The sequence below is a fragment of the Candoia aspera genome, chromosome 2, assembly GCF_035149785.1.
Source record: "Candoia aspera isolate rCanAsp1 chromosome 2, rCanAsp1.hap2, whole genome shotgun sequence".
NCBI classification, from domain to species: domain Eukaryota; kingdom Metazoa; phylum Chordata; class Lepidosauria; order Squamata; family Boidae; genus Candoia; species Candoia aspera.
This window is the reverse complement of record NC_086154.1, coordinates 98744092-98888270: the sequence shown is the minus strand read 5'-3', so window position 1 is coordinate 98888270 and position 144179 is coordinate 98744092. Positions and strand designations below refer to the sequence as shown.

Sequence of the window (144179 nt, the reverse complement as noted above, 5' to 3'; positions counted from 1 at the left end):
GTCCGTCACCTCTAGAATATCGTCCATCCATCTTGCCCTTGGTCGGCCCCTCTTCCTTTTGCCTTCCACTCTCCCCAGCATCAGCATCTTCTCCAGGGTGTCCTGTCTTCTCATTATGTGGCCAAAGTATTTCGGTTTTGCCTTTAATATCATTCCCTCAAGTGAGCAGTCTGGCTTTATTTCCTGGAGAATGGACTGGTTTGATCTTCCTGCAGTCCAAGGCACTCTCAGAATTTTCCTCCAACACCACAGTTCAAAAGCATCGATCTTCCTTCGCTCAGCCTTCCTTATGGTCCAGCTCTCGCAGCCATATGTTACTACAGGGAACACCATTGCTTTAACTATGCGGACCTTTGTTGTCAGTGTGATGTCTCTGCTCTTAACTATTTTATCCAGATGTGTCATTGCTCTTCTCCCAAGGATTAAGCATCTTCTGATTTCCTGACTGCAGTCAGCATCTGCAGTAATCTTCGCACCTAGAAATACAAAGTCTTTCACTGCTTCTACATTTTCTCCCTCTATTTGCCAGTTCTCAATCAAGCTGGTTGCCATAATCTTGGTTTTTTTGAGATTTAGCTGCTTTTGCACTTTCTTCTTTCACCTTCATCATAAGGCTCCTCAGTTCCTCTTCGCTTTCAGCCATCAAAGTGGTATCATCTGCATATCTGAGATTGTTAATGTTTCCTCCAGCAATTTTAACCCCAGCTTTGGATTCCTCAAGCCCAGCATGTCGCATGATGTGTTCTGCGTACAAGTTGAATAGGTAGGGTGAGAGCATACAGTCCTGCCGTACTCCTTTCCCAATCTTAAACCAGCCTGTTGTTCCGTGGTCTGTTCTTACTGTTGCAACTTGGTCATTATACAGATTCTTCAGGAGGCGTACAAGATGACTTGGTATCCCCATACCGCTAAGAACTTGCCACAATTTGTTATGGTCCGCACAGTCAAAGGCTTTAGAATAGTCAATAAAACAGAAATAGATGTTTTTCTGAAACTCCCTGGCTTTTTCCATTATCCAGCAGATATTGGCAATTTGGTCCCTAGCTCCTCTGCCTTTTCTAAACCCAGCTTGTACATCTGGCAATTCTTGCTCCATGAATTGCTGAAGTCTACCTTGCAGGATCTTGAGCATTACCTTACTGGCATGTGAAGTGAGTGCCACTGTTCGATAGTTTGAACATTCTTTAGTGTTTCCCTTTTTTGGTATGGGGATATAAGTTGATTTTTTCCAATCGGATGGCCATTCTTGTGTTTTCCAAATTTGGTGGCATATAGCATGCATTACCTTGACAGCATCATCTTGCAAGATTTTGAACAGTTCAGCTGGGATGCCATCATCTCCTACTGCCTTGTTATTAGCAATGCTTCTTAAGGCCCATTCAACCTCACTCTTCAGGATGTCTGGCTCTAGCTCACTGACCACACCGTCAAAGCTATCCCGATATTGTTATCCTTCCTATACAGGTCTTCTGTATATTCTTGCCACCTTTTATTGATCTCTTCTTCTTCTGTTAGGTCCTTGCCGTCTTTGTTTTTGATCATACCCATTTTTGCCTGGAATTTACCTCTGATGTTTCTAATTTTCTGGAAGAGATCTCTTGTCCTTCCTATTCTATTGTCTTCTTCCACTTCCACGCATTGCTTGTTTAAAAATAATTCCTTATCTCTTCTGGCTAACCTCTGGAATTTTGCATTTAATTGGGCATATCTCCCCTATCACTGTTGCCTTTTGCTTTCCTTCTTTCTTGGGCTACTTCTAGTGTCTCAGCAGACAGCCATTTTGCCTTCTTGGTTTTCTCTTTCTTTGGGATGCATTTGTTGCTGCCACCTGAACAATGTTGCAAACTTCTGTCCATAGTCCTTCCGGGACCCTATCTACTAAGTCCAGTCCCTTAAATCTATTCTTCACCTCCACTGCATATTCCTTAGGAATATTAGTGAGCTCATATCTAGCTGATCTGTGGGTCTTCCCTAATCTCTTTAGTCTGATCCTGAATTGTGCAAGAAGAAGTTCGTGATCTGAACTACAGTCAGCTCCAGGTCTTGTTTTTACCGACTGTACAGATGTCCGCCACCTTTGGCTGCAAAGGATGTAGTCAATCTGATTTCGGTGTTGTCCATCTGGTGAAGTCCATGTATAAAGCTGTCTCTTAGGTTGTTGGAAGAGAGTGTTTGTTATGCAGAGTGAGTTGTCTTGGCAAAATTCTATCAGCCTATGTCCTGCTTTGTTTTGTTCTCCCAGGCCATGCTTACCTGTAATTCCAGGTGTCATTTGACTGCCCACCTTAGCATTCCAGTCTCCTGTGATGAAAATAACATCTCTTTTAGGCGTGTCATCCAGTAGGTGCTGCAGATCCTCATAGAACTGCTCTACTTCAGCTTCTTCAGCATCTGTGGTTGGGGCGTATATTTGGATCACTGTGATGTTAGATGGCTTGCTCTGAATTCAAATTGAGATCATTCTATCATTTTTTGGATTGTATCCAAGCACTGCTTTAGCCACTTTACTATTAATTATGAAGGCTACTCCATTTCTTCTGTGGTCCTCTTGTCCACAGTAGTAGATCTGGTGGTCATTTGATGTGAAGTCGTCCATTCCAGTCCATTTCAGTTCACCGACACCCAAAATGTCTATCTTTAACCTTGACATCTCACCAATAACCACATCCAATTTGCCCTGGCTCATAGATCTTACATTCCAGGTTCTAATGGTGTGTTGATCCTTAGAACATCGGATTCGCCGTTCACCACCAGCACCGTCGGCTGCTAGCCGTCCTTTCGGCTTTGAGCTAGCTGCGTCATCACGTCTGGGGCTAGTTGAACTCATCCTCTGTTCCTCCCCAGTAGCATTTTGACCATCTTCCGACCTGGGGGTCTCATCTTCCGATGGTATACCGACATATCTCTGGTTGTACTGATCCATTGAGTTTTCACGGCAAGAATACTGGGGTGGGTTGCCATTACCTTCCCCAGGGATCGCATTTAGTCTGACCTCTCTATCACGACCTTCCCGTCTTGGGTGCCCCTTCACGGTTTAGCTCATGGCATCACTGAGGGGCTCAAGCTCCAGCACCACGACAAGGTAACAATCCTTTGCTGAAGACCTATATTTACGTATATTTGCATTTAAAACATATCAAATCCAGACAAATTACACAGAAGTCTCCTCTGTCTGAGTTTGACAATTTAATCTCAGAAGACTTGGGTGTTTGAAACAGCAAGTATTTAAAATACACATCTGCTCCTTTGAGACTTGACCTATGATGTATCTCCACGGCTTTGTTCCTCAGACAGTGAGTGATCTATTTCTGTACTGAATTGTGAGGAAGGAAGTTAGAGAGGGGAGAAAAGCAGTTACTGTAGAACTTTTCAACTGATTCTTCATGAACTATATAAATGTATAGAATTATTTACTGTTTATTTACTGTTTTGCTATTCCTACTTTATTTGGTATAGGTATCTGGATGATTCAGATGTATCAGGACTCCAACCCATTGGGAAGATTTGGAAAGAAACTGTTATAAATTCAAATACATACAATCTTTAAAGAAACAACAACTCAACATATAGATACTGAATAAAATGCAAGAGACTTTTTTTAGGAAGAGAGTAATGATGACCGCAAGTTTTTTACTGGGTGTCCAGTCATGCCTAGTCAGTGAAAAACAGCAAGCAAAGAACATAAAATGAAAGTTATCAATGCTATTAATAAATTCTGTGTTTCTTAGATAGCAGACTTCCAGAAATGGACAAAGAGTTGTAAAAAGAAAGTTAGAAAGATTACACAGAGGTCTCATAAACTGGGTTTGTTTTAAGCAGTCTGCTCACAAATTTATACACTGATAAAGATCCATCCATTTGACATAAGAATATTTTACAATTTGGGAAAGAAGATAGTATTATCTTACGTTATCTGTCCATAACCACCTATCAAACATAAGACATGATTTAGTAAGCATATAATTGGACTAGAATTAGGAAAAGTATAAAAGAGAATTTTTTTTTTAAAGAGAAGGGACGCGGTGGCGCTGTGGTTTAAACCGCTGAGCTGCTGAGCTTGCCGATTGGAAGGTTGGCGATTTGAATCTGCGTGACGGGGTGAGCTTCCGTTGCTAGTCCCAGCTCCTGCCAACCTAGCAGTTTGAAAACATGCAAATGTGAGTAGATTAATAGGCACCGCTTTGGCAGGCAGGTAACGGCGTTCCGTGTAGTCATGCCGGCCACATGACCACGGAAGTGTCTACGGACAAACGCCGGCTCTTTGGCTTTGAAACAAAGATGAGCACCGCCCCCTAGAGTCAGACACGACTGGACTTCATGTCAAGGGAAACCTTTACCTTTACCTACCTAAAGGAGAATTTATGTAGAAGCTATTTCAGCTGTCCAAAAAAGAAAGCTTAATCTGTTTTGTTTGTGTCTGAGAGAGATTTGGTAAACAGCTGCATTTCTAAGCTTTGGCATAGAAATATATTAATTATTTAATTAGATTAGATTCTAATTAGGTTATTTTTGGAAAAACTTTTCCAAAAATGGATTCCTTTAGCAAGGAAACCCTCCCTCCAAGATCTATCAGAGCTTCCCACTATACCTAGATGGATGTACAAAATCTCTGTTCCATCACGATCTCTTTCCAGCCTCACCCTCAGGGATTAAGGAAGAAGTGAGAGAGAACTCAGAGACTGATGAAGACCTGATTTTCCATGATTTCTCTGATTCTGAATAGCCCTTCCAGTTAATCAGATGTTCCAATTATTTCCCTTGTGCCTAGAATCTGGAATAGCTTCTACTCCTTCCTCCCCATCCACCAAAATGGGCAGAGGTGGAGCTGTCTTAGAGCGTAAGGCTACCACACATGTAGCGGTCAATGGTTAGCAGAATGAATCTTCACTGATGCAGGCAATTGCAGATAAAAGGCCACCAGGTTAATCTGCTAAATCACTGGATAGGGGCCAATAAACTGAGTCCAGCTTTTTGGGGGGTCAAGGGGAAGACAACAATTTTATTGAAAGGCACACTAAATCCTCCTCCACAATTTTGACGTCCTCTTGTCTGCAAGCATCTGCAGATCGCATGTATGCTGCCTTTGCCAAATTTCGCTGTTCCTTTATGAGGCACTGAGCAGTCTGCATCTCCTGCGGGAAGTCTGAGGCAAAAGGAACTGCAGATGCAGGAGCTCTGAAGGGCTAAATGCAGTGGTGAAATCTGTAACGTACCTAAAAAGGAGACTGCCAATGGAGGACTATAGTAAGCTGTGGTAGGCAACAGGTGAGGAGGAGGAGGAAGAGGAGGAGGAAGAGGAAAATAATAGTTGTTTAGGCCAACAGCAGCTATTTCTGTGTAGTGCTATTTAAAGCATTTAAAGTGTATCTACTGCAAGAAATGATAAAATTCTAACCTTCATTTGAAACCATCATTTTATGCAAAATTAATATTGTATTAATGGATGTGTAGGTTTGTCAAGACGAAGCCACAAGATCTCTCCAAACCCAACTGCCTAATTTTTGAGTCTAAGATTTTTGTGATTAGTGCTAGGATAATTAGTGCTATCAGGACAAGAAGGTGACTAGTTTTTAATGTGAACTGGAATGGCAGAAAAAGTCCAAGGTCATGGGCAAGATCATCTTTCCTTTGCACTCATCACTTAATGGAAGGGCTGAGTGAGATCTGTTGGGGTATGTACGTGGGTAGCGGGCAAACAACTGTGCTCTGGAGGCAGAGATCCAACGTTAATCTTCTAATGAAATCTTTTGATCTGATCCTAGAAATCTGATGAAGAATATGTATCTAAATGACAAATGTTTAAGTCTATTTTATATGATGAAATACCATCAGTCTTCCATTGTCTCCTTCCCAGGAAACTGAACTCCACATAAGTGCTGGTGTCTTTTGAGCTATTTTACTACTCAAATAGGGGTAGGAGCCTGTTTCATTCCAATGTCCCCTCAACTACAAAGCCTTATTGTAAAAGTCCAATGATTGAAAAATCAGCCATCTATTGCCATTTTCTCTTCTGAGGCCCACTCAAAGAATGACCTTAGAAAGACAAATGTGGTTGGACTATAATTCTGGCAGTCTTGGCCCAGGCTCTGCTGGGAAGGATGCAGCTCCCTCCTCGGACATACATCTGAATCATGCTGCCACAAGGGTAAACCTTTGCTATTAACAAGGAAAGCAACTCCTGAAAATGAGTGATGTGGAGCAGACGGTCTGTTTGCCAATAACGAGTGTCAGTACAATCAAAAATAAGCAAGGGCAGAGACTCAGGTTACTAGAGGAACAAATGTGTTTGTCACGCTCCCTGATCAAATGTTCCCAGAACACCTTATCGGACTCACATCCATCTTTGAAAAACACGTGTCAACCTGCGAGTCACCAGCCAGGAGGGGGAGATGGATTGGAGTGTGAATTGTGTTGTTTGGACTAGATGCTACTTGCCCCAAGGTTATCAAGAGATAAACCATTCTGACCATCTGCTGGCACGGAGGGAGGAGGGATGCATTCCTAGGTGGGCAGTCAGGGGGAGAAGACTGGAAGTTAGGGATTTTAGATTGTAGAATGCGTGGGAAATGCCACTTGCAACTTTTACTCTGTACTGGACGCTTCACTTCATTAAACCAATTTATAAGTAATACTTATGAGTCGTGTTTGAATGAAAGCTCGAGTGGACAGTCAATGACAGTGTTCATGAGAAAGGTTATTGGGCAGCACAGTCTCTTTGCTTGTGGTTCCAAAATATCTAATAAAACGAATAAAATCAGTAGAAACACAACGAAGAAGTGTCTCTTTATTACCAAAAGGACTCCATTTGCAATTTTTGCAGCAGATCCATCAGAAAGAATTTCACTGTCTGAAATACATACTTCTGTGTCTTTCTGCTCTAGCTTCCAAGGTAAGATCAAAACTGCTCTTATCATCACACGCTAAGAAACTGAATCAGCAGTTGCAAGGAAGGGAGCTCCTCCTACTCCTACTCTGCAATTGCTTTCCTAAGCAATAAAGACAGTTCATTTAATCCCAGAATTTTTAACAGCTTTCACAGCAGCAAGGGGCTATTTTAAAAAGTCTATAACTTGTGCCTTCCATTAATTATTATCAGATTTCTACACCATGGGAGTTTCAAATTCTGAATCGTTTCATGGAGCAGCCCTGATCTACAGCTGTACTCTCTTCGAGGGGTGAGAATAGGGGGGAGGTGCCTTTCTACCTCAGAAGCCTCAATTTCCCTCTGAAGGTTGTTCTGATCTAGATCAACTGCTACTAGTGGATTGAAACTGGGGTGCCTCTGAGACCACCAGCTCCTTCCCTCCTCTCCAGTCTCATGCAAGGAATTCTAAGCCTCCAACGAGGGAGCACAATGCTGACGACAGCTTCTGTGGAGCTGTAGTTCAGTGGAATAGCACAACGTTAACTTTTGAGAAGTTCCAAGATCAAAGCTTGTCTATGAAGTCCTCAACGAAAAGTCTGGATATTAAGACAGTATGTAGTAACAACCCACCACCTAAGACCTAAATAGTCTTAGATGCCTTTCAGTTTGCTCAGCCCACTCATCCTACCCATCTGTTCTTCCCTCATGTCCACTTACACAGCTGCTAGGCTAGTGTTTCTCAAACTTGGCAACTTCCACATGTATAGACTTCAACTCCTAAAATTCCCCAGCCAGGATGGAGCATGGTAATTGCTGAGAATTCTGGGAGTTGAAGTCTACTTATAAAGAAGTTTCTGCAGATGGGAAAAACTGCACTGGGGGTCCTGTTCCTGCCTTAACGTATAAGGCAAGACGGGCTGCCCAGCCTTGTTTTTTACCTTGACAATCTTAAATAAACTCACTGAGCAGGGAGATGTGGGATTTAGCCTGTTGGGAAAGCCTGTTTACCTTCCATTTTAAGCAAGTACTTTATTCTCCAGAAACACGTGCTCAAGAGATTTTATAAGGAAGGAATGATCCAAAAGGGACTAATACTCTTGATGCCTTGTTTACAACTTTTAAAGCTGCACATTATTATTTACTCAACTTTTTGCTTTGCTCCCAATGCAGCTTGATCTGAAATTCCAATTCGGTGCTATTAGATCTATCCCCCAGTGCTTTGCTTGAAGAGCGCTGCAATTTGTACAATACTCTTAAAATATTCAGTACATATCCTTTAGCAGAGCTATACATGAACAGAAAACATTGTAAACACTTTTTCCTCACTTTCCACATAGTGCAATAAGCTATTTTTCATTCCCCAGTAGTTCTTAAATCTACAGTAATAATGAGGATTACTATTCAGATTTGTTTGTTCTTTTTAAGGAACATAGATATAGTCACCAGGAATCAAGCTTGACTCAAGGGATTTAAATTTTTTTTTTAAGAGTAAATATCTTGATTGAAGTTGGGGTACTGGAAGCAACCCATTGCCAAACTGCACCCTGTCTGATACCTCAGTTGCCCACTTGCCTCCATTCCTATTACCTCTTTTTGTTTATTCAACAGAATACAAAAGAGCTTCCTGCAAGAGTTTCCTGGAGCCAAACTACATGAGCATTGAATCTTATCATGATGATAATCTTTAATGCAGCATACGCACAATGCACTTCCCAGCCTGTCCTCATCATGTAAGGATGCACTTAGTGTTTTTATGACAGTTCTTTGGGGTTATCACAGCCATTGAATGAAGCCTGTTTCATTTGTGCTCTGTTACGGTTCTTCCTAGTAGGAGTGATTTCAAAATCTGCAAGAATGAGAGGAGAGGCAGAACCTGCCTGCCTTTCTGGTTGTGAGGCTGGAGTAGCCCAAGCCCACTGAGTGCTAGTTAGAAACAAGAGACAGCTGTGAGGTGAAGAACAATCTTCCAATTAGCAAAGGAATTCCTTCACTGAGTGTGCAAACAGGACAGCAAACATTTAATCTTTAAAAGGAGAGTTCCTAGGACATTATGCGCTGGTCAAGGGGAAGAATTTACAGAGAGCTGGGGTATAGGAAATGTGGAAATACAGCCCAACTCAGTGTTTCATTTTTCTTAAATTTTATTACTGTGTAGATTTGCACATTTATATAGATAAAAAAAGTTCTGCACCAGTTAGCATCTATAACTAGTGCTAATGCCTCCTACTTCTCAAGCATTTTCAGCGGTATGAATTATGGTGTACCAAGTGCTCACCTTTTAAACGTGGCCAGTCCTGTGCTTATGCCCATTACATGTACTTCCTAAGCAACGGTTGCACTTTGAAGATAGACTACCATCACAGTAGCTCACAAATGAAAGGCACTACAGTATTCATCTTATGTAGATCCATGTTTCTGGACCTGGATTATGTTTACCTAGATCCATTAGTCAATTTTTGAGAAGGGGCAGGTGATTTTACATTTTTATAGGTAATATTGTTCTATGATATGATAGAAATCTGTATGAAACCTTTTCTTCTGTAGTTTTTGTTATTTTTTAATTTAGTATATTTATATCACCCTCCTTCTATCATAAAACTCAAAGTAGCACACATTGGTTCCCAGGGAGCTGCCAGGAGTTCTACCATAACCATGGCAGGACTCCTGGCAGCTCCCGGGAATCCATGCTGGAGGCTCATCAAACTGAATTCTGGCAAATCTGGGATTATTTAGAAGCTTTTTAGGCATGCCTCAGTGAAAAGTGAAAAGCTCAAGAACAGAAAACAAAACTTTCCCAGACTAGTAAAGACTAAACTTTACTATAGCATACAGCTTTGGTTTTATGTTTTCTAGAGAGGATGAGCAGAAATTGGGCATATTAGTTGATCTCCAAGTGATTCACAGTAAAGTGTGTGGCTCTCAATAATGTAAAAATAAAAACTGTTCTTCTGTGAGGCTGCTGAAATCAGCAAAGCTTGTAGGAAGGGGAACAGAAACTCCATTTGTGAAAGAATTTGTGTGTATGCTCCAGTTGTGCTGTTGAAAGCAAATCCATGAGTTCTCTGTTGAGAGGCACAACTTGTTCCTCCATTCTCTGTCTGTACTCTTGAGCTCCTATTTTTGTAACTTGCCTTGGTAAAAGGGAACCAAATAGCTCCTGAAAGACTAAAGCCTGCCTACTCTTGTTCTAAGCTGAATTCTCAGTTCACCCAAAGTAATCAAGCAGCCCAATAGACTTGGTCAAGAGCCCATATGAGAGCCCTTTCCTCTTCCCTTGATTAAAGCTGCAAAGGAGCTTTATGAGACTCCATTAGCCAATTGAAAGGACCACATGCATAAAGCTTGGAACATGCAGTATATGGTTTCATCTGGAAGGAGGGTTCGTTCATGTGACTGAAGCAGTTCATATGTTCATAAAGAAAGAAAAATCTACTCTCCATCCTCCTCTGGTTTCATCTGTCAATGTCTTCCATGAAAAAGAGAATCAAGGTGCAAGGCTACAGTGAAGGGACATAGGGAGAACGTGCAACAAGTGGGTGAAACAAAGCAGGCTAATACAACACAAGGTAGTGTTGGAATAACAAACCTGGGCCCATAAAAGTGGCAATAAGCAGTAGGAAGTTGACAACTGAGTGGCAAGAGTAGGTAGAGACCCAGTCAGCAGAGAGGTCCCTTATTCAGGTTTCTCAACTGAAGCCCAGGTTTGCTCTATCAATTGATTTGTGATAGCTTGGGGGATGTTGATTTTATCTGTTTATTAGCAAAACCTCACTTGGCTATTTCACGCTCTTTTCTCAAGTTTCCTACTACTTCTTTTGGCTAATTTAACAGCATGTCTATAAAGACTGAACTAGAGCAGATGGCTTGAGGTGGAAGTGGGGATGGAATTAGTATTTGGCCCTTCTCAAATGCCCTGGTGCAGAAAGTCATCCCCAGCTGATCTCAGCTGATAATTAGTTTATTTGTTTGTCAAATTTATATAGCTGCCCATCTCACAGGAAGTGACTGGGAGGCATACAATAATCAAATAAAAACAGTACATATATAAAAACAAGCATTAAAAATATAAAAATCAACATTAAAAAATTAATTAAAACAGAAATATACACAAACCCCAGGCAGAGAGAATGAGTACAGCCATCTCAACAGATCGCCGCCTCCCTGGGACTCCCAGTGCTCATGGTATAACCAGGTCTTGAGGGACTTCCAAAACGTCAAAAGGGATGGAGCTAATTGAATATTTGGGGGGGGGGAGAATGCTTCATAAGGCGGGCACCATGGCAGAGAAGGCCTGTCACCTGGGACCCATCAAATGTAAGTCCCTGGCAGATGGTATCTGCAGCATGCCCTCTCTGCCGGATCTAATGGGCTGGGATGATATAATCAAGAAGAGGCAGTCCCTCAGATAACTCAATAATAGTTGATGAACTATCTCCCATTTTCTTTAACAAATACCTTGATGTAAATTTCTTTTCCCATGGAAGATGGGAGCTGGGGCAGAAATGTTTTTCTTTTAGTAAATGAGAAGAAACTAGTGATGAAATAAACATACATGTATGTTCAGTATAGGAACTGATGCTGGGACACTTAAGAGATCTATTCTAGAGGCAATTAACAGCCAATTCATTAATTTTGCATCTGGGGTCCAAGAAGGAATAGAAGAGTCTGAAAAGCCCTTTCCAGTCCATACTGGATAAGCTTTTTGGAACTACTGCAGCAAAGGTTAAAACCAGAAACACTGAAATGTTATATTATTCCCAGAATACTATCATTGCTATCTATTGTCAAACCTGCTTCATTGCTTTCATACCATTCAAATGATAAAGCAATAGGCATACCTGAAGGTGAACTGGTTAACTCTCACTGTTATTTAATTTACCAAGGAAAATCCAAAACAGCCTGAGAATAATAGTTTTTTTCTCATTAAGATGACTTAATGAATTTTGTGGATTACTGTTGGTTTCTGAAATTTGGTGTTCGATATTATAGCTAGATTTGGGACATACCTTTCTAATGTGTTATGCGCTTTATTATTTAATAAAACAGCTATACTGTACCATATACTGATAGTCCTCAGTAAAGTAAAACACAGTAAATCAGTAACATAGAATAAAAATAACAAAGCTCAAAATAATACATGATGTGAGGAGTGCTGAATGTTGAATCTTGCTCTTATTGGATACAGTTAGCAATTCCAGGGCTTTTCACAAATCCAGCCATCCGCATTGCCTCCACATTCACGATCTTGCCAAAAGCCTGAAGCGGTCATCACTACACAGTCTTCCCCTTTTCCACCATTGTTGGGTTCTCGTGGATACCAGTGGCTGCAGTTGGAAATTTATATAAATGGCAAAATTAATTAGCGAGCACCAAGAATCCAACAACTCAGCCCTGAGCTACATAGGTTCTCCACTATTGCAACAACGTGTGGCCATAAAATGCTTCAGAAAGCACATAAGTGGGAGAGATGAGCGTGCAGGCACACTTCCACCAAAGAGCAGCTATTTTTTCTGCATGAGTGCCTAAGACAGCAGGTCCTACCTAACAGAGTAAGATACAGGTCTTCAATGAACTTGCAGCAGGATGGAAACAACCAAACAAAGAGCCAGAAAATGGCACATCAGATGATAGTGGATAGCACCTTAGACGCATAAATATCAACACATTATCAGTGAATTAAACTAGCACAAACCAGATGCATAGAGACACTAACGACCATCATCAAAATCACCTCACAAAAACAAGCTGAAAAAAGGAAAACAAAACTGACAATCAAAGTGCTGAAGCTACGTGCAACAAGAAAAGACAACACTGAACCAGAATGGGTGGTAAACATGACACAAAACAACTGAACTAACCTATGTCTACCAAGGAAATGAGAATAGGAGGAGGAGGGAGTATTAGATATGTTCGCCACCTTGAGTTATTTATAAAAATAATAAAGGTGGGACAGTAAATAAATATAAATAAATAAATAATACTAGATAATTCATTTTATTATTTTTTTAATGTGCCATTAAGTCATTTTCAACTCCTAGCAACCACATAGACAGATTTTCTCTATGATGAAGATAATTATATACTAATGACCAAACACAGAGAAATAGGTAGGTAGAAGGTAGAAGAAAGAGAGGCCCTAAAAAACACTAAAACACCCAACCGTCACAATCTTTCCAGCAGACAGAGGATGAACAACAGTTATCACGGACGCACAGTACATCCCAAAAGCAAAAGAACTGTTGAATGACAAGGAAACTTACAATCTCTTAGATACAAACCCCAAACAGCATTTAGACAACCAAATCAACAAAGCTCTCAATGATCTACTCAAAAAAGGACAAATCATGAAAGAAAACACAGTGGTAGGTAAAAGCTGCAGACCAGTCCTCCCATGGCTGCCCTAAAATACACAAACCTGACAGATCACTCTGTCCAATTGTATTGCTACCAGGAACCCCAACATGCGATTTAGCTAAAAAAAAAAACTTGCCAAGAAACTCATAAATGGAAATGAATATTCCATCAATTCACCACAAGTGAATCAGAGATCTAACACTTGAGGAAAATGAAATGATAGTTTTGATTTCACTGCACTGTTCAAATATATAGAACCTAAACTAGCAGAAGAATCAATTAGAGTACTCCTACACAACACACTAAACATAATACAAAAACTGAAAAAGCAGACTTATGGAACTTAGAGACCTTTGCCTCACCAGTTCCAGCCTGATGGACAGGTATACAAACAAATCAGAGGAATAGTCATGGGGTCACCATCTCAGGATTCAGAGACAGTGATGCAGTGCCTAGAAGGAACAGTACTTCCACACATATAACCCAAAATATGGGTCTATTATATAGCTGACACTTTTGTCATAATGAAAAAGAACAACTGTAGAACACACATGAGACAATTAACAAGACTTTTGACAGAACCAAACTCACAAGAGAAGAGAACAATAAAGACTTTCCTGGACATTCTCATCAGCAGAGAAAACAATGACAAACTGCAAACCCAAGTGCAGTGCAAAGAGATCCACCCTAACCAAATATTCAACTATTTCAGCAAACTTGTGGCACACAAAGGAAGCTTTGTAAGAACCCTGTTCAGATGAGCAAAAACACTTTCCAGGAACCCAGAACTCAGAAGGCCGAAATAGACTGACTATATAACATTTACCAATGCAATGCAATCTTCCACCCTATTTGATTAAAAAGTGTCTATCCACACAACCAAGCACAGGACAAGTGTCAAAACCAATGAAAGGATAACATTTCCATAGATCAAAAACACTTTGGAAACTATCAACTGGTTACTACAAGCCTTAGGCTTTTCTGTAGCATGCAAGCCAACAAATATCTCCAAAGTATTTTAATCAGACTCAACAGTCAAAGAAGATCAAACAGGAGACCTTTACAATATACCATGGAAGGACTGAAAAAAACCACAGCAAAGGACAAACAGGCAGAAGATCAGCAGGATTCATCTTCAAACATCAGTTGGAAGTCAGAAGGCATGATGAAAATGCCTTAATTTCTCAATACATAGGCAAGTTGAACCACAATTTCAAGTGAGAACCTATGCACATTTTTGACCAAGAAAAGTTAAAATGCAAGAGAATTCCTAGAAGTTCGACATTCTGACAAATTAGCCACCAAGAGGCACAGAAATAAACCTGGCCAACCACATCTATAAATTACTCAAAAAGAACCACCAAAGGTTGAAGAAAGGGCAATCCTCCCTTATCCCAGACCCATTAACCACACCCAGATAAGTAAGGAAAATAAATAAATAAAAAACACTACAGCAAAGGCTAGTAGGACAAGCTGCTAAATATATACAGCCCCCAAACCTACTCAATATCAGTGTATGGAAGATGTTCTAGCTAATAATAAAATAATCATTGTAATTGAATGGAAAAATAATAATAGATGGTAGATGGTAGAAGAGAGAGATAGAGAGAGTTTAAGGGCTGAGGGGACAAGCCTTACTTTTTCAGTGGCCAACAGGGCCTTGGACTGGCCCACTATTGATATCTCATCTGGCTTCTACAAAAGCAGGAGCCGTAACATTGAAGTGATTAGTTTCTAATATATCTTAGCTGAATATCCACTTCACTAATGAACTGGCCTGAAAGTAATGCAGGATTGCAGCTTTTCATTTAGCTTTGTTTGATTTTGTTTTAAATTAGCTAAGGGAACACATAAGCAAAGTAGTGCTGAACTAGACCAGAGAAGTATTTAGACCAGCATCCTGCTTTTCCTTGGGGTCTAACTGGAAGCTCCAAGGAAAAATGAGTAGCACATCGTATTCCCAAGAACTAGAACCAAGAGACACTTGGCCTTCACTTGGAACCAAGGAGGTAGAATATAGATAGCATGACCACTAGTGATTGTTAGCTGATGAATTCTCTTTGACTGCTATCCAAGTTACCAATCATTGTTACATCTTGTGGTAGTCAATCCCAGAGTTTAACTATACTTTGAGTGAAGAAATATATCTTTCATTGTTTATGGGGAGCTCTAGCCCACGATATCTATGTAGAAGTAAAGGTTGGGGTACTGGGCCACCAAAGTGTCCCTATCCCTTATTGTTACTCATCCACAGGCAGCAGGGCCTCTGGAGGAGATGTTAATAGGTAGGTTTAAATCTATAAACTTTCTAGTCTCATTTTCGGTCACCTGAACTATCATTTTCTGCCTGTGAAATTTGACATTGTCCAATATACAACTAAGTTTGCCTATTCAATGTTTAACTGGACAGCTAGTTAGCACTACCAATCTAATGCATTATTCAGCTATCCACTTTTCTCTCTTTAACCAATTTTACGATGAGAAAAGGAAATAGAAGCAGCAAAGGGAACACGTGGTCAGGCTGATTGTTTGAAGAAGTTGATGGTGACATCTGTAGACAGATAAAAGTACATTGAAAGAGGCAGGATGATTGCAAAATCATAGTTTAAAAGTCTCGTTTGGAAATTCCCTAGTATTTATAAACAAATGAGCAAAAAGAGAAAGAGGGAGAGAGAGAGAAATTTAACAGAGACTTACATATATGTCAGAGGAGTATTGTCGATCCAGATAAACTTGCTTTCAGTTTTCATGTCATTTAGACCAATCCAAAACTCCTTGCCTTTTAGATGTAATTGAAGAAACCTCTGAAATATAAGGCAGTTTAAATATTTCAGCTATAATATACCGTATGGGATAGACCAATTGCTACATCTTGCAACACGTCTATCCGTCTTTCAAAACTGGCCAGCCAGATGTGCAAACCTGCAGATCAGCTGGTCTGCAGTCTGGCATATGCAACCAGAAACATAAATTTAACCATTTAAAACTGTCTACCCCCTTTGTTCGGGCACATATAAAGGGAGTGAGTTTTGAAAGATGGGTCTAGTGTTCTCTCAAACACATGTACCAATCACAGCAATGTTTCTTGTCATCTGGTGACATCGAGAAATGGAAAGGGCAGAGAAGTTGGAGAGGTTAACCAATAGCTGTGTTTAATATACCCCGTACAACTGAAATCCAGACACTGTCATTTGACCCAAGCCCAAACACAGGATAAAGAAGCAATGTAGGAATTGATAATGGCAAAAATAAATACAAATAAGTATTTGTCTAGTTCTTTGCCAACTTAAGGATAGATAGAGAGCACTTTAACTGGGTTGTGAGGAGTAGCTCAGAGTATGGTCAGTTACCTTAGCTGAGAAGCTTACACGGAAGTTTATAATGACTCATGACTTGCTGTCCTGCATCATTTACAACCAAATGGTTCCCTGTCATCTAGAGGCATACGAAAAGGATGGTCCACCTAAAGTAGTTGGGGCACTGGAGAAGTACCTCCAGTGATACCTTCTATTGTCATGTATGTAACAAAATATATGTACACTATATATTTTACTTGCCTTTGCAGGGCTTGGGACTTTATATCATAATATAATAAAATAGTAATGTAGGAAAGAAAGATGAATTTGGGAATGGGTTCACCATCTTTCCATGGAACCACAAAAATGTATCCTGTAAGGGGGAGCTGCATATCATTTACTTTCATTAACAGCATATTAATACTGACTGTGAGCAGGGATGGGAAGGGACCATTTTGTACCTTGCCCTAGAGAAGCAGTTCAGGGTGTCTCCTCACAGCCAAGACAAAAGACCAGTAGCCGTCCTCCCAACAGTCTCCCTCTTGGTAGACTAAAACTAGCTCCCTCCCAAAGGAACAACAGCTCAAAATCAGCATATAGATATGGAGTCCTGTTCCTGAGCTTCACGTCCCTATCCACCATCTTTGCAGATATGAAGGAAACTTCCGACAGTTGTTCTCCACTGAAGGAGGTGGCCCCTGCAAGGTTTTCCCTTCTCCTTCTTCATTCCCTCTAATAACAACTGCAATGAGCTTCATAATTAGAGCTAACATGGACCACTGTTCAATTCTCAAGAATTGAAATTTCCTTCCCACAAAAGTGCTCCTTGAGGGAATGTGTGTGGATTAAGTTTAAGAAGTGGGAAATGCTTGATTATTAAACAAGAGCAGCCTATTACCTGCTCATCCCTATCATTAATGACAACCATGGAGCCTCCATGATCCTCACATGACTTCTTCGCAAAAGACCAGTGTTTACTCATCATCTCAAAATAGTAGCATTGTCCTCTGTTCAGCAGCCAACCTTCTGGACATAACTGGCAGCCTGAAGCTATAAAACAATTGTAGATATTTAAAGCAGACAGATAATCACAGATTCTAGAGTTGCTTTTAGTCATTATCAGCGATATTGCCAACACTTGCAATTATTTGGTCCAGTCTGTGAATCCAAACAGTCTATACAATCTTGATAATGAAACCTGTCCTGACTGGCAAAAACTATAATATTTGCCATTTTAAAAAAACCTTAATGGCTTTCAGAAGTTCTGCTCTGCAGATAATCAGGTATGAGACTTCCTGGTTGACATTGGGCTCCAGGGACCAGTTTAATTTCCGGTCGCTATATTGGCCTCCCTGTTGCTCAGCAACCTCCCTGCCCAAACTGCTAAATTCTGTTGCCAGACTGGCAGCGGAGTCTCTGAGGCTAATCGTTCTTGGGGGCTTCAATCTGCCCCCAGGTGGCATGGCGTGTGGGACAGTCCAGGAGTTCACAGCCACTAAGGCAACCATGGACCTGACCTAAGTCATCGAGAGCCTGACACACATACTGGGGGCCATATATTAGACCTGGTTTGTGTCTCAGGGCAGTTGCAATCTGGGAGTGGAGGACATCACCACCAGTCCTTTGCCACAATCAGAGCATTTTCTCATCACTTTTTGGCTTGCCAGTGCTGCTCCCGCCATGTGGCCGGTGGGAAACTGTTAGATTGGTCCACCCCAGATGACTAGTGGAACTTGGGAGGTCCCAGAGGGGACTTGTCTTTTTTTCCCTTGAGGTTCTGATGGATAGTTGACTGAGGCCCTGATCACAGCCCAGAACCAAATATATTAATTTGTATCTATCCTGTTTGAATGGCCAATCAGAGAAAATGCATAACAATACATGGCACTGTGACCTATGCTTTGGTGATAAGAGTGTGGTAAAATTGGGCTACAGTTCAAAAGTGTAACTTGTAGGAGAACTTTCATATGCACTCATATCATTTAATTCAAAAATCAGTAGCCTAGTACCAAACACAATCCTTTGTGTTTACACCCCAGCTTTCTTTAGCACAGCCTCCATTACGACAAGAATGAGTGCTAACTCTGAAGGAGTAACATCTTATGAATTGAGGGGCAGAGGAATTGTATCTTACCGTTAATCTTATGGATTGCATCCATTAATTTAAAGATCTCCTCCAAATTCTTTCCACTTTTAATTTCCATCTGATCCATTCTATTGATCACTAGAAGTACAAATTTAGAGGGAAAAGTTACATGGGAATGGAACAATCTAATACAACTTTTCCTAATCTGTGCCTTTCAGATGTGTTGAGACTCTAATACCCAAAATGTCCTATTGATGAGGAAGTCGAAGAGTTTCAATCCCAAGACATCTGGAGGGCAGCCAATTGGAGAAGGCTGGCCATTGATGTATTAATGCAGAGGAGAAATCAAAGAAAGAAAACCAAATTTCCCTTATATTCACACATATACATATAAATGGCACATGGAAAATGGCACACTAAAGAGAATATAAACCTAAAACTATTCTTCCTGTCACCCAGATTTTGATGACAGGCAATGTATGGCTGGAGAAATTTTCCATCTTGCAGACAGTCACTCACATTCTGAAGCTGCTTACAAAGATTTACTCTCTTTGAAGAACCCTCTATTTGAAGACCTCTTTGATTTGAAGGTGCTTTAAATATCAAGAGCCACTGGAAGAGATGGGATGAGTCTTATGATTGACCTGTAATGGTCAGTTCCTGGACAGCTGATTGAATAAGTTGATACATACAGTAAACTGCAGCCTATCTGCTTCCCTATTATAGAGAAATACACTGTATTTCTTTTTATATTAGAATACAGTAATTGCTAATACATTTATACCTGCAAATGGTACTGTATTACAAAACTGAGTGTCCTCTGTCAATGCTTGTTCCTGCTCTGCCATGCCTTGGAATGAATTCTGACACCAAACCTGGTTTGTACACCCAAATCAGGATTGCTGTCAGAACTTGTTCCTGCTTTACCAGAATAACAGTTAAGCGAAGTGGAAAGTTAAGCTCAGAGTGCAGCTTAATGCAAAGATGGATTTCTGACAGAACTTATCAAAACAAAGCCCAGAGCGAGTTCTCACCCAGCACCATCTTTGGGCACCCAAACCTAGCAGCACGAACATTCAAAGCTGGATCACTGTCAGAATTCACTCCTGCCCTGACCGGACAACCCAGCAGCCAAGTCAGGATTTTTTAAAATTTTATTTTTATTTTTTACCATTGCAGCAACAAAGAGCAAATACTGTATAAATCCAAAATAAATGTGTAATGAGAAATTAGAGTGGTTGTCCCAACCCTACTCCACAAATTTCAGGAATTATGCAAAACTAAGAAAGTTTTATGTTTATTTTCTGTGAAAAAAAATTATGAATGTGCAAGATTTTATCATTGTTTTACCTGATATATAGATTAAAAATTAATTACTAACAGTAGTACATATATTTTGAATTGGTTAGTTTTATTTATGTGGGAGTCACACAGATTCATTTCTTATTTTAGGGGATTACAGCACCACAAAGTTAGAGAACTCCTGATCTAGATACTGAATAATCTTGTTGCTTTGCACACAATTCCTCTTATCAACACTGGGATATCAAGAAAAATGGTCTTAGTTTTCTATTTTTCTTATCATGCCATTTTCAGCATGCTTGGATGTATATATGTAGGCATGGAAGGCAGGAAAAAAATTACTATTTTGTCCCTTAAATTCACAGTATATGCTGGTGACAGTAATCCAGCCTTCCTCAATTTGGTCTTTTCCAGATGTGTCATAAACAAAGTTCTTGGACTTTCAGCCAGTACAGCATTGTGGATACTCTAATCTCAGTACATCTAGGAGGCATTTAACAATGAACAGTTTCTTGTTTATTGAGTTGCTAACTCATTTATGCTTCCTTTACATTCTTAAAACAGTGTTGATATTGAAAGTTTGATAATCTGTGGCCATTTTAAATAAAAACAGTTCCATAACTATTTAAAAAAACCCTAGAAAAATTAACATATTTTGACCAATTTATTCCATCCTTTGAATTCCATGAGTGCTTTCCCTTTATTTATTTTTCCATATTTACTTTCTTACTGACCTGGAAAACCTATATGTTGCCAAGGAAAAAATCCTATTTTGCTGATGATGCCATTAATTTCTTATTTGATTATCAGAATATGAGTCCTTATATTTGGCCAAAATGGTTTGTTAGAACATTTCCTTAGAATACACACAAGTACAGGGAAGACTCACACAGCTGCTTTCTAATACAAGCGGACAGGGAGGGGAATTAGTGGACTGTTGATACTGATGTCTGTCCTTGCAAAATCAGTCACCCAAGGCAGATGCCCCTTTAACATAAGATCATCCTTGATAGGGAAAGTTGTCAAAAGAGTCCTCCAGAAAGAAAGGCAATAGAGATACAATGAACAGGAGTTAGGAACCTATACTGATGTTGTAGGGAATGACTCACATTTTTCAGTCTGGAACAATCCAAAGTAAATCCTATTCATGAAATTCCCTATTAGCAGGCCTACCTACCCACCTTCTTATCTTCTTTCTCACCAGAAGCAAGCCCATATCTGCCTATAAAGATCACTTACCATCCTTTTTTGTGCTATTGTGATAAGCTTTCAGATTTTGCAGGTTGTTATTTAGCACTGATTCTGGAAAAAAAAAGGCAGAGTTAACTGTAATTGCTGCTTAAGGAGAAAAGTTGCTGTTAAGATCTCCATGTTTCCCTAAGCAGGAAGAAACAGGAGGTGCTACAGCATTTAGCTTACAGTGATTCAATTTAAAATTAAATGTCAAGACCACAGTGGAAGCACGCTTCTGTAATAAGCAGCACAATTGTAAATTCTGCTTCAAATTCCTCAGAGCAACAGTTTTCTCTGTGCCCCAAGTTTAAAACTATGAATTGCTTTTTATTCTCCCTCTTACCTATCCTTGAAGAGTACTGGTCTCAGACCTTACCGATAAGCCAATTTCCCACTCACAAAAGCAGAAAACAAACACACCTCCATCTTAAGCGAGCATGAGCTCCCACTGGCAAAATGCTTTATTCATTTATTCAATTGGACATTAATCATTTTCTACTGATAGCAGACAATCAGCCAAGGCATCCACCAGGTGAGGGAGACAAAAACGTCAAGATGTTGGCCGTGTGCCTTTGATCGTATGGTCACAGCCATCATCTTGGCTTTTTGACTGGCCCCCTAGACACCTCTGCAACCAACTTAACAAAATATGGTTGCCCAGCAGCCATAACAACATTTTGTGAGAGTTGAGGAAAAAAAGTAAACAACTCAAAGATGCTTGGAACAAGGAAGGAAAGAGGAAATGAGGAACATCAATTGGAGTATCAGACTCAAGATTTAGTTGATGCCTACCATAGGCAGAATGGTTGGAGTGAAACTCCTGCAACTGCTTCTCAGTGTTGAGACCTAGAAAAGACAGAAGATTAGCCAGAGGGACCTGGTGCAAAGTTTAATGTTTTAGCAGTCAAGTCGTGTACATGGATTGACTGGTAATTCTAAGACTGTTATCTTACCTTAAACCAATCCAGGGCCAGGTTTAGCTTTCTGGCTGGGAACTCTACGAATTTATAGTCCCAACTCATCTGGGAAACTTTCCTAAGGGACCTAGAGCTTCTTTAGAGGTATGAAGTAGTTTGTAATAAGGGTGATAATTATTTATCAAAACAAGAAATTGAATCCTTGTGGAATATTGTTTCTCAGTAAAGGCAATCCTATCTGGGGAGATCTTGGTTCAGGCCTAACAAACTCATGAAAGAGGAATAGGCTGGATACACAGAAAAGCTAGCTTTTTCTAGAAATCCCAACATAATTCACTGTTAGCTTGTATGAGTAGTGTGAGTACAGTGTCTCAATGAATTCAAAATCAGAAATGTCCACTTTCCAAACTCATCAAAATGAGGATCATTAGTATCTGGTCAATATATCCTACCATGCAGTGAGAAAATATACGAATGCTTTGTGAAATGCTGCCTTTCAGTTGTTAATATTATCATTATAAAACTCTGTTGGCTGTCTTAAGATAGCCTTCCCTGAGATGAGCACCCTCCAGATCTGTAGAATCAACTTAGAATTCTTAGCAATCACCATGCTGGCTGGGGAATTCTGGCTGTTGAAATCTATATATCTTGAAGGCACTCAGGTTGTGGAAAACTACCTGAAGTAACTTCAAATATATGTTCTGCCTACAGCAAAACCAGCTGTATTATACTTTTTTATTTTTTTATTTTTTTGGTGAACTTGATGGTGATTTAATCTGCAGCATAGCAAAAACATTTTCCCTAAGGACTGTCCATTCATCTCCTTCCTCTTTCATGCAAGTCTACTTTTGCAGCTGCTTGCAGAACATTTCTGCACATGTGAATATGACTGGTTAGCTATGGCGATAGCCAACACTTCCCATGGCTGTTTTAAGCTGCTTCACAAACTAAATGTCCTGTAGTTCATCCTTATTTACATTAACTTGTAGTTTATTATTTTTTTTCCTTCTTTGCCTCATGAAAAGCACTAGAGATCAGAGAGATCCTCACAAAATTATAGCCTTGTCCTGCTTATGGCAAAAATAGAAAATGCCTTCAAGTAGTTACATATAGAATGGGATCATGCTAAACTATGGTTTGTTTATCTGTGCTTTATAGACTACAGTAAATGACAATTAGCTGGGTTCGGCCAACATGCTAAGTCAGAAGACATGAGTAGTAAATGGGGAAAATTCTCATCCGAAGAGGTTCAGACACAAAAAAAGTTAAGGAAAACTTCAGCTGGATTGGTCAGTAACATCTAACCAGCCAGTCCTGCTGAGCCTTCTGTGGCTGTGCCTGCCCTGTGGAACAACCACCCACTCAGAGCACTGGGCAGCCCAATCCTGTCAGCCTTTTACCAGGCACTGAAGGCACTCCCTGGAGCACTTGGGCAATGTTAGCAAGCCCTGCCGGATGACTGGTTTGGTGGCTGTTTCTTTACTGATAGTGAATGCTGTATGGAATGTTTTTAGATTGCATTGGACTGCCTTTCAGTTTTAATCCTCGGTTCACCACCTAGAATCACTACTGTGAGACGGGTAGCCATACAGAGTGTTCAAATTAATTCAGATAGCTGGCAAAGAACATCAGAGTTGGGGAAGATAAAACTGGGAGCAACCAGTCAGGAGTGGGCCAGGTTCTCTCTTTCACATGAGCTTTTACAAAGAGCAGCTCCATCTTTTCCCAGATAGTTCCAAGCCTGGACTCCTGCAGTCCAGGAATTAGGGGAAGCTAATTTTGAATGTTGATGTTGTTTGATAGAAAATTATTTGGGTTGGGTTGCCTTTGTTACTCTTGGTTCTTTTTTTTTTTGTTCAACGTGTGTGTTCTTGGTTGGAGGAGTAGCTGCCACTGAACTAACCCTGCAGATGTTAATTTTTATTTCCTTTTCTCTTTTTAGCTTTCAACTCCCATTTAGTTCCTTAACCTTGATATACACAGTAGAAACATGCATATCTTACTGAATCAGCCCACTCATTCTAAAAGCATCTTAACTTTAGCACATATGTCTCCTCATTCAGTTAAGCTACAGAACAGGATGGAAGCAAAGGCAGGAAATTTGCCACTTTCCTCAAGCTGAGTAAACCAGTGCAAGATCCGACTCTCTCTGTAAGACAGTGGACAGTTGAAGCATTTACTGAGTAGCTTCTCCCCAGCATTTGTGGGTCAGTACAAGTGGATTGTGGGTGGAAGATCTAGAGACCCTCCATGGGAGGCAGGAAGACCAGTCCACCACATTCTTGTACATTTAGGTGCAAGTGTATCCCATTACACCATGATGTAATGGCTAGGTTTAAATAGTATGAAAAGCAAAATCAAGCAAATCACATTATGGCTTAGCATGTTGTGTGAACCAGGCTATAAAACAGGGGTATATTGCTTTTGTATGTTTGAGGATGGCACTAAGTCTTGCTTAGCATATTGGGGAACAGACTTCAAAAGTAGGCTGGAGCAGGGGAAGTTCAAAAGTTTTAAGGGGTAAAACACGTAAGCATTGCAAGGCTGACAGTACTTATTTCACTCCTTCATTCTCCCAAAGGAAAAGAATGCCTTCCCAAAGGCAACACTTTGACCCCTGCCTATTTTGGGGAACATCCAGGCCCTCCAAAGGGATGCCAGCAGTCTGCCCTTTTTGCTACCCTTTATCATGCAATAATCTATCAAGTAGATCCCCTCTTGATTAATGGCTCAGTACTAATATTTCAGCGATTATTTCAGAATAATCATTTTCTTAGGGCTAAATCTTGATATTGCAGACCCAGATGCATCTATGCCATTCCCACTCATCCTTCTCTGGCCCTTTCTTTTCACAGAAACCTACCAAAAGGGATGATGTTTGGAATGCTTTGAGCTAAAAGTAACCATTTTGCAAGAAAGCATTATAGAGAAAACCAAGGGTTTGGGAAGGGGCTAAGATAAACCTTCAAAACTGCTTTTTGTACATATTAAAAAAATCAGTAGCTAAAGTTCTCCATGATTCGCATATGCATTTATAGCCTACAGTGATTTGCCACAGCTGAATGTCAGCTAATAAACACTGGATCTGAAGTTAAATATATTGACAACACAAAAGCCCTGGCATTTATCTTTTCCTTGTGTTGGCTGTTTCACACATGCTACTTCTTTCAGTTATAAACAGACCAAGATGGGTACATGAAAGTACATTTAAACAATATTTTAATATCTGCAGTTTCGAAAAAGTCAGGGGGCATTGCTAACAACTGTTTACTAGAGTGTCTGTTTTATTGTTATGTGTAACATTTGGACATATTGGAAATTTGGCAATTGTGCCATGATAACACAATGTTTGTGTGGATAAAGTAAATTTTAAAAAACCAAATGGTTGTAGAAAACACCAATTTCAAACATAAGGCAACTGAAAATAGAGGTTTCAAACCAAGAGCAACTGAAATAATTATATATTTAGTACTCTCTTATCTCCTATCCCTTCTCATGCTTTTAGCCATTCCCATCTGATATTTATTGAAATTATCTGCTTGTGCATTAAGCCTCAGCCTACAATCAGCACTGGTTTCCCTCCATGTGAATTACTGTTCCTGTAAAATCTGATTTTTGTAACTGAGATAGAAATCACAATAGAAATAATTAACAATTTGGAGCAACAAAATGGAATTATTACCATTTATTCTCAGCAAAGTTTGATTCAAGCGTAGATCTTCTAGTTTCTTGGACATCTCAGAATCTGAAACAATAGAAAGACTGAATTCAGACATTGCACTAATCCAGGTTAGCGCAATAATTGCACACTAAGTCACAAATTATGCTTTATAATTTACAATAGCTGGGTTTACACTACTCAGTAAGCCAGACCAACTACATTACTGTCTAGTGTGTCATGTTAAGTCAGGCAAAGACTAATCACCCTTGAAATGAATTAGTTTGAATTTCACTTTGAGAGATGGACAGCCTTCTCAGCATGCAACAATAGAGTGTGGCTTCCTATGAAAGCTAAAGAGGAGTGATCTCAAACCTGTAACAGAAAACAGTATACGTTTTTGACATGTTTCAAATGATTGTCTTCTTAAGGGATAAATCAATACTGCACAGTCTCAGTCCACTGTCTTACACAAAGATTGTTCTAATAAAAAGGTACAACTATTGAGCAAACGTCTCCAGTTCAAGTACTGGCATTTCCTAGTCTTCATTTAAGGTCCTCTTTGTCTTGTGCTTGCATGGGGCTGGGGGTGGGGGATTTCTTCTACAACTAGGAAGAGCAAGAGGTAAAGCAAAGATGAAAGGGTGACAAGCAAAAGAGATCTGAGTGACAGCTAGAAAGAACCTGAGGTGTCAAGGAGTAATTAACATCTATGGAGGAAGACATGAGGCTCACTGAGAAAAGGACAATGTTTTTATTTAATATAATTTTATCCAAATTTTCTAATGAAAAAGCACTCAGAGTGGCTGGTAGCCTCTCTAACAAATAGTTAGCTAGGCTAGCTTTGGGTGTGAAGGTGTTTCACGGTCTTTAGAAAAAAGTGTGATAAGGGATGGTGACTGGCCACCAGGCCTGAGGTTCTAAGTGAAGACTTTCATGTGCAGTGTTCAACTTGGGAAAATCTCTCATGACAGGAACAGAATGTCCGTAATCAAGAGGCTGTATTGGGACCTGAGCAAAACCCCCGAATTATTTCCTATTTTACCAGTCAGGTCATTGAGATCAGCAGCCACGAAGAGTAAAGATTCCTCCCCACACTTCATCAAACACAAATTATATTGGATCAGAAGTCGGCTATTTTATTGGGGTCCATCCATCCAATCAGCCCCAGCCAGGATGGCCAATAACCAGAGATGATGGCAATTGTTGACAGTATCTGTGCAAATATATCAGTGATAAAGTAGCTTCATCTTGCATAAAACTGAGTAATAGTTTTCAGTCAATATATTTAGCGAGTAGATTCGCTAAAAACAAATGATTTTCAAATGCACACATAATTGAAAACATGATTGGGATGCCTTGTTTCTGATCTAGAAAATATTTTTTAAAATGGCCCCTCTTACCTCCCAGAATTCCCCAAGTTGGGGGGAATTGTGGGAAATGCAGACTTAACACATCTGATGGGCAATATTTTTTTAAAAAATTTATTTATTTATTTATTTATTTATTAATTAAATTTTGCCACCGCCTATCTCCCCCAAAGGAGGGACTCTGGGCAGTTTACAATAGTGATAAAAGCATTAAAATATCATAAACATAAATAAATATCAAATACAATATAAGACATAAATATAGTATTTTACTTATTTGTAAGGCACTAGATTCTAACCCAGTGCTTCTCAACCTTGGCAGCTTGAAGATGAAGACCAACAAGGCTGGCTGGGGAATTCTGGGAGTTGAAGTCCACACATCTTCAAGTTGCCGAGGTTGTGAAACACTGTTCCAGTCTATTCCACCTTCCCTTTCTCTCTCTTCCCTCCACATCCAAGATCTGCTGTTTTAGAATGGAGGTAAATGAGCCAGCTTTCGACTCAGAAACCATACATTTTGAAATCATAACGGCAACAGTGATGATCCACAGCAAAAATGATGCAATGTTCACAAGGTAAATGGGGGGTATGGATATTCCCTCTGAACCGCATCGGCAACATTGTGGCAGGAAACTACCTGTGGACAAAAAAATGTGTTCTGTGAAACCTACAGTGGTGAAACTAGGATAAGAAGCCAATTATTAATACCATGGGGAAAAAAGCAGAGAGTCCCACACACTAGCTAAAATCCCATCCATTCTGACATAATATTTGTATTAGCTTTTTTCTGTGGCGGCAAAACATGCTCTCATATAGCTGGTTACCTATATGCCATAAGCTTTTATAGTAATTAGGCTATTTCTTCATCACGTACATGAACCGGACTATGAAAGAGATGAGGATGTGCACAGGGAAGAATTAACTATCTTTGAAATGGAACACAACACATCAGAGCAAATGTTCCTAAACATAATAAGAAAATTACTATTTAACCACAGCTTACTGCAGCATTGGTAACTCACCACCTTGAATGCACCAAGCGTTTAATATTTTCCTGGTAATCCTCTAAAGCAGAATGCCATTTTATAGCCATAAGATACGGATCCTAGTACAATATCTACCTCTGTCCAAGACAACGTCTTCTGAGGCTCTCTGTCTAGAAAGCCCATTGCTCATGTTTTCAAACAGGATCAGAAATAATTTACTCCATCAATAACTTCTACGGTAAATAGTTTTATTTCAGAATATCATGCTTTTGACTGGGGAGTCAGCTACAGAACAGTTCTTTAAAATTTTCTTTACCTGCAATGAACACCGCTGGATGTGTATTCTGTAGTTTACAGGGAGGCACTCATCTGTTTCAGCTCAGTGTGCATTAGGTACATTCCAATTGCCCATCTGAACCTAGAGATCATTTCTATGTTACAAAGGAGCTTTTGTCACTCTCTATCTTGCACTCAGAGTCTCTCTTATCAGAACCCTGGGAAATGAAATTTGGGGCCAGGCAAGCTAGGAGTGTTTATACTATAACAATCTGTCAGCTCCCATCACTCCCATCAACAGTCACACTCCCCCATCAATATTATTCAAGTATTGAGCCAGTTTGGTCTCGTGGTTAAGGCAATGGGCTAGAAACCAGGAGTCTGTGAGTTCTAGTCCCACCTTAGGGGACTAGAAAGCCGGCTGGGTGACCCTGGGCCAGTCACTCTCTCTCAGCCCAACCCACCTTACAGGGTTGTTCTTGTTGTGGGGAAAATAGGAGGAGGAGGGAGTATTAGGCATGTTCACCACCTTGAGTTATTTATAAAAATAATAAAGGCGGGATAAAAATTAATTAATTAAATAAATAAATAAATAATTGATCAAAAGAAGTTCTGAATGTCTGTTAAGAAAGTGCTGGTTTTCCCATGAATCCTTTAAAAACAACATCATTTGCATTCTGTACCTCTGGTGTTATGTTTTGAATTTATTTATTTATTTATTTATTTATTTATTTATTTATCAAATTTCTTTGCCACCCAACTCGTACACAACCATTCTGGGCAGGTTACAGATAATAAATAACAGTCAATAAAAATGATACAATATAAAATCAATCCAATATAAATATACTTAAATACCAGTAAAAATATTTTTTTAGCTAAAGCTGTTAGAAATGCCTGGAGCATTTTAAGAAATCAGTCCTATCTGTGTATCAAACTAGTGATCTGTGAGATAAAATTGGCAAGGAAAATATTGACTAATTCTTTGATCTCTCAAGTATCACATCAGGCTCTTTTCCTCATCTGATCTTTCTAATTTTAGAGGGAAATTGTGACATCTGCTCCCATCTCAGTAATACAAAGAAGATTTCTGAGCTGCTTCTCAGCAAGAAGACAGTAAGATGATAGCTAGTAGGCCATTTTTAACCCCATCAACCATAACAATTCCTAGGATTCCTTTGGGGAAACTGCTGTAAATAAACTGTTATGAAGCTGATAAGAATTCTTAATGTACATGAATTAGAGCTGGCCATCTTCTCTCAGTCCCAGAACGCATGTGAATGCCTTGTGTTCTGAACCATTTTGAATCTTGCTGATCCAGCAAAAGAGGTTGTGGCCAGTTAGTCACAGGCTGATGAAAGCAGGAAGCAGCTGTCCCTGGTGTGACCCAGGGAAAGGGAAGGAACCCATTGTCCTCTGAGCCATTGCACAACAAAGAGCACATGGCTTCAGGCCCAAGATGCTGTTGTAGAACAGAAGCACATGAATGAATAGAATGGGGTCAGACTATTTGATTCTAGCCTAGCAGGTACAGCCAATTCAGATTGGCAGGTATGGTTACCCTGCAGGCAGCCTTTGCCATTGCCCCCAAAGCTATAGGTAGGTCCAGAACTTACCTTGATCTACCTTACCAGTGCAGAGTTCAGAAGCAGCACATCAAAAAGGAGAAAAGGGTGATTATTTGGCCAGTTACCTTCTGTAGGTGTGATAACTGGTTTTTTCCTGAGGGAAACTCAGGTTCAAACCCTACAGAATACTGACCTGAATAGTAAATAAGCCATGGTTGTTTAATCATGGTTAATTGAATGAACTACAACCATGTGGGTTTGCATAACACACTGAACCAAAAACCAGTTAGAGGAAATTCACATTATTTATGCATACTTCATAAGAATAAACTTAGATATCTTATTTCATAGAATTACAAAACTAGAAGAGTCCACTGAGGTCATCAACTCCATCCTCTTTCCAGTACAGGAGCATGAATTAAACCGTTCCAGAGAGATGGCTGTCTGCTTGAACACATCCAATGAAGGGAACACCTCAGAAAAACGTTTAAGAAAGGTTGGTTGCAATCACCTTGCTTCTGGAAATGCAGTTCAAAAATTGGAACATAAATTCATAGAGATTGGGCTTTGTCTTCAAGTGTAGGTTAGGACTATGGGATGGTGCCTTATATCAAGTCAGACCATTGACCTGTCTAGCTCAATGTTGGCTAGACTGACTGACTGCTGATCCTCTCAGGGCTCAAGACAGAGGGTCCTCCCCACACACCTGAATATGCTGGACACTAAACTGGAGTCTTCTGGTATGCAAAACCATGCGATCCTCAACTGGATGGAATTTTTAAACGTTTGGAAATAAGTGAAAATGGAGAGGGCATTCTCTTTCTCCACATCTCCCACAGCATTTGCCTTTGCAATTTTTTTTTTCATTTATAGTACGATTTTGCACATGTGCAATCATCCATAAGTCCCAGCGTGCCCAGGGAGGCTTCTTGTCAGATACTGTACTGTCAGTATAAGAATTGTGACCTTCATATTACTGAACAAGTTGTGGAGTTTAACCCAACTGACAATCAGTTTCATGAACAGAATCTTGTAGCTAGCGGGAGTTTGAGCTGCCATTCTAAGTTCCTCTCCATTTGGCTCTGAAAGCAGCCGTTTTTCTCGAAACCCTCCCCCCGGAGGCAAAGGTCAAAATTTCTGAATCCAGCTGGAGCTGGCATTTACCTGCTCTTTCTAATATCATGCTTGGTTTCTTCTCGTATTTCTCAGGTTCTTCACACCTCTTATAGATACCCTGTGATGCCATACTTCTCAGTCTCTGGAAGCTGTGGGACTTTCAGCTGTTTAATATAGTCTAAAGTTCTCCCAAGCCTTTTCTGAGGAAAAGGAAATGAGCACGTGTAGCCACTCTTCCTCTTTTCAGCTTAGGACTTCCACACTGAAGTTCTGAGAAACCTTCCTCTGAAAATCCATCTGTCATCCTAATGCGCTGGTCAACAAGCCATCCTAAGGGCTGTATTGGAGTATGACATCCAGCATTGCTTGAATACTAGTACTAAAGAGCCTGCTCTGTGCATGTCAGAACTAGCACATGGATCTGGGCACCCTTCAAACCACCAGTGCTATCCATGACTAGTCCAAAACTATTTCAGCGGCATCAGACTTTTCCGGGAATTATGGGCTCCTCCATGTGGCAGCATTAAAGTGCTTTTCAGCTGCTCAGGAGCCAGGAAGAAAATATGCCAGCATAAAAATCTGCTGCCTGGATTTCTGACCCCTTTTCTGCCTTGGCAATGAAGCAGAATATGGGTTCTGTTCACATGAGACATGGAGAGTGGGGAAAGCCTCCTTTGGTGATAGTTACTAATAGCAGAAGGTCTGTGGAACTTCTGTTGTCCTCCAATCACATGGAGTGGAGTTTCCAGTCTGTGGGATTAGAAACCTGACACCAAAGGAGTTGTTCTTCCCTGCTTCTCTACCACTTACTTCTCAGGGGCAAAGAAGTACAGGTAGTCCTTGTTTAGTGACCACAAATGGGACCGGCAACTCTGTCACTAAATGAAGTGGTCACTAAGTGGGAAATCACATGACCACAACTGTGCTTTCCTTTTCCCTACTCCCCCGCCCTTTGGAATGCTCATCCCAGTGGTGCTGGGATAATGAGCAAGAAGAGAATTAATGTTTATATTTATATTCATTGGAGACGAAGGGATTACAAGAGAGTAAGCAGGCACAATGGGGATACACTGAGCAGTTTGTGTAATGCACTCACAGCTGCCGGTGCCAGCTCATTGCTTTCAAAGTGTATTCCCCACTGTATGCCTGCTTACTCTTTTGTAATCCCTTCCTCCCCAATCTCTCTGCTCTGCAAAGAGGGGAAAAAAGAAAAACAAGTCAGGCACAGGATACTATATACTGATTGTAATGGCAATCATGTGACTGAGGGACAGCACCGTCACAACTTCAAACAGTCACTGAACAAGGCAGTCAGTAAGCGAGAACTACCTGTAGAGGAGAACAGCTCCTTCAATGCCAGTTCTCCTGGCACCTTGAAGAACAAATCCCCGACCACCTTTACTGGACAGGAGTAGTGGGACTTCCAGTGGGGACATGGTGGACTAAACAGCTGTGCCCACAGGCTCAGCAGGCAGAACTGACAACACAGCAGCTTTTTTGGGCTCAGGCAGGTTTCTCCTGAAGCCCAGGAGTGTTTTTCTGGAAAAAGGAAAACATCTGGAATCACCCCATCTCTCCTCTGTATGACTGCTTGCAGCCAGAACATCGCAAACAGTGTTCGTGCTCGACTGGTAAGAGCAGCCGGGAGGCTGGGACGTCACCATTTCCAAGCCACACTGTAGCCTTAAAGGGACACTAAGACCATTTCTAAATCACCCAATTTATATTTCTTTTACGTACGCATACCCTAAGAGAGGCTTTGTACAGCAAGGAGAAGCGGGCTCTCTTGGTGTTTATCATTATTTTGGGGATTAATTTTTTTTTAATTCTTTTTAAGTTTTGGACTTTGTTTTCCCTCCAAATATTAAGGAGGATTGAGAGTAAATAATTGTCTCCCTGTTATTATTTTGTACTAAATTTGAAGATATTAGCATTTTCCTACACATTGAATCGGCTGTTTTGAACTTTCAGTTTTCTGCTTTTACTTTCCCTGGGGAACTGTCTGCTTATCTCACTCTCGCTTTTGTAAACACATTCCAAAATTCCTTCATATCTTTGACTTTTGCTGGTTAAGCTCCTAGGGGGCGCCATAATCTACTGCTTGAGACATGGAGGATTTTAAACAGACTTTCTCTGACTTCCACCAAGATTTTAAACAGATTCTTTCTGGTTCCTACCAAGTTTTTATGCAAGGCATTCAGGACATTGTGGAAAATATGAGTTCTAAAATGTGTCATCTGGTTGGGGATGTCATGGATGAAATTGAGGAATTTAATGACAGAAATGTCTCTTTGACGTCTATTGAAATGCTGGATGAAGATCAGATAGTCAAGTTGAAGAAATTAAAGGGAGAGATTGAGTTGCAAGCCATAAGTGAAACTGATCTTCTGATGGAACACCATAGAAAAGAAGGGGTCATTATGTATGGGAGGTCTCCTGAAGAGAAGTCAGAGTTTTTGAGGGGGGCAGTTGGGCTGTTCGATTTTTTAAAGAAAAAAGCTCTGTGTTCATTGTGGGGACATGTAAATACTCTGGCTTATTTTGAAGTGAGATAAGGGTTTAAAAATATTTATCTGGATTAGGGTTTGGCTGGCTTCATTTATCTTTAACAATTTGGATTAAGATTAGTAAGGTATAATAAAAAATGTCTGGTTTTGGGTTTAAAATAATTAAGATTATTAAAATTGTTGTATTGTCAAGTATAGTGGCAGACAATGTATATGTTTTTTAGTTTGATTTTTATTATAGTAGACAGGAATGTATAGAATAGTAGTAGGAAGGACATTAAATAAATGTTATCTTTGGGGAGAAGTTGATTAGGAGGTGTGTGTGTGTGTGTGTGTATTTAATATAAGGGGAGGGAGCAACTGTATTTAGTGATCTTTATAATGTGCCAGTGGAATGATTTATAGAAATAATGTGATTTTGGTTTAATATAGATTAAGGAATTGATTATGGAAATTTTTGTATATCCTTGCTGTTAAAAGTCAGAAGTCGCCTCTTTTTGTAACTTTGAAAATTTTTCTCTTCTGTTTCCACACTTTTTTAGTTTTTTCTTTTTTCTTTTTTCCTTTTCCTTTTTTCCTTTTTTTGTTTGTTTGTTTTTCTGTAGCTTTTATCTTTGCTTGAAACTTAATAAAATTCTTATATTAAAAAAGGAGTAGTGGATGAACAGCTAATTCCTGCCACTTCCATGTGGTACATCATGAAAGGAAGTGCATCTTCTTGGTGCTAAGCAGACTGCCAACCAGAAGACCCACTTCCCCAATTCTCTCTCCCCCTCCCTGCTTCTTTTGCTTGTACCAGAAGAAAATGAAAAAGACCAAATTTTAGAAGTGGAATAGGCAAATATAGGCTGTCTCTGTGGTGGGATGGGTAACTTAAAGGCAGCATTGTCCATTCACATCCTCTAAATATGGTTGTTGAAACATCTCCATTCTGTAGTTAGCAGGTGAAGAGCCCAGACACATAGTCATGCCGTGCTCCTGAGAGAGGTTCAGAAATCATCTTGCAAAAATTTAGAGAGGAAGCAGAATCACACCTGTCTCCTGGAGTGAACTACTTGGAGAGTGACAGGTGGTTCTCTCTCTGCCACTTCACTTCACTGCACAGCCTTTCCCCATCCCCAGTCATCAGCTGTCAGCTGGGTCATGCTTGCCCATAGGGAAAGGCCATCATTCTTCCCTATTGATTTATACTGACAGCTCAAGGTTAGCTGATGCTTTGGAGACTTCCTCCACCTCTGAAGAAGAATGTTACCAGAAAAAAATGTCAGTAATCTTTTGAAAAGACCATGCTTGGTAGAGTTTATCTCCCCAGAGATTTCAGGATAATTGAAGCTTCCCATCACTGTTCTTCAAGTCCCTTTCAAAAATCTGCAGTAGCTTTGGACAGCATCATCCACATCTTCTCCATGGTTGGCTTAATAATAGTGGGCAAAGTCATTTGCTGTTCCATTTATTATAACCTGGATGTTCTTTATAACATTGCTAAGGTCTTTTATTTTAATTTTTAAGCAGGAATGGATATAATTAACAGACAGTGCAACTCCTCCTCCCATGTCAACAAGATCTTGCAGCATGTGTGTCATGGCTGTTGGAGAATTTCAGAAGAAAGAGGTTATGAAACTAATGAAGTGTCATGCGCTGCCTACTACTGAGTAAAACACAGACACTAAATTAGGGAAGATTAGGTTCTGGTTTATTTCAGCATAGTGCATAGCTAGAAAAAGCTGAGAGTGAGGGGAGCGCGCCGGTACGGGGTTTAAATAGCCCGCGCCGGTCAGCGCCCCCCCCACCTTGGGTTGTGTCATCCCCCCAAGTCCTGTATGCTTCGTTGCCGGTAGGTGAGGGGTCACGGGGCCCCTGCTGGTGCCCCGGGCTTATCTCGTAATCGCTTTCTTCCTCCAGCCAGTGATTGCTTTCAGCTGGGCGATATCCTTTGCGTTCCTGCTGACAGCTCCAGGTGTGCCTCGTGATCCGCCCTGTCTTTGTCGCTCTTTCTTCCCCCTTTGTGTTCTCTTGACTGGATTTTCCGGCCGGGGTCGTTCCCTTCTCCTCGGGGTCTGTGTCTGTTGTTGTGCGTCGCTTTGCTTATCTTTTAATCCCTTGCTCTTGTTTCCATGGTATTGTTATGGGTGCCGTTGTGCTGATGCATTCAGCTCAACGGTGCTCATGACATACTGCCCCCCTTTCGAATGGTAGCCCCCCCCCCGGCATTCCGGTTTTTCCAGGAGAGCTGTCAAAAAAAATTTTTTTTTTTTTGTATTTCCCGCCGGAGTGCTTTCACCCCTCCCCTTGCTCCGCCCTCTACCACGTTTCCATCTTTTGGGTGTGTTCCAAGTGCACATGCCTCGACCACACCCTGTGAGTGTGCATGCCTCGACCACACCCTGCTCGTTCCTGCTCAGTTCGTCGTGAGAGGAGGCATGGCTGGTCTGGTGCTGTTTCACCTCCAGGTAGGATCCTTATCTTTTTGTTTTGTTGATTGTTTTGTTGTGTTGTCATGTGTGCATCCTGGCCATTTGCCCTCTGGCGATGCACCTATGACCAATCTTCCCTCCCCAATGGGCCCGGAGAGGGTGGGGGGAGGGTGAGTCTCAGGGGGGAGGAGGTCTACTCAAGTTGCGAGCTTGGGGGGTCCCTTCCCCTGGGGGCGACGCGGGTGGGGGGGGAGGCCCGAGGGGGGAAGTGTGTCCTAAGGGGCCGGTTCGGCTGGGCGCCCCTTTGGTTTGTCGGGGTACGTCGTGTGGAATGCTCAGGTCAGGTCCGGTGCCTTAACGTGTTGAGCCACCACCCATTCTGGGTGGGGGAAGTGTTTCCATTTTACTAAATAGTATAGTGTGCCCTGTTGACGGCGGGAATCGAGTATTTCTTTTACCTCGAAATGTTGTTGGCCGTCGATCATCACTGGGGAGGGCAGAGGCGTGCTTGGGTGCCATCGGGAGGTGGTTGCTGGTTTCAGGAGGCTGCTGTGGAATACCGGGTGGAGTCTCCTTAGATTGTGCAGCAGGTCCAGGCGTACTGCCACCGGGTTCACTATCTGTGTTACTCGAAGCGGCCCGATATACTTAGGCCACAGTTTCTTCGAGGGTTGAGGTGATTTCATGAATTTGGTGGACAGGTAGACCATATCCCCTACCTGGAATGTCGGTTGCTGGCGCCGGTGCTTGTCGGCCTGTTCTTTGTAGGCGGACTGTGCTTCCTTCAGCGCTGCCGTGATTACTGGCCATGATTCCGTCCCCAGTCGCCTGCGCCCACTTGGGGTCCTGGTGGTTGCGGTAGCTCCGGTATGGGTACGAACTCGCGCCCGGAGACTACTTCGAACGGGGTTTTCCCTGTACTCGTGTGAATGGCGTTATTGTAGGCGACTTCTGCAAACGGAAGCAGGTCGACCCAGTCGTCTTGGTGGTAATTGGTATATGAGCATAGGAATTGTTCTAGTGTGGCATTGAGGATCTCCGTGGCTCCGTCCGTCTGGGGATGCCAGGCTGTGGATAGGGCTTGTTGGGTCCCGATCAGTTTTAGAAAAGCCCGCCAGAATTTCGAGGTGAATTGTGTGCCCCTGTCGGTCACCATGCATACGGGGCATCCGTGTAACCTGTACACATGTACGAGGAAAAGTTTAGCCAGCTGCTGGGCGGACGGGACTGATGAGCAGGGGATGAAGTGTGCCTGTTTAGAAAAGTAGTCTTTCACCACCCAAATGGTTGTTTTCTTCTGGCTGGGTGGTAGATCTACTATAAAATCCATGGAGATTTCCTCCCGTGGTCGGGAGGGCTCCGCCACCGTTTGTAGTAGTCCCGGGGGCTTTCCCGGTGCCCGTTTGGCCATTGCGCATATCGGGCAGGATGCTACGTAGGCCTTAACATCCTGTCTTAATGCGGGCCACCAGAACTGTCGTCGTGTTAGGTGCAGGGTCTTTAGAAACCCGAAGTGTCCCACTTGTTTGCTGTCGTGTGATCTGCGCAGGATTGCCTGGCACTGCGAGTCCGGGACATATATTCTGCCTTCACCCCATGCTAAGTCCTGTTCCATTGTCACCTTGTCGGGGTTTGCTAGTAGCCAGGGGTTGGTTTTGAGGGCGGTGGTGAAATCCGCGCGTATCCCTCCTGGTAGTCGCGGGTGGCACCGTCTGGTCGCTGGTTGGCTTGCCGTCAGTTGAGACATGGGGTTGAGCTGTTTCTGAGCGCTGCTTCGGGTGGTCACTGCCATTCCCAGCTGGGAGGTGGATAGGACCGTCCCAATCATATCTGGGATGGGCTCTTCGTCTTGGGGCAGTCGGGAGAGGGCGTCAGCCAGGAAGTTCTTTTTGCCCGGTATGAACTTCAGTTGAAAGTTAACGCGGCTGAAGAATTGGGCCCATCTGACCTGTTTCGGGCTGAGGCGTCTGGGCGTCCGGAGGGCCTCGAGGTTCCGGTGGTCTGTCCAGACCTCGAATGGTTGGGTGGCTCCTTCCAGTAGATGCCTCCATGTTTCTAGCGCCGATTTTACCGCGAACGCCTCCTTCTCCCATACGTGCCAGCGCCTTTCCGTCTCCGAGAATTTCCTTGACAGGTAGGCGCATGGTTTCAGGATTCCTGCAGGGTCCTTTTGGAGCAGTATGGCCCCCAGGGAGAAGTCTGAGGCGTCGGCTTGGACCACGAATTGCTGTTCTGGGTCCGGATGTGCGAGGATTGGCTCCGTTGTGAACAGCGCTTTCAGTCTGTTGAACGCTGTCTGACACGTGGGAGTCCAATTTAGTACTGTCCCTGGGTTCTTGGCTCGCCATGTGTCCCCAACTCCTTTAGTTTTGAGGAGGTCTGTTAGGGGGAGGGCTATCTCCGCGAACCCCCATGCGAATGACCTGTAGAAGTTCGCGAAGCCGAGGAAGCTTTGAAGTTGGCGCCTGTTACGTGGGCGTTCCCAATTCACCACCACCTCGACTTTTGCGGGGTCCATTTCTATGCCCTCGCCGGAGATTCGGTACCCTAGGTAGTCTAGGCGTGCTTTATGGAATTCGCACTTAGATGGTTTGGCATAGAGCTTCGCCCTTCTGAGCTTTTCGAGGACTTGCCTGACTAGGGTTACGTGTTCTTCGTGCGTCTGGGTGTAGATGAGGACGTCATCTATGTAAACTAGTACCCCTTTGAACAGGTGTTCATGCAGTACCTCATTGATGAGCTGCATGAACACTCCCGGGGCCCCCGCTAATCCGAATGGCAGTACCTTGTACTGAAAGGCGCCTAGGGGGCAGTTGAACGCTGTTTTCCATTCGTCCCCCTCCCTGATTCGGATCCTGTAATAAGCCTCGCGGAGGTCCAGTTTGGAGAATACTCTTCCCATGGACAGGTGGGCGAGCATGTCTTTCACGAGGGGTAGGGGGTATTTATTGGATAGGGACACCACATTGAGGCCCCGGTAGTCGGTGCAGAGCCGTAAGGTGCCGTCTTTTTTCTCTCGGAATAGGACGGGCGCTCCGACCGGTGAGCATGCTGGCTCTATGAAACCCCTAGCCAGGTTTTTATCGATGAACTCCTGGAGGGTTGTCATCTCCTTCGGGGTCATCGAGTAAATCTTCGGCCTGGGTAAGGGGACATCGGGAAGCAGCTCAATTCTACAGTCCGTCTTGCGGTGGGGGGGGTAGTTGGTCCGCCTCCTCTTCCCCGAAGACCTCTGAGAAATCAGCATATTGTTCAGGTAGTTCTTCTGGGGTTGCTGTGTTGTCCTGGGCTACTGCCTCTGCCCGTCCCACTGTGGGGTTGATCCTGCCCGCCGGAACTGGCGCCCGATACGCGCCGTCGTCGAATTGGAAGGTGCGGGTCTTCCAGTTAATGCGTGGGTTGTTGGTCTCGAGCCACGGTATTCCTAGTACTATGATGGGTTGCCCTATGTGGGTTACCACAAAAGATGTTCGCTCGGTGTGGGTGCCCATTTGCAGGGTGACAGGCTCGGTCTGCGTCGTGGCTGGTTTCCCTCCCGCTGTTGAGCCATCCAGTTGGTGGAAAGCCAGCGGTGTGGGGAGGGGGAGGCAAGTCAGGTCGAGCTTGGCGACGATGTCAGGGTGGATCAGGTTCTTGGAGCACCCCGAGTCCACTAGCGCCGCAGCCGTGGTGGCTCTGTTGCCGAAGGAAAGCCTGATTGTCCCCATTATTACGGAGCTTTCGTCGCTCTGTCTATGTGTTTTGCGCCCCTGTCCTACCGCCTGCCTCGCGGCGCGTTTTAAGGCAGGCGGGGAGCATTTCCCGCCAGCCGGTCTGGGACTTCGATGTCCTCCCCCGCCAAGTAAGCATCCAAGTCTTTGTCCGGTGTCGCTGTGGCTCCGGTCATCCGGCGGTGGGGGGGCGGCGGTGGGTTAGTTGGTTTGAACATCGTTTTCAGTGCGGGTTTGGGAGCGCTAGTTGGCGTTCTGTTGGAGAAGCAGTCTGCCGCTTTGTGCCCCATTTTCCCGCACTTCGCGCAGGGTCCACGAGCAAACTTCTTCTTTTGGTACGTGGGACCGGCCGGCCCCAAGTGTGGCGCGGGTACCTTTGGGCTGTTGCTTGTTTTGTCCTCTGCCGTCGTCATCAAGAAAGTGCGATGAGCGTGTTCCGCTCTCCCCGCTAGGTAGATCCAGACTTGCAGTGTCATCCTGGTAGAGTGCCCATTGGAGTACCTCGCGGCTGAGGCCCCTTTTGAACATCTCTATCAGGGTAGTCTCGGACCAGTCGTTAATCTTCCCTGCGAGGGCTTTAAATTCGAGGGCGTAGTCCGCGACAGTTCGTGCGCCCTGTTTGAGGGCTTGAAGTGCACTTTTAACCCTCTCCTTGGCTAGCGGGTCCTCAAAATAGTGCTTCATCTCTGTGATGAAGGCGTGGAAGTCAGAGAGGGCTGGGGAATTGGACTCATACATTTGAACGTACCAGTCCGCCGCCCTGTCTTGCAACTTGATCGCCACGGCTGCGATTTTGTCCGCTTCGGAGTCAAAGGAGTGTCCATGCCGCCCCATGAACTCCCTGGCGTTCGTGACAAAAAACGACAGCTTCGTGAGGTTTCCGTCAAAGGAAATGGGGAAGTCCTTTGGGGCCCTGGTGTTCAGTGGATCCCCTCTCCTCGCGTCCCGTCCCATGGCTTCTTCTGCCGGGGAAGCTTGCCTGTTAGCATTTGGCCTATGGGGGTGCCATGACCTGCTCGGGGTTTGAATAGGGGTGTGTACCTGCGCGGGTATGTTCATGTGAGGCATGGAGGACATCAACGACTGCAGCATGGTCCCGAGGTCCCTTAGTTGGACTTCCATGGCTGTGAGTCTGGCTTGCGTTTCTCGGTCCAAGGTCCGCGCCGCGGCTGTGACCGGACCGGTCGGCGTCTCCGTGTAGTTGGGCCACCGGTGGGGGTCAGGCGTTTCCATCCGCTGGTCAGCTCCCTCGACTAGGGAGCGAAATGGCTGGTTCGTCCCTCCGTCCTCCACCGCGTTTTTTGCAGTTGGGCTGAAGCTCCATGCCTGTGGCTGGGGTGCGATGTGGGGCGGGGAGGTCTCCGCGGGTCTTTGGAGGTATGTTGCTCCCTCCCGTGGTCGGGTCGCCTCCGCCTCCCTCCGGGGGTGGGGCTGAGGCTCGGGATGGGCCGGGAGGGTGTCCGTGGCTCCTGGGGTCCGCGTTGCCTCTGGCCGCTGTCTGTTCTCCTCCGCCTCTCGCCGTACGACTCGCCCGTCCTGGCTGCGACGCATCGGCTCCATCGCTCTCCGCTCGTGTTCTTCTCGCCGTCTGTTCCTCCCGCGGCTCGTTCTTGTCCGGTGGGGCTTGGCGAGGTCGAGTTTATGACTCTCAGCTTTATGTCATGCGCTGCCTACTACTGAGTAAAACACAGACACTAAATTAGGGAAGATTAGGTTCTGGTTTATTTCAGCATAGTGCATAGCTAGAAAAAGCTGAGAGTGAAGGGAGCGCGCCGGTACGGGGTTTAAATAGCCCGCGCCGGTCAGCGCCCCCCCCCACCTTGGGTTGTGTCATCCCCCCAAGTCCTGTATGCTTCGTTGCCGGTAGGTGAGGGGTCACGGGGCCCCTGCTGGTGCCCCGGGCTTCTCTCGTAATCGCTTTCTTCCTCCGGCCGGTGATTGCTTTCAGCTGGGCGATATCCTTTGCGTTCCTGCTGACAGCTCCAGGTGTGCCTCGTGATCCGCCCTGTCTTTGTTGCTCTTTCTTCCCCCTTTGTGTTCTCTTGACTGGATTTTCCGGCCGGGGTCGTTCCCTTCTCCTCGGGGTCTGTGTCTGTTGTTGTGCGTCGCTTTGCTTATCTTTTAATCCCTTGCTCTTGTTTCCGTGGTATTGTTATGGGTGCCGTTGTGCTGATGCATTCAGCTCAACGGTGCTCATGACATGAAGCCAGGTTGGTTTTTGGTTGTTTCCACCCCTCTACCATTTTTTGACAAACAGCATTCCTAGAACTAAGTAACTAATGGAACACTTCTCACATGCCTTTGATTCCTACTTCTTGACTAGAAAACATGAATCATAATAACTCCTAGAAGTTAGGTCAGTTTCATACAGCTCTGGCCTAATTTTTCTGTAAAAAAGAGGTACTTAACTCTTTCCATCTTCCTGATATTCATCCATCACAAATTATCCTTCTTTCCAACACCTTTTCCTCCTGGAACTTTCCAGATGCGTGCTGTATATAGAATTTACAAGTAGGAAAGACCTGAAGAAATGAGCTAGGGAATTGAAATAGCCTATAATGCATGCTTTGAAGTTAAGCAGCTTCCTTCCCCTTTGTTTTCCCATTCTAATGCCCTTATTTTTGGAGGTCCTTCTCATCTGAAGTGAGATGTGTGCATCTGAGGAGAAGACCTCCGAATTTCAAGAGTATTGAATTCTGTCAATACTCTTGAAAAGTACTTCTAGGGCAGGGTAGGCAAAAGCTAGATTTGGATCTAGGAACTTCTGATAGATATCTGGGCATAGCCACTTACAGATAATACCTATGTTAATTTATTTCAAATTTTGCCACCACCCATCTCCCCCAAGAAGAGGGACTCTGGGCATTGCCCACTTGTTAACTATTAATCCTGGTTTCTTGGTCTTGCTCAAAATAACTCTGGATCAGGTTATTTGGCAATTCACCTTCACTCTTACAAACTAATGCAGTGGCTAAAATCATCAGAGGAAGACTTCTTCTGTTACTGGAATACATAGATTCTCATCTGGTGGTTACTCAGAAATGGACTGGTACCCATTTTCTGGAATGACCTCTCCTCTGGTATTTAGGTGGTATCACTTTTGTACATTAAAAGTTTTAAAAATTTCCTTAGACAATATTGTGGCTGAGAGCTCTTCCAGATGGTGTTGCAACCCTGATAGTGGAGCAAGATGAGCCTTCCACTAATCACATGATGCCATAACTTGACGCACACCATTGCAAAAATTCTTTTGTGTCGGTGCTGTAATATCCATCAGAGGACATTCTCCTTCAAGCAGAAATAAATGCTTGAAGGAGAGAAGCTGAGAAGCAGAAATAAATCAGTGAATCACTGCCTTGTATTTCCAAGGAAGGTCTGTTGTCTAGGGTTGGCCTGATTCAGCTCCCAGTCCTTGGGATCCTGCTGAGGCAGCTTTATGGCTTGACTATGTAAAGGTATATTAATACAGAATGGCTGTCAGGCTGCCTGGGGCAATGGGGCAATGCCACTGTGCCACAACAATTTAAACTTTTCGTGTTTATAAGGGGGAAAGGAATGTGTATTTATATATAAAACTATGAGTTCATCATGAGGCGCTCTTTACTAAACAGGCACTGATTGACTGATAGTTCTCTATACTCAACTACTGATCAGAAACACCCCCCCCCACAAATGCTGATTGACTGATGGTTCTCTGAGAGGTCTATAGATTTGTCAACAAACACATGCTCATAGCTTCTTGACTGTCTGCAGTTAAAATAGCCCTGATCTGGTAAATAATAGATGGAGGACCAGCTGGGAATCCCAGGGTTTCTGGCTAGATTAGGAAGTCAAAAATAATCAGGAGAAACTGCACCCAGTGGTGACAGAAATAGCAGCCCACAGCTTGCAGAACCTGAATCCCTTTCCTGTTGAATTCCATCTTCTGTGCAGTACTCCCTCAACCCTCTTTTTAAAACACAAACCTAGTGCTCTTTTAATAGAGCACGAAACCCATTTTTATAAAGGGCCCATGTAAAACCTGACAAACACTTCAGAAAGCCCCAGTCAGGTATTATACACACGGATGCCTCAGTTGAATGCCAGGGGTGTCTCCTGCAGCCTAAGCCATTCTTAGCAACTGGAGGGAGGGCTGTGTGTCCACAGCATCTGTAAGCAGCCAATAGATGCTGGGCAGTTCCTCCCCCCCCAGACTGTATTAGCAACCACCCTCTTGAGGAAGCTTACCAAATTCTGTCAGGAGATGTACTACAGATGGAAAGTCCTGAGCTGCCTCAGTTGAAGCTGGGGATGAGACTAAAGCAATGTCATGAGAATACTGCATAAACACAGTTTGTAGAACTTGCTTATGCTGCTGTTAAGATGACATGAGGATGAGCCCAGTGTTTCCTTGCCTGGGTCCTGGGCGCTCCGGAAGAGATGCAAGAATCTGCCCACAGTCAAAAGTAGCCCAGATAAATTCTGACTTCATTTCTTCCACTGCTGCCTCCACACAGCAACAAACAACCATTGTTAGAGCTACTGGGGAAAGTGCCTGGTTGCAAAACAGCCAACATGTTGGTGGTATTATTACTGTTGTTGTTGATCGCACAATCAGCCAGATGTTTAGACTGGATTTGGCATTTTTGTCCATCTATCGGGTCCTTCCCAAGGTCCTGGGATAAGCAGTTGTTGTTGTTTAATAATATTAAAGGTATCATCTCAGGATGTAAGCGGTTCCAAGTAAAGCTGCCTTTTGCAATTGACGGATGGTGATTTTGTCGATGCCGATGGTGTTCAAGTGGTGCTCCAGATGTTTTGGGATTGCACCCAAGGCACCTATTACTATTGGTACTACCTTTGCTTTCTTTGCCACAGTCATTCTACTTTTTGTTTTGTTTTTTTGCAGGTCTTTATATTTTGTTATTTTCTCCAGTTCGTTCTTTCTTTCTTCTTCTTCTTCTTCTTCTTCTTCTTATTATTATTATTATTATTATTATTATTATTTACCCCACCTTTTTATATATAACTCAAGGCAGCAAACATCAGCGTCACAGCAGCTTTTAAATAGAAAAAGAAAAAAGATTTCAGTTTTTTAGCTTGGTAGTTCATAGTAACCGTTCGTAGTTTTTGCAAATGTCCAGAAAATGCATACAACATGGAAGGATGATCTACTAGCAATTTATTTTATTCCTCTTTTGTGCAGATTATCAGAGGTAGCACTATTAAGATCAGATGATTCCTTGTAGAGCACAGTCAAGGTTAAAAAGTCTGGATGAGTGAGCTGACACAGTCCCGAACACACAAGGCAAGATTATCACTGGTGCGGCTTTCAGCGCAGAGAAGTTTCAGACAGATTTTTTAAAGTAGAGCTTTTAAGCTTCTACCTCAGCCCAGCACATGCACATTACTTTTATTCAGAATTCAGGACTACTCAAGAGTACAGCAACTCCCAATTATTATGCCAGTTATTAGCATGATGCTCTTCCCTGCAATCTTCCAGCACTTTATAACATTCAGTTCCACATCACTAGCAGCCACTCCCCACAGGCTAAAAGAAACTGCCCTGGATTTGAAGTAGCATCCTGATTTGTGGGGCCAGCACTATGGGATCAGTGGTTTCCAGGGTCCCTCCACCTCTGAGGATAGCCTCCTGAAGGAGCCCAAAGAGATGTAGCCACAACCCTGTGTAGCCTCAACAACAGGTGTTGTCCCAGTATTGCCAGGACTCACACCTGTCCTCCCACAAAAAGGAAGCAAAAATAAAGAAAAGGAGATCTGAGGACTTCCTGGAGAAATGAAATCTAGAGACCATGTTAAGAATTCGAGAATCTCTCTTTTAATCCACTCAGAACCTCTCTCCTTCTCAAGTGTATAACCAGAAGCCATGTATGGCAACACACTAAGCAAGGAAGAGGGTCTTCCATGCAAGACTCGGCATTCTCTCCCTCCGGAGCCTGCAGAGCAGAGTGGGCTCAACACTGAAGGTAACTGAGCTGAAACTTGCTGCAGAGGGGAAAATGTGACATGGCACACTTCAGAGAGTCCATGATGGGCTTCAGTGGGTGTAATGTTGGTTTGTAGACTGCCATCTATATGGAAAATGTATCTAAAGCAGGATTAGAAGGCAGGAACTTGGGATTTGATTTGATCCTCAGTTCCAGGAGGGAAATGGAAGGCTGAGGGGAAATCTGGGATGAGACCACAGTCTATTTAGAATGGTCAGACAGAAAAGAGGACAAGACTCCTGTACCTGTAAAAGGTGTGTAGAAGAATAAATTGCTCTAGAACAACAAGCTAATCTTGTTGAAATCTCCTCAAATTCATCAATGTTAAAAACGTGGAGTCCTGTCCTCTTATGCATCTTTCCTACCAATATCTCTTTTGGAAGATTCAGTAATGGTTTACATAACAGGACCATTCCCAGTGTTGAGTGGTGGTCTATCCACCCATCCTTGACTCAGCAGGAAAACTATACTGACAAAAAATGTGCTGCCACTATTCTGTCTGTATTGCATCTGTTTAGATTTAGGGCCAAATAGTGCTTTCCTGATTCTGCACCCACCGGGGGTGTTAATTAAAACAATTGGTTCCTTTGAATTGGCTTCCCTTCTCCCTTCTAACATCTTAGCCGGTAGGAAAACATTTATCATTGACAGTGATATGGGAATGGTTCAAGTTCAGCAAATATGAGTTCTTGTGCCTTTTCTCTTGATAGACTAAGTGCTAGAAAGTGAATGAGGTCACACAAGCACATGCACACACACACCCACACCCACACTGACTTGGGTATTTCCAAGACTGAGAATATGGTAGAGCTTCCTTGCATCGAAATGTACGTATTCCTGAGGTTTAATTATTCCATTCCCCTTTGGAACAGAATATGATAACTGCAGCGAAGAAACTAACTATGACAGCATCTCATTTTCTTGTGAAAGGAAGGCACCAGCTAAACCACTGGATCCTGATATTAAGGCTGTTACAGGTATGATATCTGTTTGAGTAAATTTCTCTATTTCAGTTTCACTCAGAGCTTTTCCTTCCTAGGAGTCTTCAACAAAAGCCAGCTCCAGCTGCAGTAATAGAAAGAGTGACCTTCACTCTCTTTGATGTATTACTATTGTTGGCACATACTTTGCAGAACAGAAATAGCAGTATAAGGATGCTTAAATTACAGTTTGGAAAATAATATCATGAATTCAGGGGGTAAAATTGGAATTGCCAGGCCATTGCAGTGTCATTGTAAATACTGTAATTAATGAAGATAGGGTCATAGCTGTTTTTCCCATTCATTACCTTTCAGTTTCATGTTACTTTGCAAATTCAGAGGGGAAAAAGTCAATTTAAAAACATATATCCATTTTCATGTATCTTTCTCCTTACATGTACTTGAAAGCATATTTTCTAGAGATGCACTTTGTTCAAGCTATTTCTTCTGAATAAATTTCCTTAAAACAAAGATTCACATTTTCTGTGCAGTTTTGAGCTACAATTGCACTGCAAAATTCTGAAAAGTGAATTGTGATATACAAGTTTTCAATTTATGTATATGTTTGACAAATGCTTAATGTCATATTCCATTTCTCTAAAATGGAAAGTAAATACTTTATTGCTTTTGATTTGGTGCCCTCTCCTGGTTACTATTCATCAGGAAGGATGACACAATATTTACAGAGTAGGTTGTCTTTTTCAATTCACTAACAGAATGCCCTAAAAACAGATAGTCTGCACAAGAGAGATACTGTTCCATATCTAACCTGATGTACATTCCTGCATTTTCCCAAATGAAGGTTTTTTTCTTTCAAATTCTGTAAAATTGCCCACACTATTATAACATTAGGAACCTCACCCATGCTTTGCAGCGCATGACAGCAATCTGATTTCCACAGAAAGATTTCTCACCAAGGCTCTAGTCATACCTGAGGTTCAGTATCCTGTCCATGGAATTCCAATGTCCTGGTGCTTATGCTTGCTTGAAATCAATCTTCCTTCACTCCCAGCTCACTGCTCACAAAGTCTTCTCTAATACAAACTTAGCATGTTATCAAGTTTGCTTCTACGCACTGGCATGGTCCTATGCCACTACGTCACCATAATGGCAGGGTTTAGAAGGGCTTCTACATGCAGGTTTCTTGCTACACCACCAGGAACATGGGGCTATTGAGGGCCTTTCTTTTCAATTTTTTTTTACAATTGACCCTCTTTTTCCTCCAACCCCACCATACAGCAGTCTTTCAGAAGATGAGTTTTATTTTTGTTTTTGACAAGGCACCAGATGAAGGTAGACAATGTACATAGTCAAATATAAGGATTGTGGTAGGAACAGAATGCTAGCAAATTCTTTTATTTTCTTTTTGTGGAAGGTGAAATGATTTTTGTTAATTCATGAACCACACAAGCAGAAATACCCTGAGGTGGAACCAGTGGGATGAGAACAAAGGATAGTTAACTGTTGACTATCTTCAAGGCAGCATGAACAAACACTGAGTGGTTGATGTCCTCAACTAGCTTCAGATTAAAAAATGTAGACATGCTGGGATAATAGTGCTGTGGATTTCAACATAAACAGAAATATATGGGCTGTTAGTATGGAAAGCCTCTGGGAGAGCATCCCCTACCAAAAGGCATGGCAAAGCTATTGCCTCCTCCTTTCTGGATTATACATAATGCCTGAAGAGACGCAAGCACATTCTTGTAAAATTCTGTGAATGAGGCAGGGTGACTACACAATTAAATCCTCATCTGGGAGCACCTTGTAACTTGTTCTTGGAGTTCTCATCCAGGCTCTATCAACTGTGGCTCTCTTTCCTTGCAGCTCCATCCATCTTCTCTCCAGCCCAATGGAAAAAGTACTGGGAAAGAAACCGAATTGATGTTCTCTTGATCCTCACTAGTATCTCTCTCCTCCTTGGTGTCCTCCTCCTCTCAAGTGAGTGAGCCCCAAAAACTGGTGAAGCGGCCCCATGGACATTCCAGCTCCAAGAGATGAAAGCAATGGGGGAGGGCAATGAGATTCAGTGGAAAAGAAACACTGGTGTTGTGCTTAAACACATAAGGGATGGAATCAGCAAGCCCGGAAAGGAGTGAGTGTAACGGTTGCCTATTCTAAAACACTATCAGACTCATGAGCAGGAATTCAAAGATATCTGATTTATTAGTGTGAATAGTGTGCAGGATCACAGAGAAAGCTGAGAATGATGAAAGTGCGCCAAATTCAAACTAAAAACCCTCGGTGCAAATGAAATCCCTCCCCCCATAGAATCTTCTTAAGTTCACAATCCCAGATGCTCCTAACGGTTTCTGATGGTCTGCGGGAAAAGGCCTTGAACAGATAACATAACCCAAACACATTCCATTGTACTGAGTTCACATACAGAGCTTGGTACAAGGCTTCACAGCAGCTCCCTCCCAAACAGAAACGCGTGTCACCGCCATGGCATGTGAAACGTTACGATGTATAAACTACATTGAAACAGTGAACATGACAGTGAGCATGAATGTGTGGACCCAGTACTTATGGATGGCTTCTGCCAGACTGCTCTTTTGCCAACTGGTTTTGATCTTGGGCCCATTTAGGTTTCATAACCAATTCCATTAGCACAGCCCTAGTTATCACAGTGCAATCCCAGTGCTGCAGACACGAGCTGGCAAAAATAGCTATCGTGCAAAATCACCCAGATAACTCTCAAATCCAAGATTCATGCTCTGTCTCCTGTGGACAGTTGGACTGATGTCTCTGTCTCCTGTGGAGACAGAAGCATCAATCCAACTACAGTCTGAGAATCCAGGATAGTTCATGAAATTACATTTCTTTCTTTTTCTTCCAGATACTTCAATACTTCCAGAACTCAGGTCACTAAATTTCAGCTCCACAAAAGAAAACTGTGATGCTTCCATAGCACCATTCAATTTCAGAGAACTAAAGACCAATTTTCAAACCATACTCAGAAGCTTCAAACAATGTTTTGATGAGAAGAGAACAGCCAGTCTTCAGAAAGTGGAAGAACAACTATTCAGAATAGAAAGAAAATTAGATGGGCTACAAAATAAAAGAGGTAGATATGAAAAACGAATCAACATGACATCAGAAAAGAGCAGTAAGTGACCAGAATTCATAAACAAAAGCCTCCAGGCAAAATATGTTTGAGGAACAAATTAGTAAGGAAGCTTCTGCCTTTAGATATTCAAACTTAATGTCATGGTTCCACAGAAGAATCTCTGTGACTGGGGTTCAGACAACCAACTAAGCCCAAACCAAACATACTACTATATGGTTTACTATAATGTGTAAACTCAACCAATATCAGTTCACATTATTTCTGAGAATTGAATAAATTTTACAGCCAAATGCAATATACAATACACAGTGATACATTTAGCTGTTTCAAGTAGCTTACATGGCTCTACTTCTACATAAAGCAGGGGAACTGACATGCTAAGCTAAGTTTTCATTCAAAAACACATTATCTCTTTGTTTTAAAAAGTATGATTTTTGTTTTTAGAAGTATGACTTGGTTCATATCCTCTTCAAAGATATTATGTGGTTTGCACTATCGGGATCTTCCATGAGGTGCTCAGATTGCTCCATCAGTCCCCTCCACACTCCATGTCCCATCTGATGTTCTTTTGTACCTATTTTTTGCCTGGGCTTCCCCCATGTGAACCAAAATCTCTTGAAGCATCTAGTTCTGCATTCTGTATGAACCCAGCCATTACGGGCTATTTACAAATAATTTTAAAGTGGATCATGCCTTTGTGGAAGGTATAAACCTGTGAGGATCATGGGTTCAGATATCCTAATAGCAAGAAATCTCACTGGAAGCCCTTCAGGTCTCAGGAAAGAATTTCTTTATTTAAGACACAGTCCCTGCCCATTCAAAGACTCAAGCGAATCAGATTCCCTGGAGCCCTCCTTTAACTTGCCCTGCTTTCCCGCCTTTCATTTGGAATTGAATATTTACAACTGCTTTCGTTTTCATGACTTCATTCCCAGCTGCATTCCAGTGTCCGTTTCCGGATAAGGCTTTAGCCAAAACAGTTTCCATCTCTGCTGGGTCGGCCGGCGATGTCTCTGTTCTCAAGCAGCAATTAATCCACCCCCTCCCTCCTGTACAATTCATGACAGAGGAAAACAGCCAGAAGTCATTTTATGGCTTTTGGTACAAGCTTCAATGTGCTCTTAGATTCAATGTGCTCTCAAATTCTATGAGCATGAATTTAAAAGATTCACTCTTCTGGGCAGTATCTCAAGGGCCTTGGAAATGTCTACAGGTCTTATGTCAGAGCTCTCAACTTGGAAGAGAGAAAAGGGAAGTAAGGAAAAGAAAAAGCGGTAAGGGAATTGCATTTGATAGAGCAAGGGAAGTTTGTGATGTAATGTATCCAGATCCTTCCCAGATCTTTGTTATGTCCTCCGCCTTTGGTCCAACAAACAAAGCAGGACAGAAAAGCAATGGAAGAACTAATGGTGTGAAGAGCTACAAGTGTTAAAGCTTCCTCTCTTTCACCCTGCCAGGATATAGCACTGGAACACTCTGATGGTGAAGTACTATTGAATTATCATTTTGATTTTGGGGGGTATATAAATTAAAATGATTAGAGTATATCTCTTTCTAGCACAGGATGCTGATGAATAAAATGAAATCTAGCTGCAGTGAGGGACCATTCAGAATGAAAAGGAAACTATCTGTAATCTGATTCAGCATCTTTACATAGGTTACATAGAAGGAGATTGTTTAATTTCTGTCTCTGGTGGAGCCAGGTTGAAGAGAGCTCTCTGGGAGAGCTGTGAGGGACAACCTTCCACCATGTTGGACTGTACATGTGTTGTGAATGTAGACTGCAGACTGCAGGCTGCAGACTCAAAAGGAAGGAAAGTGTGTTGACTAGGAAATCTTTGCCCCCCAGTATTCTTGCTGTGCCTCTGGAACAAGGGGACTGTGGCTTCCTGAATAGCTGGGGGGAATCCTGCCCAAAGAAGAACATACCTTGGGGAAAGTTCTACCTTTTTCCACAGTTATTCAGAGGAGTAAGAAGAGGGTAAGCCATGCAGAGGGCGATGCTATGAATTCCACTGTGGAAATCCATGTCTCCTAAGAACCAGAGCAGAAGTCTCAATCCTGCATGGTTTTGCACAGAGGGCACCTACCCAAAATTGACCAGCCTGAGGGTGTCCCAATCCTAAGCACTTATGCTTGCCACTAAGCCACTAAGCCCCCCACCAGAAATCATCTGGGCCTGATGAGTTGGTTTTTGACAGGGTTAGCACTTGGGAAGCAGGCACAGTGGAAGCCACCACTGGTACAGCCACTGTTAGGAGAGCAGCTAATGATTGGCTGCCATGGCAATGGGTCCCTTAAATTTTTCTGGAGTGTAAGTAGCAATATCAACTTTCTGGAAAGTCTTCCACAAAGTCAATATTGCTCCTCCTGCAAAAAGGAAAAGAAAAAAGAAAAAAAATGGCTGCCAGGTAAAGTTCTGTCCTCTTGGGTGGTCAGATTGCAAATGGTCACAGAAGGTCAGAATTCCATAGCTGGATAGGAGGCGTGGTTCTACAGCAGGCCAATTGGAGCCTCCGGGTCACCAACCTCCTTTAGACTCTTCCTTGATGCAAATTGGATCATTTGCATAGGAGACGCTATTGCATTTTCTGGCAGAACCACCACTTTCCAGTCAGATGACCTTGATCTGACTTCAGTCTGCCTCAGGCTGGCACCAAGATGGAGGCTTTACAGTGACGACGTTTGCTCAAGAAATGGCAAGCAGCCTCAATACTGGAGCAAGGAGGATGTGCAGATGCCTCCTTAATAGTATGCAGTGTCCTTCCCATGCTGGAAATAGAGAACTTCTATTCTTGGTTCTTTTGAAACTAGGGTGAAACTTGGGAGAAGCTGGGGAAGCTTCTCATTCCCAGCTCATGTGTATTCATGTGTATGGGGAAGCTTTCTCTGTAGAAACAGATAAAGGTGTAGCCAGGAATCAATCAATCAATCAATCAATCAATCAATCAATCTCTGCAAGTTAGGGTATTGTTTGTGTTCATAATTCAAACTTGGTTCCAAAAATGTCTTTTTTCTTTAGGATTTTCTTATAATTGGAAATGCTACTTTGGAACTCTCTCTCTTGTCTCATCACAGTATGAGCAGTCCAGCGCCACCTAATGGTCTGCCCATAGAAATTGATTTTTTATCTCTTTCCTATTTACTGATGTTTCCAGCAGTGTCAAAATTTGGCCAGCTCTGTAATTTATCTTTTTCAATACCGAATGTTTGTATTTAAAGTTTAAAATGGGATTGACATTTTGTTTTCCCCCCCCTCCTTTTTATGTAAAGTAAGGGTTGTTTCTGGTGAGACTGGTCTATCTCCCAAGGAGGGATTATTAGTCATATTCATACCTAAGCGCCTAGTCTGCAATATTCAGCCAGAGGGTGGCACAATTGGAATTGTTCCACTTCTTATCTTTTGTTAGAAAGACAAGCCCAGACTGGGAGTCCCCTGTCTCTGTCACACCCCAGGGTTACAGGGTAGAGCCCAGGTGAGGTGTCCTCTGGGATCTACGTCATGGCAGTAGAAACCACCAGTGCTTTATTCCAAAGCAGTAAACAGGACGAGTCAGCCTTCCACCCTCTAGACCCAGGCAGTCCACTACTAGTATTTGAGAGGAGAAGCAAACGAACACTTCCTTTTCCTTCTCCCTCATGAATACACGTGAGCTGGGAATTAGCCCCTTTTAGTGCCAGTGTAGTCCTGCTTCAGCTGCTGTTGCCCTTCCAACAGAAACAAGTTGAATCACAATTGCTAGATGAGATTCTGGCAGTTCTGGATTTGGAATCTGTTACTCTGCCTGTCTCCCACCCAACTCGCCAGACAATCTAAAAGTTCAAGAAGGAAAGCTATCTCATGGAAGAAAGAGATCAATACTATCTCCCTGTGTTTGCATCATGCCTATTTTAGCCCCTCTAGATGGCTTGGACTACACCCACCCTATCAAGCATAGTTTTGGGCCAAACTCATATGGAGGTCTCAGGTTGGGGGATGGGAAAAAATAAGATATGATAGTCAGGAAGCCGAGTTAGATCAATGACTGCACACCAAAGGGAGCTAAGCCTTTTATGTATGCCTGTTATGTCACATCCACCCACCACTCAGTTCATCAAGTTCTACTTTTCTGCCCCAATTTTTTTTCCAAGTAATTTTATTAAAAATTATAATTACAATAGTAAAAATTAATACAAACTAAAAGAAAGTTAGAAAAATAGAAAGGGGTAAAAGGTGCAAAGGGGGGGGGGGAAATAGGAAACACATAAAGAATAGAAAGGAAAAAGAATATAGTAAAGAAAAAGAAAAGAAATATATAAAGAAGTGACTTCCAACCTTCATCACAAGTATAAACAATTTCAGTAACTTTTCACCTCCTCTTAAATTACAACAAATATATCTTCTTCCCATAGCCCATCTCTTGTCTATAAACAAATTCTTAAAACCTCATCATTTCAGTCCTGGTGTTACCAAAAGTCCATTAAGGGTTGCCAGAGGTAACAACCTATTTTAACCTTAATCAAATAAACCAACTTTATATTCCTTCCTTTTACTTCTAACGATCTTAAACTTTAGTCCATTCAAATAATGTCATAGAACTTTATTTCTTTTCATTTCTTCTTTGTCCCTTCTCACAAGATTCTTCAAAGCTTTAACAAGTCTCTTTTGTAAATCCAATATAGATAAATTATCCAGGTCACTTTCTTAATAATTAGCCATCAGCCAGTTTCTCTTGTGTCCAGTGTAACACCTTTTTCCATGTCATTCTTGTAGCCTGTCATTTGTAAATCCACTTTCAACTCAGTCTCTGTCTTGTCAGGTAAAACTTATTCCTCTTCCATAACATCTTTTAGACACAATCTATCCATAGAAGCAGATATTGATTTTTGAATATATCCCTCAATATTTCCAGTATTAGAATATTTTACGCCATTCTGTAACTGTTAATCAAGTTTGTGTTCTTCTCCTTTAACTGAAATCTTTAGTTCCCTTTAGTGTCCAATTTTTAAAATCTTATATTGTTAAAAAAAAAAATCAAAACAAAAGCATTTTTCCATGGGAAGGATTCTTTATAATTAATTCCAAAATCTTATTTCAAATTTATCTGGACCCTTAGTCTGTTTGTAGCTTTCTAAAATCAAAGTTTAATCAATCTTTTGCTGTTTATTAAAAAAAAGATTGTGTTAAGCTTGTAGTTAAAATTTTCTTTCATTAAGGATTGAGGGCAGACTCACCCGGTGTTTTCAGACTTGTTGCTCCAAAGGTTTCTAAGCTGAAAAGTAGTTAATACACAATTTCTGAAAATTGTGTATTAAAAAGCTAACCATGGCTTGAGCAAGATGGCTATTCCCTCATCTCCCGGTGCTCAAAACCTGCCAGAGACCACTGTCTTGCAGCCTCCTTGTGAGGAGCAACTGTCTGGAGCACTTGTGGGAGATCTCTGGTCCCCTCTTTCCTTCGTCCGGAAGCCTCTGCCCCCATTTTTAAAACAATTCTTCTGTACAACTTTCCTGTTTCAGATATTTGCTGGCGGACGTTTCAGACAAACACCTACTACTTCTCTCACACTGAAGAAAAATGGGAGAGGGCAAGAGAAATATGTGCTGATGTTGACTCCTACCTGCTCGTTATTAACAGCAAGAAAGAGCAGGTAAATTGTACACTTTCCTGCAAAGAATAGCTTTACTCTTTCCATGTACACCTTCTTTGTAGTACAACTTCCCCATCTTAACCTTTTCCCACGGCCTGCCTCCCGTGCAGAATCTAAAAAGGGAAACCAAGTATCAGCACCGTTAATGGTAACTATTATTTAAAAACTTGGCCTTGTGCCATGCTCATATAAGTACATAACCAAGTAAAAATATTACTAATATCACTATTTTCATTTAAGCAGAAATTCCATAGATCAGAGCCTGCACTGGTAGTGTCCAGAGACTATTTAAGGTGCTTCAGCTACAGCCCAAGCCGAGTGGGACCAAAGCTAGAAGGCACTGCTTTTCTGTGGCAGCACCAGTGCTCTAGAATGGCCTCCCAATAGAGATCAACCTCATCCCTTCTCAGCAGGCTTTCAGGAAGTTATTGAAAAATGGAACTCTTCTGGAAGCATTCTCTTAATCCAAGCATTGCACCACTTACATTTTTTATTCCTGTTTGTTTCTTGTCGTCACTAAGGCTTTCCCACAAAAAATACTAGATTGCAATGTGGTACAAAATAAATAGACAAGACAAACAGCAGAGTTCATTTGCATGACATTTGAACAGAGATGTTTCCCCCTAGGATTTTGTGATTCAGAATATAAGATACTCCACCTGGCTTGGCTTAAATGATGCCAAGGAAGAGGGAACTTGGCGCTGGGTTGATGGATCACCACTGGAAGAAAGGTATGTATGTATGTATGTATGTATGTATGTACTGTATGTATCTATGCACACACATAGATGTTTCTTTTTGTTGAACCCCTTATGGAAAAAGGTACGTTGGGATGGTCCAGCAAAGTCAGGAATTCTAGGACTTGATCCAGGAGTCACACAAATTAGAAATTTGCTTACTGGGGTATCTGGAATCATATTTACTCTAGCTTCAGCTCTTTTGCAGGCATCAAACAAAGTATTCATTCAGTCAGTCACTTTTTTCAGCCCCAAGGTGATTAACAATAAAAAAATCAGTACTAAATAATAAAAAGCAGTGTAATCATTACACAAACAAACATATAAAACAATCAACTAAAAGCTGGAGCCTGGAAGAAAATTGCACCTCAGTTACCAGCAGCTCCCAAATGGTTCAGAAGATCACAACCTCAAAACATACGGAATTATCATGCCCAGCCCAGGTTGTCACAATTTAGAATGGGCATTATAAAAGTTGGGAAAGGTGCAGATCTGGGCCAGTGAAACACCTGATGTCCATAATGGGTGAAAGGTGGTTAATTCAGGAATGTTCAGGATATAGTAGGAACCTTCTCATAATTGGTAAAACTAATTTGTAACTCTCCTATCTTGTCTCATTATGGAGTAGTCTAGCACCCCCTTCTGCTCTTTCTGGAGGATTGGATTGGATTGTCTTTTCGATTTTTCCTATCTACTTGTTTGTTTTATGTTTTGCTTTGTTTATTTTCTATCCTGCCTTTATTATTTTTATAAATAACTCATTTATAAATAACTAATACATACTCAAGACTTTTTCTATTTACTAAGTCTGGAAGTTTTAGGAAAAAAGATGAGTAAACAGGACATAGACGATATTTATGAAATTATACATGTTATAGAAAAAATGGATAGGAAGAAGTTTCTCTCATAATAGGAGGGGTTATCCAGTCCACTGAAGGTGACTGGCAGGAACAAAAGGAAATACTCCTTCAATCAGAACTTAGTTTGCCAATAGTGTACAGGTTATTGATTATACTTTGTGTAATACCATCTACCCAGGCAGTATAAAGATTCTAAATAAAGGAAGGTATCATTGCAATCAGCAGAATTTAAGAAAAGAATAATGAACTCTGTTCTGTTTTCAGGTTCTGGAGACAAGGTGAACCCAACAATGGTGGGAAAGATGAAGATTGTGCTGTCCTATATAAACAGGGAAACTGGAATGACATTCACTGTGATACAAGAGTTAGCTTTATTTGTGAGAGGGAACAGGTCTGCGTGCACTGACTTTCCTTGTATGTCTCTCCAAGTGGTTCCTCCTTTCCAAATTTGGTAGAGTACCCCCTGTGTAATGCTTATTTGTGTGGGTAATTAAGATCAGTACACATGTTGCCTTGGCTACCTAGATAATTCTGTCCAAGTGGGACTTTTAGTGATAGCTCATATACACAGTATATCTTTCACAAAGAAAGTATCTTCTCCCTCAAGCCAGCCCTCTGCACAAAACAACTTTGTCACTTGCTCACTATGACTGTTTTCCCTGTCACCACCACTTTGCTGAAATGCAGGCAGAGCAGGTTTGTCAGGTTCACCGTTCCAATGTTGCCGGTACATCGTAACGTTTCGCAGGTCATTTGGATGATGCGTGTTTCGTCTGGGAGGGAAGGAGGTTTCTTCTCCTGGGTTTGTTATCTGTATTCAGCTGTATGGAATGTGTTTGGGTTATTTTGTGTGTTCAAGGTTTTCTTCCCAGGACATCAGCAGAAATGGTCAACAGCACCTGCGGTGGGGAATTTGAAATGGTTGGGAGAGGGGAGGGATTACGTTTGTGCCGAGGGTTTTTAGTTTGTATTTGGCGTGCTTTTGCTCATTCTCAGCTTTCTCTGTATTTGCATACTATTCTTTAATAAATCAGATATCATTAAGTTCCTGCTTGTGAGTCTGAGTCTATTAGGGTAGGCAATCCTTACAGGTTGCTGCACGGGCATCTCAAGTAAAATGGAAAGTATAGTGTTCCTTAAGAGATATAGAATTCCCTACCCTGTTTTTTAAATCCCAGATCATTTTGCGCTTTGCCATTTTCCTCCCTGGGCCCTTTTCATTTGATTTCATTACACAGAACCATTTGGCAAAGCCATTTGGATTCTCTGCCTCCTACTGGTATCTCATAGTTCCGATCTAAGGAGCATCAGTTGCAGATTTTATTTATTTATTACTCAAATTTAGCCACCACCCATCTCCCCCAGAAGAGGGACTCTGGGCGGTTTACAATAAAATCCCACATAAAACATAAACATTAAAATCATATAAAACAATTATGATAAAACCCAATAAATAAATAAAATCCAAGAGAAATGTAACATCCAGGCTGGTGGGAGGGACTCTATGGCGCGAGCCATCCCCAAGAATGGTTATTCCCTTTCCCACCCCAGGCGAGATGGCAAAACCAGGTGTTCAGGGCCTTCCGGAAGGTCAGGAGAGAAGGGGCCTGCCTCACCTCTGGGGGCAAGATATTCCAGAGAGCGGGGGCCACCACAGAGAAGGCCTGCTTCCTGGACCCCGCCAGATGAAATTCTCTTATGGACGGGGTCTGTAACATGCCCTCTCTGGATGATCGGGTTTTAGTGGGATAATCGCACAAAAAGGATTTTCTAAAAATGCTGGCGCCATTGACAATGCCTCATTGGAACGTTCCTCCCAATCTTTGATCGAGGACAATACTTAAGACTATTCCTCCAAACCCTCATTAGGCAACCTCTTGGCCATCAGAAAAACTCAAAGGCTTACTGGAGCACTGCCACTCCCTAATAAGGCAGCCAGAAACACAGGAATTCCTGACCTGTTTTGGGGGTATTCCTTTTCTTTTCAAATCTAGACTTAGGACGTGTTAGTAAGCCCCAAGCAACTATGTACAATTGAATTTTAATTGTAAGTAATGTTACTGGGCATGTCACTTTCTCACAGCCTTCAACACCCGGCCCCAGGATTATAAACAGCATTTTCACCTTGATTTGTCTTGACAAGGCTTTAAATGTTGACAAATGAAAATAAATAAATAATTAACTGGAAATTAAAAATTGCACTGCAGTTCGCGATTCCTTTTTTCCGCTCTCGGGTGAACTTGCAGGTGCCCAATGACAGCCAAACGGGACTCCTCCTGCAGTTTTCTTTTTGGCCCGGAGCACTGAAAAGTGAGGACCAGCCTTGCGGCGCACGACGCCGCAGTTTCGGCTGCAACCATCTACCCGGGCTCCGGTCGTGACGCTCCAGGGCCGCGAAGGTGCCCTCGGCGCTCCCGCGACTCCAGTCGAGCGCTTCAACGCGGACTCCTCGCCTGGTTCCGGTTCCGGGGGAGAAGAGGCAAACGGAAGCCAGCAGTACCTGGGACTGAGTCGGCCGTGGCTATGGGGGCTCACTTGGCCCGCCGGTATTTAGGGGAATCGGAGCTAGAGCCCGACCCGTCCGGCGCGTCCACCTTCGATCCCCTCTTTGGCTTCCCCGAGCGCAAGGCACGCGGTGAGCAGCGCCGGAACGGGTCGCGAGGAAGAAAGGTCACCCCGCTCTGCTAGTCCTTCTGGGCTTGCCAGCCCGGAGCTCCCCGGGACTGGCTGCAAAGCCACCGCGCGTTTATCGCGATTTGGCAGGTGGGAGCTGGAATCCAGAGGGTGCCAGGCGCTCCTGGCCTTGCCTGCAGCTCTTTCTCCGGCCGCGTCCTCTCGTGGCTTCCCCCGGAGAGATTGTTTCCCCTCTCCTGCGCCTCCCCGGGGACATCGCGGAACTTCTTCCCCAGGTTGCCTCTTTCTCACCCGGATTGCCTACAAGAGGCGTAGTTTATGTGGTGCTGAGAGCTAATTCGGTGTTGTGGTTAAGAAGCATGAACTGGGGCAGCCGGGGTCCAACCCTCATTCAGCCTACCCTTTCTCACAAGACAAAGTAGGCGAGTGGTGCATGTGTTTTTCTTGGTTCTTTAGAAGGAGAGGATCACCACCTAATCAGTGCATTGGACAGAAGTTTGGCAGACCCCATCTGCAAATTTCTGTCTAAAGCAGTGTTTCTCAACCTTGGTGACTGTAAGATGTGTGTTCAACTCCCAGAATTCTCCAGCCAGCATGATGCCAGATTAAAACAATTTAAAACATAAACAAAGCTTAACAAGACAACCTGGACTAAAAACAACCATTAAAGCACAATAACGCACACACACACCCCACATTAACTTTAGGCCTGGAACCAAAGCCAGGTTTTAAGGGCTGTTCAGAACCCCAGGAGAGAGGGTGCCATCCATATCTGGGGGATGCTGTTCCAGAGGGTGGAAGCCCTGACAGAGAAGGCAGGCTTCTTAGGTCCTACAAGATGACACTCTTTAATAGAAGGACCTGGAGTGCACCCACTCTGCCAGAACCTACTGGGCAGGCAGAAACAATGGGAGAAATTCTGGCCAGAATTGAATGTGAATCCTGTCTCACAGCCATATTTGCTTATTTAGTTGTTATGTTTATATCCTCACAACAAGTCTTTGAAATAGGCTGGGATGAAAGATAGTGAGCTTTATTAGCTTTCATCTGCATATTAGTCATTGACCATAATAAAATTGATTATTAGCCTTGGTGCACATTATTGTTCTCCTCCTGTCCCCAAAACTGGTTAGAGGCTTCTCGCAGTATTCATACATGCAGCCAGAAACAATATTACAGAATATCCTGGGTGCACTCAGGTTGTATATAGAGTGAGGCAATGGTCTACTTGCCTGAAGTATATTGATATGAGGCTCGCGGAGCTAAACTTTGAATCTTCCCCATTCTGGTATCTTCAAGATGGGTAGAATTCTCACAACCTTCTGAACAGGATGAGTGTGAGCTGAAGTTAGTCCACCTAACTTCCATTAGAGGAAGACAGATATAAAATGTTTCAATCCCATCTTATTACATTTACCATGTACACAATTCAGGGTAGCTTGCAGCATTTAACATTCCTGATGTTTAAATATAATAAAGAATCTGTGTAACTGGAACAGCCATATGATATAATCTTTAACAACGCTGGAGTCAGGAGGCATAGGTTTAAATCCCCCCTCAGCTGTGAAGCTCATTGGCTTCCGTCGGCTAGTCACTAGATGTGCTTGCATAATAGAATCGCGGAGCTCAGAGTCAGCGCAGGGATCCAGACAGAAGCATCCAGACAAGGACACTGCTAGCCTCTGCTTGTAACACATCCAGCAAAGGGGAGCTCATCACCTCTTTAGATAATCTGTTCCCCTGTAAAACCGCTCTTTTAAGTAGGTTTCAGTCTGAATATGCCTTTCTATATCTTAAAACCATTCTGGATGGTGATCCTGGAATGAGAAAGAACAAGTCTTGACCTTCTATTTGACACCTGTTGAGACATTTGGAGAGAATATTATACCTCCCCATTGGCTGTTCTTTTTTCTTCGAGATTACAAATACTCAGCTCCTTCCATCTCCCTTCATAGCACTTAATTTCTAGACTCGTGATCATTACTGCTTTTCTCTAAACCTTGTCCAATTTTTGGATTAGGTGTGATATCTAACACTAAACACCGTATTTGAGGTAGGAATTGATCTATGCAAAATAAACTGGAACAACTATTTTCTGTGATTTGGAAATTATACTTTTGTTGGTACAGCCTAAAATTTCATTTGCCCTTTTTGCGACCTCACACTGCTGGCTCATGTCTAATTTGCTATCTGCTACTACTATAACTTTTTTGTAAGTACTGTTACAAGTACTATCTATATCTGTTCATTTTTTTTTCATAAGTGAACAAGTTTGCATTTGTCTGTGTTAAATTTCATCCGATTACTTTCAGCCCATTTCTCCTACCCAGTGATTCTCAAACTGTAGATCACCAGTGGTCCGTGGTGGTCCATCAGGTAGTCCATCCCCATAATAACCCCAGTCATCTGGTCAGAGCCTACTTGCTGCTTCTACCCTCATTTTCCTGCCTCCTCCTGTTCATCACCAGTCAGCTAGTCCATAACAATGCATCAGCGGCTGAAAAGTAGTTGATTGAAGCAAATGAGTGATAATGCATGTAGCAATGTTAGTATTAAAATTCAGAAATCTGACAATAGTGAGTAGGTCTCGAGTGCAGTTGAAGTACAAATGAACATTTTTTATCAGCAAATATGTGCTAATGCTGTTCTGGAATAGAGCACAAAAAATAAGTAGTAAACAATGGTTGTATAAAATTTAGTTTTAAAAGGCCTTTAAAAATACAGAGAATATGAAGGCATATTTAGATGCAATTATAATCATTATCTTATTTTCCCCAAAATATGCAACTCTCACGTTCTTAAAGATGAAAATGTAGGGTAAGTATATTTGTTTAATTGTTTGGTCCTTGCATCTTCAAAATGTCTATTTAGTGGATCACAGTTATGGAAGGTTGGCAAAACACTGCTCTAACCCCTCAAGATTTTTAATTATATTTCTGTTTCCTAGGGTATTAGCTATCCCACCTAGTTTTACATAATCTGTAAATTCAGTAAACATTCGTTCCTCTTCTTCTTCCAAGTCAATAATAAAAACATTGACAAGTACATCTTGACAGACTAATCTAATCTAATTGTTTCATTGAGTAACTTCTTTAATAGATTGTGGGAGTGGTGTAGACATAATACAGCAAAGCACTTAATAAATATCTTATGACATTCTTATTAGTAAGCTAATTAAGCATGGGCTGGTTGGCATTATAACTGAATGATTGCATAGCTGGTTTCAAAACCATACTCAAAGAATGCTCATTATTATTACTTGGCGTGGTCTGTGGATTTTAATAGAACAGGTTCCCTAAATCAACTGAACATGCTTTCAGAAGACACCTTTCCTTTTGCAGCATCTGTAAGAGAATTCCATATGGTTGATCTTGATGAGGAACTTCCATTTAAATTTTAATTTCCCTTCTTTCCATCTTTTCCTCCTTCCGTTTTCTCCTACAGTGATGGTAGCAACACATAAACAGATGAATGATGCCCAGATTCCTTACAAGTTCCGGGATTATTGTGCCCATCATTACATAATGTGGCAGAAGTGCAAACGTGACAAATTTCCTAATTCCATCATAGGGTGCAAACATGAGGAGCATCAGTGGAAGTACTGTGAGCATCTGGAGTAAGTCAGAGCTATGCCTTTATTCTGATTTGTTGCTATATTTTGTCCTGTCTTCTTCACTCTGTAAATTAACTGTGTTGCGGAAATTAGAAACTGGCCTGGATTAGAAGTCCCTGCCTGTAAATATCCCTGTAATTCCTTATGAAATGTATCCTATTCCCACCATAAAAATTCAACAAGACTTAGAAAAAGCAGCACAGGGTGTTGGGGTGGAATGGGAGATTATAAACCCTTCCATGATGTGAATAGAGAAGAGATCATGGTAGTCAACTAACTAGTTTTTCCTTAATGCTGATAAGCATTAATTTTAAAGCCTTGATGGAAAAGGGACATAATCACTTTAGTCTCTAAGCAAAGTTATGTGCATGAGGGTAAATCATAAATGGATAATTATTCCATTCTCCTCTAGCATTCTTAGAGAAAGTAAGAAAAATATACACCCGCACTGAGACATTAACTGCAGAAGATAAGTCTGGGGAGGGATATCTACCTAGCTGGTAAAATGTCTCATACTCTAAATATGAGAGTAAATGTGGAATAAAGTTGTGGCATTCAAGCCAACAGTAAGAAAAACCTGGTTTAGTAGGGCCAACAGCTTTGAACTGACTTATACTTGTATCCTTTGTGTCAGTTACGTCATGCGCATGAAGGAATTTGAACGAGAACGGCGTTTGCTGGCTAGGAAGAAGCGCATTGAAGAAAAGGCAAAAGCAGGAGCAGAATCCTAACTAGTTTTGGGTGCTTCTCCTCTCAGAAGAAACTTCTGGACTTGATATATTGAAAACAATAAAAACATTATTCTGCAGTTGGGTCTCAGCTGTTGGCTGTGGTTCCTACAATGAAATGAATGAATGCCCATCTTGGACCTACAGCTAATAAATGTTCATACATGTCAAGGATCTGAAGTATCTTGTTGTTGGGAATCCTAATGTTGTGTTACCACTTCTGGCAGTTCTGCCAAAGAGATAAGTCTAGTTAGGTTCAGACGGGACTGTACCATCTGGCTACCTTTATAACCTCTTTGTATTCAGCAACATAAGCTTTCAGTCTCTGTCATTCTGGCTGTAGGTAGCTGCTTCTGAATGTTAAGTTTGTGCACATTCTTATACCTCTTCATACACAGGAAAGATCCTTTTACAGTAGTTGGAAATTATGAATGCTGGAGTCCAAAGGCCAGTAGATTGTTCTATTCACACAGGAACTGCTATGCAGTAAGAAGTAGAAGTGAGGCAGGATCCAAGGTTGCAGCTCTTGAGATAGTACATCCTGAATGAATTCATTATTTATCTCAAACACTTGTTTGCTGCTTCCTGTGGAAAAAAGCTTGAAGCAGTTTCCAGTTAAGATTCAAATTTCCCAGGTAGCCACTCACTGCATCTCAACAAGGGAAGGCCCTTGGAATAAGCCCTCCGAAGATGACTTTAGAGTACCAGTAGTGCAGTAAAGGGGCATTCTTTTGGATACTCTGGTCCCAAGAGTGAAGGGCTTTATAGGTTAATACCAGCTTCTTCAACTGAGACCCAAAATTAACTGGGAGCCAGCAAAATTAATATGTATGAAGCTATCACCCAGTTCTGGGCAGTATTCTTGCCAATATTTTGTATGAAATGAAATTTCCACACCATCTTCGACAGCTCAGTATAATGTATGTACGTTGCCAGAATGTGAACTAGAAGTTGCCGGGACATAGGTTACTGTAGTGAGGTTATCTCTATACAAGTACAGTCATAGCTGGCATACCACCCTGAGCTGAAGGTGCCACATGCCAACTGTGCCACAGAGGCAATTGTGCCTGTAATGTCAAGGATGGATACAGAAGCATCTCTATGAATTTGATCTTCTGGGGGGAATGCTACCTCATCTGGAACAGACTGAACATTGCTTGCCTGGATAGATAAATCATTCACTTAACAGCACATTTGTCTGGACTGAGCATCAGTTTTTGGCCCCAGCCAGTCCATTACAGTAGCCAGGCACTGATTAGCAATTTCATTGCTTCTCTTGGATCTAAAAGGAGAGAAAAATGTGTGTCATCACTGTACTATGTGTTACCCACATACTTTAATGCACATTTGAGAAATAGTACCTTGTGGGACCCCATAACATTAGCATCATGGAGTCAAGCAGAAATCCTCCAACTATACTTTCTGGAGATGACTATCCATGGATGAGTGGAACCACTCTAAGGCTGTTCCACCTATATCTAGCTTAGACAACCTCTCCCAGAATGTGGTTGGTGGGGTCAGGAGCCAGGAGAATCAACTTGGTAGTATCCCCATCTTTCTTGGCAAAGATTATCCAACAGGGCAACTGAAATAGTTTCAATGTCAAAACCAGGCCAAAACCCCTACTGAATTGATCTGGAAAATCTATTTCATTTGTCTGACTCTGATCAGCCACCACACACTTTGCTCAGGAAGATTTTGTCTCTAGCTAATAATGATTTAGACTTTCTGGGTCCAAAGTTTTTTTTGTTTTTTTTAAGGAATGGCCTCTTTTTATGAGGCTGGGATCATTCCTTCTAAGCAGAAATGTATAAAGTGGACTCAGCTGAATACCCCTTCATAGTAGATATAACCCACTGGGGCAAGTGAACATATGGTTAGCAGAAGTCAACTAGGCACTTTGTCCACATCTTCAGGCTTTAAAAACTGAAACTCATTAAAAAAAAAAAAAGACCAGATAGGGTCCTAGACACTTCTTCTGATTGAACTGCGAAGTTCATTTAATCATCATGATCTTGATAGGTTTTGCTTTTAAAATGTATAGCCAAAAAGGGTTCTATATATCTCTAGTAAGGCCAGGCCCACTAAAGCCATATATTTATTGAGAAAAGCTCCACTGCGTGACACTGGAAGGATGCAAAGTAGAGGTTGAAAAACCTCTTTGATCTCCCTCACCAATACTAAATATTCAGAAATGTACTCTGGAATTTGATCAAATTTTAGGTAAGTTTCCCTCCACCTGCTTTTTAGTTACCTCCCAACTTGATGTGTAGCCTAGCTGAAATGTGTACTAGAGCAGGGTTTCCCACCCTAGGGTTCTGTGAGAGGTCACTAGGGGTTCCCTGGGAGATCACAATTTATTTTTTTTTAAAAATTCAAACTCCGGCAACTGCACATTAAAGAGGCAAGTTTCATTATTTTTAGCTTAAGAACACTGTTAATGCACATATACAGAGCTACGCATGAAACAAATACAAGAATTTTGTAACTTCTGGCCTGTATTTGAGCCTGAATGTGCTGGGGTTCCCAGAGGCCTGAAAAATATTTCAAGGGTTCCTCCAGGGTCAAAAGGTTGAGAAAGGCTGTACTAAAGCATGAACAAGCTCTGCACCTTGGTAGAGGATGCTCAGATTTTATTCAACAATCTGGCACTGTGACAGGACCAGTAGGCCAGAAAGCAAGCCAGTATGTTTACCTATCAGGGCAAGGAACTAACCAGTAGTGGAGACACATCTCTTCTCAAGATGTTACTCCCCAGTGTATTTCCCTCTACCTGAAATTACCCTAACTGGAGCCCCCTCAAGCCTTCCCATAAGATTGCACATAAAGGGAGCAGCAGCACAAAATATAACCTGCTCTGGCCTTCCCTTCATACCTAAAATAGCTCCCTTCACCAAGGAGTGAATCTCTTCAGTGTCTCCTCTTAAAGAAGCCATCTGTGCCAGGCCAGGGCCAAATATCCCACCCAGCCCCTCCGAAGACCTCTGGGACCAGTTGGAAAGAACATCCAAGAACTTTGGTGGTTCTTACCCAGGCTGAGCAGTAATACAGGCTACAGGTGACAGTAGAAGCAAAGCAAGGGCTGCTGCTAGTGGTGATGGCAAAAGTGCTGCTGTAACTCAACAATCATGTAGCTATTGTGCTTATAAGCAAATGGCACATGGCCCAGAAAGTTTCTTGCATAATATGCCCAAGCTGCATTTCTTGTATCTTGTAGACTTTCACATGCTTCTGCCGAATAGCTGTCTGATGAACTGCGTGCAATTTTCATAGGGGGGAGTCATGTGGGGATGACTTTTCTTTCAAGTTAGTCTTTCTCATATATATTTCGAGGATCCTTTTTATCCTCCCCTTCAACTGGGCAGGCTTCTGGGAATGGGGGACACAGTCACCCAATTTCACTTGTGTTTAGTTCTAGAGGCAAAAGCTCATCTACAGCTGAGTAAAACATGAGGTGCAATCATCCTATAATATTGGAGCGCCCAAAGGCATCTTGCTGGGCATTGTTAACAGGGGAACAAGATCCAATTCAGAATACAGTTGTTCAAAATATTTCTTTGGGAAATACAGTTAATTAATGATAAGCTTTTCCATTCAATTTATTTGTAGAGTCATTTTTCACATGAAAGAGTCATACACTGTGGTCTGTTCCCCTGCTCACCCCACTGTGACCCCCACCTGGGCTATACATTGAGCTGAGCAAATCTGAACTGGGGAACTCAATTCTGTGGGTTCAGGTACAGGTACAATTTGTAACACAAATCACACAGGGCTCTTAAATCCTAAGTTTAACCCTTCCTAGCCAGCAAGCACAGTCCCATTCTTATGCAACTGTAATCTGTCAGGATGCCAATGTGAGTATAAGCCTATGTAGTTTCTGGACCAATTTCTTTTAAGCCAAATTATCTTATGTAGAATATAGCAGAGGCTGCCCATTCTTACCTATAGTCTTCCCCAACGTATGAAAAAAGCCCTTCAGTGTATAATTCCATGCTTTAAAAAATAAATAAATCTGAGACTGTCCAGTGGCTGGATTTTTTTTATTGATTAGTTCAAATAAATTTCCACATGAAATGGATTATAGCAAAAAGTCAGTGGCTCATTTAACAGCAGCATTGGAGCGTAGGTTTCCAAAATCTCACTGCTCACATGCAGCATAACCTAAGACTATGGCAAACATTCATCTTGATTGCGGACATGTTTGTTTAGAAGCAAGTCCCACTACTTCAAACAGGGCTTCCTCCAAATTAAATATACAGATAGCCTTGGCTTACCAACCACTCATTCAGTGACTGTTCAAAGTTGTGACGGCACTGATGGAGTGGTACTTACGACCGGTACTTGAAGTTCCAGCCGTCGCAGTGCCCCCGCGGTCATTATTCAGGCGCTTAGCAACCAGATCGCACTTACCACAGTTGCATCATCCCACAGTCAGATGATCACCATTTGCGACCTTTCCTGCTGGCTTCCCACAAGCAAAGTCAATGGGGAAGCCAGCAGGGAAGGTTGCACATTGCTCTGGTAAGTCCCCCGGCCTTCCTGTGCTCGCACCCTGCCACAGCATCCATCCCCCAGCTTTCCTGTGCTTGTGCAGAGTTGGTCTGCTCCAGGCCTCCCAAGCCCTCCCCCAGCCTCCCCCAACTCATGCATGGCCTGCACCAGCCCTCCTTACTTGGGACTCCTGCCGCTTCCCACTTAACAATCCATGCATCTTGGGGTTACAATGGCAACTGGGATGGCCAGGATTGTTGTTGCTAAGTGATGCAGTCACATGATGTCGCACTTTATGACCGCATCACATAGTGGTGGCAATCCTGGTCCCAATTGCTGTCATAATCCAAGAAGTATGTATATGTAGCATCACAACCTTACTAGCAATGACAAACAGAAAAATAACCTCCTCTCAAGAAGACAGTCCGATCCTAAGAGGCTTCAGTTGTGCAACACTGAATATTTTACTATAGGAGGAATAATAGGCCTTCCCTTATCTCTTTATTGCTAGAAATCATTACAAGTCAAGTCTCAAAGCAGGATTCCTCCCCAATTTCTCAGTGCACTTGTAAGTATATTATGCAAATGAAATAAATCCCTCAAATGATGTAATTTGCACATTTGCATAATTACATTGTTGTTGATCACTTACTCTCCAATTTAATGGACAACAGAAATAACAACCCTCCTTCCCCATCTGGTCCATTAAATCCAAGTTTCACTTGTATATCTCCATAGTTGCTCTGATGCCATTTGTAATGACCACACACCTTTCAGCAGGCCTGTGTTACAGAGAGATACACAATTATTGCTAGTTAGGCATAAGACTGTATTTGTTAGGCCTGCATTTCAAGAACCTCTTCTCTTAAGTACAGGAGGCCTACTTTACCATCACAGAAAATTGAGTGAACTTAAAAGTATGCATTTCTACTTAGCAGATGCTGTTCAGTGCACATCACACTCTGCTAGGAAAAAGGAAAGCATTTATGCTGATGATAAAGGGCCAGTTTGTATGGTGGATAGGACTGAAACAACTTATTTAACACTAGAGCTACTACCAGATCATAACTAATTTGCCTCCTTGTTTCACAGCAGGGAATACCCCCCAGATAACTTTGCCATGTCATAACTTTAGTCTATGCCTGGGATAATTAAATAATGTGTTCTGCCCTTATGAAATTATTTTAATTGAGCCATTCCCAATTTTGGTTTCAAGCACCAATGCCTACTAGTTGAGCAAGGGCTAAAAAGAGACACAAGGTCATCCTACAGAAAAGATGAAGGTAGCATTGCCACTGATCTTAATCAGTCTATTTCCCTCCAGAAAAAACGTTACAAAATTTTAGTACCAAGGATCATTCCACAATAAAAAAAAATCCATAACAGTATTTACTACTAGGAGGATGCCCAAAGCTGAGCTAATAGACTGTGCTGTGCTTTGAATGCAAACGTAAAAAGGTGCTTCATAGCACACAAGGCCATGATCACTGCATCAGTCTGCAACTCCTTAAAGCAGCCATGCCTTTTCTTGGGACTGTACAGCCGCCACTGCATGATTCCAGGAAAAGACCCATTTGGTTTAGGAATGGCACCATGCATTCCAAAGCATTTTACTGCTTTCAAATCCAAAGGGCTAAACAATCTTGGTGGACAACTTTTCTAAAATTAAGACTGCTATCCTAAGTCTTCACTTTTGACCAATGTCCAACTGTCTAGACTCCATTTATGGTAGCTACTCTTACAGACATAATGCCTAGCAGCTGTTCAACCTTTTTTCCCTGTAAAATCGGATTGTTCCCTCTGTTCTCTGCTGCAGTGTTTGGCTTCATGGTGCCTGTAGGGAAGTGTTATTCTAAGTTGAATGTGGGTCCGGAATAGATAAGACAAAGACGATGGAGGGAAGGGCAGTTAACTTTAAAAAGCACGGAATTCCAACAACCTCCTCAAAACACAGTGTGGACAGTGAAAGAAAACCCTGTTTTAGATTCCAATAACAGCTGCTCAAGAAGATAAAAAACAAAATGAAACTACCAGCCCAGACTGATATCTTAGTGCAGAAAAGGGTTTAAAGCAGAAAGGGGATGATGGGTGAACGTAGTGGTGGGTAATCCCGGAACTCCTTCAGATAACTTCGGTGTTTTCCCTTTGCCCAAATGGTCATTTGAATAAATCCAACCAAGGAAAACAGAGCCACTGTTGACAAAGAAAAAAGTGTGTAACTTTATTAGGTATTCAGAAAAGCATCCTCCCTCTAGGCAGAAAGACAGAATAAAAATGAAACGTATAACACTGACTCCTTTTCCAAATGTACAGTATTACATCTTTTAAGGAAGAAATTCTACAGAAATAGAAAATAATACCTGAACTGGATAGTGTAACACATCTTGGGCAATACTATCTAATTTTGCCCATTGTTTAATACAGGTACTCCAGAGCTAAAGCATCCCTAACAAATGGCAAATAGATTTTGGAAAACAGGAGGTAAACCTCAGCATTGCTATCCCAGCAAGAGACAGCATTCAACTTTCACCTAGTACCATGACCTCCTATGCCACATAAAGGATGAGAACATCTTCAACTCCTATGTTCCTTGGTAAAACAACGTAGGGCAGTAAAGGGAGCAGGGAGAAGAGTGCAAACTCCTGGCTCCTCTTTTCATAAAGAAAGGGACGGAGCATACTGTGTGGCAGAAACTGTAATTATTGGGCTCTTGTAATCCTATGTTGGTACCCCCCTCAGTGAAAAGGGCAAGATATTTCTCCTGCTTTAAATGCGCAAATCCTAATCTACTTGACAATGAAGAACAATTCTAACAGAAACATGAGGAAGGGCCAGAGAAAGAATTAAAAAATAATAACTGTATTTCATAAATATTGTTTAATAAAATTCTTATTAAAAGTGACCACAGCAAAGAACTGACCTATTACCAGGACTTACCTGGAAGGCACTGAGTCATGATGGCAAAACCAATCCAAGACCCGACCTGGAAGGGAAAGGAAGGGCCAAGACTGTGTCAAGGGAAATAATAAGGCGGCTTTCTAGGCTGGCTTGAGCAGTGGGTTCTTCAGCCAGGGCAAGTGAGCACACAGCACAGTAACTCTTCAGTGCCACTTGAACTCTGAAGGACGAAGCAAGCCCCAACTCATGCACGAACCCGACTGGGTTTCTGTACTTGTACTGTGAAAACAGACAACTTCCCCACAAACCTTCTTGCGCATCTACCCAACTACAGGGTAAAGACTGATGTGTAAGTAGAAGGAAGTGTCTATCCTACAATCAATTTAAAAGGCACATAGCAATGTTCACATGAGCACAACCATCAGCATTAGAACAGGCCTGAAGATTTTAGAGTACACATTCTAGTCCACTGATTTGGCGGGATATGTTATTAAATGTCTAAATAAATGTGGCCTCTAAGTGAACAGTATGTACACAAAAAGGAAGTGCACGCACACAAAAATATGGACTGCTGTAGTAATCGATAATGCTTATGGCACGTTGGTATTCCTGCCTGAAGTCAACCTGGGATATATCTGCCACTACACATTTGCAACAGTGTTTGGGGAAATAAAAAAACCCAGATGATTGGAGCAGCAGGTAACTATTCTTCAGCTACAGTAATACAAGACGATGAAGATCAAAGAAAAGGGCAGAGACAAGAATGATCATGGTAGCTGGTGATCCACTACTGTGAGAAATTGAAACAAATGTGTGCCAACCAGACACGCTGACTAGTGAAGTGTGCTTAATGCCATCATGTAACAGTGTGTTGACTGACCAGAGATGACAGAATAACTTCCAAATCTCTATCAAGTCCACTGACAATTACTCCTTCCTCCTAATCCACATGAGCACAAATGGTACTGTAAGAAATAAACATATATCACCACAGTGAAAATCTAGGAAAAATGCTCAAGCCCTGCGGGCCGTGATAGGGTTCCCATTCATGCTGATCGGAGAGATCTGCTTTCAGGGACCATGGGCTGAGCTGTCTGGATGACTGACTGCTGATATGAGATGGACTGCATCACAAGGGCTGGTAAAATACATTTGGCTGAAACACAATAAACCTCAGCAGGAGGGCTTTAAACAGAATCCTATGAGTGTTGGAAATGAAAACCTAAGATAAACATGTGCACACTGTAGAAGGGCGTGGGAATGTTGCTGTAATAGGGAATGATAAATCATCTGATAAAATATCAGAAACTACAATGGCTCATAAAGTTCGTAGCCTTCATTATCTATGCAGTAATACATAGGAATATGGAAAATGAGCTACGTGAGTTTAAACTCCTAGTATTAGAAGGCAAATGTGATTGAATATGTGTAACACAGACTTGTTGGCATCAGTCACTTATTAGAATATAGCAACTGAAGGACTGTTCAAAAGCAAAAGCAACAAAAAGGGAGGGTAAGTTGCAGGAGAACAAAATCAGCTTTTCAGCAGAAGTGGCAAAAAGCCAACAATTACTCAACTCCTATTTTGTCTCTATTTTCCCCAGAAAAGGTCATGTGTGTTCCATTAGCAATTGTAAAGACAACATGAAGAAACGGGACTGAAGTTTGAGGCTGACAAATACATGGTCAGCCAATATCTATTTACTTCAGAGGAATATACATTTCCTATTCCCTAATTGCAATGCATTTGGACCTGAAGAATGTTGCTGATCGACTGGCTGAACTTCTATTTATCTCTGTGAAATTCTAGAGAACAGATGCCACATGACTCAAGGAGCTCAGATGTGTTGCTATTTCAGGAAGGGGGGAAAGGGCCTAGGGAATCTGCCACTAGTCTGATAGGTGAGAAGATTTGAGAGCTGACTTAGCGAGATTAACCCCAAAACACCTTGCAAACAAGGCAATAATTAACAGACACCAGCAATAATTTGGTAACCACATTCATCACACGAACATTCTCTCCTTTTATTGGGTAATTTTTTAAAATCTGGGAAGGCTATAGATTTAATGTATCTTAACTTCAGCAAAGTCTTTCACAAAGTATCTCATGACATTCTGATTAGCAAGGTAGTTAAGTGTGAATGGGATGGCATGACAAGTGGATACACAGCTTCTCAAAAAACAACTTCAAAGAATGCCCATCAATGGTTCCTCTTCAAACCAGAATGATGTACTTAATGGAGTCCAAAAGGTTCGATCCTGGGCTCTTTGTTGTTGTTTATTTGTTTAGTCGCTTCCGACTCTTCGTGACTTCATGGACCAGCCCACGCCAGAGCTTCCTGTCGGTCGTCAACACCCCCAGCTCCCCCAGGGACGAGTCCGTCACCTCTAGAATATCATCCATCCACCTTGCCCTTGGTCGGCCCCTCTTCCTTTTGCCCTCCACTCTCCCTAGCATCAGCATCTTCTCCAGGGTGTCCTGTCTTCTCATTATGTGGCCAAAGTATTTCAGTTTTGCCTTTTATATCATTCCCTCAAGTGAGCAGTCTGGCTTGATTTCCTGGAGGATGGACTGGTTTGATCTTCTGGCAGTCCAAGGCACTCTCAGAATTTTCCTCCAACACCACAGTTCAAAAGCATCGATCTTCCTTCTCTCAGCCTTCCTTATGGTCCAGCTCTCGCAGCCATATGTTACTACGGGGAACACCATTGCTTTAACCATGCGGACCTTTGTGGTCAGTGTGATGTCTCTGCTCTTAACTATTTTATCGAGATGTGTCATTGCTCTTCTCCCAAGGATTAAGCGACTTCTGATTTCCTGACTGCAGTCAGCATGCGCAGTAATCTTCGCACCTAGAAATACAAAGTCTTTCACTGCTTCTACATTTTCTCCCTCTATTTGCCAGTTATCAATCAAGCTGGTTGCCATAATCTTGGTTTTTTTGAGGTTTAGCTGCAAACCAGCTTTTGCACTTTCTTCTTTCACCTTCATAAGGCTCCTCAGTTCTTCTTCGCTTTCAGCCATCAAAGTGGTATCATCTGCATATCTGAGATTGTTAATGTTTCCTCCAGCGATTTTAACTCCAGCCTTGGATTCCTCAAGCCCAGCATGTCGCATGATGTGTTCTGCGTACAAGTTGAATAGGTAGGGTGAGAGTATACAGCCCTGCCGTACTCCTTTCCCAATCTTAAACCAGTCCGTTGTTCCGTGGTCTGTTCTTACTGTTGCTACTTGGTCGTTATACAGATTCTTCAGGAGGCAGACAAGATGACTTGGTATCCCCATATCGCTAAGAACTTGCCACAATTTGTTATGGTCCACACAGTCAAAGGCTTTAGAATAGTCAATAAAACAGAAATAGATGTTTTTCTGAAACTCCCTGGCTTTTTCCATTATCCAGCAGATATTGGCAATTTGGTCCCAAGTTCCTCTGCCTTTTCTAAACCCAGCTTGCACATCTGGCAATTCTCGCTCCATGAATTGCTGAAGTCTACCTTGCAGGATCTTGAGCATTACCTTACTGGCATGTGAAGTGAGTGCCACTGTTCGATAGTTTGAACATTCTTTAGTGTTTCCCTTTTTTGGTATGGGGATATAAGTTGATGTTTTCCAGTCTGATGGCCATTCTTGTGTTTTCCAAATTTGCTGGCATATAGCATGCATTACCTTGACAGCATCATCTTGCAAGATTTTGAACAGCTCAGCTGGGATGCCGTCGTCTCCTGCTGCCTTGTTATTAGCAATGCTTCTTAAGGCCCACTCAACCTCACTCTTCAGGATGTCTGGCTCTAGCTCACTGACCACACCGTCAAAGCTATCCCCGATATTGTTATCCTTCCTATACAGGTCTCCCGTATATTCTTACCACCTCTCTACTCTTCCGTTTTTTTAATTTACTTGGGTGAAGATGTCGATGAAGATGTCGATGAAGATTCTCAGTCATCCAGGTGGAATTGTCTGTAGGTTGAGTCATGGCAACTGGATTTCTTTCTTTTTGGTTGAAAGGTTTCACTGCTTGTCCAAGCAGCTTCTTCAGTCTGGGCAAAGGTTGGTGAGGGGACCCCATATATGTCTTCCAGGGTGGCTGCATTGTCCCTACACCTGAATGGCTTGTTAATTGTGCCATGGAGGTGTGGATTGTCTTGATGTCTCACTCCTAGATCTCTTGCTCATCCCGAAGTGGATCGTTAAGAGTGGCCTTCCTGGTAAACTTGTGAAGGGGTCTTAATCTTCCTGGCGACCAATGGACACAATTTGTCCCCCATTTTTCATGCTGCTCTTTCTTTAGTCCCCAGGAAGAGATCTAGGAGTGAGACATCAAGACAATCCACACCTCCATGGCACAATTAACAAGCCATTCAGATGTAGGGACAATGCAGCCACCCTGGAAGACATATATGGGGTCCCCTCACCAACCTTTGCCCAGACTGAAGAAGCTGCTTGGACAAGCAGTGAAACCTTTCAACCAAAAAGAAAGAAATCCAGTTGCCACGACTTAACCTACAGACCTGGTTGAAGATGTGGATGGAATTATCAAATTTGTGATGCAAAACTGGGTGACATAGCTGATACACTTGAAGACAAAAAAAAAAAAATCAAACAATCCTGATAGGTTACAGAAATGAGCTGAAAATAACATTAATGAAATTTAACAGAGACAAATCCAAAGTTTGTCATAAAGAAACATAAATTAAATATTGAGGTATAAGATTGGGTAGGAATACCTAGCTTAGTAATAGTACTGGTAAAAAAATCATGGAACAATAGTTGATTGCAAACTAACTATTAGTAGGTCAATTCAGGTTAGGGCCTGGAAGATGATGATAATTTATTGTCTCAAAATGCAATTTTTCCCAGTTGGTTTAAATCCTCTAGTTCTAACAAATAACTTTTTTTCACCTTGGAAGCAGGCAGCAGAGTATAAGCTGGCTTCATAAGAGCTCTCTTCACTATTCTTAATATCATTAGGTTATGATCAAGCTAAGCAATTAATCATTCAAAGAATAAGGGACATGGAGTTCCAGACTGAAGTTAACATTCTATCGCCCCAACATGATAGAATTTGGATAAATGGGGGTGTATGGGAACCAGCAAGTTATTCGCTAAACCCAACTTTCCCTAGGCTGAGAATCACATTCTTTAAAGCTAGATTCAATATTCTTCCATCTGCACTTCAAGGCAGGCATAGTAAAATCCCTATAGCTGAGCATATCTGCCCATGTGGTGATGAGGAAGCTGAAACCATCTCACACGTATTATTATGTTGTATATTTTATAGGGGCATTAGATCAATCTACATTTTGCCCCTAATAGATAAATTTCCTGGGAATCCAGATAATTTTTATGTGAACCATCTTCTTCAGGATCCAACACCATACATTATGTGTACAGTAGCTAAATTTTGTGTTGCTGCAATGAAAGTAAGACAAAACCAGTTAAAGAACTAATTCACCCTTGTTTTAAATATTTTTAAATTGATATATCTTAATCAATAAATTGTTAGGGGATATATATTTTTTATTTTTATTTTATACTTATTAATGTTTTAGATTTATACTACCTGGGTCACAAATGTATCAATATAGTAATAGAGGAGTGAATGCTGTGTTATTATGTGATTTATTTTGTTAGTTGATAGTATATTATTGTATCTATTTGTTTTACTCTGTTTTTGTCCTTTTAAATTTTGTCATTGACCGAATAAATATTATTGACTGACTATTAGTAGTGCGATGTGGCTGCAAAAAAGACAAAATCAATTTTATGCTACATCAACAGAAATATAGTTTCCAAATGATGAGAAGTAATCATTCTACTCTACTGTGCATTAGTTAGACCCCACTATATCCAATTCTGGGTGCTATACTTTACAAAGCATTCAGAGAAACTGTAGTAGGTTCAAAGAAGAGTAAGAAGCATGATCAAGGGACTAAAATGAAGTTCTATAATAAGGATTTGACAAAATTGGGAATTTTTAACTTTGAGAGAAGACTGAAGTGTACTATCACATCTCCCCTCAAATATCTGAACAGCTACCATATACAAGGTCACAACCTATTCTCCAATGTGCAGGACACAAAATAATGAGTTCAAATTACAAGAAGGGATATTCTAATTGGTTTTTTTTAAAGGACTATGTGAAAGAGCAAGTCAACAGCAGAACCAATTACTGAGAGAAGTAATAAGATCCACTTTGCTGGATGTGTTGAAGATGAAACTAGATTTCAATCTGTCAGGAATTTTTAATTTGGGTCAAGCATGGAGGAAGCTTTTGAGCAACAAGAGTTAATCATTCAATTAAAAGAGAGATAAGAAAAGAGTGATGTTTTTCAGAATATTTGCCTAGATGCTGTCACTACAGAGTCCTTGGTGTCCTCTGAGCCTTGTTGTTTTCAGAGAGCACCAAGGACTCCACAGTTCAGCCCTGAGCTACAAATATTTGCCTAATTGGTACTGTCACTATAGCCCTATGTTTCCTGTGAAGCAGAGTTCATTAACAAAAACGCATGGGGGAAATGCAAGGCTTTTACAATTTGCTCCAAAGCTAAATCACAGTCATACCTCATAGGTATAATTGGGGCAAGAGACCAGCAAGAAAAGCCATGTGAATGGGTTCTTGGTAGGGAATGGGATCTTCCTGGTCTTTGAACCTGGAGGAAATCACAAGAATTTGATTTAGTTTATAGAGACAAAGAACCAATCTGCATGTAATATGAAACCATCTTTTAGCATTCCGCACAAGAGTTAAAGCACCAGACTTGTAAAATTCTCCCTTTCTCTTTATTAATGGTGACAAAGAAGATAAGGTTCCATACACTCTACACACAGTTAAAAAAAGAGATAAATACAAAAAACCCTAACAGATTTTTAGCCTACAACAAAACAACTCCTTATTTTGCCTGAGGTAACCCCTCTCATCCAGGATTCCAGTCCACCTCCAAAAAACTCCAAAACTCTTCCCACCCAAAACCTGAAAGCACCCCTTCCTTTTCCTTGATTGGCTTTCAAGGGTCCAGTGACTACCTCTGGGCACATAAGGCTGGTTTGTTATTTAAAGGGCCAGCTGATCCCACTACAGAGCAGAGGGCCTTTTTAATACAGATGTCTGCACTTCCATTTGACCCTTCTCTGTACTCACCAGCTGGACGAAGATTCCGCAAAGCAATATGAATAGAAAAGTTTCCCAGCTGACAGAACTGCAAGACGAAACAGAACCAGTGTTAACACAGGAGGACAAGAATTGATCTTTCATAATTATTATCACCACCAGAAGCCAGATAATGGCACAGAAGCCTCCCAGAGCTCACACAATCAGTGATTCAAATATTTTTACAGAAACCTTAGGAATCTGCTTGGAAAAAGGGACAGAGCCTTGAATGTGCCAATACAAGGGATTTTTATCTCTCATGTCTTCTGATCCTTTCTTCTACATGCATAGCATCACCCACCAGAACTTAACAGCGCTGATGCCAATAAACTGTGCAAATTAAGTCCTGGCTGTAAGATGAGAAACTCAGGACCCAGTATTTTCCAGTAAGTAAATCAACTTTAAAAATACATATTGTTTCATGTTTCCTTCTATTGCCTTTTTTCCTTTTGTTCTTTCCCTGGAATCTCTTTGGGACAGGAACCTGTCCTTCTCATTCTTTATAACGCATCAGATACACACAGTCAACAGATAAGATCATACAGTACGAATACAGAATTTTTCTGCAACTGTCGAAAGCAGCCACATCTTTTCCTGCGATCACAGAACTGCCCAGTGCAGCAGTCAGATGGTTCCAAGAAAAAAATATGGCTGCTTTCAACAGTTGCAGTAAAGTGCTATGTTCACATTTCTGCATGCGCTGAATCACCTTTTTGGAACTGAATCTGAACCACTGCACAGCCCTACTAACATTCTGGCCTTAGACGCAAGCACACAAGGAAGGAAAAACCAGTTTCTCTCCCTCCAACAGTACTAGAAGCATGATCCATTCCCAAACTCATTCAGTAGAATATTGATCTAACTCTGCCTTTGCCTAGGAGGACTTCATAGTTCCAAGGGCTAAACTGCTTCCTGACAGGTATATGTCAGTAAGTGAAGTCCCACCTCCTTCCAGAGATACGACATCTCCTCCACTATTGCAGGCTGTTTCATGGTCTTTCCGTGCACTGAGAAAGAGAGGCATGTCTCTATATTTTACTGTGCAGGTAGTTCTAATTTCACTCTCCCAGTCTTTTTCCCATTGCTCCAAAAGGCAGTTGATCTTTCTCTTACTTAAGAGAACTACTGTCATTTGCACAAAATCCAATATTATCCATCTGTATAAGACTAGATTATATACCACAAATAGTCATAACTGTTGTTTCTAGGCAAATAACTTCTTGATTTTTAACATCTGTCTTTGCATGGGAGAGCTTCCCACCTCAGGCTGGCCTAGGCTCTGCCTGAAACACCCGTCCTGTTTTCTGTTACATATCCACCATATTTCAGGTACAGAGCTATTCCTCAAGAATCTACAAATTATTACCAGGAATATGATAAGTGCCAGTTTCACTTGTTCATGTCCATATGCTGAAGGAAAAAAGAAAAAAAGAAACAGAAGCATTACTACGTTAGAGTAACTCCAACATTTGGAGCACCTAGAAAGTTCCTAGAAGAAAAAGATTCCCCAGCGACAGAACTCAAGATTTTCCAGCTGAACGAAAATGAATCTCATGACAGCAACTATACAGTTATATCTGTGATACCACCTTAATATTCATAAGGAAGGGGGAAAAACAAGGAGAAACCAGAGGCCTTTGGTTAATCCCTTCAGTGCCTTCTTTTTCCTCTCACCCTTCACTAACTAGTTATATGACAAACCAAACCAGCAAATGAAACAAAGAATAACTCTGCATAGAGTTCTAAATGGCACATTTGGAACATTCATCTAGACTTTTTTGAGAGTGTCAACAAGCACATTGACAAGGATAACCCAAGAGATATTATATACTTGGATTTTCATAAAACCGTTGACAAAGATTCCTCACCAAAGGCTCGTAACAAGATGAATAAGCTTAGAAAACAGAAGAATAGGAGGTAGGGAAATACAGTATCTCTGATAGAGGCATATCAAGCAATGCATGTCATAAATAACATGGATTTTTTTTTCTTCCTCTCTCATCATCTTGGAACCCTTTAATGCAGGGAGATTCAGGACCAGAAGAGGAAAAACACTTTTTCATGCAGAGCAGTGTAAAAAAGAAAGGTTACTGCTTTATCACTTTATTTAAAATATAAAAACTAGCAGTACATTTAAAAATATAGGAGCTCTAATGTGAAGTACACAAACTAAACAAGAATATGTGTAAAAATTACTTCAAAGATCAAATAACTTCTGATACGGAATATCTTGATTGGCTAGCATATACATTTTAATTAAGACTTGAAGTAATTTGCACCAAGCTATATCCTGTGTTCTCTGTATAGAGTTCTAAATGGCACATATGCTGCCTTCTCCCCATTTTTAATCTTCATAACTTGTCAGCTTGGTTTAGCTGACTTATAACAAACAGGCCCAATGTAATGAGTTTAACGTCTGAGAGTATTTGAATGAGATCTCTCTAGACCTAATGTGAAACTTTAACTGTTTAAAAAGGAGTCAAGTCCAGAGCAGTAACTCATGAAGAAAGCATCTCTGAGGGAAAATATGTCAATTGTGGTTCTAAATCAGAGGAGAATGAGTAAAGCTAGCCTTGTGATAGAGGTCAATTTGAGGAAAGCTAAGGCTAGAGAAACTAAATTACATGGAATTACATGATCTGAGGAATTTTGGAACAGAAAGATGGGAAGTAAAAATTACAGATCTATTCCTCAGCTAAAGGATACACTAACTTATTTTTTCCATTCAAGAAGTTATGTGGGGCACTGGGAACTTGCTTTTTGACCTCCTGGAAATCTTGTTCCAGTTCATCAAATATTTACCATTGCTTCTGATTTGGAGAATTTTACCAAACACTGCCTATATGTTTGTAAGCTTGTATTTATAATGAAGAGACCTAGAAACCTTTATTTAAAAAAGGAAAGCAAAATGGAATTCTGCTCAATTATGTATTTATGCCATTTCTCAAGGCAGCTACAATTGGCTAGTTCAGCATTATATAGGCCTATTAGCACTCATTCAGTGAGCAGTACATTAGCTGCTAGGCAGAGCAGACAATCTCATGCAAGCCCATTCTGAGATCCCTCCCTTCCCTTGAGCCTCCTCCAATACACCCTTCTGGTTAATTACAAGGAAAACATTAATTTCATTTAATATTCAGCTTCTTAAAAATCAAATGGACTTCTCTGATCAACACTGATATTCTTCTTTTCTCAGCTTACCAGGTGGTGTATACAAAGGGTGATTGATATAGTATGCCATCCAGGCTGCAAAGCCCCAGTAGTAAGTGCAATTCTGAGGAGAGAATTAAGAGTATCACATTAAAGATATAGTTGACTAGTAAGAGTGTATCAAAACAAGAACCTGCTGACTGCATCAGCTTCATGGCTCCGTGAAGAGACCCAGCAGAAAAGGATGGCAGTCTTTAGCCTAAGGCTGTATGGTGCTTGAAAATGTCCTTACCTTGAAGATGTTACGTAAGGGCATTGTTCCATGGGAGAATCTGTGGACAAAAAGGGTCTCCAGGAGGCGCTTGACATAGTGGAAAGAGTGACAAATGCAAGCCAGGCTAGAAAGGAAAGGAAAACAGAGATGGCTGACAATAGAAATCACTACCTACCAGAGAAATATAGATATCTTCTACACATTTGATGAGTATCAGCCAAAAGATAAGGTACATCCACCTTTCCAAAGTTAGTTAGTTAGTTAATTTATTCATTATTTAAATTTATATGGCCACCCATCTCAAATCCATGACTCTTGAGTGGCTAGCAGCAGTTAGAAACACCACATAACAATATATAACGATAAAAAATAATACATATAAAATCAGCAGTTGAGGTAAAAACCTAAATAACCAAGAAATAAATCAGCACAAGCACTGCATAGGTTTTGGCACACATCCAGCTCCCTGACAGTGACACAACCATGACTTTAACGCCTTAAAAAAGGCCAGCAGGGTGGGGCCAATCTAATCTCCAGGATATGATGTTCTAACAGGACTGAAAGGACTCTCTTCCTGGGCCCCGCCAAATGACATTCCCTAATAGACAGGATCTGTAGCATGCCTCTCCTGCTTGCTATGATGGGATGGGTAGACATAATTGGAGAGAGGTGGTCCCTCAAATACTGATCCCATGCCATTAAGGGTTTCATAGTAATTACCAGTACCTTGAATTGATCCCGGAAGCATGCTAGCAACCAGTGCAGCCCACAGAGCAGAGAGGTAACCTGCGCTGATAAAGGAGTGCAGGTAACTATCTGTGCTGCTGCACTCCGTAGCAGCTGCAGCTTCCAGATACTCTTCAAGGGCAGCCCCTAGTAAATCACATTGCAGTAGTCTATTCAAGAGGTGACAAAACATGAGTGACTGTGAGCAGAGCCTCCTTGTCTAGGGATGGGTGCAACAGGCACACAATACAAAATTGTGCAAAGGCCCTCTTAGTCATGTCTATCACCTGTTCCTCTAACAGGAGCCACAAGTTCAGGAGGACCCCAAGTGGCAGACAGGTCCTGTAAAGATGGAAAATCCCCAGAAGATGGAGCCGCTATAACCCAGAGCCATGCAGTCTTGCTAGGATTGAGCTGAAGGCTGTTGTTCCCCATCTAAACCCCGAGAACCTCCAGACACCAAGAGAGAACCTCCACAGCATCACTTGGGCAGCCAGGGGTGATGATATGAAGTTGGGTAGCATCAGCATACTGACGATACCTCATCCTGTTCCACTGGCTGATCTCACCAAGTGGCTCCATGTAGCTGTTAAACAGGAGCGGAGAGACTACCAAACCCTACAGAACCCACCACAGCAGGGGCTATGCGCTAGACATCCCTTCCCATCAACACAGATTGGAACTGGCCCCAGAGGGAGGGAGGGAGGGAGGGAACCAGCACATCCTAATGGTGAGCTTTCCTTATTCTCCCTTGTGGATAGTTTTCCTTATTCAGAATAACTATTTGGTGATATTTGCAATCTTAATTAGCTACAGGAATTTTAACTAATAAGGTCTGGGCAACTCCCCCAAGAAATGGTTTTCTTTTCACATGAACTAATACAAGAGAAGCCAAAATGCGCTCTCAGCTTGAGGAAGCCCCAAATGATAAAATTTCACAGCCCCAGTGACAAAGCATCAACAATCTTTCATAAATTGCAGTGAAGTGGACTTGTGAGTTAAGCATGCATGCAAGGGAATTTATTCCCGTTTACTCACTTATTAAACAAAATAATATCAATTAAAATCCAGAAACATGCTTCCTCAGAAAACATGTAACACAACAAGGAACTTACTGGTCTTGCTGCTTTATTCTAGCTGGAATGGCAACAGCAAAACCGAGCTTTAACTTAGAATTGGGGAGTGGATTTAAATCAAGGCCATTCTAAAGAATAACCCCAGAGTAGCAGAGGATTGAGTTTTAAGCCTGCTTGTAAAACAGTCCAAGCTCCTTACATTTTACAGTACAACCTAACTCTAGGTGTAGCCCATTTGAGTCTTCAAACCCAGCTTTAGGTCACAGCATCTAAGCTGTCTCCTCCTGATATTTTAAAGAAATTGGTTATTTAAGCAAACCCTAACTACAGTAATAACTAAAAGGAAGCAGCCAGCAGGGGGTGTATGAGAGCTAGCCAATATATTGTACTGAGTGGCATATGTACGATTATCTCCCTGCTGGGCAGAAGTCACAACTATGTGACCAGTGCAGTGAGCACCTGACTCTCAGGCAGCAATTTCATTCCCCTGCAGCAAAGGTAACTGAACTGGAGAAACTAAGAGGGACAGAGAAGTTGGCAACAGAGGCCTTCAGGGATGATGGTGCATCCCATTCCAACCATGATTCCTCATAGGTCACAGAAAATAAAGCTCTAAGAGTAGGAGGAACTCCATCCAGGGAAGGGGGAAAGAAACTCATAAAGAACCCACTCTTCGTGAGTGAACACATATACTGCCTCATGGAGGATGCTCCTAGTAGTGAAGAATTTTATTATTAGGAATTCTGTTATTGATCTATCCTATTATTGTCTATTATTCTTAGACCAATAGAAGTGGGACAGGCATGCCAACCATATGGTGACTTGTCCTCCCACTGTGAAGGTGCAGACATCATGCGCTACCTAGATAAGCTTGGTTGATAATGCTGGACTGGAGCCAGTAGATGGGATGCATGCCAGTACTAACAACGTGAGGAAAAGTAGTCAAGCAGGCCTGGAAGCCAAATTTAGGTTGCTGGGCAAGATGTTGAAATTGAAGACTGCTGAGATGACTCTCTTGGAAAGGTATCTGTTCCATGCAGAGTGCCAAATAGGCAAGCAGAGTTAAGTAGTTTCAATGCAGGGATGACATAATAGTGCCAGGAGGAGCAGTTTAGATTTCTGAAACTATGAGAAAACCTTTGATCTGTACAAAATCAGGTCTGTACAAAACCAAGAACCAGAAGAGTATCACAATGTATCACAAATATCAAAAAGCTGTGGGGCAGCTTTTCACCTGATTCCAATGGGAAAGCCAAAAAGATGTAAGTAGCATTCAGTTTGGGGGAAATCACCCCTGAAGGATAAGTTAAAAATTTTGCAATAATTCTGAGGGTGACAGTATAAATTTAGGAAATAAGTATAATCAATCAAGAAAGCCAGAACATGACAAGGGTACAATACATGTCACAGAAAATCTAAGAGTGAGGCTTTAAGTGTTTCTTTGTGAATACTGATATGGGACAGCTAAAGTCCTTGATGTTAGAAGAAAACACAGTTACAGTAAGCATTACAAAATCCTGGGGAAATGGAGATACCTAATAGCATAAAAGTCATCTCTGGATATAAAATATATAGAACACATGAAAGGGCCTACTGGGGTAGAGTTGCTCCAAATGTCAAAGACAACTCATAGCATAACTTATGCACAGAGCAAACTATTCCGCAGAATAACTGTGGACTCTCCATATCATTCCCCCAAAGCATGTTAGGACATCCCCACCCCCTGACCAAGAAGATAAAGCTGACCTGCAGATGGAAAATGAAATCAAAGAGGCATCTGAAAAAGAAATATGAATAGAAAAAAATAAGGAAATACAATGTAGAATAAACATTATTGAAAAAGAATCAACATAGCTTTGTAGACTTTTTTGACAGCACCAACAAACATGTAAACAAGGGTGGTTTAATACATATGGTATGCCTGGACTGTCAAAAGCCTATGACAAGTTCTTTCCTGAAGTCTGCTGATAAGCTCAGCTGCTCTGAGAGAAGGGGAAAGGTGGATTGGTAACTAGTTAAAAAATAAGAAACTACAAGTAGGAATAAATAGGGAATTCTCAGGCTGGCAACCTGTGCAATATAGGATCATCCAGGAAAGAGTACTGGGACTCTCAATAAGAATAGACATGATTTGGATTTCAAAGAGTTTGGCTACTAAGGTACTAAAGCAGAGATACTACCAAAGACTTTTTTGGATCATAATCCAGTGAGTTTAGTTTATAAAAGGAAATCTACTTCTTTTAGATGAAGACTAAATGAAATGTTGCTACAGAAAGAAGCAATAGTGGAGAATTGTAAAAAGAAATTAAAATATTTTTTAAAAAAATAATTTAGATAAAGGTACTGATTTAAGAATGGTTTGGGACACAAGTAAAGCTTTTATTAGATGTTATTTTATACAACATAACAGTGAACTCAAAAAGAAGAGTCAAGAGAAAACACAAGCTATTTTGGATGAGATAAAGGGAAAAGAAGATTAAAGAAATTTCCAGAGAAGATAAGTATTTCTCAACAAATTAAGCTTTTACAGTGACAGTTATCTATGTTAACAGTAAAAGAAATGGAAATAAAAATGAACGATGTAAAGCAAAAAAAAATTGAGTTTGCAAACAAACCAAAGAAGTGGTTGGCATATAAATTAAGAAAAGAAAAAGAAAAGAAAATGATATTAAAATTACAAGAGGCAGATACTGTATTAAGGATAGCGCGGCTATACAAAAAGCATTTTATCAATATTATTCCAACTTGTATAAAGGAAGTGACATCTCTCTGGAGAAAATAGATGAATATCTAAAGAAACAAAATTTACCAAGTATTACAGAGGAAAAGAGAGAGATTCTGAAGCTATAAAAAAGATTAAACCAGGAAAGGTGCCTGGACCAGATGGATTATTAAGTTTTTATTATAAATGTTTGAGGATGAACTTTTACCACGAGTTAAATATAAGGTGTTACAAGATGCAAAAGGAAGTGGAGGATCAGGCCTACCTGATTCAAAATTGTATTTTGTAGCTTGCTGTTTGGTTTGGATGAAAGGGTGGGTGCTTCTGAGAAATAGAAGGCTCTTAGAGTTAGAAGGACACGACCTGAGATTTGGGTGGCATGGCTATTTGTGATACAACAAAATAAGGTTAATGTGGATTTTAAAAATCAATATGTTAGACTGAGAATATGGAATAGATACAAACCCAGGTTGTGCCCAAAAATACCTTTGTGGCTCTCAGCACAAGAAGCATTTTATAGACAAGAGATAATAGGCAAACACAAATGGCTAACGTATTGTGAGATGCTAGAATTTTGTAAAGGGGAATACAAAATAAAATCAAGAGAACTGGTGGCAGAGGGATATAGTTGTCAATGGTTTTCTTATTTACAGTTATTAGAAAGATTTAAAGTACGTAGACAAAAGACTTTATGGTTTGAACATTGTAAGACTTGAGTCTGAAGTAGAATTGTGTACAAATGATGAACATGTAATTGCTAAATGTATAAACTTTTACTGAAATTTGAAACAAAAGAACAAGTGAAAGAATGTATGATAAAGTGGGCTAAAAATTTTAGTTATAATATGCATATGAAACAATGGGAAAATATGTGGTTGAAAGGATGGAAATTTACCATACGTTATCATCTTAAAGAGAATTTTTATAAAATGATTCACCATTGGTGTATCTCAGCAGCGAAATTGTCTAAAATGTATAAAGGCACTTCAAATTTATGTTGGAAATATGAACAAGAAGGGACATTTTATCATGCTTGGTGGACGTGTAAAAAAGCTAGAAAATTCTGGATTCAAATACATACATGGATTCAGAGGATTTTAAAGATTAATATACAATTGAGACCATAGGTCTTTCTTTGGGATTGATGGACAGAGTTGGAAAAAAAGTCATAGAACTTTGTTTTTGTATATGATAACTGCAGTGAGATTATTTTATGCGCAAACATGGAAAGATTCAGCATTACCCACAATGGAAGAATGGTTGGTAAAGATGATGGAACTTGCCAAGATGGCCAAATTGACTTCTCTGATCAGAGAAAAGACAATTATCTACATTTATTGCTGACCGGAAACCCCTTAGAGACTTTGTGCGTAAAACCAAAAAAAGTGAACTTACAATTTATGGTTTTGATGATTAGACAGGATAGATTATAGAAAAAAGAGAGTTATGTTGTAACCTTAGAGTAAGAGGTAAATTTATAATTGTACTTATAACTGTCTTCAGTAAAGGATCGTTACCTTGTCGTGGTGCTGGAGCTTGAGCACCTCAGTGATGCCATGAGCTAAACCATGAAGGGCCACCCAAGACGGGAAGGTCATGACAGAGAGGTCAGACTAAATGCGATCCCTGGGGAAGGTAATGGCAACCCACCCCAGTATTCTTGCCGTGAAAACTAAATGGATCAGAACAACCAGAGATATGTCAGTATACCATCGGAAGATGAGACCCCCAGGTCGGAAGATGGTCAAAATGCTACTGGGGAGGAACAGAGGATGAGTTCAACTAGCCCCAGACGTGATGACGCAGCTAGCTCAAAGCCGAAAGGACGGCTAGCAGCCGACGGTGCTGGTGGTGAACGGCGAATCTGATGTTCTAAGGATCAACACACCATTGGAACCTGGAATGTAAGATCTATGAGCCAGGGCAAATTGGATGTGGTTATTGGTGAGATGTCAAGATTAAACAGACATTTTGGGCGTCAGTGAACTGAAATGGACCGGAATGGGCCACTTCACATCAAATGACCACCAGATCTACTACTGTGGACAAGAGGACCACAGAAGAAATGGAGTAGCCTTCATAATTAATAGTAAAGTGGCTAAAGCAGTGCTTGGGTACAATCCAAAAAACGATAGAATGATCTCAATTCGAATTCAGGGCAAGCCATCTAACAATACAGTGATCCAAATATACGCCCCAACCACAGATGCTGAAGAAGCTGAAGTAAAGCAGTTCTATGAGGATCTGCAGCACCTACTGGACATCATGCCTAAAAGGTACGTTATTTTCATCACAGGAGACTGGAATGCTAAGGTGGGCAGTCAAATGACACCTGGAATTACAGGTAAGCATGGCCTGGGAGAACAAAATGAAGCACGACTTAGGCTGATAGAATTTTGCCAAGAAAACTCACTCTGCATAACAAACACTCTCTTCCAGCAACCTAAGAGACGGCTTTATACATGGACTTCACCAGATGGACAACACCGAAATCAGATTGACTACATCCTTTGCAGACAAAGGTGGCAGACATCTATACAGTCGGTAAAAACAAGACCTGGAGCTGACTGTAGTTCAGATCACAAACTTCTTCTTGCACAATTTAGGATCAGACTAAAGAGATTAGGGAAGACCCACAGATCAGCTAGATATGAGCTCACTAATATCCCTAAGGAATATGCAATGGAGGTGAAGAATAGATTTAAGGGACTGGACTTAGCAGATAGGGTCCCGGAAGAACTCTGGACAGACGTTCGCAACATTGTTCAGGAGGCGGCAACAAAATACATCCCAAAGAAAGAGAAAACCAAGAAGGCAAAATGGCTGTCTGCTGAGACACTAGAAGTAGCCCAAGAAAGAAGGAAAGCAAAAGGCAACAGCGATAGGGGGAGATATGCCCAATTAAATGCAAAATTCCAGAGGTGAGCCAGAAGAGATAAGGAATTATTTTTAAACAAGCAATGCGTGGAAGTGGAAGAAGACAATAGAATAGGAAGGACGAGAGACCTCTTCCAGAAAATTAGAAATATCGGAGGTAAATTCCAGGCCAAAATGGGTATGATCAAAAGCAAAGATGGCAAGGACCTAACAGAAGAAGAAGAGATCAAGAAAAGGTGGCAAGAATATACAGAAGACCTGTATAGGAAGGATAACAATATCGGGGATAGCATTGGCAGTGTGGTCAGTGAGCTAGAGCCAGACATCCTGAAGAGTGAGGTTGAATGGGCCTTAAGAAGCATTGCTAATAACAAGGCAGCAGGAGACGACGGCATCCCAGCTGAGCTGTTCAAAATCTTGCAAGATGATGCTGTCAAGGTAATGCATGCTATATGCCACCAAATTTGGAAAACACAAGAATGGCCATCCGATTGGAAAAAATCAACTTATATCCCCATACCAAAAAAGGGAAACACTAAAGAATGTTCAAACTATCGAACAGTGGCACTCATTTCACATGCCAGTAAGGCAATGCTCAAGATCCTGCAAGGTAGACTTCAGCAATTCATGGAGCGAGAATTGCCAGATGTACAAGCTGGGTTTAGAAAAGGCAGAGGAACTAGGGACCAAATTGCCAATATCTGCTGGATAATGGAAAAAGCCAGGGAGTTTCAGAAAAAGTTCTATTTCTGTTTTATTGACTATTCTAAAGTCTTTGACTGTGTGGACCATAACAAATTGCGGCAAGTTCTTAGCAGTATGGGGATACCAAGTCATCTTGTCTGCCTCCTGAAGAATAACGACCAAGTAGCAACAGTAAGAACAGACCACAGAACGAACTGGTTTAAGATTGGGAAAGGAGTACGGCAGGGCTGTATACTCTCACCCTACCTATTCAACTTGTACGCAGAACACATCATGCGACATGCTGGGCTTGAGGAATCCAAGGCTGGAGTTAAAATCGCTGGAGGAAACATTAACAATCTCAGATATGCAGATGATACCACTTTGATGGCTGAAAGCGAAGAGGAACTGAGGAGCCTTATGATGAAGGTGAAAGAAGAAAGTGCAAAAGCTGGCTTGCAGCTAAACCTCAAAAAAACCAAGATTATGGCAACCAACTTGATTGAGAACTGGCAAATAGAGGGAGAAAATGTAGAAGCAGTGAAAGACTTTGTATTTCTAGGTGCGAAGATTACTGCGCATGCTGACTGCAGTCAGGAAATCAGAAGATGCTTAATCCTTGGGAGAAGAGCAATGACCAATCTCGATAAAATAGTTAAGAGCAGAGACATCACACTGACAACAAAGGTCCGCATGGTTAAAGCAATGGTGTTCCCTGTAGTAACATATGGCTGCGAGAGCTGGACCATAAGGAAGGCTGAGAGAAGGAAGATCGATGCTTTTGAACTGTGGTGTTGGAGGAAACTTCTGAGAGTGCCTTGGACTGCAAGAAGATCAAACCAGTCCATCCTCCAGGAAATAAAGCCAGACTGCTCACTTGAGGGAATGATATAAAAGGCAAAAGTGAAATACTTTGGCCACACAATGAGAAGACAGGACACCCTGGAGAAGATGCTGATGCTAGGGAGAGTGGAAGGCAAAAGGAAGAGGGGCCGACCAAGGGCAAGATGGATGGATGATATTCTAGAGGTGATGGATTCGTCCCTGGGGGAGATGGGGGTGTTGACGACCAACAGGAAGCTCTGGCGTGGGCTGGTCCATGAAGTCATGAAGAGTCGGAAGCGACTAAACGAATCAAGAACAACAAGTTATAACTGTACTTTTATCTTCCTTTTTGATTTCTATCTTTTTCTTTTCTTCTTCTTTATATTAGTTTGTATTAGCTTTTATCTTCCTTTTTAAAACTTTTAATAAAATTATGCATAAAAAAGAAAGAGTATTGGGACTGGTGTTTTCCAACTTCTACGTAAATGTTCTGGGGTTAGGGATGAGCAGTGGTGGTCTTGTTTGCTGATGTTAACCAATTATTCAGAATGTTAAAAAGAATCTCTTAAAGCTAGGTGAATATACTTCAGAATACCAAATGTAGTTCAAGGTAAACAACTGTAAAATAATGTTGTCTCTCCCTAAAATCCAACCTTCATCTGTAAGCTAAAAAGGATCCGAGCTGACAGGGAGTGAAAAGGGAAAAGCTTTCTGAAACATGGTGGAGAGTTGATGAGCATGTCAACCCCGTGTTCTGCTGCTGAAAAAGGGAAAATACATGCTTGAAATCATTGGAAAGGGAACTGAACATAAAACGGTAAATATAATGATGCCCTTATACAAATTTATAATGAGACTACGCTCAAGAGTACTGTGCATAATTCTGGTCAACACATCTTAAAAATGATATTAAAGAATTAGAAACAATGCATAAAAGGACAATCAAAATCATTAGGGGACTGGATCAGTTCCCCTATGAGAAAAGACTACAGCAATTAGGGCTGTCACTTACAATGAAGGAAGGTAATGATAAAGATATATAAAATCATACATGGCATAGATATCATGGCCAGAGAGTAAATTATTTTTCTTCTTCTCTCACAATCTTAGAAGCTGAGGTTATTGAAACTAAGTGCAGGGAGATTCGGGACAGACAGAAGGAAGTTTTTCACACGTAAGTTGACATGTGGAATTTGCTTTCAGGAGCTCTGACAATGGGCAGCCCATCTGCATGATTTTAAACAGGATCTGGGCAGGTTTATGGAGGATCAGGGTATCAATGGTTACCAATAGAGATAGCATTTTATTACCACCTGAATCGTAGCAGTGCGCTTTAAATACTGATTATTGGAACATGTAAGTGGAAGGTGGCAGCTGCTCCCCTGTCTAAATTTGTGAGCTTCCAAATGCAACCAGCTGGCATTTTATTACACAGAATGCATAATAAAATGTCCCCCTGGTCTGATGGAGCAGACTCTTTTCATATCCTTGTATGATACTTCAATAATGCCAATAGCAAAAAAGAATTCAGTATTCAGACCAGTTCTTTTCTGCCAACTCAAGTATATCTAGAAATGTCAACTGTGATACAGGGAAGTTTTCCTTTAAAAGAGCAAAATATATGAAGAGAAATGTCTAGTCCAAGTAAGGAAGAAGAATGAATTATGGTTGAGGTTGCCCTTCCTTGGAGAAGATCTCAGTTCACTTAGTGGACAATATTCCAGTATAAATTAGATGTAAACAGCAAAATGCCTATTGTGGCCTGTAAATACTTACTGAACAACAGAATACTTGCTGGAGGTGAAGTCATATCTTGGGCCATAAATGAAGGGAACCCGGAAATAAAAGAGCAGGTAGATGAGCAGTGGCCCAGCATACTCTGTGAGGAATACCTGACAGAACAAAATCAGAATGAAGAAGGGCAAAAGGATTTCGCAGGGGAGTGTTTTCCTGAGAAATGAAATACACTCACAGTCACCCAGCTGATTTGTGCTCCTAAGTCCCGGAAATACAGTGTTGCTGTTGTCCCAACTGGTAAATTCTGAAGGATATCTTCATCCTTTAAAGACTTTCCCTCTAGAAGAAAGAGAAGTCACACTGAAACTCTGGGGGACTGGGAACCTTCACTTGAACATCAAACATCATAGCCGCTTATTGGTTACATGACAGAGAAGAAATTGTTAGCCTGGCATCCTGAAGGAGAAACATCTGCATGGTAACCTCCAAGATGAAGGATGTTTAGTTATCTTCTCACCTTATTCGTAAAATCAAACTATTAGCAATGGCCTCTTTGTGGATAAAGGATTCGTTCAAAGAGGCCCTTCCTGTGAATTCCTAAGGCACAAAATGTTCATATCGATTTTATTCTCTAATATGATCTGATTCAAGTAAGGCACTAGCCTATGTTTTGTTCTTTTCCTTATCTTCTTCCCAAAAACTGTTGTCCTAAAGGAGAGGAAACCAAGTATTAGGATATTTTATAATACACCAACTTACTGGGATCTAGTCGCAGGGACTGCCGGGCTGGATACCATTGAGGGTCTGAGAAAAGAAAAATAAAGTTGTAACAAGTCAGAAATCTGTTAAACCATTAGCACCATCTGTTGACAGCATTCAAGAGCAATCTAGAGATGTGAAGGCTGACAAAAAATTCTTTGCTCCAGAGTTTTAATGGGAAAGAGAAATTAAAAAACAGTGAAAAATTACTCATTCTGGATCAATGAGTAAAATTTCCAAATAGTGTCTTATAGTACGATCTATATAAAAGTCTACACATGACTAATAGGACTTATTTAGTAGTAGTTGGATATATGACTAATACTACAGCTATTATTATTTCTTTAAATGTTTTATACAAGTTTAGACAGATAACCTGCATGACCATATGGCAGCTGAAGCCCAACACTTCTGGACAGCACTAGAACATTGATGAAAACACATACAAATCTTAGATCCTCTCATCTGCTTCAGGTTCCTTTACCTTCTATAGCAAGTCAAAAAACAAGCCAGCATGAGAGGAAAAAATGCTTAATTTGAACAATTTTTCTACTTTCTCAAGTCCATAGAAGGAAAAAAAGGAAAATTCATAAGCTGAAGCCATTGATCTTTGAACAGTAATTCTAATCAAAGAAAAATAAGGTAGTTGTAGTTTCAAAGATGTAGTATTTAAGTGACATAGCAAAGGTGTTCAACAGCTGATTTTATTAATAAAGCAAGGTGTTCTGCACTATCAACATTGAAATCCATCACAAACAGATATGGTAAACAACAAAAGTGATGTTTTTCTATACATACGAGACTTAGTAAAGAGAGTCTTGATTTCGGCTACGGTAGCATTGGGCTCTACCTGAAAAGGAAACACACAAGAAGGATCAGAAAACCAAAGGACACTATTCTACATAGTCAAGTAGGACTGCATAAAAATAAGAGTCTCTTTTATGTGAGATAGGCTGCTATATAGAGATGATAAATAAATAAATAAATAAAAGACTTGTTTGATTCAAGCACTTTCTATCCTGACAAACAGGCAAGAACAACAAAAACACCCCAGACACAACAAGCACATATTTAAATTATGCCTAAACTGGAAATATACCACCAGCGAAACAACACCAGATGAGTCAATTAGAAAATAAAACAGCTGTGGTGAAACAACATGCTCCCCACACCCCAGAAACACTGACAGAGATAACAAACTAGGAATGTGCTTCTGTCACACACTCCTATATTCTTATCAGTCTAGTGGCTTGCAGGCAAGAACTTATTACATCTAGTAGGGTAGTGCAATATTTTGGATTCAGTCCAGGTGAAGTGCTTTGGAACATAAGAGAAGCATGTATGCAACAGCTGTCTATGCATCTGCATCTCTTTCTAGGGCTATTTGGCTGCTCCCCACCATGGTTACTTTAATGAGTTACAAACATCTGCCACATTCATGTTCCCACAAGTTTCAAAGCAAATCCAAAGCGCTGCATAGGCCTAGCCTCTGACCAAGAGTCATCTGTAGGCAGAGGTAATAACCCCTTTATGTTGTTCACAATCACTATTGTAAGAATGCAACATCAAGGGTTTATTTATTTATTTCTCAAATTTGTACTACTGCCCCCCTGCCCCCAAGGAGGGACTCTGAGAGATTTACAATAAGTTAATCAATTAAAACATTAAAACAATAATCATAATAGAACATGAAATATAATACAATACTATATAAAATTAAGAAGTAAAATAAAAGTCCAGATGGCTACAAAAGATCATAAATATGAGGGGAGCACTCTAAGGTGCTGGCCATCCCCAAGAATGACTCCCTCCCCCTCCCCATCCCAAGCACGTCGCTCAGCCAAGACTTCAGGGACTTCCTGAAGGTCAAAAGGGATGGAGCTTGCCTGATCTCCAGTAGCACGATGTTCCAGAGGGCGGGAGCCACTGCAGGGAAGGCTTGTTTCCTGGACCCCGCCAGATGGAATTCTCTTATAGGCGGGGTCCGCAACATGCCGTCTTTGCATGAACGAGAAGGATGTGGTTGGATGCTTTGTTCTCCCTTTCTTAGTAACCTTTGTTGCTATTATTTTGCACAGTCATTTTATATCTATTTTAACCCTTTTGCAGTAAGAAGGGAATGTAAGCTGGTTCTCTTCTACCTTGGAAGGCTATTTCTATAATCCAGAACAGGTTTGGATGAAATGAATCAATAGTCAAAGGATACTGAAACTGACTTATTAAAGCAACATCTTCACCTGGTGCTGACCAATTCTTGATCTTCCTTGCCCTTTTCTGCACCAGTTCTGCTGTTATTACAAGTTCTTTCATTTCAACTTCTATTTTATTCTAATCTACCTCCTTTATCCAAGCTGCATTCTTGTTGTATTTCTTTGGGTTGTTTCATAGCTGTGCCCAGAACTGCACTGTTTCTTCTTTGTCAGGTGTTAACTCGTTCATTGCAGTCTCTCCACTGATGGATTGGTAGAAACGTTTCTGATTCAACTGAAATTGGAGATTCTGCCTATAGTGAGCAATTCGACCTTTGTATCTGCTAATCTTCTTGGCTATGGCTGTTATTTGCTGCTTTATTATTTCCAGTGCTTCCTTGATCTTCCTTGTTTTCAGATAATATTTCTTGATCAGGCATTCTTTGGTGTTCTTGTTCTTCAGCTTCTTTTCTTTCATCTGTTCTAGCTTGCTTGCATCTGATCTTAGCATGCTGACTTTATTTTCCAACCTGAGCTTCCATTTGGTGGTGCACTGTTTGGCTTTTTTTTCTTGTTTGTTGATTTTGCATCCAAGATATTCAGTTATAACTGCAGCTATACTGTACATTAGTTGGTTTGTTTCCTGCAGTGAGCTGGTGCTTATATTTGATATTACAGTATTGGCATCTATTAATACTTGTCCTAGCTGTTTCTTTGACACAAGCTTCAATGCAGGCAACCTTATTCTGTTGCTTTTGTGCTGTTCTAGAAGCTCAGTTATTCTTTGTTTCAGTTCCTCTTGCTTTTTAGTTAGAGGGCTTTGTTCTTTCTGAAGAGAGGGCAGAGGAGAGGGTGCCTGGTTTGGGAATGAAAACGATTCAATAGCTATGCTGGTTTCCTCTACTGCGGACTCCCCCTGGTTTGCCTCTACAGTCTGAGTTACTTCTGGAAAGGCTTCAATTTCTTTGCCCTGGATAGACCTTTGCAATTCTTCCAATTCTACTTCTATGAATACATTATATTATTATTATTATTATATCCTGCATTTAATATATAAAAATATTTTGGTCAACTCGAGGTGGTGAACATATCTAATACTCCTGTTTATTTTCCCCCACAACATGTATATCCATATTAATATACTGATACATAGTTCATTAATTAATGCCAGTACATAATTATAGCAGTGTGATGAGTTCAAAGAAGAGACAAGAAGTTCTCAAAACAGTAAATGGTTCCTACTGTATATGAATTTTTCTTTGATGAAAAAGTACCAGCAGATATCAAAAAGGTGCCAAGGTGGGGTTAGCTAAACTTCAATGAACTGGTCAAGTCTTGTTGGAAGTTATAAAAATGTCTGGGAACTCTAATTCTTAGAAGCCATAACACAGAATGAATCTACCCTGTTTGATTCTTCTAGAATTCAACCCTAGATCCAAAAGGAAAGATATCCTTGGGAAGGTGAAGCTATCAATGGTCTTTTAGTGAACCACAAAAGTTGTAATTCTGCATTTGTTTTTATGTGTCTGAATCTCTGGATATCTGTCTGTCTGTCTGTCTCTCTATCTATCTGCACTAGCCAGTGAGACATAATTGGCAGCAGGATCAAAGACTAGGCACTAAAACAAATTGAAGAGTGAGAATGTTCATGGTTAATAGGGACTGAGAAAACCTCTGCATAAGCTAGACACTCTTCCAAAAAGTCTGAGAAAAGACAAATACATATTTTACCAGTAAAGGGCACTCTGAGAGCCAGTTTGGTGTTATGGTTAAGGCACCAGGCTAGAAACCAGGAGTCCATGAGTTCTAGTCCCATTTTAGGCACAAAGCCAGCTGGGCAACTTTGGGCTAGACACTCTCTCAGCCCTAGGAAGAAGGCAAGGGCAAACCACTTCTGAAAATGATGCCAAGAAAATTTTGCGCAGGGAATTTTCCAGGCAGTCACCAAAAGTCATCAAAGCCATGTGCACAAACAAATACAAAAGAGCACTATTAGAATGAGTACTTTACAGTGGGAAAGATGGTACAGGATTTGCTAGTCTCCAACTGAGAAAGTAGGGACATTACAATGGATGACATTATAAATGAAGTGGCAGGGCTGAGTATAACTGTTTGGTAATTACTGTTGCCACCACCTACCTTCCAGCGGGATGTCTTTACCTGGTATCATCTCCCCTAATCCTGGTATGTGAGAGAGATAGAACCCCTGCAACTTATGGACTTATTTCCAAGTTCAAAAGATAAAAATGAAATAATTTATATAGTGCCATTTTCTGGCTCTTATAACTTTAAGACATATGACTATGAAAGTCAGTCCCAATCTTCCTCTGGAAATAGATTGATCTCATCTGCAATAAATGAAATAACTTTACTGGAAAAAGAAAGAGAAAGAGAAAATGAAACAGCTTTTTAGCTTTAAGTAGTCACCGCTAAAAACATTCAGTGCCAGGAGACAAAATACAGAACTGATCCAAACAGACACCATCTGAAAAGGACTTCCCATAGAATACTATAAATTTAATATTCTTAACAAACACATAATGGTAGATTTGCTAATAATAAGGTAGCAACTCTGATATAAAAAGATACAAGTTCCACAAAAACACAACATTTATTGAGCATTTACAGTTCATCTTAGGAAGAAGAGATATCAGAGAGCATAAACCTTAAACAGCTATACACTATATGGCCAGTGAAATCAAAACAAAAAAAGCCAAATTAAAAAGAAGTGACAACTGATGCTACCACTTGTGTAATGGTACTATGAGTAGCCTTGGAAGAGATCCATCTTGTTGGGATAAAATAGTCCCTGTTTCTTCCTTGGAGGAGGAATTTCTGTGGAGGAGATGGCGGAAAATGCCAGAATAAAACCAAGAATGCTATTAACAACATACAAGGATTATCAAGTATTTTAAATATAGTTTTTGAAGTTATTAGAAGCACTGAAAAGTGTTGAATCAACAACAGAAGTAGATGAGCCTACTGTATGTTTGTTTTGACAGTAGCAGCTATGAGGGCTTACTTTCCTGAGCCCATGGGTTGGGAAGAAAGAGGTGCTTACACCCAAGGATTCCAGGGACCAAATGCAGAGTATCTGTTTACACTACAATTAGCATACAGACCAATGGGGGGGAGACAATTCAAGGGAGTCTGGGGAGAGAAATGGCTCTGTTATTGGGGCAATTGGTAGATGTGCAAAGTGATCTGCATAGCCAGTGTTTCTCCCTCTCCTCCCCCCACACCTCCAGTGGACAAAATGACACTTCATGGAAGCAGGAATTGCTAGAAGAAAGATATTTTATGGGGTTACTATGGACAGAGGGCCAAAGAGGAAATATATGGTTGGTATAGAGAGAAAGGAGAGGGAAAGCAGTTCCTGAAAATCTGGTGAAGACTCTACACTGTGTGCACAATTATTAGGCAAGTGAGTATTTTGACCATATCATCATTTTAATGCATATTTTCCACCTCCAAGCTGTATAAACCTGAATGCTTATTGGATATAAGCATATCAGGTGATGTGTATTTGTGTAATGAAGGAGGGTGTGGCCTAAGGAGATCAACAGCCTATATCAAGGTGTGCATAATTATTAGGCAGCTTCTTTTCCTCAGGCAAAATGGGCCAAAAAAGAGATTTAACTGACTCTGAAAAGTCAAAAACTGTAAAAAGTCTTTCAGAGGGATGCAACACTCTTGAAATTGCTAAGATATTGGGGCATGACCACAGAACCATCAAACATTTTGTTGCAAATAGTCAACAGGGTCGCAAGAAACGTGTTGAGAAAAAAAGATGCAAATTAACTTCCAAAGATTTGAGAAGAATCAAACGTGAAGCTACCAGGAGCCCATTATCCTCCAGTGCTGTCATATTCCAGAACTGCAACCTACCTGGAGTGCCCAGAAGTACAAGGTGTTCAGTGCTCAGAGACATGGCCAAGGTAAGGAAGGCTGAAACTTGACCACCACTGAACAAGACGCATAAGTTGAAACGGCAAGACTGGGCCAAGAAATAACTGAAGACAGATTTTTCAAAGGTTTTATGGACTGATGAGAGTGACTCTTGATGGACCAGATGGATGGGCCCGTGGCTGGATCAGTAACAGGCACAGAGCCCCACTCCGACTCAGACGCCAGCAAGGTGGAGGTGGGGTACTAGTATGGGCTGGTATTATTAAAGATGAGCTAGTTGGACCTTTTCTGGTTGAAGATGGACTCAAAATCAACTCCCAAACCTACTGCCAGTTTTTAGAAAACACTTTCTTCAAGCAGTGGTACAGGAAAAAGCCTGCATCTTTCAAGAAGACCATGATGTTTCTGCAGGACAATGCTCCATGGCATGCATCGAAGTACTCCTCTGCGTGGCTAGCCAGTAAAGGCCTCAAAGATGAAAGAATAATGACATGGCCCCCTTCCTCACCTGACCTAAACCCTATTGAGAACTTGTGGGCCCTTCTCAAACGGGAGATTTACGGTGAAGGAAAACAGTACACCTCTCTGAACAGTGTCTGGGAGGCTGTGCTTGCTGCTGCACAAAAAGTTGATCATCAACAGATCAAGAAACTGACAGACTCCATGAATGGAAGGCTTACGACTGTTACTGCAAAGAAGGGTGGCTATATTGGTCACTGATTTTTTGTTTGAAATGTCAGAAATGTTTATTTGTAAATTTTGAGTTGTTTATTATTCTCACTTTAACAGATGAAAATAAACAAGTGAGATGGGGGAATTTTCATTTTTCATTTAGTTGCATAATAATTCTGCACACTAATAGTTGCCCAATAATTGTGCACACATAGATATGCTCCTAAGAAAGCCAAAACCTCACTTTTACTTTCTTAAATATTCAGGTTTGAGGTTTATTAACATTTTGGATTGACCGAGAGCACTGTAGTTGTTCAATAATGAAATTCATCCCCAAAAATACAACTTGCCTAATAATTGTGCACACAGTGTATACACTTCCTGCTCCTCCTTCCTGCCAGAAGGGGCAGGAAAGATCTTTCTTTATGTTATTGGGGAAATATTAGTACTAGGGAAAACAGCAATTCTTTATCAGATTTTCAGGTTGAAGTGGCTAGGTTACATGGCACAGAAGCCATATGAAGTATTAAACCGATTTTGTATGTCACAGAAGCATGAAGGACTGTTTATGTATGTGAATGCTACGTAAGTGAATATATGCAAAGGTGGAAAAAAGTTAGCAATTTTAAACTCTTGGTTTTCATCCATGTGGAGCAGGTGGAAGAGAAGCAGAATTTGCAGAAGGAACATGGTATGTTGAAGATGGAATATGGGAAAAGGGAGAGGAAAAAAAGGGAGAATGGCAGACAAACCTAAGGAACAGTTGGTGCCTTTATTAATTTGAAGAAGAATATTAGGAGGGTTTAATTTCTTTTCACATTCATTCCAAAGCCACCAAAAATAATCCATATTTCTTTCAAGTAACCAAGCAATGATAGAAAAAAATATTGAAAAAGAATGAAAAATAGGTAAAAGCCCTCTGATTCAAACTTTTAATATCAGAACTATGAATACTTTGGGTGCAAAGCATTCATAGTTTTTTTGCAGTGCAAAAAACCCACAAAAAATGAAATAGGAAAATTAACACCATAACCTATTGGTACAATGATTGTGAAAAAGAATGTGGTAGTATGGGCATCAGAAACATTTTTAACTGCACACTGGAAAAGATTTCTTAAATGGATCATCTTCCTTTTAAATATATCTTTTCTGGGGGGAAATGTCCCATAAAGTAATGAACAATTAGCTAAATAAGAAATTTTGTGCAGTTCTCATAGAACAGGTACTGTCTATAATTGTGAACAGACTGTCTGTCTGTCTGTCCATCCGTCCGTCCATCCATCCATCCATTCATTCTGCCTGACTCCAATATGAAAGCCCAACAACAGGAGTGGAAGACAAAATAAACAATGTAATCAAAAGGAGTTTATTTTATTAATGGGAGAAGGTATTATTATAAATAGGCAGAAAGCAAATAACTGGGCTTGAGTGCATTCCTTTGCAAAGGAAGGTATTCAGCTGGAGAGGTAGAATTATGGGTTATTAAACAAGTCTTTTTATATTTAGAGGAAATGAGTACACAGATTTGTAAATTTTTTTTACATAGTATTTTCACTGTGTAATTTGAATGCCATGTTTGAAACCTTAAAACAGTATGTTATTTTTTAGATATTTGCACTAAATAAAATACACCTGTATTATAATTTTAATAGATATATCTAACATCAGCGGATGGGGAGTATGCTTTGTTTGTATTGCATGGATCCTGTCTTGGAAACTGCACTGATAGCTGTTGGAAGTGTATTATTTTTCACATTGTTACGTATTGATAAAATTGTTCTACAGCAGGGGAAGATGAGTAGAAATTCCTCAATCTCTTCTTAAAATATGTTCATGTTTTTAAAGAGGACATTGAGGAGTTGATGGCATACATACCTGGGGTGTGTATGGCTGCTGCTTACTGATGTTTTTCTGTTATTATTGAGTTGAAAGTATTTTGAAAATATGCATATATTCATCTTTTTTCTCTATGGCTGATTGCTACATACCTTTTGTAAGCTCCTTATATTTGCTTAATTAAAGTGACTTAAAAACACTTGTAATAAATTAATAAATAAATAAAATGGGTACAAGAATGTTGTGCTGAAATTCTGTCTTTTTATAGTTTTTACCCATTACCTATGCATAGCAACCACACATTCACACCCAAGAAACGGGTTATCTTCTTGGTTTGTGTTGCCAAACTACAAAATGGTAAAGTAACTTCAATGTACAGATAAGGAAGACAGTAGCACTTTAGTAAAGAAATCAGTTACTGGGACATACAGTGAGACTAGGGTCCAACTGCCATACATGCCATACAACAATGTGGAAGAAACTATGATTGTGCTTTGCTGATCACTATCACCATTTGGATGTTACTTTAGTCTCATCTCTATATTTAGTCTTCTTGCTTCCTCAACAGTCAGTGCGGGAGTCTCATTTGTCTGAAAGGATTAACAATGCCCATGGGAATCAAAATGGAAAAGGGCACCATGCTATTACCATCCAGTGCTGATACAAAACTGAACTGCCATGGCTAGTAAATCTTTGGGCCAAAGAAAGAACAAGCAAATTTCCCTGTTTGGTGCTCCCATCCTCCAAATCTGTATTTTTATCATTGTTCTCTCTCCTTCCCTGTAAAGCATGTTTCCTACCTCCCCAGTTCATCCCATCCAAAAGAATATACATCCCAGAAAAAATACCTCTCTGATCCACTTTGGGCAGAAAAAGGACAATGCAAATATACAGAGCCATTTGTAACTAAGGTGCAACCATATTAAGGGTTCAAAATCCTCCCCTAAATCAGATTGGCTAACACTTCTGGATGGGATTTGTCATTCTTTGCAATGACAAATTCCACCCAGTAGGCTTGTGCCTGAAAAGTTTACCTGCCTTACAGATACTTTTGGCACCGTCTTCTTTGAGTAAATTCTTTGAGCCAAAATGCACCAATAGCTATTTCATACAGGAGTTCCTGGAGTCATGAATCATTAAGGATTGAAAAATTGGCCAATAGGAAGTTTTCTGTGTATTGTACCTTTTAAACAAAATATCTGAAGTCCAGCTCATTTGTGTTTGCTCAAGCCAATCAGATACATGTCTAAACAATCACAGCATTTTGTTTATCTCAAACCAAAAAACCTTCCATATTTTGGGTGTTCCAATGCACCCAAATTCTGAAGGTATGTGTAGCTGCAGTGACAGAAGTGCAGAGCCAGAAGAATTCTTTGTTCTGGGATATTAAAGATTAAGTCAGTAATAGTGCAATTATGATGTAAGAATGGATCTGTGATTTAAGATAACAAACTGTCCTGAATAATTTAAAGCCCTGTCTTCCATTTACAGTACAAATCCATCTCCCTGCAGTTAGGGTTCATGCCTTTGTTCCTTACTTAAGATCTGCATACAGAAGTGTCATACCAGGTCTTTCCTTACAAACTCTACTGGTGGCCATATCTTATGCTTATTGTACTCATGATTCTAGAGCTGTTCTATAAGGGCCTTTGACATCAAACATAGTCTACAAGATGATTAAGACATTCAAATCAGAGACAGATGGAGCATGGAGTTAAACTGCGCACCACACAACTGCAAAGCAAATATATGTGGTGTAATAATTTTGAAACATGCATATTTGCATTTTGATAGCAAAGGAAACATTGATAGATTATGCAATTGACTATAATTTCCTGCGCATGAGGATCTCACATGTCACCCTGTTGCCAGGATTGCTAACTGCAAGTTCTGCCTTCATGTACATTTCACTCAGGTTTTGATCTATGGCAGATTTTAGTAAGTAACTTCTTTTAACTTTTTAGTATGAAAGTGCAATGCTATATTTTTTAAGGCTAAGATAATTATAAAGCTCTGCAATGACAAAAAGCTAACTCCAACTTTACATCCCTCTTCCCAGATTAGGACCCTTACCTTATCCAGGAAGCACAGCTTTTCCCGGGTCTTGGCATCTAGGATCTCCACCTCAAAAAAAAGAACACCCCTTTTAGATTTCTTAGGAGGAAGATGTGGCCTTAAATCATTGAAATTTCTTTGAAGGGGAGGACATCCCTCTACAGGCAGCAAATTCCCATCCATGCCTCTTCACAAAGCAGCAAATTCCCAAAGGGTATGCTCAGTCTTGATCACAATTAGCTTCCTTCCCTATGATCAAGATTTAGATATGGATCATTCCTGATCTGTGTGAAAGCTTGTGTCTCAAAAAACAGCTCCTGTTGAGATTAAGACTCAAGGCTCAGCCCTTCAAGCAATTCAGCTCAAGAAATAGAGGGGCTTCCCTTCTAGTCTGTTCTGTAGGTTGTGTTCCAAGGCGTAAGTCGATAGCACGGGTAGCTGAACCACTACCCTTCTCAGCTAAATATAAAACTGAGCCCAGCAAAAAACTTCTTGCAAGCAGCCTCCTGGCCTGTCAAGCCATACCAGAGAATTTTAAAGCCTTTTCCTTCATTCTGGGTCAAAGAGACCATGGCAACCCATTCATGTTCTGATTTCACAAGCCATCTTTCTGGGAGGAAAAGGTATTCAAGAAATTCTCCCTTCAACTGCTCATTAATGCAGGGAGTCTGCTTGGCAAAACTAATAGTTTCTAGGATCTTATCCAGCTCTCTACTGACATTAGAGCCTAGAATTCTTTCCTGCCCATACAGGGAGACCAGGAGTTCCTGTTGTGGTAAAACAACACAAAAGTATGGAAATCCAAGCAACAACAATGCCTAGGTATTGCTATGAGGAGGAAAAAAAGGAAGTGTATCATGCTAGGTCACATTACTCCGTTGCTACGGCATATGGAGCTGCTTTTGAATTAACTGGAAATTTCAACTGATACAAAAGATGGCTGCCAAGATGCAGTCAGATACAAGGCAGTCAGCTTGTGTAACTTAATTCTATAGTGGCTTTATATATTAGTGATCTGTTTCTGGGCTCAGTTTATGTACTGACACTGTCTTAAAAGTCCTTAATGGTGTAAGGAATATAAAAGAAATCTAACACAGATTATGTCTCCATAATTTTTTTGTGTGTCAGAAGCACCTACCAAGGTGCTTCTGTATTGGAAGGATTTGCCGGTGACATCACTGTTGCCCAGGGGATGCCCGAGGGGGCTCCTTTCATGTCTCTGTTATTTTCCCACCAAAGTGGTACCTATTTATCTACTTGCATTTGCAGGCTTTCAAACTGCTAGGTTAGCAGGAGCTGGGACAAGTTGACGGGAGCTCACTCCATCACGCAGCTCGCGCTCTTGGGTTTTGAACTGCCGAGCTGCTGACCTTAATGGTCCTCTGACTCGGTGTCTTAACCACTGAGCCACCACGGCCCCTATTTCTCCATAATGAAATAGCCTAATTCTCCACAATTATCTATTGCAATACGATATATGATAACATCTGTCATGAGTACTGATGGCGAGCAGGAGGGGGCCTCTATCCAGGGGGGGAAAACGCATGCGTAGTACTGAGGAATTAAGCAGCCATTCAAAGAGACACAGATCAGACCCGCCTTAACTTTTGGGGTTTATCTGTCTGGGTTTTTCCCATGCTTCTTCAGTTTGTTAGGATTTTCTGTCCTATGTAGCAGCAATAAACACTAGAGACCTACTCCTCGTCTCAGCATGATTCCTGACTGTTAGGACAACATCCATACAACTTGAATTATTTCTTAGCTCAGAAACTGTACAGAAAAAAGCAAGCTTGGCTGGAACTTGTTTACAATAATTACAGACTGTTTGCTTTTTAAGAATAATTTGTAGAATGATTGACAGAATGGACTGAAATTTGAACACTTAAACCAGTTCACACTACTTATATAGAACCAAATAACATAAAGGTTTTTTACTTACCTAGTTTCTAGTAACAATTTCAGTGTTTCTACTTAACCTCGGAACTCAACCTCTGAAATCAGGTTATCATAGTTAGGGATTTTTTCTGTCAGTTTTAAGATTGCGCAATGCTCTCTCTAGAAAAATCTGTTGAACTCCTTTGTAATATACTTTTAATCATACTTTGAGAATATTCTATTTCAAAAAGTTTTTCAATATTTAATTTGTACTTTGCAATTGTTTTTAATGACTATCATCCATAAACTGCTGTGAGAATGGGGACACTAACTTAAGCAGATTTAAAAATAATAAAAGGGCTAAAATCTATATTCTTATTTCTTTGTATAAACACAGTGCAACAGAATTATAGGCCGTTCCCAATTCCTTTGCAAAAGAGGTGACAGAGGATTCTTAAAATGAGGTTATATAGTTATATAGTATATGTTCATACAGAATGCCAAGTCACAATTATTAAAATATATATGCTGATTATTCTTTTTAGCAAGTACTTTGTTAGGTTGTAGGCAAAAATTAAAGAATCTACCAGCCTAAACACACAGGTAGTCCTCACTTACTGACTGCAGTTGGGACCAGCAACTCCGTCACTGAGTGATGCGGTCATAAAGTTAAGCATCATATGACCATGACCGGCTTACAGCATCAGAATCACCCATGATCATTAAGTGTGATGTCACATGACCGCAACTTGTGACTTCCTGCTGGCTTCCACACTGACTTTGCTTGCTGGAAGCCAGCTGTGAAAATCGCAAATGGCAATCATGTGACTGGCCGGTTGCAGACTTCTGGTGGGAATATGGAGGACTGAGCAGCTGTGCCTGCAAGCTCCGTGTGCAGAACTGGCATTGTGACAGTTTTCCAGGCTCAGGCTGGTTTTTCCTGTAGCCCAGAGCTTTTTTCCAGATTAAGGAAAAAGCTTGGAATCAACCCATTCATCTTCTGGACAGCGAGTTGCAGCTCGAGATCGTGGACAGCATGCGCAATCGACAGGTAAGATTCACAGGGAGGCTGGGATTTTCCAAGCCATGCTGCAGCCCTTAAAGGGACAGTAAATCCAGCCACCCCATTTCTAAAACACTCTTTTTTTAAAAAAAGTTTTGTGCCCTAAGAGAGGCTTAAGAAGCAGAATCTCTTGGTGCTTATCGTTATTTCTGGATTAAATTTTTAAAATTTTATAAAGTTTTGGCTTGTTTTCCCATTTAAAGTTTAAGGAGGACTGAAAATATAAATTGCCTTCCCATTACTATTTTTGTACTGAATTTGAAGGATAGAATATTTTCCTACATGTTGGATCTGTCGTTTTAAATCTTCAGTTTTCTGTTCCCTGGGTTCTGCTTGTTAGTACATAGTCTCCTGTTTCAATTTCATTTGGAAGTTTTGTACTAACTGATTAACTCCTATCTACCCTAGCCAAGTATCTAGGGGGCACCATAATCTACTGCCTGAAACATGGAAGATTTCAAAGAGGATTTTTCAGAGTTCCGTTGTGAGCGTAAGCAGTCCTTCAAAGAGATCCTTTCAGAGTGCTGTCAAGCTATTCTGCAAAATATTCAGGACATTGGGGAAGAGATTATTTCTAAAGTGTGTCATCTGGCTGAAGATGTTATGGAGGAAGGTGAAGATTTTGGCAAAGACGGAGATGTTCCTGCTGTCAGTGAGATTAAAGTAATGCCAGGTGATGATTACATGTTTATCTGAAGGGGTTAAAGCGACAGCCTGAGCTGCAGATTAGAGTTGTTTTTCTGGGGAAATGTTATGGCTTTATGAGGGACTGTTATGGGAAAGAAGAGAATGTGTTTCGTGGGAGTTTTTTTGCTGAGAAGTCTGAGTTTTTAAGGGGGCAGGTGGGCTGTTTCATTTTTGTAAGAAAAATGCCTTATGTGTAATAGGGAGATATAAAAATGCCCTGGTATATTTCGAAGTTGGGAAAAAAAATTAAGAATGTGTAACTGGATTGATAATGAGGCTATTATGATTTCATTTCTTTTTAACGACTTGGATTAAGGTTCACTGGAGTTTTTTTAAGATTTGATTGATTTGTAAGATTTATAAGGTATCTATAAGAAGTAATAATAATTCTTTGTTTTTTTCAGTTTAATAGGGTTAAGGCTGTTGTAATACTATTAATTATAAAAGCAAACAATTTGTATGTTTTTATAATTTGATTTTTATTATAGTGGACAGTAATATATAGAATAGTGGTAGGAAGGAAATAATTAAATGGATGTCTTATGGGGGAGGGAAGTTGATTTAGAAATTTATACATATATATATATACACACACAGAGTATATATATTTCTTTTTTATATAAGGGGAAGGAGCAATTGCATTAGTGATTTGCATATGTGCTAATGGAAGTATTTACAGAAATAAAGTGATCTTGGTTTGATACAGAGTAAGGGATGGATTATGGAAATCGCTGTATATTCTTGCTGTTGAAAGTCAGAAGTCACCTCTGTATGTAATCTTTAAAATTCTTTTTTCTTGTGTTTCACACTTTTTAAGGTTTTTTTGTATTTTTTTTGCTTTTTTGTAGTTTTGATCTTTGTTTCAAACTTAATAAAATTCTTTAAAAAAATAAAATGCTGGCTTGTTGCCAAGCCCCCAAATTGCAATTATGTGACTGTGGGGATGCTGCATCAGTCACAACTTTGAGGACCAGTCATACATTTTTTTCAGTGCCATCATAACTTTGAATGGTCACTGAATGAGCAATGGGTAAGCGAGGACTACCTGTAGTTTAACCCAGGAAATTAAAAGTCCACAGTTGGATTCCTTTCTACTTTGTTATGATTTTCATCCTTAGCCACTTTAGTTATATGAAACCTCCATGTTCAGAGTCTATATACTGCTAAATGTCTGATGGTAAGGACATAATGTGGGGGAGTGCTCCTATCTATACAATGTAATAGATTTCTCATACAGATATGGGAGACTGCTGTTATGAACTGGATTGATCCTTAGTTTAATTGTTCAGAATTCTTTATATCAGCTTTCCTATAAATGCCTAAAGTGAATAACTTAAACTTGAGTGTGTTGTAATAGTTAAACTTGGTCTATAAGATCCTGTTCCTATAAAATTGTCTGGGCAACAGTGAACTTCGCCTTTTCAGCCTGTCTACTGGAAAAAAAATATTGTAAGGAAACGTGGGGATAAATCTCCACAGATGCTGGCCAAGAGCTCTTTTGTGTGATAATTAAAAACAAATAACTCATTTTACAATATTAAAATAGTCATCCAAGTGAAACAGTATTCATACAAAAGGAGTTTTCGTCTATTACTAAAGAAATCTCTGCCTTCCTTTAGCTTGGGGAAATAAGTAGGAATATACTTCACAAATGGAGAGCAAACAACTGCATGAGAGACTATTTAAAGAGAAATTAAGACCCATGTTACAAAACATACATGCATTTGAACTCGCTTTTCTTAAGTATAATTAAGCAAGATGCCTGACTACCTACCTTACAGTTATTTGCATATTCCTTATTTTTAGTTTTAATATTTTTAATCATTGTAATGTATTAATTTCTTATTTAATTGTACTACCACTGCATTATTATTATTCTACTATTTATTATATTTTGGTTGTTACATTTCACCATAAAAATAAAATACAAAAACAAACTAAGATGTACAATTATTTGTTTTTATTTATTTATTTAATATCCCGCTTTTATTATTTTTATAAATAACTCAAGGAGTAATACTCCTTCCTCCTCCTATCTGCCCCACAACAGCAGCCCTGTGAGGTGGGTTGGACTGAGAGAGAGAGACTGGCCCAAGGTCACCCAGCCGGCTTTCATGCCTAAGGCGGGACTAGAACTCACAGACTCCTGATTTCTAGCCCAGCACCTTAACCACTAGACCAAACAATTAATGTTTTAAGGGAGTTTTGATTTTCAAGGCAGGTTCTCTGAATGCAAGAAAATTAAAAGGAAGAAGGAGAAGAAATTAGTTTTACTGGTGTTTCACTGAGCATAGCCTGAAAAGTTATAAGTCAGCCTGGCAAATAAAATCCTAATTTCATTTAAGTCAGGATTTATTATTTCTTTATGCAATTTATCTACTGCCTCAATTTCAATAGACTTTAAGTGGTGTGTAAATATTATTGGTAGAAACAATAACATTGATGATGATGATGATGATGATGATGATGATGATGATGATAGAAGTAAAACAATTCTGGGGCTGATGGCTCAGCAATCAATACCCAAAGGCCTTCTAGAAAAGCCAGCTTCTGGAAGGCCATGAGAGTCAAGGCAAGCAGGGGATAAAATGCTTCATTTGTTTTAAAAACTGTTTTATAAACAGAAGGGGAGTCCCCAAACAGAATGCCCACTATCAGCCCCCTTCTGTTGTACCTCATGGAAGAAGGGGATCCTCAGCAGGCACTGTAATGATTGCCCTAGCCCCAAATACTCAGACTCACAAGAGGATGCTAAATGAAATCTGATTTATTAGAGGACTAAAGACAAATACAGAGAAAGCTGAGAATGAGCAAAAGCGCGCCAAATACAAACTTAAACCCTTGCTTCAAACGTATCCCGCCTCCCTCGTAACAGCCCCGCCCGGCACAGGTGCTAGCAATCGTCAGAGTTGCTAGCCTGGGAAAGTAACCTTGAGCGCAATAGATAACACAAATACATTCCAAAGCAAAGCCAAAAGATAATTGTTCCCATCCTCCCTAGACAAATGAAACACGCATCCAATTAATGACATGCGAAACGTTACGATGCATCAAATACATTGAAACGGCGCACATGACAGGCACTCTCTGATGATCCAAATCATGTCAGTAGAGTCTATTTAGGAAGACAGACTTAGATACTCACCTCCTGAGCCATATAGGATTTTAATAGTAGTAACCAGTGCCTTGACTTGTACTCAGAAACACACTGACAGGCAATGCAATTCCCAAAGAAGAGGTATAATATGGCAACAGCAAGACCTATGGGTATCCATGCGGACTGCTGAATTTTGCATCAGCTGAAGTTTCCAGGTGGTTTTCAAGAGCAGCCTCGTGTATAGTGAGTTACAGTAATGAGACGAGAGATGACCTGGGCATGAGTGATCATCCTCAGTATATCCTGTTCTAGCTTCCATCTGTTCTTCCAACCATGAGTCCAGGAGGATGCCCAGGCTGTGGGTCCTGTACTTTCTAAGGGAACACCCCCACCCCCTACATCAAGAATCAAAGTTGATATCACTCTGGAGTTGATACCACTCTAGGCTTCTGTTTCTCCACATTCAGACCCTGATAGCCACCAAGGACTGGTTCAAAACTTTTACTATATCTCCCATTTTGCCTAGGGTAGAGTTAGATAACATGATGTCAACAGTATATCAAGGATACTTCATTCCAAGCCAGCATATGACTATTCCAAGTGGCTTCACAGTGTAGACAGTAAGGAAGATGACCTTGATGGAGATATATAGAGCCAGTTTGGTCTAGTGGTTAAGGTGCTGGGCTAGAAACCAGGAGACTGTGAGTTCTAGGCCTTCCTTAGGCATGAAAGCAGACTGGGTGACTTTGGGCCAGTCGATGTCATGAGTAAGGATGGCGAGCAGGGGGCTCCCATCCAGACTGTCAAGCGCATGCATAGCACTGAGGAATTGGTCAGCCATTCAAAGAGACACAGATCAGGACCGCCTTAACCTTTGGGGTTTATATGTCTGGGTTTTCCCACGCTTCTTCAGTTTGTTAGGATTCCTGTTATGTACTAGCAATAAACATTAGAGACCAGTTCCTTGTCTCAGCGTGTTTCCTGGCTGTTAGGACAGTCTCTCTTAGCCCAACTCACCTCACAGGGTTGTTGTTGTGGGGAAAATAGGAGGAGGAAGGAGTATTAGGTATGTTTGCTGCTTTGAGTTGACAAAATATATATTTAAAAGGTCAGACAAAAATCTAATAATAATAATAATATGCAAAAGCTGTTGCCTAAGTGGTAATGCCTTTTTCATTCCAAAACATCCAGATAACATTCAGAAGCAGCTCAGACAAATACCTCCCTAATTGAAGGAGGAAGAGAGCCAGTTTGGTGTAGTAGTTAAGGCATCAGCCTAGAAACGAGGAGACTGTGAGTTCTAGTTCTGCCTTAGGCACAAAGCCAGCTGGGTGATCTTGGGCCAGTCACTTTCTCTCAGCCCTAGGAAGGAGGCAAGGGCAAACCACTGCCAAAAAACCTTGCCAAGGAAGCTGCAGGGACCTGTCCAGGCAGTCTCCAAGAATCGGACACAACTGAACAGATAAAAAAAATAGGAGGAAGAGGAGGAATCCTAAGATTCTATTATTATAGCCAATCTCAATAAAAGTAGTTTTAGCCTTCCTGCGGAGTTGATTTCATGATCTGGTCTACCTAGTGGGGCTGATAATATAGATGTTAAATAGGATGGGGAAAGGGATCAAGTCCTAAAGCACACCATTAGCAGAGTTCCCATAAGGCCAACCTCTCCCCCATCTGCTGCCACCAATTGGTCCTATCCACCTAGAAGCAGCAGAACCACTCTGATATGATGCCTCTATTTTCCAATCCTGATAGGCATCCTAAAAGTATACTATGGCCAACTATATCAAAAGCCACTGAGACATCTAGGAGGACAAAGATGGTCATGCTTTCTCCCTCCAAGTCCTGCCATAAGTCAGTCAATAGTGTTGAATACAGTACCATAACTGGATCCATCTCCCAGTCCTTTCTCTGGCCACTTTAACCAGCCAGTTCCACAAGTGGCAGAGTTTAAGATCACAGAGAACAAATATAATTGTTTCTTTGAAATTAAATTATGTTATCAGTCAATACAAAGGAAGAACAATTATGATATTCTAAAAGGCTTTTTGTGAACCAAGAAATTCAGTCCAAATAAAAATAAATACAAGATTGTAAAAGTGATCTTGGACATTTTTGACATATGATGGTGTCTATAAGCATGCACCACCGTATGTCGAAAAATGTCCAAGATCACTCACATGATCTCTGGAAACCTGGTATGACTGAAAGCTGTGGACATGCTGGTACCAATGAGGGATTTAACCTTTTTATAGCAAGCTCATTAAGTCATATTATGTTTCTTCTAAAAGTGAAAAGATCTGATAAAACACTGAAATTTTTTTTAAAAGGGGGGACAAGTTTAATATTAAAATAAGGCCAACATGGGCCTTATTATCATCCCCTGTTCAAACAAAATTGATATTCTGTTTAATTACAAAATACCAAATTCCAATAGCTCACTAAGATTTCTTTCTTGTTTTCTTATTTTATTTCAGCTCCTAGTTTGTTCCAGTGAATGAAGTAACAGGATTAAGGCAAACCATCTTTTGCTCTGTTAAGATATCTAGAGAGGGGACAAGCAAAAGTGTAAGCATGCAAGAGTCATTATTTTCAGACAGTTTTAGCCCAATGAACAACAAATCCTTTGCAAATCAGCTGTCATCTTGCTGTTCATCAAACTGGAAGTGCAATAATTAGGCCTCAAATGTTAGCAGTCTCTTGATATTCTATGCTTTCAGAACAAGGTTACTAATAATGACAGGATCTTGAACTAGATAAATTATACTATTATATTTAATACTACAAAGCTTTTCTTATGTTAAACAAATGTAGTAATCTCTCCTTCCAAAAGACACAAGCATAATCTCCTTCTTTTCTCATTTATATAAGAGCTTATAGGCTCTATGAAATTAAGAGCTGTCTTGAGTGGGACAAGAATTTGGAATCTGTTCAGCACTTCCAACAGATACCAAGGATTAGCTCCAAACAGGGGTATTAATAGAACTGTGCCTCAGACAGGAATGGTCACACTCATACCTCAGAGCTTCTAGAACAAAGAATTTATTCCAGTGGAAAGCGACACATAGATCATACTGACCGAATTAAGCTATTGTAAACTATAATCAGTTGCGCAGCAAGAATTGAAGGTAGTATGATGATCTACTAAGGGAAGGAGTAACGTCCCAGAAAAACAACTTGATGCCAGAGAAACGGGAGAAACATGAGAATATATTGAAAATACAGCAGCTTCCAACTGAAGCCTCTCAGATAAGTCTGTTGGAAAAATTAAAAAAATCAACATGAAAGAAAGAAGAACTAATCCAGACAGAACCCAACTAATATGAAACAAGCAAGAAGCCCTGGTAAGTAAGTGTTGTTGGTGTGAGGGGTGAGGGAAGAGAGTGGAATATAGAGATCAACATCTGAATTGCTAATCCTAATCAAGCTTGTATATACTACCCACTATTTCAGGCACACATTTTATGCAAGAATTCTTGCAAATAAGGGTGGTATTTGCTGAAATATCCACTCAGACATCATTCTTAACAAGTTGCTTGGCTGAGAATTGCAATGAAAACAAAACATAAAAATGCGAAGAGGCATACAGCACATAGGCAGGGCTGTTTTCCTAGTATGTAGCCTCAACCAAGATAGATATGTCACTTACAATTCAATGCTGAAGACCTTCTAGAAGGCTGTTCATAATACCACATTTGAATGTAATATCCCTTTCTTGGATGAACTGAATTTGCAGGTATCCAATTTGCCAAGTCTGACCAGGGAGACTATAGAGACTAAATAAATCTCTACCTCAGCACACAGAAATTCTGTCTTAGAGAAAATGTTCCCACCTTGGCATAACAAAGGCACACACAATCTATGCTCAAATGTTGAAATAAATTTAAATAAATAGCTAATTTTTTAACAGCTTACAAAATTCAAGAGCAGAGTTTAAACATTGATACTTATTTTATATAAGCATTAATAACTCTCTACACCTGTTTAGGGAGACCTGACTCATAAGACAGGCTCATAGACATGGTATTTTAAGAAGTGTCTTTTCCTGTATATGCCTATCTGAGCCCTAAAGTTATCAGAAGCTTTCTTCCAAATTCTCTAGAATAACGCTGCTCAGTGGAATAAATTCAAGCTTTCTCGGGAATAGCTTGTCAGCTATGTAATACAATGCCTAAAAAGGCTGCCTTGTATCTACTCTGTTATCTTTTTAATTCCTACAAAGATCTTTTTAAGTTCCCAGGGCTTTTAATTTCTAATATTTCTATGCTAAGCTGCATTTAAATTATTTGATTTATGTGGTATTTGTAGTCCATACTATTTCAATTGTTGCTTTAATTAATTGTAGTTTATGTATTAATATGATGGGCTTTATCTACAGGACAAATATACTGCAGAAGCAAATAAATCTGTAGTGCTTAGTGTAGGCTTGTGCTCGTAGATAACTGGAAAGTTATTAAATGCATAAAATCTACCATGGCTGTCTCTGGGACAGATTAAACATATGAATGGCAAAGTGGCCACTGGCCACTGTACATCCAGTCTACTTGAAGAAAGAAAACTGCATATAAAATTCTCCTGGAAAATCAAAAGCTGGATCCAGTTCTGCAGTCCTATGTGATTATGGGCAACAAGTACTTTTGTCACGATTCAAGATGAAATTGGACAACAGGCAGGCAGAAGCAGCAGACATAGCCAGAATCTTTGTGCCTATAAGTAGTATAGTTACAAACCATCCTCACTGGTTTGTTCTGAGGTAGTTATCTGAATGCAGCACAAGAGTTTCTAGCTAGAAGAGAAAGCGACCAGGGGAGGTGGGGGGGGGCAGAAAGCCCTAGAAGAGTCTGCAGCATAATCATAAGCTTGGCTGGCTATGTCTGCCACACTACAGGTGCATGTGCTGTTATCAAGATAAGTATGAAGAGTATCAGAAAGGAAATTATGGTTCTGCCTCCCTCCTGCTCTCAGATGCAACTGAAGCCAGTGCAAGAATGTAGTAATAGTATCTCTTAATTCCCCGCTGACTGAAAATATTAACAACTCTAACTTGTGTCAGACTGATTCCCTGCTGTTTCTATCCATCTAATACATTCCCCAAGACACAAGCGTTAAGAAGTTTATGTCCCAAAAGGGAATTCCATTACTTATGACAGTTTCACTCCATAATTTCTATCAGTTCTTCAAGTTACACAATCTACAGTCAGTTGCTAAATTCAAGACTTAGGCCTAACAAAATTCCTTGGGCAGTTTTACTTTGGAATCCAAGGTAACTAAAATATTCTCAAGTAACTTTCATGAATGTAAAAAATAAAAAGCAATGTTCATTTCATCATAGCTCCAGTATTCTTGAAGTAGTTAGGGAAAGATAGTTGGCAGAAGTCTGGACAATTTCAACACCCTTCAGTAAGAGTGAAGATGTAGAAATAAGTTAGACTTGACTTTCCAATTTGTAAAAGAGACAGCTGTGGGCATGGTGCCAAGAGAAATATTTGACACCTTTCAGATGAGTGCAGTGAAGCATCTTTGAGATGTAGCAAGATGGTGATTGCCATTTAGACATTATAGCAAGGTTTCTCAACCAGGGTTCCATGGAACCCTAGGGTTCTGCAAGAGGTCACTAAGCATTCCCTGGGAGATCACAATTTATTTAAAAAATTATTTCAAATTCAGGCAACTTCACATTAAAGAGGTAAATTTCATTCTTTATTTTTACTTTAAGAACTAGTTTAAGCGCTGTTAATGCATATATACAGACTACACATGAAACAAATATAATAATTTTGTAACAGGCTCTATATTTGAGCCTGAATGTGCAGGGGTTCCCTGAGGCCTGAAAAATATTTCAAGGGTTCCTCCAGGGTCAAAAGGTTGAGAAAGGCTGCATTATAGTGACAGCAAAGATAAGCAAATCTAGAAGCCGAATAAACAAATGTGGTAACAGAGTGGTTCAGTATATTATTAATAATAATCATAATAATTATTAAACTTGTGTGATGTCCAACTCTCAACAAGTCTGGGTGGCTCACAACTATCAAAGAAATTACAATAAAATCAATAAAAGATAAAAGATGGCAAATGCGATGAAGTAAGGGGTCTCACTCTCCCTCACCAAAGGCCTGGTTGAAGAACCAGGTCTTCATGGCTCTTCTAAACAACAGCAGAGTGGGGCCACCCAGATCTCAGGGGGAACATTGTTCCAGAAGGCAGGCACTACTACAGAGAAGGAACACTTCCAGGGTCCCCACAGATGCATTGCTTAATCAAAGGAACCTAGGGTAAACCAACCCTGCAGGATCGAATCAGCCAGGTAGAAGTTATGGGAGAAAGGAAGCCCATCAAGTAAGTAGGCCCTATGCCATGTAGGACTTTATTGGTAACAACCAGCACCTTGAATTGCACCTGAAAGCAAACCAGCAATGAGTGCAGCTCACGAAGTAGAGGTGTTACATGGGCATACTGAAGCATGCCCATTACTGCTTGCACTGCTGCATTCTGGATCAGTTGAAGCTTCCAGGTAGTCTTCAAGGGCAGGCCCATGTAGATAGCATTGCAACAGTCAAGCCTTGAGGTGACTAGGGCACGAGTGATTATCTTAAGGGCCCTCAGATCTAGGAAAGGGTGCAATTGGTGCACCAGATAGACTTGTACAAAGGGTTTCCTGATACAGTACTGAACCCCACATTGATGATACCAAACCCCCAATGGGTGGATGACCTCACCAGTGGTTTCATGTTGATGTTGAAAAGGAGAGGAGAGACAGTAGGCTGCTGTGGCACCTGACATAGGAGGGGCCTAGGAAGTGATCTCTCCCACCACCAACACCAACTAGAATTGGCCTTGGAGAAAGGAAAAGAACCATCATTAAACAGTGCCCCCAATCCCCAACCCATGAAGCCAGCTTAGAAGGATACTGTGGTTGACAGTATCGAAAGCCGCTGAGAGATGAAGGAGCACAAGGATAGATTCACCACCACCATCCCAGAAACTGAGCATAAAATAAATCCTGAATTATGTTAAAAAGGTGAAGGCCAGAAAATAGTATCCACTTAGCTTATGTTGCTATTCTTGTACTATGTACTGTCTACTAAATAAGTTCTCAGGACAGTGTTTAAAATATAAAAAAATAAATTAAAATATTACAAATCAGCTTAAAACCATTAAACCTCTAAACAGAGAACAGCAGAAAGTAAAATAGCACTACCCCTTAAATTCCAAAGCATCAAATACTTCAAAAATTGGGAAAATAAAGAAGCTGTAGCATTGAAATTACAGTGAGGCATTAGGCAAACCTCTCTGAAGAGGGTGTTCCATAGGCAGGAGACCAACACCCAAAAGACAATTTGTCTGGTAGCAATGTGCCTTGCCTCACTGGATACGGCACCTGAAGAATGACCCCAGCTGAAATTCTTAAGATCCTGGAAGATAAATAGCTTGTGAAATATGGCTTTTTGCTACAAAATACACTGGATACAGAGGGCTATGATTAAAAGCTTAAAGAATGTTAATGTAATCCTTCTTAATGACGATCAAGTTTTAACTGGTAGAGGCATTTACAACACAATTCCAAACAGAGAGACAAGACATATATAAAGACTTCTACACACTAATAAGAGCTGTAATAGCCAGATTCACACATAATATTGTATACCGCTGTGTACTGTTTCAGACTCAAAGAGAAAAAGGTGCTTTGGAGGACATGAGGACACCCATGTAACATCTATCTGCAAGTACTTAAAACAGCTACACTGTCTCCTGAGATCACAAAGCTGACTTTCACCAGCAGTGAATCCCTGGAAAAGATGTGCTTGATTTAAGGACTTGCAGAAGGTGGGATAGAGATTGCAGGCCTTTCTCCACTTGCACTTAATTTGTTACATAAACATCATTTTACGTAGGCAACATTTTCTTGCTGGGTTCCCAGCCCACAAAGTGAGATAGGCTTACATCATCCTTAGCTGTACTGGAATTAGTGTTTCTGCCCTTAAGCTACCAGTATCAAGTTGCAAGATATATAAAATCTGACAGGCTTCACTGCCCATTCCATCATGAGTAATAAAAATTAGGCACTTATTACCCATTTCAGGCCAATATGGACATGCCTCCCTCCAATTCCTAAGTTATATCCTCTACTGCTGTTTGTTTTTTCTCTTGGCTTGTAAAACATTCCAGAAGTGTGGAAGATACTTTCTAACTTCTGCAAAGAGATGGGGGCTTTCTCCTGCTTGATCTTTTTTGGAAGAGGTTGCTAACATCCACAACAGTGGATGTTAGCATTTACACAGAATTTTCTGCTGCCTGCAAAAGACTGGCATGGGGCTGATGCTGTATAAAGTTTATTTGCAGAGTTGCCCAAGAACACTAGAACTACACTCTTCTGTTTTTCAGAACTAGGGGAAGTCAGCATTTGTGTTTATTCATATGACCACTGTGAGCTCCTTCATGAACCTGTTCACTTTCCAGTGCTTAGTCTTTATCAAAAGGAAGATTACAGAAGTTCATAGTTGTTAGTCCCACCTAATTTCTGCATCACTTTCATAATTTGGAAATGTTTTCCCACCAGCTAATTACATTAGGAGGGGGGAAAGGAAAGCAAAACCAGAGGAATCAACCAACTGTTTTGATTAACACACCCTGCAGGTGGACAATCAGGATACTAACATTTATCAGTGAAGCAAAACAGACCCAAAGATGCAGAATAGGGATAGGCAATGGAGGCAAAAGATCTCATACTGGAGTAGTTTTCTGCCAATTCATGGATAGCACTTCAGCAATAGGAATAGATCCTGCGCCAGGCTGCAGTGGGATTTGGTCTTTCTGCTAAATACCAGTTGGTATTTAGGGGAGAGAAAAAAAGAGGAAAACACTGGAGATCGTATTTGAAATGCACATTCTCCAAAGTTAAGCTGACAGCACCCTCTGGTGTATAACAAAATTTTAACAACTAAAAGACACCTACCTTCGCTTCGATTGGTACACCTACAGTTGCTCTACAAAGCAACTCAGTTGGCTTACACATTAAATGTATTTTTTGCTGACAAAGTGCACACCACTGTAGCAGATAATTATCTCATTTACTTAAGTTATTCAAACTGGTGAAACTCAATAGAACTCAATAAAACAGATGAAGAGTGGAGGATTTGGAGGGGAGAGGGAAATATACCCTTACTAAAATAAATTATTAAAAGTTCTTTCTCTAATTAGCTCATAAGAGGCAAACTTAACCTTTTAAATGTAACTCACCAAATGTTTCATTTTGAGCTTGATTTTTATTTTATATTGAATTTCTTACATCATGCCCATGGAAACAAATGCTGCAAGCTGTGCACAAATGGCAGCATGTACTAGCCAACTACTTCCAAAGAAACATTTGTAAATGTAAGACAGCAAATGGACAATTATAAGTCAGTCTTATAATATTTAGTGGTCTTAATTCCCAAGTAAATGCAGCCTAAATGAAGCTTATTAATTCTAATTTGTAATTTTATGATTTGAAAAAATATTTTTATGCAGTTAACATTAACCTTGGGATAGAGATACAGGAAAAAAAAAATTCTTACACAGTCACCAATATATAATAAAATATAAAAGGACCAAGATTTCTGCACATAGCCAGTATATTTGGAAAACATACAATTTTAAAACTGTCCAAACTGAACCTTAGTCAAAGCTTTCATATTTATCTTTAATAAAGACCCCTTAGTAAATGTGGTAGTTAGAAGAGAAGAAACACAACATGCAATAGTAACTGGGGAGGGGGAAGCAAAAATAGGTATAAATGAACTTGCAATGGAAGGATAGAAATAGTGGGATCTGCTAGGACCATTATTTGCTGAAATCAACATTATTTAGAATTGCTTAGAACAGACTTCTGGGGAAGAAATTGTGAACTGAAGATGCAACCATGGTGGAATGAAGAGCCAGTGAGTAGACTGGCTTTTTGTAATTCCTCTCTGGACAAGGAGAGGACTTGAGATCCCTCACAGGTGCTCCAGACAGTTGCTCCTCACAAGGAGACCACAAGACAGCAGTCTCTGGTGGGTTTAGAGCTCTGGGAGACAAGGGAATAGCCATCTTGCTCAAACTACAATCGGCGCCTTTCAATCGCCTGGGTTCACATACTTCCTTTTCTCATCACTTTTGGATATTGTTTGTTAACTGCTTTTCAGCTATTAGGAACCTTTGGATCAACGAGTCTTAAAATACTGGGTAAATTTCCTTGAATCCTTAGCAAAAAAAAGTGTTAAATACAAGTTTAGGGACTTGATTTTTTTTTTAATAAACAGCAAAAGGATGATTAGAACTTCAATTTTGGAAAGCTGCAAACAGACTAAGGATCCATATGGATTTGAAATAAGATTTTGGAATTAATTAAAATAATCCTTCCCATGGGAAAATGCTTTTGTTTTGAATGCTTTTTTAAAAAAAACATGTTAGGACGGGACTTCGAAGGTCCTAGAGGGAACTAGAAGGAATTAAAGATTACAATTAAAGAAAAAGAACACTTAAATTTGAATTACTAATGCAGAATGGAGCAAAACATTTTAACACTGGACATATTGAAGGATATTTTTAAGCAATGGACCCAGAAGTTAATTTTAAGAGTGTCTGCCTCTATAGACAGACTGAGATTAAAATATGCTATGGAAGAGGAACAGGTTTTACTGGACAAGACTGAGACTGATCTGAAAGAGGATTTAAAAATGACAGGCTACAAGAATGATATGGAAAAAGATGCTACCCTGGATATACAAATGAAACTGGCTGATGCCTTAATAATTAAAAGGGATATACAAGTGACAAACTAAGAAGTGACCTGGATAATTTTCCTATGTTGGATTTACAAAAGAGGCTTGTTAAAGCTTTTGAAGAATTTTGTGAGAAGGGACAAAGAAAAAACGAAAAGAAATCAAGTTTGAGGACATTACTTGAATGGACTAAAGATCAAGATTGTTAAAAGTAAAAAGAAGGAATAAAGTTGGTTTATTTGATCAAGATTAAAATAGATATGTTATCACCGGTAATCCTTAATGGAATTTTGCTGATCAAGACTGAAATGATCAGGTTTTAAGTATTCATTTATACATAAGAGATGGGCTATGGAAAGAAGAGATCATTTATTGTATTTTAAGAGGTGATAAGTTACTAAAATTGTTTATACTTCTGATGAAGGGGGAAATCATTTCTTTAGATATTTTTCTTTTTCTTTACTATATTATTTTTCTTTTCTATTTTCTTTTTCTCTTCTGCACCTTCTATTTCTTTTTTCTTTTTTTAGTTTGTATTAGTTTTTTATCATTATAGTTGTAATTTTTAATAAAATTACTATGAAATAGAATTGCTTAGAACAGTTAAAACAAAAGAGGATAATTGCTCCAAAAGGATCTCTCCATTGAGGAATAAACTGTAAAATAGCAAATTAGTTCAATATCAACAAGTAGAGAGAAATACATTTGGAGCACAAATAAATGCCTAACTTGCAAAAAAAATATTGATGGGTTCACAGGTGCAACAATTTTAAAACACTCAGTAAAGTTCTGGTCTTCACCAGCATCTCAAATTAATCAAGGGACTCGTCCAAGCTCCATGTATAGAATTATTACAAAGGCTGTTGCTTTATAGTTTAGAAAATGTACAGTGTGAAGAATGGGATGAGAAGTTGTGCTCAAATGGTGTAAAATATGTATATTAAGCTAATATATATTGCACTGATAGTAAAAAAAAAAATGGTCAGAAGGGAAATCAAAAAGTTTCAACCTCAACACCAAATAACATCTTTACTTAACTAGATAGGCCTATTATTCTCAGGAGGCCAAAACATTTTTGAAAAATAAATACGCAACCTCTAACTTAGAGAATGGCTGCATGTGACTACAGTGATATATGCTGGACCATGTAAGCACACAGAATACTCATAGAAAAGGGCTGTAAGACCCAACAAAGAATTTGCTTTCAGTGTATTTTGTCTTGTGCCTCCTGCTGAGATTAACTCCTTATTCACCAACTTCAGAGTAAAATAGAAGCATTGAGAATTAACTTTATGAGCAACAAGCCTTTTACCATCTGCACAGCTTCACTCTAATTGTTTCATGATCACAAGAGTACAATAAAATGTTTAGAACTGGCTTATAAGATTTGTATTCATTTTCTGAACAACTAACTTAAAAGAAACACTATATAAACATTAAGTAAAGAAATAGTCACAGCAGCTTATCTTGAAAAAGTTAACCTGTGTCAGACCTCGAATGGAAGACTAAGAAACACTAGGGTTTTATGCCAGACTAGACAGGAGACAAATATCACAGAAAGCAATTGCAAACCACTTCTCTATCACTGCCAGTAAAGCTAACATACTGTACATGTAGTATTCAAGGAGACTTTACCTTAATAGAGAAATAAGCACTTGTAGTTAAAATGGCCTAGAACAAGGGTAGGTAACTTGGCCTCCAAATGTTTTAGACTATGACCCCTGAAATTCTTTGTGTTGGTCATGCTGGCTGTGGCTGATACAAGTTAACAAGTTAAATCTAAATTTCTGGAGAACACTAGGTGGCCTATTTCTGTCCTAAGAGTATTGTAAAGAGTAGAATCTTCAGTGCGATCTTTAATACATTAGAACAGCAAGAATTTTAAGGAGGTAATCATGTAACAGAAAATTCTGTGTATTTCACCCTGAAGCAGACCTTTGTCTTCTTAGCAAATGGCCATGTGACCTGGAGAAATAACAGGCTCCAAGGATAGTCTTTCCCAATTAAATTCCCTCCAGATGTGTGTGTGATTAAAGGTCCCTGTGCCCTCAGCCCACATGGCCATTTGGGGAGCAGGTGGATAGAAGAGTCAGGCTTAGACATCTCTCTGCTATTAATGATGAAGGTTAAAATCAGGAAATTAATGAAAGAAGAAACTACAAACTGTCAGTAAATAATGGATATTCCCAGTTGATTCTGAGAAAGGTTATTATTCTCTACCAGATCAAGGTATTGTGGTAAGAGATATTAAATACTCTTCTGCTCAGTATTCAGATAGAGCCATTTGAAAAACTGCTGAGCTGAGCAGGCAATGCAAATAGCCAATCTTAGTACAGTTGCACTGCTAAGCATATATCCATTTACAGGACAGGTGCAAGGGCTGCTCTGATCTCATGGCTGGAAAAGCATGCTTAGCTGTTCAGGATATCTCCAGATTGCAAGGCAAATGTGCAAATGCTGTATTGCAAACAACATTTACAAGTTACATTGTGTTCTTGGAGAAAGAAAAATATCAGAGTAATTCATACAAGAATCGTTGTTCTCTAAAAACATTCCAAACACCTACAAATTTTAAGCCATGCAACTGTCTCCAGAGCAGGAGCCTCCTAGACAGGAGCTGTGACTGGTGGTCATAGTCATAAAACAATATAGACAACCATTTAACATGAATGTTATATTTCAGACTTTGTAATCTAGACCCATATTCTCTTAGATAAGTAGTGATTAATTACTACATAAATTTGTCTTCTGTAGGACCTACACCACACAGAGAGGACATTGGGACATGTATTAGGGCATATACTCAGCTGACAAGACCTGCTGGACATTATTACTCCCAGTGAACACAGTTACAAAACATGCCATACTCTTCTTCAGCTACTATACATATTTCATGAGAACCCTGACAGTAACTGTCAAGTTGTATTTTAGGAAATATAATTTACACAACTTCTTATAAAGAAATTTCTAAGTAGTCTCAATATTTTCCAAATCATAATTTGAAAGCCCTTGTTTTAAACAGAAGTATTAGAACAGATAAACTATCGAGTTTTAAAATAAATGTTCAACCTTGCTTTTTATATTTTGAAAACAATTATAAAGTGGATTGCTAAAGATCAAACAAGGACATCAGTTATGATTATTACATGCCTAGTAATCAGATCAAATACAAGAAGCTACCAGTCTATTATATTAAATGAGAGAAGACCCTCAATGAAGTTCAAAAGCCTTTTGGAAGGCTCCCTTATTCTACTACATAAATTGGCAAACATTCAGTAAATTGAGAATTGGGGATATTTTTAGCAGAGTCCACCAGAATAAAATATAAATCCACTTTGAGCAAAAACTAATCTAGATTGCAGACAGAAAGTTATGTTAATCTGAAGCCCCAATAAGAGATCTGTGGCACTCAGGAGATAATAATCTTACTAATGTACAGTTGCTGGTTATGTTTTTAAGATGTATGTCCCTGTTTCTCTTTCAGTCTTAGAAAGAAGCTGACCTCAAAAAATATGAAGGTAACATGTTCTTCAAGCACCCTACCATGCATTCAAGTTTCAGGATAAAGGAACAATCCTGAACAAAGATTATAGCAATCAATAACAATGCTGTAACATTCCCACCTATAATTATTAGGAATTGTGTCACAAAAGCTACATTTTAAGCTTATGACAATGCAACACAGTTGCTTGTCTTAAAAAAGACAGGACAAATTATATTACCCTCTTTATATCCTACCTCCCTCACCCCTTTGTCCTCTCAAACACTATATTGCCAGGTCAGCTACTACCATAGTAGCAACATCTGTACACCATGCTAAGCATAATTAGTTTTAAGTTTTTAAGTTTTGTTAGCCTATTTAGATTAAACTTTGTACAGAGATAAAATAATAGTAAGGTTTGCAATACTTGTTCAACTGAACAAGCCAAAACATTAACATATCAAAGCTGCCTTGCACAATGAATTTTAGGTTCTCTTGAGTAATCAGAATCATGGCAAAGAACAACAGAAAAGACCCAGAGATTATTAGAGAAACAGCAGAAAGATTTGGAGGTAAAAGCAGAAAATATATATTGAAACTATAATGTGTATAGAAACACACACACAGAAAAAAAATAATACTTTAAAAAAATTAAGATTTCTAAATTTGACACTTCACTACTACCACTCATTGAACACCGCCTTCCAGAAATACCAGAATATGATCATTTTTTTTTTCATACCTATGGAAAGACACCTGAAGAATATATGCAGAAAGGCATTGTTTCCATGTCAATCTGGCAACAATATGGAGCAGGGTTTTTCAAATTGTTCTGCAAGAACTTGATTGGGTTCCATGACAGACTAAGGGCAAAAAAAGAAGTTCATTTGGACACAGCCAATTTTCTATCAATGGAGCTTGGTCAGGGATCTTTAATTTTTTTTTTAACTAACAGGTTCCACAGTCTGAAGAAGTCTGAAAACCCCTGATTTGGAGCACTTCTTTCTTCAAAGAAAATTCAGAATATCTTTGGACAAGATTAGTTTGTCGCTTAACGCATGAAGAGAACAAGCAAGATCAGACACAGAAATCTGCTCCCCCTAGCCGACAAGAAAAGTAGAGAGCTTCAATTAGTACAAGAAAGATCAAGTTTTCACACACAGAGAAAGGGGAAACGAAAAGACCAACGTATACAAACACTCTAAAAGACCAACGTATATAAATACAAGATTTTTGGAGTGTCATGGAGTTCCTTCGCAAGAAGTAGAAGCAGTCTGCGAGGCTGAAGAGACCACTTTCTTGCAGAGGGACACAGCATGCCAACGAAGTAGAAAAGGACTGCACACACTTTAAATTCGATTAAAACTTCATCCCCTTTCCCTCCAACTTCCAGCGCATGCTTATTCGAGCTGTCGCACATGCGTACCTTCCCTCTCGGCACAAACGCTCGCGTACGCGCTTTCCACAAGACGGAATCCCACGCGTGCGTCGTACCCACCACCTCCCTTAGGTCAGAGAGCAAGGACCTGACTCTCCCCTCTGACCACTGAGCAATGGCCACTACCGCACGACCCCACGCGACGCCCTCGGATTCCAGCGGCTCACCTCGTAGTACTTCATAGCTCCGCGCTCGTTTTCGCTCCCACAGTCGAGCACCCTTTCTCCTCACGTGACACCTCTAACTTCGTTCAGGGGGAGCGAGGAATAATAAGGCGAATCACAGGAATTCTATCTCGGACGATCAGCCAATTAGACGCATACAACTTCCCACCCGCCTACGAGCCCACCCCCAAACGTCACCATGGCAACTTGTAGCGCATGACCACATCTGCCCAATCAAGAGGCAAAAGGAGAGAAGTGGCATCCCGGTGAAGCAATCATAACATCCGAGAATCTTGGACTTAATCCAATCACAAAGCTGCAAACAAATATAGATGACCTTCCAAGGATTGCTGCAGGTGATGCGGTGGGGGCTGAAAAAAGAATACGAGGGCAGTCCTCCTGTCCGCTTGCTGACCTGAGAGCAAGCTCTGTAGAGTTTGTTGGAAGTTTCTTCTGAGTCGGCCGCAGACAAGGTCCAAGGATCGGGATGAGAACGGTTGCTTCCATTCCTATCGGTTGAGAGAGGGAGTGCTATATAAAGAGAGTTGTTCTACATCAGCTTTACACTGGAGTAAGTCTCACTAGAATGGATGATGCTTTCAGTTTCTAAGCTCCACACCAGCAATTATCAAATTAGTTCAGTGCCATCCAATCCGGCTCGATTCCTGGTGGTTCCGTGGACAAATACCACTGGCTTGGCCTGATTTTAGTAACAACTTGTTGCTTTTCGAAGGATGTGTTCCAGTAACCTCTTCTGTCTTGCCCATCCAGACCCATAATTTGAAGGGATCCATTTTCTTTCCCAGTGAAAGCTGTTTTCAGGATACAGTTTGTTGCCACAGGGCCGTTAATTTAACCATTCCGATCTTCGCTGTTGTAAATATATGCTTACCCTTCATGATCCTGTCTAAGTTTGTCATTGTCAGTGCCTTCCTTCCTGTTCCCTCCTCACTTTTTTTGTTCCTTAACCCAAGAAAATAAATAATCTACCGCCCTCGTTTCTTCACAATCAAGTTTAAATGCAGAAAGTGTGGAAGTTGGCATTAATTTTGTCTTCTTAATATTTAACATTAACTTAATTTTCCTTTTCCCTTTATATTTTTGTTATGAACTCTCCTGAATCTTTACTTCCAGCTTCTAAATTGTGTTGTCACTTCATTTTAAAATGTTGGACACCCAAGTTTGATTCTAGCTGTCATCTCTTCTAGTTCTGCCATTCTTAAATTATATATTGTGTAAGTTCAACAGATGAAGGAACAGTATGCATCCATACCTCATCTGTTTCTTATTCTGCACTACTGCATTTCTCTGAGTTCCATTCTTACTCTTCCATTTCCATGTTGTAAATTGTAAGAAAATCCAGTGCTCTGCCACACCCATTAGCCTTCACATATTTCACTGTCTAGCATGATCTACACAGCCAAAGGCTTTGCTGTGGTTATTAAAGGCAAATGCTGTGTTCTCTTGCTCTCTTCATTATTCATCTTACAATAATTGCTTGATTTCATGTCCCTCTGCCTTTTCTGAAACCTGGCTGTTTGTTTGGTATTTCTCTACCCATATGCATTCCTATTTGTAAAATCTTAAACCAATTTCGTCTTGCATAAGGAATTAATGCAATGGTTTGTTCCATATAATGATCTTACATTCTGACTGTTTGCCAGGTCATATCTTGCTGATATTTTAACCTTTAAAAGGTTAAAGGGGAAAATACCCAAGTGGATTTCCCTAATGACTCTGTCATTGTGCCATTACATGAAGTCATGCGGTGATGAAATCCTTCTTGATGATGCCTGGGAAAACCCTGTGATCGAAGGATATGGGCAAGCAGGAACTAGAACAAACCTCCACCTGGTGGTTTATGCAACTCAGAGCTGGGAATGGGCCAATAGTATTTTGTGTGCCACTCCCATCTACTTTATCTAGTTAGCATCAAAATACTGACGTAATTACCAGAGAAAATAATACCAGTTTTCCGCTTATTCAAGGTTGAGGTCTTTATATACTATTTTATTTTACTTATTGTTAATTTACTTGCATGCCCCCTCCAATCATGTCAGACTGAGCAGCTTGCAGACTTCCAAAACAATAAGATTAAAACTAAACATTGTAACCATGTAAACGTAAAAACTAATATAATAACCATGTGATAAATACCACATGACAAGAAACAACGTAAGACCACCCTCTTCTGCAGAGAGTAAAATGACTCCCTCAACCCCAAGGGACCCCCAGAATAACCAGGTCTTAATGGCATTGCAAAAAGTTAACAGGGCCTGATTATATCAGGAAGAACACTGTTCCAGAGGAGAGAGGTAGTAACTGAGAAGGCCCAACCCAGGGTCCTACTGATGACATGTACAAATAGGACATGAAAGGAGCCTTCTCTTCCAGATGTTGATGCATGAGGAGAGGCCTTTGGGAGAAGACAGTCCCACAAATACCAAGTCTTGAGCTATGAAGGGTGTTAAAGGTGATAACTATTGAATTGAAGATGATAACTATTCTGAATTGAACCCAGAAATAAACTGGCAACCAGTGCAGCTCTTAAAACAGAGGTCTGACTAACATCCATAACTGTCTGAGCTGCTACATTCTGGACCAGTGGTCTTTAAGGGCAGCCCTATATAGAGTACATTGCAGTGATTCAAACAGGAAATGACTAAAGCATGAGTGACAGTAAGCAAAGCTTTCCAATCTAAGGAAAGCCTGCATTTGTGCATAAGATCTGTGGATTTGTGCAAAGCCCGCCTGGTCTAGCTGCCACCTGTCCTTCAGGAAGAAGCTGTGAGTTCCTGAGGATGCTGAAATTATGAACCAGCTCTTCTCATGGAAGCACAACCCCATCAAGAGCTAAATGTGAAATATCTCTGGAATGGGTGGCTTCCATAACCACAGCCCCTCCATCTTTCTGGGATTGAGTCTCAACCTGTTTCATTCTTATACAGAGCTTCACAGCCTCTAAACACTGGAACAGATCCTCAACCAGATTTCCTGTTCAGCCCAGAATGAATATATATTACTGAATATTATTTGCATGTTAGTGATATGAGTCCATCTACAGATGACCTTGCCCAATGGCTTCAGGTAGATGTTAAATAAGAGAAAGAAGAATGTCAACTTCTGTAGCACTCCACAATGAAGGACCCAGGGCTCAACCTCTCCCTCCTTCCCACCACTGACTAGAACTGCCCACTTAGGAAGTTAGAGAACCACAGTACTGCAAAATAGTGCCCCCACTCCTAATCCTTATAGATAGTACAGAAGGATACCATGATCAATGATAGAAAAGGCCTAAGATATCAGACAAGACCAGGAGGGTTGCACTTGCCCTATCCTTGTCCTGCCTCAGTTCCTTCAGAAGAGCAGTCAATGTAAATTTGGTTCCATACCAAGGCATGAACACTGACTGAAAAAAGTCCAGAGAATCCATTTCCTTTAGAGGCCACTGCAGCTCCCACTACCTTCAACAACCTTCTCCAAAAAAGGAAGATTGGATTGTCTAAAATAGTTGGGTTGAGTGATGGTTTCTTAGTGAGTAGAGACATCTTAGTGAGTAGCTCCATAGCAAAGAAAGGAAGTCACAGACAGATGAGGAGGATTTGACACCATTAGCAACTAATAGGAGATTGCAAACAAGATTTCATTGTCAGATAACAATACAATAGAGACTTGTTGAGATAGTCCACTAATTATGACCTGCTACTAGTGAGAATACAAGTCAGCTGATTTTATTCACTTCAGTGGGATGAATCCACAATCTTCAAAAATCTTTTAAATATCATTGCTTTTTATCATTGCATAGGAACTTAGGAGAGAAATACATGAGGACTTTCTCTTGTAAATCACTACTCCAGGGAGTGATCAAGAAAGTACTTGGTTGAATGGTAGTTCTCTTTAACTGGTATGCACCACAGATATGAGATGGCAGGAAGTGAGATCAAGAAGAATACCTAATTCTATTTTGTAAAACAGCTGCAGCCCCCAGTTTGGGGGCTCCCAAAAGATGTAGTATAGCAGCACAGCAAATGAGGAATAGGATCAGGAAATGATTGCAGAGCAATCATTTGAGGGCTTGTAGGAGGAGGAGCAGCCTCTCATTAATTTTAGTTCCTTTCCTTAATCCTCTTTCCTCAGCAAATGCCCTTCATGCATACTGAGGTCAGAAGGCTATTTCAAGCACACATAGTATTAATATAGATTCTAGAAACAGGCAGAGGAATGATGGAGAAAAATAATTTAAAATGCCAAAACAGACCTGGAATTCTTGTTTCAATTCTCCCCATCCCAAACATGCAAGAAACAAAAAAAACATCTCTAAGAAAATACTGTTTTCGAAATTAGGAATTAGAATCTCTTTCATATGAAAAAGCTACTGTTGCTTCAGATCAGTGTAATAAATAGGTTGATAATGAATAGGTTTCCAGTGTAAAAAGTATGTGTGAGTGTGATCAAGTTTGCACATCATGCTGAGCCATAGCTTGTTTGTTCACAAACCAATTTGAACGAACTCCAGTTGAGCTGGGATCACAGAACACAGCAAGCTATAAAACGTTTGCTTAGTTTTGGCTTAGTGTATTGTATGAACAGGGGACACGGTGGCACTGCGGGTTAAACCGCTGAGCTGCTGAGCTTGCCGATCGGAAGGTCGGCGGTTTGAATCCGCGTGACGGGGTGAGCTCCCCTCACTAGTCCCAGCTCCTGCCAACCTTGAAAACATGCAAATGTGAGTAGGTTAATAGGTACCGCTTTGGTGGGCAGGTAACGGCGTTCCATGTAGACATGCCGGCCACATGACCACAGAAGTGTCTACGGACAAACGCCGGCTCTTCGGCTTTGAAACGGAGATGAGCACCGCCCCCAGAGTCGGACACGACTGGACTTAATGTCAAGGGAAACCTTTACCTTTACCTTTTATTGTAGGAACCCATTATCTCAAAGAACTGTGGCCTATATGCCTAACATACAAAATAATATCAATGGTTTCATACAATTTTTTTTGGAAAACAAAATACTGTAGTGTAGGTTTATAAGCTGTTAGAAAAATTTAACTCACTTTAAAGATAAAAAGAAACCACACAAAATTTCAGATTCACCCCCATGCATGAGATCATAACATTAATCTGCCCAAAGTGGCACTTAGCTCCGCAAAAGTAATAATTGAGAAAAAGTGTGATATTTCCCCCTCCCACATTGTTCATTCCTCATTCCTAGGGTATGGAGCTCTAGAGGTTAAAATTATTGCTTTCATTTATCTAATTTTCTTAGAGCTAATGTTCTAAGGAGAAAGAAGAATATGCTAGATTGAAAGTCCAACATACATAGTTGGGGTTCTTTTAAAGATTTTTACAACTGACTAATTGGTTGCATAGGGAAGCTGATTCAAAATGGAAAAGCAGCTTAACTTTTCCATTGAGCTGTCAGTTGTAACAAAACCATGTGCAGGTCTTTCCATGTTCTTTTTCTGTGCCCAAATACATTTTGGCTGTCAAGAATAATATTGAGCTTTTGGGATTTCTGGGGGAGAAATGGAAAACTGAAGATGGCTCCACTAAAAGTGGAGCCAATGACTGCAGCGAAATGAAGAGCTGGCAAGTAGACTGGCTCTTCGTAATTCCTCTCTGGACAAGGAGAGGACTTGAGATTGCCCACACATGCTCCAGATGGTTGTTCCTTGCAAGGAGACCACAAGACTGCAGTGAAGGTTAAAACGGATATGTTGTTATCTGTGGTAACCTTTAATGGACTTTTGCTGATCAGGACTGGAATGACAAGGTTTTAAGGATTTCTTTATAGATAAGAGATGAGATATGGGAAGAAGTGATCATTTGTGATGGCTGGGCGTCCATGGGAAAGGGTCAAAAAAGTAGATGGTGGCTGTGACCATGCAGTTGAAGTCTTGCTGCATTTCAATATGTTCCATACACATCACACAAATGTAGAAAAGGGGTGGGGCTTCCCCCTTGACTTTTTTGATACCTCCTTACACAGACACCTTTGTGTAACGGTACTAATTTTTCGTAGGCATTTTTCATAGTCATATACATACACCTACTAGATTTCAGTCTCCTTCATGTAATTTGTGAAGCATCATAAGCAATTTTTATTTCGTAGTTTGTGAAGCATCATAAGCAAATTTTTATTTTAAATGAATACCTCAGCAAGTTTTCTTCTTACTTCACCTTTAGATTCACAGAAATAGAACAGTAACTTCTTCCATGTGGGAGAATTCCTATTCCTTATTTTGCTTTGCAAGATTTGCTCTTTTGCCTATTTCAAGTCTTGGTTGTGCAATACATGCTGGTGCCTGTTCGTCTGAACAAGCTGGATATCTGGAGGTATTGCAGAGAAAGACAGTCTTTTGCAAAACCATCCTTTAACAAGTTTACAGTACACTGAGTAGCAGTTTGGTGATTACAAAGGTGTTTTTAATAGAATTTAGATGTCTTGATTAATGTTCACATCTATAAGATACAAATAGATGATGTTTAATTATCTGCACTTTAATGCTTTCTCTTGATTTCCAGTATAATTAAGAACTTGATCCATCTTTACTGGATGTAAAACAGCAATAACTTTAAAATATGTACAGTATACATTAACTGTGGCAAGAGGCCATATTATAGGTTCTGTGATATAGCCAGATATTTAGTAGTGAGGGAAGCTGTATGTAGAATATAGATTTTTTGTGTCTGTTGTCTCATTATTTTTTTTAAATGATTGTGCTCTTTAATTTTTTCCTAAGCACATTTTCCATTTCCTTTTCACAAAATGACAGTCATCTGTTGGGGAATTGTTATTATACTTTGCTCCCCTATTATTTTAATTTCCTGGATACAATAATAACTTGCCTTCGGGGGCAGTTTTTGTTCTGCTTTTGTATGGTGAGCGGCCTAAGAAAGCCCTGGTCTTGAAAGATGTTGATTTGTCTGTTTGAGTTGCTGAGGGTTGTTCTGAAGGAGCCAGTAGCAATTACAGTATGTGGGTTTTGCAGCTTCTTAAAGTGAGTCTGCTTGTGTGTGGTCCCTAAATCAATGCTGAAGTTATTGGCTTGTTTGTTTGTGAAACTGTAAGAACCTGTTTGGAACATATGTGACTAGTCCATAAACATTTGAAGAATTTCCCTACATTATTTTAAATGATTGTGCTTGGTTGTGTTGTGAAAGACATGTTAAAGACATTTCCCAACTTGCTCCTAACCATTGTACAAACATAACCTGGCAACTTTTTTTTCCTGCCATATCTCATGACATTGCTTTCATCCTTATCCTAACCCCATATTCCAGGCACTATAAAATTGTCCTTAGCTGTCCCAGTTTTAAAGTAGTGTTTTCTTCTTAACGAGGCAAAATTGGGGGCGGGGGTGTTGCAAAGTGAAGTGGCAGGAAATTCTACTACTGTACCAAATAATCACCTGCCTGCCAATCAGCTGTTAGTTGGGCTACTTTTAAAGATGGGTGACTTTTAAGCATTCATCTGAAAAAATGGTAAATATGGGTTTTTAAAAGGAGTCTGAAAAATAATTGACAGGGCTAGGGGGTGGAGGGCATATTGTGAGGCAGGATCTCTCCTGTTTGACCACATAACTCCCTGAACCCTCTCTTGTTTTGGGGATTCCTGGCAAGTGCTGGTAAGCCAAGTGTCAGTTCCCCACTCTTGCCACTCTTCCAGGTCCTGTGATCCCAAGGCCCTGAGCTTCTGCAAAGCCTGCAGTGAATACTGACAGAAGACTAAACCCATTGATCTCATAAGCTGTCCAAATTCACATGTTCCCCAGCCTCATCCCACTTAAGAAGAATCACTGGTGAATACTTTATGATGCTGGTTTATGATGGTTGGTTGGAGGGAAACAATATTGGGGGACTCCACCAGTCTCTTTCCTTAACTTTCCCAGTTCATAGTAAATAAAGACTCCATTATTTGATGGCATTCTTCCAGTGGTAGGATAAGGGTCAGCAGCATAGGCAGTATATTTTATGCTGGTATAGTTTTCTGTCAGCTGAAGGATTGGTAGGTAGAAGTTCAGTTGACCCATGGGGAGGAGCCCCACGAGTCAGTCAGATTTCCATCATCCTTAGCTATATTGTGTTAAAATAGTATTTATTCTTTCACTCTGACACTGCCTAAGGGCAGTCTCAAGTTGTGTACAATCTGTTATGTTTGGTCACAGGTTATTTGAAGGGAAGTCAGAAACATAGGCACTTGAGGCAGGATAGGGATTCAGCAATGAAAATAACAAATTTCATGCCAGTATAATTTTCTGCTGATTTAAGAGTGGGTAGAGGGCAATGTAACTCAGCAATGGAAAAGGACTCTGAACTTGTCTATGATGCTTTAGTAGGAAGCATATTTCCTCATATTTCAAAAAATTTCTGTTAATCTGATTTGTATTTGTCCATATATGTGAATAGAGCCATTTGTCTTGTTAGCAGATGGCAAGTTATTGGCTACATACAAAATCACAGAATTAAAGAATCATTTGTACTGTTTAAAGCACTCCATCTACTGTTCATCTAAAATTCTACCAATCCAGGGCACCATTAGATTAATCCTACATTTAATACTTTAGAAGAACTGCTGCTGGGACAAGTTATTCCACATGAATGGATCCTGAAATATTATTAACATTAGATAAGTTGAACACTGCAAGTATGAACATGCAATACGATCTTGATTTTTCAATTAAACTACTAACCTAGTGATCTGGTTATTTCCAGCACCACACCTAGTTGACTCAGTTCTACTAATACATTTTTAAGGCTAGAATTCTTCACTTTTAATAATTCCTCTCAGATGTCTAATAGTTCTCAACTCAGGTTCACCTGTCAGTCACATAGATAGAAAATCTGATGCACAGACAAGGGGACTTAAACCAATGGAGTGGAATTCAGAGAGCTTAGCCCATTATCCCCCCATACTCACAATGTGAATTTAGGAGTGATCCCAAATCTTATCTCTTTAATTAAATACATCCCCCTAAAAGCAAAACTAAGTTCAATATTTGCTTTTTAGGAATTACAGTTCTGAAAAGATTCAGAAAAAAATTGTTTTGCTGCTATCCAGTGCTTATCCCAATTTATGCAGCCCAGATACAGCAACCCTATATTTAAGACAATCTAGCAATGTGAGAAGCTAACACATGTCAAGGTATGCATTACCAAATTCCCTGGATTTTTCAAAGAAACAGTAATAACTCTGGTACCAAAATTTAGCTAAGTATTAAAGATGTAGGATATTGTATGTGTGTATGCATATCTGTGCGTCAGTACACTACAAACACTTCCTAATTGGTGGTACTATATATAGGTAACAGTATGTTGGTTTGCAAGGTAGTCTGTTTCTTACAGATCCTATATTGCATGGAATAGCATGAGCATACTTAATACAAAACTCTGCTTTGTTGTGCTTGTGGCTTATTAAAAATGTTACGTGCTTGTGAAACTAAGAGAAAGAGGAGGATGTTATAGATCACAATGAAGATGGTCTGATCTTGTTGAGTGAAATTGATGAATACATGCAAGGAAATGAATTTCTTGGTTTAATTATGAATGAAAGGACTAAAATGTGTATCCGAAAATATGAATTGGTGTCATCTAGAAAGGGCAATTTGGTATATATTGGAAATTCCATCAAGGCAGTGGATAAAGCTGGAAAATGTACAAGAGGTACAATGGATCCACAAGTCTAATGTTTTTTCTTCCAAAATTTTTTATAAAAATAGATAATATAAATACGTTCCAAAAAGGGTATATCTGTAATCAAGATAGGTCAACACAACTGAAGCCTAGGAGAGATCTTAATCACTTTTACAACATTACAAGCAATGTATAATAAAGAAGAGACTGAGTTACAAATAGCTTGCTATCTTTATTGGCTAACATGGCTCCAAGTTAAATCCTCTTTGAATAAGGAGGATATAAAGGAGTCAACATATCGGTGTTAAACTACTTTTGAGAAATTAATAATTATCTTTCCCAACCTAAAGGAACTATCTCAAAAATGTATAGGTTATTATTGGAATTGGAATTAGATTATACACACACACACATGCACCTGCCCCAGGTAGGTTTAAAAGAAGTATTGCATATAGATTTAGAAAAATGAATAGATGAAATGAGGTAGTAAAAACTATGGAAACCAGGTTGTTTCAGTCAGCTCACCTACAGGACATGCAGTGGAAGATAGTACATCATTGGCGCTTAACTCCAATTAGAATGCTGCAAATATATCATAAATATTCATCAAAATGTTGAAGAGGCCAAAATCAGAACATTTTTTTTCATATGTGATAGACTTGCAGAAAGATTGTACCTTTCTGGAAGAAAGTTTTTGAGGAAGTCAGAATAGTCACTAAACAAAAAGTATATGTATTCCAGATATGGGATTATCACATATTTTCAAATGAAATAAAAAAGAACTTACTATATTTTTACTTTCAACTTCTAATTCAATAATTACTCAGATTAGAATTTTTTAGATAATTTATCATTGGACAATTGCTGTGCTAAGATATGGTTAATTGCTCTTCTTGGAAAAGTCACTGATAAAATTTGAATATTCACAAAGAGATGAATCACATTTTTGTCAGATCTGGAAAGATGTTATAGGCTGTGTTAATAATAATAGCTCTGATTTTGACAATCTAGTGATATATGAGACTTATGACTGAATTGTGAGATATACTGTTCTTGGATGTTATGTTGCATTCTTGCTTCTTGTCTTTCAGAATGTTAAAAGTGGGGAAAAAATAAATTATTTATTAATTGCATGTGTACTGGATGATCAAAGCCCCATTCCTTTGTACCCCATGCAACACATACAATACATGTTTGAAAGAGTTGGGGCTTTGATCACATGGTTGTGCTTGCTATTTTGAAGCCAGTGACCATTGCTATAGGCACCCATTATTATATAATGTGTGTAAAGAGAAAAACACAGTTCCAATGAATGTAATCAAAGAGAGCAAGGAATTGTTAAAATTTTGAAAGGATACAAGAAGTGAGAATGAGCCAGATTTGGTGTATCAGACCTGTGTAGGATAGGTTTTGCTTTTCATCAGGATATTAATCTAAGAAAGAAGGTTTATTGAACATTTGTTGATTTAGAGGAAATGTATCATAAAGTGAATAGGCTTGAATTACAGATAGTCCTCGGCTTACAGCAATTGGGATTGGAATTTCTGTTGCTAAGCAGTGCAATCGTAAAGTGTGACTACATTGCTTAGCAATGGCAACCCCTGCAGTCCCAGCTGCCATTGTTAACTGAATCCCAAGATTGTTAGGCAAGGCAACTTCCTGCTGGCTTCCCACAACCAAAGTCAGTGGGGAAGCCAGCAGGAAATTGCAAATCCCAGGCCAGCAGGCAGGTAAGTGGCTGCCGCCAGGTGGGGAAGGGAGTGAGGGAGTGCACGGGGGTGTGGGGAGGGTGCACGAGAGTGTGAGGGGGTGTGCAAGAGGCACCATATGGGTCAGGAATGGTGCATGGCAGTGCATGAGAGGTGCCATGAGCACCTGACCCATGCCACAACCCTGTGTGCCCTCCCCAACCTGTGTGGCACCTCTCACACACCCCCACACACCCTTCCCAACCTGCACCGTACTCCTGCACACCCTTCTCCATTGACTTTCTGGGAAAGCCAGCAGGGAAGGTTGCAAATGGCAATCATGTGATCGCGGGGTGCTTGGCAATGGTCGTAAGTGCGAACAGGTTGCCAAGCACCCAGATTGCAATCACGTGGCTGTGGGGGTGCTGCAAAGACCATAACTTCGGGGACCAGTTATAAGTCCCTTTGTTCAGCACCGTCGTAACTTCAAACAGTCACTGAACGAATGGTCATAAGTCAAGGATTACCTGTATGGAATTTTTTGTGTGATTATGAAGTTGCTGAATATGGTAAGAGCGGTATATGATGGAAGTAAATTTTGTGTGAGAATAAATTGAATGTTAGCAAATGTTTCAACATTCAACAGGGAGTAGGACAAAGATGTCTCTCTAGTTGTTTAATGTTCTTAAGGATAAATGTATAAAGAATGCTTGCGGTTGTTGGTTGGGTGTATGTGCTTTTATGTGCTTTTGTCTGCAGATAATGCCAAATGATTTGTAGCAAATGTTCATATGTATGATGAAACAAGGAGTATGGATCTGAAAAGTAATCTATCGAAGAGCATGTTTGTAGCACTTAACAGAAAAACATGGTGTGAACAACTGCAAGCTATACATAAATGGTGAAAAACTAGAGCAAATAGATTAATTTATGTTACCATGTTAGACTATTTACTAAAGATTAAAAAATGGATGGAGGAATTTTAAGAAATGCAACTGCTGGTAAAAAGGTAATGGGTGTGTTATATGGTGTGTTCTGGGGAATGAATGCTTTGCAGAAGAAGTGAAAATGACTGTATAAGAACAGAAGTTGCTTCTGCCAACTTTGTTAGATGAGAAAGAGTTGGGTATAGGAGAAACATACAAGTAAGTTGCAATAGGAATGGGGCACTTAAAGGTGTGTATTAAAACAAGATGCAATACATAAGTATGGATGGGTGTTGTATGTGAACCATAGTGAAAGAAATACTGTACATTGAGATGGTTTGATTGTAGAGAAAGAATCAAGGATCTACTTGGAAAACAAAAATATGAAAGGACTGTGAATAGGTCAAGAAGGAGAAGGCCAAGAAAGTTGTAGTTAGATGAAACTGCTGAGATCTTCAGAAAGAGAGAGGTGAAAAGTTTAAAAAACAAAAGTGTGGATATGTTGGGAAAAAATGTTTGCAAGGGTAGAAAGGTATGGAGAGATATAGTGAATGATATCAGTATGAACTAGTGTTGGCAATGTTTCTTTTCCATATCTCAGTCCTTTAATTTCTTTGGCTCTGTGTTTCTTAGATCTTTCTTGCATTTTGCATACTATGAAGTGGAATAGCATGATGGGTCCATATGTATGAATGTATGTAATATATGGATGCAAATATAGCCTGATTTATGAACTCATGAAAATAAAAATACCAATGCAATTTTTGAAGCTACCATTAAAAATATCCTATCTATCTGGATGATATTGTATGTAGCATTATTTACACTGTTCCAAGTATTTTTTAGTCCAGAGAGAGCATGGCAAAACAACCAAAGAGTGAGACAAGGTTATATATATATATTCTCCTTATATATTCAACTGATATGCTGAATGTATATTGATGGAAACCGGATTAGAAGATTAGTGTGTTTTAAAATTGGGGGAAGAAACACCAGCAAGCTGATGTCACAATTCTGATAGCTGAAAATGCCAATAATCTGCAAGCTCCTTAATGAAAATCAAGGAGCACAGTAAAAAAAATGGGACTAAGGTTAAATATAAAGAAGACCAACCTAATGGCAACAGGTACAGCAAGCCACCTTCTGGGATATTTCAAACAAGGACTAAACTGGAATTTGTGATAAAACCACAACAATGGTTTCATGTCCTTAAAAATATTAAAATGGCATCTGCAGATTTGAGATTAAGGTTGATTCACCAAAAATTTTATCTAGGGTGTATTGGACTCCCCAAAGAATGTATTTGAAAAAGATGGTCATTAGATTTTTTATGCTGGAGGTGTAAAAAATTTGAGGCCTCACTGACCACTATGATATGGTCATGTGATCATTTAGTATCTTTTAGGGATAGTGTATTAATGTACATTAGGTATATAGGAAAATCTTTTAATGTTAAAGATGTTAATGCAATGTTGAATTATATACCAAAGCTTCGGAATTTGACTGTTTATCAGGAATTGTGGTTGTATTGAGCATGGGGGCTGGCAAAAAGAATTATATTAAGAAATTGGAAAAGCGGTATTATTCTTGATATCAGGGAATGGTTGTCAGAAATGTGTGATCTCTCTGTTTTGGAAAAGGCAATATTTTCTGCTAATCAAAGAATGCAGCAATATGTGTTACTATGGCAGAGATTTTGTGATATCTTACAATGGTATCTTGTATTGTTCATATTATAGTAGCGAACCCATTGGTAAACTAGTGACTATTGATAAGTATAAAATATAAGATGGATATTTTTTTCTTTTCCTTCTTAGTTTGCATTTTTAGTTTGTACTTTTAATTTTTTAATTAATTTTTTAAAAATATTTTCTTTAAGATTAAATATTGTTTTGTCCAAAAAATAAAGTTATTAAATTAAAAAAACCCAGCAACCTACCTTAGAATTGACAGGATACTGAAGAGGTAGAAAGCTTCTGTCTGTTAGGATCAACTATCAACAGTAAAGGAAGAAGCAGTCAATAAATACACTGCAGACCAGCACTTGGTAAGGTGGCAATGAAGGCCTTGGAAAAGTTATGAGATGCCGTTATGTGTCTATACTTAATGATCAGAATTGTGCAGGCAATGGTTCTTCCTGTGACACTCTGTGGAAGTGAAAGCTAGTCTTTGAAGAAGAAGGATATATGGTAACCTCACTCTTGAGAATATCATGGATAGCTAAGAAAACAAACAAATGGATGATAGAACAAATCAATCCAGAGTTCTTACCCAAGGCACAAATATCCAGGCTCAAATTATCAAATTTGGGTCACATTAGATAAAGATCTAGCTTTCTTGAGAGGTCTGTAAGGTGGAAGGAGAGAGAGGAAGAGAACGATCAGCAGCAAGGTGAATGCCTGACTACAGTAACGATGGATACAGCACTGGCAGGTCTGAAGGGCCAGGCTGAGGACAGATAATTCTGGAGAAGGTGTATCTAGGTGGTTGCTGAGAGCTGACACCAACTTGATGGCACCTAATCTGTTGATAATTTTTAAATGTCCAAACAAACGTTTTATTTAATTTTTTTGTAATTTTCGTTCTAAAATTTCTCAGTGCAAGATTTGAGAAGGAATGAATAGTAAAATCATTATTTTCTGTTTGCTTACAACTGGTTCCAGTGCTTAGTCACAGAACTGTTTTTTTTTTTTCTTTGCTGTTTGAACCACTGTTTTGGTGGGGCTGCTGCTACATAAATAAAACAGGTCACACTAGAATACCGTCTAGCTCAGACATAAAGAGAAACTACAGATTGTGCAAATCCAGTCCCCTATTTCTTTTCTGCTTTGTAGAGGAAGCTTTTGATTCCGTCTTTCAAGTTAACCTAGCGTAGCCTTGAATCTTCCAAACTTAGGTACCCATGTTTAAACTATCTAATGAGTACAAGCTAAGATCAAACTATGATTTCATCTTGCCTGACTAGTCTAATTAGAGCTTCTTTAGAAATGTCAAAACTGCCACTTTTTAAAAGATTGGACCACACTCCCTCTTTCAAAGATACATTCTTTTGCATCCAGTTGGTCAATCCCCTCTGACTATTATAAAGGCCTGACAGAAAAGAATCAAGGCCATAATTGCAAGTTGAATTTCTCCAAGTATCCTATCAGAATCCTGAGGTTGCAAGATCAGAAAGAGATGCAAACAATTACAAAGAAAAGTACTAAAATAGCATTTTGGATTTTCTCTAATCTATTTGCAAAAGGTTTTTTGGGGGTGGGGGGGACTTTTCCTGCCTCATTCATAGAATTTTATGGGGAACTATAGGTGCACATTGCCTTCCATTGTTAAATCCCTGCTGCTTCTATTCCTCTTTCCATCCTTTATTTTATTATAACTTATCTATTAAGGAGGAAAGATGGAATAGCTGCACTTTTAAAATTTTAATGGTAAGTGCTGTCTGTCTGGAAGCAACCCAAGTCAAAATGAATTCAAGTGATTTTATCAGCAAAATGCTTTATGAATAAGTCAGCTACGACTACAGTATTATGGACTTGGGCCATTGAGCTCCTTGTACAAGAGATTTCTTACCAATTTTAAAAGTGCTGATGGACAGAATAAATCACTTATATTTACCACAGTTGCTGAGAGATGATGATGACTTTTTTCAAGATGTCTACTTCTAGGACTCAAATCCAATCTGATATTAACAACTCTTATAGAGTAAAGTGCATACTTGGCTGTGAATCTGGCTGATTAGGCATTAATGCAGAAAGTGGGAACTTCTTCCTTAGCTTAAAGCTCACCATTGGATGTTGAGTATAAAAGAGAAAATATAAACCCCCCATCTTGTTGTTGCTTGAGTTTTTTTAGTTTAGAGTCACTTCCTCAGTCCAAGCCTGTGGTCGCCTCCTGTACATGTTTCATTGCCATGATTCTGCCAGTTCTCAATCTATATTTTGAATCTGGGTTTCAAAGAGAAAAGAGGAAACACAAGTATTCTTGTTTGGGTTCCATTTCCTTTAAAAGGGCCCTGCTCTGATTTGCTTTCTCTTATTGTTGTTCCTGCTTCTAACTGCCAACGAGTGTGCCATCCCTGGAAGCAAAGGAGTCCAGTCCAAGGGAAACAAAAGAGTAGAATTAAGCAGTCTAAATTTTATGCCTTGTTGAAACAAGTGGCAGCAACACCTTTAACAAACATTGAAACATTCCTTCAGAAAGATGCCAGCTGGCTCTGCAACTGCCACATAATGTCTACGTACATCACAGCTCCTTAACCAGGCCTCCTGTCTGTTTGTATCCAGTATTAAGTATTGGGGCTTAAGTTCCTAAAACATTTGTTTCAAAGAAGGTAAAGACACATTTCCAAAAGGTGATAATGCCAATCTTTTCTCCCTTACTGCTTTATAATGCCAGTTCTTTAGGACGAAAGAAACTGGTACTAGGATGCACACAGGATAAAAGGTAAAGGTTTCCCTTGACGTAAAGTCCAGTCGAATCCGACTCTAGGGGGCGGTGCTCATCTCCGTTTCTAAGCCATGGAGCCGGCGTTGTCATAGACACTTCCGGGTCATGTGGCCAGCATGACGACTCAGAACGCCGTTACCTTCCCGCCGAAGCGGTACCTATTGATCTACTCACATTTTGCATGTTTTCGAACTGCTAGGTGAGCAGGAGCTGGGACGAGCAACGGGAGCTCACCCCGCCACGCGGTTTCGAACCGCCGACCTTCCGATCGGCAGCTCAGCGGTTTAACCCGCAGCGCCACCGCGTCCCTGCACACAGGATAAATCCCTGTAATTATCAATATTCATCATTGCTGATTTAGACATGACCATTTTCTTTAAATTGTGATAGCTGTTTTATCTCATCAGAGGCTATAAAATCTATGGAATTTTGGCAAAATTAGTCATGTATCTCATGGTGCCATGTGAAGTAACCAAAAATAGGCATTAACTTGTCTGTTGTTTGAAAATATTTCTCTTCTTTTAGCTGTCTTCCAAGGATTATGCTCAATGAGCAGAAAGATCAACTCATTTTTGGCTCCTGTTAACACTTAGAACTTTTCTCTAAGCAAATATATATGTATTTGACAAGCTCACAGAATTTATTTTGAAACTGTTAATAGCAAATGTTAAATACTGAAAGATTTTTACTAAATAGTCCAGTCCTTCAATTGGAGGAGAGATTGACTTGAATATCCTGAACTGGCCTATCCTAGACTGAGCCCATAGTCTGAAGTGTCACCTCAGTTTGCAGTCCTTTTATTAATTTTTCAAAAACCTTGTAAATATTCAAGTTGTAAAAAATAAAAATATATATTAGATGCGTACTAGTAATAATTAATGATAACTGGGATACATTTATGGTTTTATATTGTAAACCGCCCAGAGTCCTATTTGATAGATGATAGATAGATAGATAGATAGATAGATAGATAGATAGATAGATAGATAGATAGATAGATATCAAATTATGA

At 40.4% G+C, this 144179-nt stretch overlaps 4 protein-coding genes across 5 annotated transcripts; 2 read left to right on the top strand and 2 right to left on the bottom strand.

Moving 5' to 3' along the window:
- Positions 1–11227: 11227 nt before the first annotated feature.
- LOC134492314 (low affinity immunoglobulin epsilon Fc receptor-like) lies at positions 11228–31215 on the bottom strand. Its single transcript, XM_063296490.1, has 9 exons — positions 31076–31215; positions 27596–27718; positions 25736–25798; positions 21929–21982; positions 21143–21205; positions 18650–18739; positions 17414–17565; positions 15917–16023; positions 11228–12189 (listed from the first exon to the last, which is right to left on the bottom strand). The coding sequence occupies exons 1-9, from the start codon at positions 31155–31157 to the stop codon at positions 12051–12053; spliced, it is 873 nt and encodes a 290-aa protein (XP_063152560.1). The 5' UTR covers positions 31158–31215; the 3' UTR covers positions 11228–12050.
- Positions 31216–49433: 18218 nt separating this feature from the next.
- On the top strand, positions 49434–57782 carry LOC134490026 (hepatic lectin-like). The gene is made up of 4 exons (XM_063292911.1): positions 49434–49734; positions 55195–55325; positions 55953–56056; positions 57187–57782. The coding sequence occupies exons 1-4, from the start codon at positions 49434–49436 to the stop codon at positions 57326–57328; spliced, it is 678 nt and encodes a 225-aa protein (XP_063148981.1). The 3' UTR covers positions 57329–57782.
- A 1584-nt stretch (positions 57783–59366) lies between these two features.
- On the top strand, positions 59367–64068 carry NDUFB7 (NADH:ubiquinone oxidoreductase subunit B7). The gene is made up of 3 exons (XM_063292539.1): positions 59367–59557; positions 63001–63172; positions 63804–64068. Exons 1-3 carry the CDS (start codon positions 59446–59448, stop codon positions 63898–63900), a joined length of 381 nt encoding a protein of 126 aa, XP_063148609.1. The 5' UTR covers positions 59367–59445; the 3' UTR covers positions 63901–64068.
- A 3855-nt stretch (positions 64069–67923) lies between these two features.
- On the bottom strand, positions 67924–126581 carry TECR (trans-2,3-enoyl-CoA reductase). 2 transcript variants are annotated; one of them, XM_063292546.1, is made up of 13 exons: positions 126476–126581; positions 103944–103994; positions 94063–94114; positions 93265–93309; positions 92741–92844; positions 92545–92660; positions 81877–81982; positions 81636–81708; positions 79801–79844; positions 78426–78483; positions 77849–77937; positions 71326–71371; positions 67924–70581 (listed from the first exon to the last, which is right to left on the bottom strand). In XM_063292546.1, exons 1-13 carry the CDS (start codon positions 126488–126490, stop codon positions 70454–70456), a joined length of 927 nt encoding a protein of 308 aa, XP_063148616.1. In that variant the 5' UTR covers positions 126491–126581; the 3' UTR covers positions 67924–70453. The 2 variants fall into 2 exon arrangements, with proteins under 2 accessions (XP_063148616.1, XP_063148615.1); XM_063292545.1 differs by lacking the exon at positions 126476–126581 and having other exon boundaries at positions 103944–104240.
- Positions 126582–144179: the final 17598 nt, after the last annotated feature.

What these genes read in the sequence shown, in the direction of transcription:
- LOC134492314 (XM_063296490.1), bottom strand. Translation starts at nt 31,157, where the DNA reads ATGGCATCACAGGGTATCTATAAGAGGTGTGAAGAACCTGAGAAATAC. An exon ending in AACTTTGCTGAGAATAAATG is followed by an intron (nt 21,983 to 25,735) that starts GTAATAATTCCA and finishes TGTCTTTTCTAG; the next exon opens with GTCTCAACACTGAGAAGCAG. An exon ending in TGCAATCCATAAGATTAACG is followed by an intron (nt 17,566 to 18,649) that starts GTAAGATACAAT and finishes ATTGTTTTATAG; the next exon opens with CTTCAGGCTGCCAGTTATGT.
- LOC134490026 (XM_063292911.1), top strand. Translation starts at nt 49,434, where the DNA reads ATGAAATTACATTTCTTTCTTTTTCTTCCAGATACTTCAATACTTCCA. An exon ending in CATGACATCAGAAAAGAGCA is followed by an intron (nt 49,735 to 55,194) that starts GTAAGTGACCAG and finishes TTCCTGTTTCAG; the next exon opens with ATATTTGCTGGCGGACGTTT. An exon ending in TTAACAGCAAGAAAGAGCAG is followed by an intron (nt 55,326 to 55,952) that starts GTAAATTGTACA and finishes GTTTCCCCCTAG; the next exon opens with GATTTTGTGATTCAGAATAT.
- NDUFB7 (XM_063292539.1), top strand. Translation starts at nt 59,446, where the DNA reads ATGGGGGCTCACTTGGCCCGCCGGTATTTAGGGGAATCGGAGCTAGAG. An exon ending in CCCCGAGCGCAAGGCACGCG is followed by an intron (nt 59,558 to 63,000) that starts GTGAGCAGCGCC and finishes TTTCTCCTACAG; the next exon opens with TGATGGTAGCAACACATAAA. An exon ending in AAGTACTGTGAGCATCTGGA is followed by an intron (nt 63,173 to 63,803) that starts GTAAGTCAGAGC and finishes CCTTTGTGTCAG; the next exon opens with TTACGTCATGCGCATGAAGG.
- TECR (XM_063292545.1), bottom strand. Translation starts at nt 104,108, where the DNA reads ATGGATGGGAATTTGCTGCCTGTAGAGGGATGTCCTCCCCTTCAAAGA. An exon ending in AGCAAGTATTCTGTTGTTCA is followed by an intron (nt 81,983 to 92,544) that starts GTAAGTATTTAC and finishes TTTCCTTTCTAG; the next exon opens with CCTGGCTTGCATTTGTCACT. An exon ending in TGGCACTTATCATATTCCTG is followed by an intron (nt 78,484 to 79,800) that starts GTAATAATTTGT and finishes TTCGTCTTGCAG; the next exon opens with TTCTGTCAGCTGGGAAACTT.